The following is a 134040-nucleotide window of genomic DNA, read 5'->3' as shown; positions in this document are numbered from 1 at the left end:
TGTTGTTGTTCTTTTTTCCGAGCTCACCGGAATTATCCAGGTGGTAAAACTGTAAGGAAAGCTAGATGTCTAGAATCTTGGCATTATATGGCCAAATTTTTTCTTGTACTTTTATGTGTAGGTTAGACAATTAATTAAAAAAAAAATCAGAATCCGGATCTAGACTGGTATTTAGTCAGCCCGGTCTCTAACCTACGAAATGTATATCGCGCATCAGACAGGAAAGGCCAGTGTAAATTCGGATCATTTCTATTTTTGTATGACAAAACGAAATTGTTATCGTACAGTCTATCTACAGTAGTTTTCCCAGAATCCCCGACCGTGAAGTCGAGCATGCGTATTTCAGAAATATAGACTAACGTAGTTGCTAGCGCTCGAGAGCAATTAGGGATGTCAGATCGGTCAATTTTTGATAAATGCTTACTCGAATATTTTTCCGATCGAGCACCCGGGTACTCGGTAAAAATGTAAATACAAGTGTGTTAAAAACTGTGAAAAATATGAAGAAACTGCGAACGATAGTATTGTTCTCCCGCCTACCTCCAAGTCAATTTTCAAAAGTTAACACATATGATTTTTCATATTTACGTAGATAATTATACGAATTTTCATAAAACATTACCTCTTTGGGAAAACAGAGATAACTCTATAATTTGGGTAAAACTTGTATTTTTCACTACAGAAAAAAACGGAAAATATCCCCCCCCCCTTCCGTGAAACAATAATTCCTTTTTACAGGTAATATGGACTGTCATTTCACAAATTCATACCAAAGTTTTTTGTGTTTCATGGGGGGGGGGGGGGGGGGCACATGTTTACAGACAAAAAACTACAAAAATGCTTATTTTTTCACCAATTTTAAAGGGGTTTACAATTAAAACATTGTATTTTATAATATATATAATAACATATGTTTAATTTTATAGGCGTAAAACAAAAGAAAAGATTTAAGGAACAATTATCCCCTCTTATTTAAAGAGCTGGATTTAGGGGTAATTAACTATTTAACACTACATGGTATTAAAATTATCAGTCAATTACCATTGAACTGTTCTTTGCATTCAACAAAGATTTTACGGCCAAATTGCTATTAGTATTGAATTTGAATGGGTGTAAAATGTAAACGGGAATCGAGAGTTAGCATGAGTATTTCTTACCCCGACAGACATTTGGGTTACCTACAGGAATATAAATCTGTGTGATATATTGCTGAATTTTAAAGAAAAAAAAATTGTGTTATCCTTAAACAATATTTCATGCGCGAAACTAGCGGTGGGTGAGATGGGGGATCAATGGGTCCCCCGAGATTTTTAGTTTTTCAAATTTTTATGGTAATAAAAAGATGGCCTTGGACTCCTTAGAAGACATTTATTTTTGGAAGTAAATTCCGAAACGGATTTCTTAGTGGATATGTAAACCCCCCCCCCCCAAGAAAAAAATCCTTATTTTTCTAATAATTTCAACTCTTATTATGCTATAGCAGGCCACAAGCGTTCTCTGGAACACTCTTGTTGTAGTATATTGATATCCTTCAATGTTAATGTGTGTTCAAAAACATATTCTATGAAAAGTTTGACATATCCCGCATGGAATACTAGTAAGCTTTTCGTGTCTGCCCCGCCCCCTATTTTGTTGCTTGTTAAAGATTTCTCAGGTACAATCTGTAAGTTGTCAATTATCCCCCCCCCTTTTTTTTTTTAAAAAGAAACAATCCTACATGCCTGGTAAAGACATGTGTCCTTAGCCTAATATTTAAAATAATAATAATTATATTCATAATAAGTTTCTTCAGTTAGTTTCATAAACGAAATTTGAAAGCATAGTTTTGCTTGGTTCCTAAAAAGAAAATTCTTGCTGTGTTCTTCAGTTGGACATTTTCATACAGTATAGTGGGATTTTTCAGCGGGGTGTCTCGCAAGGAAACCTTGTTTCATACATGTAAGTACTTTTGAACGTCTGTACATTTTGAAATCGAAATGATAAATTCAGTGCCGAATAATAAATAGTGTAATTCATTAATAAGTAGTATATATCTTTAATTTTATTATTGTTTTTTTTTTAATTTTTAAATTTTTTCGGGGGGGGGGGGTTCATTTTTTGTTTTGCCTTTTCTTCTTGTTTCGCTTCTTTTTGTTTTCGTTTCTTTTCTCTCCAACCGTTCACAGTAGTTCAGTCGGTAGAGCGCTCGCTCCGTGATCGGAAGGTTGCGAGTTCGAATCTCTGCCGCGACTGACCCAAGTCGTTAAAAAATGGACAGCAACTGTTCCTTCGCCATGCGCTCGGCACTTTGAAGTTAAAGTTGCGGGCCCTTCAGATGAGACCTTAAAAATCGAGGCCCCGTGTCACGACAGGCGTTGGCACGATAAAGATCCCTCACTGCTCAATGCCCCTGAGTGCCGAGTAAAGGTCAAAATTTGAAGCCCTTCATTGGTATATGGTGACGTCTCTATATGAGTGAAAAATTCTCGAATGAGACGTTAAAAACTAGAAATATGTCCATAGGACATGAATGCCCCGCCGAGGATATATTAGTAATGCAACATTTAAACACAAATTGAGAAAAGTGAGGTCAAGGTCAAAGGAAAGGTCAAGGTCAAAAAATGTTGATGCAGTTGAATAGCTCTTATCAGTATGTATCAGCATATGAAGTTTGTTAAAAATATCTTTCATTGTTTCATTAAAACTGAGCTAAACACTAATTTAAGAAAATGAGGTCAAGGTCAAAAGAAAGGTCAAGGTCAAAAAAATGTTGATGCAGTTGAATAGCTAACATCAGTATGTATCAACATCTGAAGTTTGATTACACTATCTTGAATGGTATCTTTAAAACTGTGCTAAACACTAATTTAATAAAAGTGAGGTCAAGGTCAAAGGAAAGGTCAAGGTGAAAAAATATTGATGCAGTTGAATAGCTCTCATCAGTATGTATCAGCATATAAAGTTTGACAATAATTTAAGAAAAGTGAGGTCAAGGTCAAAAGAAAGGTCAAGGTCAAAAAATGTTGATGCAGTTGAATAGCTTACATCAGTATGTATCAACATATGAAGTTTGATTACACTATTTTGAATGGTATCTTTAAAACTGAGCTAAACACTAATTTAAGAAAAGTGAGGTCAAGGTCAAAGGAAAGGTCAAGGTCAAAAAATGTTGATGCAGCTGAATAGCTTACATCAGTATGTATCAACATATGAAGTTTGATTACACTATTTTGAATGGTATCTTTAAAACTGAGCTAAACACTAATTTAAGAAAAGTGAGGTCAAGGTCAAAAGAAAGGTCAAGGTCAAAAAATGTTGATGCAGTTGAATAGCTTACATCAGTATGTATCCAAATATGAAGTTTGATTACTCGATCTTGAATGGTATCTTTAAAACTGAGCTAAACACTAATTTAAGAAAAGTGAGGTCAAGGTCAAAGGAAAGGTCAAGGTCAAAAAATGTTGATGCAGTTGAATAGCTCTCATCCATATCTATCAGCATATGAAGTTTGATAAAAATATCTTGGATAGTTTCTTTGAAACTGAGCTTTGAACAGAGCTAAACGCAAAGTGTGACGGAAGGACAGACGGCAGGACGGAAGACGGACATGACAAAAATATTCATGGCGGGGCATAAAAACTTAACTTTAGCCCTGAGCTGTCATGGGGGGCATCAGTGTTTCACAAACTTATCTTGTTCAATAATTATTTCACAACTGGTACATGTACTTTCTTTGCACATACACTTCAATCTATCAATCCATATTCCTCTCTCCACCTTAATCACGACCAAATTAATTTCTTTTCAATACCCATGCAAAGTAAAACTCATTCTTCTTAAATTCTCTGAACATGTACCAGTAACACTGCAAGCCAAGCAAGACACATTCAATCCCCATATTTTTCACTCACAATCAAATGAAAGTAGTTTAATGATTTAAACATGATTTGGTGGAGCAACATATTCATCTGAAAATGAGTAACGCCAATGGTACAATTTATGCCTCTTCATCAAGCTTACAGCACTTTTTCTTATTGGAAAGTTTTTAATACTCTAAATAGAGACCTATGGTCCACAATGCTCACCTGAATCACCTTGTCCCGTTTTTCTTCATCATCAGAACAAATTTAAATAATAAACTAGAGTGTTCCAAGGAACGCATGTGTCACCTGCTTTGTAGCTTCATTAAAGATGTAAATAAATCTAAGTGTAGTTAGCTATTTATTTACTACTAGCATGATAGTTCATGAATGACAATCAAAGCACATGCTAAATAGCATAGACTCCCTCCTTAAATGTCAAAAATATGCTGTACATTGACACTTTTAACTTTTATGTAAAGAAGGTCAAGGGTCACGAGGTTGGTAACCATGGCAATGCACATATGCCATAGTGCCAAGCAATATATGTGCAAAATATTAAGTCCATATCTCTTACAGTTCTTGAGATACAAGGTGTGACAGACACACAGAGCTGGGTAAAGTGATCCCAAAGTGCTGATCTGCTCTGCAGGCGACACAAAAATGTTAATATCACTAATCCTGACTCTGTATTTTTGAAGAATATTTTAAAGATTTTTCCTGATGTATTCCCATGAAATACTTTGATCCCTTAATAGGGCCCCACCCTACTACCAAGGACCTTGATTTAAAGTAACTTGAATCTGCACAAGCTACAAATGTTTGCCTATCAAAAATATTCATCATAGCCCTATTGTTTTTTAGGTCAGGAGTAGGTATTTAAAAAAAAAAAGCTCTATATTTACAAGTACCGATAAAACTTTGATGCCTTAGTTTGGTCCCACCCTACGCTCATAGGCCATGTTTTATTTTAGGGGATAAAATTCTTGATCAAGATATATTTACACTTATCTATCTCCTTAACTAATTGCTTCTTTTCACTACTTCCCCATACAAAGCGTCGATATAATTTTTAGACTTACAATGGTATCACATCCAATTATCCCCCCTCTGTTTAACTTTTCAGTGTTTTTTGTATAAGAACCTAAGAGGTACCAAACTTTCAATTTCCTTGTGAGAGGAGATGAGCAAATGTGGCAGGTAATTGAAAATTTCTCATTAAGAAGGATTTTACCTTAAAATCCAAGTTCGTTTCAGTATTTCCACTTACCTGCATCCTTGACTATTAGCAAAAGAATCTGCAGCCCAACCTGCAGGTAGAAGATGGCAAGTACAAGCGATAAATTTAAAGTACAAGTACCTATCTATGCTTCCATCATGACTCCAAGATTGTTGCCTAGACAACTGGACTTACTTCTTTTCTTTGTTTGGTTGTTCAATGTCCCTTCGATATTTTTTCACTCAAATTGAGACGCCATCATTTGCCGGTGGAGAGCTGCAAATTTAGACCTGTACTCGGCACTTAAGGTCTTTGAGCATTGAGGGATCTTTTTCATGCCATCACCTACTACGACATGGGACCTTAGTTTATGCGGTCTCATCCTAAGGACCCAAACAGTGGATTTTAATTCCGTGATCAACTCCTTACGCCGCGACTCTACAGCAAACGCTCTAACCACTGTGACATACAAGCGACTGCTATTGGACATACAAATAAAATCCTCTGAATCTGTGGTATATGACTAAAATGCAGGAAATAGGCTTCTGTGGTCTGTTTATCATTTGTTCTTCATTTGCTTGAAATTCCAAATTTCGTAAAATTTTTATCCCTTTTCTCTCTACTCTCATCATCGAACGAGAGGCTATAAATCTTGCTCACATTGGAAGCTGAAGCGATGGCTACCAGGAAAACTGTCTCTATCATGCCAATAAGTGTACCTTAAACAGACATTTTAAGAAGGGATGTTTTCTGGTCACTCTTGTCCCCATTTAATCAAGAAGAAGTAAATGCGTTTCTCTCATTTTCCAATGGATCCTTAATTTCAAAATCAATAGTATTAAGAAATTTTTCCATCTTAGAAACAATTTCCACTGTAGTGGATCATACGAATCTGGTGCACCACAAGGTGCCTCTAGCCAGTACATCTGAACTGGTATAAAAATCTGCAGTAGATGCATTTGAATCTTAAAGTCTGGTGATTACATCATAAATCATTTACATGTCAAAATGAGGCCTGCCTAAGGCTGCTAGTTCGGAATTGGTTCTCTCATTTCCTCCAGTCATCCTTACCTATCCTGTAGTTAACATATGTTATCAAAATATACATCAACATCCTTTTCTTAAAGTGAAAATTAAGATGTTGCTCGACTTCCAGCCTCCACAGACAAACTTGTGTTAGGGACTGCACTGCAATACTGTCTCAAGAAATAGATTGGAGCACCTTACTTATTTTATTTTTGTTGTCTTCTGCACACTTTTCTCAATCATTTTTGTAATTTTGTCACATTGTTCTTTTGACCAACTCTTACATGTGTCACATGGAGATGTCTCATTACAGAGATGATGTTTGTAGTGAAGTGCACGATCGTCTAGTGTGTCCATCTTAACAAAACATTAAGTACAGTCCTTAAAAGCTTTCTCCGTTTTCACAATGCAATAAACACATCCAAGAATGTATAACTTAAAATTTCATTTGTACTGTATGGGAGAAAAATCTGAAGATCTAGAGTTATAGATAACGTGGATAACTGAATGGAAATATGGAGATAACAAACAGTTTTAAAGCTCGAAGTTCATTTAGACAATACAAATCGGGAGCAGAGCAAACATGGACCTCCAAAAACATCAGAGTGATACCATAGTGACTCTAAAACATAACAATGCATTATGTTGGGGAGCTGAGATAAAAATTGCAAATAGTAAAGGAGGCAGAGAAATGGAAACATCTAATGATCAGAAATTTTAAAAATCCAAATTCATGGCCCCTTGGGGTAGGGTGGGACTAAACAGGATTCAAAGTTTACCAGTACATGGAAATATAGAGAAACAAGGTAATTCAGAGAATTTCTGTTCCCTGCTTAAGGAAAAAACAAAAGCCTTTAAAGGCTTCAATGGCGTCGAACATTTAAAAACAATTTCAAAAGATCTTTTTAATTAAATTCAAAATTTTAAGATTGTAAACAAAATATCACAATTATAGGCTTTGGGCTTTATTCCATGGTCCGAATTGATCAGGATCCGAATTAACCAGACCCCGTCAAACATTAACAAATGCTTGTTCATGTTGAATAATCAATTCATCTCTCTTCAGTCAGGTGAATAGCTTATGAGGAAGGATTTTTATACTATTCTACTTTTCAATCGTTATTATAATAATTTTAGCTTGCACATTTACAGTGATTGCACATTAGCTACAAGATACAATTGGGCGTGTACACTGTATTCAGTATGTACAGTAATGGAACTGGACCCTTCGATGTTTACGATAAAATTTATTGGTTGTAAAATTGTAAAGCTAAAAGACTGAACTTTAAACGTCAATTAGTCTAACCTTCTTGTTCGTCCATTAAAAGAGTTTCATGATTATTTTACCGCTTTGTTGTTGTTTTTTTTCCGACTTTGCTTTCCTGCCAAGAACAGATGATTCATGTAATTCAATGCATCACTATTTAGAAATTAAGAGCCATTCTCTGTAATGACTTGAACTTTTATATAGGAGCTGTGGCACGCATAGTCTCAGAATTTCTCCGAACTCTCTATGATAAAAGTCTTTGATACCGTAAACTCAAATCAGGCAAAAATTGGTTGCTATGTGTCATGGTTACCATAGCAACACGTCCTAACGTTTGAAAAATGGCATTTTTCAACATGTCCCAGTTAACGTTTGCAGCAAAGCAAACAAGTGGCAATGACTGTTTCTGAAAGTTGAAGGCCTGATGTCTTAAATGCATGATAAATATGTTTGGTAAATCAACTATTACATACGTTACTATGGAAACAAAGTATTCAAAAGTAATAATTTTTTTCATTTAATTTTATGAAGTCATATACTTAAGAATAAAAACAATTATAGGTTGAAATGCAAGCAAATAATAGACAAGAGATCCTTGTAACATATACCAAGGACGAAATATGATATTTCTTATAGGTTGGCAACGGTTGCTATGGTTTATTTACCTCGAAAAGAATTTTAAATTTACTTTCTTAGTGTTTTAATCTTATCCTATCTTTTTTAAAAGCATATTTCTATATAACTGATGATCAATTTTTAAAGGCATTGGTGTGACCCTAATTTTCACATTTCAAAATGTTCAAACTCAATTCTTTAAATAGAGCGTTGCTATGGAAATTAGCCGAAAAAATATGCATAAAAATCTGAAAAATATTCTGTTTCCTTGGATACGCACCCTTGTAAGTAGATTCCCAGAACTTTTATGATTAATATATATGAACAACTAACCTGACTTTGAATTTTGACTACCACCCAGTCTCTAACTGGATGCAAAAAGCTGGCACATAGGGTTTAATATTGATATAAAATTAACAAAATTGAACATTTTCCCTTCTTGGTAACCATAGCAACAGTGTTGTATTTTTCAACAAACTTTATCAATATATGATATTCAACTTTAGTTCTACCAGTTAAGTAGTATTCAAGGTGAGTCAAATAATATGTTTCTTGATTAAAAGGTAAGTAAATTCCTAAAGGAGCAAAAAATATCACTTTAAACGACTGATACGTTGTTTTCATGGTTACAATACAAAGTAACATTTAATCCCAATTTTTCTTATGTTGTTGGTGTTGCAAGGTTCCAAGGATGCATATGTGTTAGTCATGAATTTTATTGTTTTTCCTCAAGATAGTAGCATTAACCCAATCATAGCAACAGATTTTGCATGGTTACGCTGTGTTACCATGGCAACCATGAAAGTTATTTTTAGAATAATATTGCCAATACCTAATTACATAAGGTCAAATATTTTTTATTGTTTTTCTTAGTTTGTTGATTGAGTTTGATCATGTAACATCTATCATTGGTGAATATTGAGCGTTTTTCAGCATTTTTCAGCATCTAAAATGTATTCCAAATGTACCCATGGTTACCACTACCTAAGAGATAAATTCTAAATAGTTTCTTTATAGCATAAGTGGCAACAAGGTGTCATGTTGTTGGGAGAATGGTTTGTTTGTTTTTCTTAGTCTTTATTAAGGCGTAATAAACATTCAAAGTAGATGAAAATCTCAATTTTTTCAACTTTTCTGGCTGTTACCATGGCAACCAAGACACATAGCAATGAAATTTTATTTAATATATGTTTCTGGTGTCAAGTTGTAATAATGGGCAAAGTTTCATCAAAATCGGTGACCATGCGTGGCAAAGAAGTTTAAGTGGTTACAGAGAATCGCTATTAATCCGCAGCAAGGTCAAAACTTTTTCTTTTGTTACAATAAACACAGTATCTACATTTTATAACAGAATTAATTGTAGATATACTTCATGCAATTCTATTTTCAATTCATTTTGATATGTTCTTTTTCCTTTAGTGGATGCTTCGAATGACACCTTTGGTTGTGTAAACACTCGGAGCTCCTCGCTTGGCTTGTACCTTGTACATTTGTATGGATTGCCGATTGTTCTTAAAGCCTGTAACACTCCCTAGACCTTTGACGCCATAAAAAAACAAGAGGCCCAAGGGCCTTGAATCGCTCCTCTGATAAACTGTACAACCTATCACTTCAATTTGAAGCCTCTAAGTATCCTGTATATTTAGATAAACCCTTGAAATTCCAAAGGTAGGTCATCATGACCTACATTTTAGATGAAACACTCTGAAAACCCAAGATGATTCTAAGCCAATTAGTACCCGAGTGTAGGTCATGGTGACCTACTTACCACTTGTCATTTTCTGAGGACCTAAAATGCTTCAACTAAGTTTGATGATTCTAAGCCAATTAATACCTAAAATATTTTTAAAATTATAACCATAAAATTTCAAAAGAAGGTCATAGTGACCCACTTTTCAAATAACATACTTTGAGGACCCAAGATGCATCAACTGACAAAGTTTGATGAGTACCTGATATATTAAAATAAAGCCATAAAATTTCTAAAGTAGGTCAGGGTGACCTACTTTTCAGTTGTCATACTCCAAGGACCCAAGATGCATCAACTGACAAAGTTTGATGATTCTAAGCCAATTAGCACCTGAAATATTTAATTAAAGCCATAAATTTTCAAAAGTAGGTCATGGTGACTTACTTTTCAGTCGACTTACTCCGAAGACGCAAGATGTATCAACTGAAAAAGTTTGATGATTCTAAGCCACTTATTACCCTAAATATTTAATTATAGTCATATAAATTGACAAGTAGGTTACGGTGACCTACTTTTCAGTCAACCTACTCCGAGGACCCAAGATGCATCAACTGACAAAGTTTGATGATTCTAAGCCAATTAGCACCTGAAATATTTAATTAAAGCCATAAATTTTCAAAAGTAGGTCATGGTGACTTACTTTTCAGTTGACTTACTCCGAAGACGCAAGATGCATCAACTGAAAAAGTTTGATGATTCTAAGCCACTTATTACCCTAAATATTTAATTATAGTCATATAAATTGACAAGTAGGTTACGGTGACCTACTTTTCAGTCAACCTACTCCGAGGACCCAAGATGCATCAACTGACAAAGTTTGGTGATTCTAAGCCAAATAGTACCTGAAAATATTAAATACAGTCATAAAATTTCAAAAGTTGGTCATGGTAACCTACTTTTCAGTTGTCGTACTCCAAGGACCCAAGATGCATCAACTGACAAAGTTTGATGATTCTAAGCCAATAAGTACCCAAAATATTTAATTAAAGCCAGAGGACCCAAGATGCATAAATCGAAAAAGTTTGATGATTCTAAGCCAATAAGTACCTGATATATTAAAATAAAGCCAAAATATTTCTAAAGTAGGTCAGGGTGACCTACTTTTCAGTTGTCATACTCCAAGGACCCAAGATGCATCAACTGACAAAGTTTGATGATTCTTAGCCAATTAGCACCTGAAATATTTAATTAAAGCCATAAATTTTCAAAAGTAGGTCATGGTGACTTACTTTTCAGTCGACTTACTCCAAAGACCCAAGATGTATCAACTGATAAAGTTTGGTGATTCTAAGCCAATTAGTACCCAAAATATTTAATTATAGTCATATAAATTGAAAAGTAGGTCACGGTGATATACCTCTGAATCATTTTGAAAAAGAATGGCCGCAAAATTTAAAAAAGTAGGTCACCGTGACCTACTTTTGAGTCAACATGATATGAGGTCCTTAGATGCATCGACTGACAAGATTTGATGATCCTAGTCCTTATAGTAAGCAAAATATCAACATTTTAATAAAATGTAATTTTTGGTCAACTTTGAAGTGACCTTGAGACCACTCCCTTTGCCCCAGGGTGATGCCTTGAACAATTTTTAATCTACAATATATCTTCATCCTTTTGTGCAAATTTGGTGATAATCTGCCCAGTGGTTCTTGAGAAGAAGATTTTTTAGCAACCAGTACTTTTGTTTCTATTTTCCTAATTATCTCCCCTTGTTTAAGGGTCACAACCCTAGTTTTAGTATATATGTATACGGGTGCCCTTGGGCCAAGGATACCCTGTGACAAATTTGACAATAATTGGTCAAGGGGTTCTTGAGTTATGGCCCATATTCTAAAAAGTTTAGGCACACCCCACAAACGGCCATAGCATTAGCTCTTTGAGCCTTTGGCTCAGAAGAGCTAACAAGAGGCCCAAGGGCCTTAACGGTCACCTAGTATAAATTAACAATCCATAGAGGATCCATAGAGTATAAAATAAACTGAAAGAAGAAGCTTTGTTGCACAAAAAGAAAGAGAAATAGGATGATCAGGATCATCAAAATAGTTTAGTATTCAGTAACAACTCATAAATTAAGTTTTAATCTGTCCCCCATTTAGATTTTTTTCTATAAGTTTTATTTTCTATTATGGCCCCAAGCTAACCCTGGGGGTCCTGATTTGAACAATCTTGAATCTACACTACAGTAAATCACTTTTTATTCACAAGAACTTTTTTATGCATAATTACGCGAGACAGTGTGCACGCAAAAATTTCATTCTTGTGTATATTAGTATTTCTAAAGATTATATATAGCAACAACCACAATTCGTGAATATTCTGTCTCGCTAATAAAGAGTCAATGACTATCTCGCAAAAATAAGGAGTCTCAAAAATTTATTGATCTATAGTACCTGAAGATGCTTCTGTATTAAAATGACTAATCATGGCTTTGTTGTTATTGAGAAGATTTTTAAATGATCTTTCCTATATATTCCTAACTAAAATGTTGATCACCTGTTGTGTCCCCACCCTACACCAGGGGGTCATGATTTGAACAAATTTGAATTAACATTACCCAAAGAAGCTTCCGTATAAATTATTGCTTTGCAATTCTTGAGAAGAAGATTGTTCACGATTTTTCATATGTATTCATATGTAAATCTTTGATCGTCCATTAATATTGTGGCCCCACCCTATCCCCAGAGTCATGATTTGAACAAATTTAAATTTATACTACCTGAGGATGCTTCCTTGTAAATATAACCAATCATGGCTTTGTTGTTCTTGAGAAAAGAATTTTTTCGAGGTTTTTCCTATGTATTCCAATGTGAAACTTTCATTGTCCATTGTGGCCCCTCCCTAGCCCTGGGGGGGTCATGATTTGAACAAACTTGAATCTACACTAACTGAGGATGTTTCCACATTAAGTTTCATCTTTCTTGACCCAGTGGTTCTGGAGGAGATTTTTCCTATGTATTCACTTCCTGAAGATCTTTCCATATAAGTTTCATATTACCTGGTCCAGTGGTTTTTGAGAAGATTTTTAAAAGATGCCATTAATTTTTCACTAATTCTTAATGAACTCCCCTTGGAAGGAGGTGTGGCCCTTCATTTGAAAAAACTTGAATCTCCTTCATCCAAGGATACTTTGTAACAAGTTTGGTTGAAATTAACCCAGTGGTTCTTGAGAATAAGTCGAAAATGAGAAAAGTTTACGCATGACGACGGATGAAAACAAATAGCAATAGGTCATCTGAGTGACTCAGGTGACCTAAAAAGAGGGAGGAAGAACTGAAAAATATATGCAGAAAGGAAAAAAAGGTCAACCTTGATCTTTCAGCTTTTGCCCTTATAATCAATAAGGGTTTTTTTTTACATTAAAGTAGTTCATGACATTAAGAATCATTGAATACGCTTACAGAAAATTAATGTGATCACCTTATGAGTATGTATGCAATATATAAATTTCTAACCTTGGTTCTTGACCTTTTGACCTTAAAATCCAAAGTCATATTGACTAAAGATATAAAATTTCATTGTAAAACCTTTTACCTAAAAATCAAAAGTGCTCATCTTTATATCAATTCAATTTCTATATCCGTAACCCCTTTGGGGGCCTGAATCTATATACATTATTATAACAGTAGCTTGATCCAAAGAGCCGTATCACGTCTCGTTGACAGGCGCGGATCATCAGATCAAACGAGACGCAAATCATCCTTTGGATGAGACTGTATAAACTAAGGTCTTGTGTTGGGGTGAGTGCTAGCATGAAAAGGATCTTTCATGTTATAAAATTTGAATTTACCGGGTGGCAGTAAATACAAAATTTACAACATGACATGTAAATTTTGTATTTACTGCCAACGGGTAAGTTCAAAATTTACAACATGACAGATCCATGGCATTTGATTCCACCTCTGATTTTAAAAGGTTCGTGTTTGCACTGCTCCTGATTTGTATTATTTGAATGGTCTTTTAAATTTGAATGCTGATCATTTTCTCTGTATTTCATCCCTTACTGCTCAAAGGACGTAAGTACCATGTACACTGTACTTGTATAAATTTTCAGCCATTCACCATTTATATCCTATTAAAATTTTAATTCCATCTATTTTGTTAAAATTAAATTAAATCCGGAATGAAAATAATAAATATTTGAAATGAAATTATTAATTGTCGGAAGTGCAGTGCAAAATTCCGGAAATCAAATGCACGGAAAATGGTACCTCCCCCCACCCACAGAAACTAATAGTACACACTTCGACGCTCAATTGACCACTCCAATGAACATATAAATTCGTTACATTTTTTTAAGTTTTAGAAAGAAAATGAAAGACCTTAAAAAGTTTATAAAATAGGAAAGCTTAGTCACAGATATTAATTGTTGCAGACCTTGTTTTTCATTCATTTAATTTGACGATTCACAAATAACAAATGACACGTATGATTATTAGTTTACATTAAAATAGTTTGTGGATTTCTCTCAGAAGTCAACACCAGCCCTCACCTACATGTATATGTACCTGAACAAACCAACCAATTAACATTCTCGGCTCTGAAGGAAAACATTGTATTCATTTAAGGGGTGGGGTGATGAGAGGAAATTTGATCACCTGTCAGTCCATTAAATATGAAAGATTATTTTGGAATATTTGTATACAACTGTGTGGCTTTCTTAGAACCAAATAAGTATTTGTTAGAAAAATTACATAATTATTTAGCTGTTTAAGATTTGTTACATATTTGTAAGAACACTATTTACAAAACAAAGTTTCATCCTTTTATGGATGCTGTGATATATTTGATAGGCTGTTTAATTACAATTTGGATATACTGCCATTCAAACGACTAACACATTTTTTTTTAATATTACCAAAGGTCCTGATCTAAAACAAATTGACAAACCCAGACCACTAGGTTTTATTAAGAACACTTAAGTCTGAAAACGTTCGTTCATTGAAGTTAATTTGGACATAAAAAAGTCCGACAATTTTCAACCTTGTTTGCTATAATTTACCGAATCGGATCTTTTTTCTGTATAAATGCATGGATGAAGGATAAAAAACTGTAAGCTGGTCATTCAAAACACATCATTGTGATTGTGTATTTAATTTATGGAGACATGTTTTTTTCTGATTTTCTTATCTGTGAATTATTCGTTTGCTATGTACACAAGGATGTGTTCATACTGCTGTTCATACGTGCTATCAATGTGATCAGAGAGAACAAGATATCCCCCAGCAATTTATTTCTAATTATGAAAACACTCAATGAAAACAAATTAGGTGAAAATAAATCTACTAATGTCTAATTGCGATGTCACCAACCGTTACAATGCCTGACCAGAAGGAATTTAATATTACCTTTATTAAAAAAACTCATTATCAGCTGAGCAGACCAATAATTTAAGTACCTCAAATAAACAGAAATTCAAGATTTAATTGATAATTTATGTTAGAGATAAAAAGAAACATACAGTATAGAGGGATATACAGTATAGAGGGAATTTTCTATTTTTTTTTTCTTCGTATTCTGAAAACTCAGGATGTATATATTTTGGGCGCTCTTCCATGTAAAACTGCATGTACTTACAAGCATGTACACGTAAAATTGTGTAGTTGGGATATTCTGTTTATTTGATGAAATATAAGAAATGCATAAGTATATCATTCTGTACAATACAATTATAAATTTGGTTGCAAATAATGCAAATTCAGAAGTGATTAATTTAATTTTCGATTTTCCTGAGAATTGGAAATGTCACCTCCACTTACCATTGTCATGCATGTGTATATGCAGTTAGTTTAAAACATGAGACAGAAAAATAAATTATTGCAAACCTAGTGGTTAAGTCGGCAATTAAAATGCATAAAACTAGAAATGAATAAATGCACAGGCGGTTAGGATTGATAAAAATAAGCATGACATAGAGTGAAATAAAATAATATGTAAGATTCGAAATGATTTCAAACCCAATTTTCCATTAATCGCTATTAGTACACATTGCATTTTAATTAACACCGATATGACCATGGCTTGCTGATGTCTGCGGCCACATTTGAACGAGGAGTGGGATACAAAATTTAAACACAAAGCAACAGAGCTGAATGTAAACTGTGCGCTGTAAGAAGGTGTGAATTATTGTATGTTTAAAAGTATTAAACTTTTAAAAGTTGAAAAGTTCACAGACATTTAACACGTATGCAAAAGGCAGATGGAAGTCGGACACTTTTTGATCAGAAAAACTCATAAGCTTTCAGCTCAGGTAAACTACAAAGTCAGTGAGTCTGCTCCTTTTTACCTGGTCACTTTAGAAGTTATCAAAATACCCCAGCTTAAAAACAGCATTTTTGTTTTCTTCCTTAGTGTATGGTTGTGAATCTTTCTTCAAACAGAATTTCTTCCTTCTTCTGACCTTTAAAACCTTTCATACTTTTTTTTATTTAACCTCTTGCTTATATGTTGAAATAATTTTCATTTAATCCTGGACGCTGATTCTCTCAAACTGCTACAAATCACTTTTTCTATTCTTTAAAAATTTCACTCGTTCTTAGGGTTGCAACGGTTCTGAAATTTTTCAGTTAATTGTTTGGTTCAGTTTTTTTTGTGCTTCAGTCTCTTTCTTTCTTTGCTCCATTTTATAATACTTACAAGTAATATTGCATGTAGTTGAAAGTACCATTGAAAATTTTCGCAGATTGAAAAGAACATTGTCAACCGAGTCCAGTCCAGTATGACAGTGGTTTGTGAGGGGAGAAAGATTTCTATGTGTGACCTCTAACTACATGCTATATTTGTTTTCTTATGCTTAATGCTATACACAAATATATACATACTGTAAACCATATGAACATACATTTCTTGCATGTACATGTAATAATTTTCATAACATCACCCATTGTCAAGTAATATTTCACATTTCTATTACAATTTGACAAGGTATTGCACTTCAGTCTGTATGCTACCAGGGGAGAGATTTTTAAAGAATAAATGCATTTTCACTGTACGATCAATATAGCCCTACCCTAACACCAGAGCCGCTGACCATGGGGCCATGAATTTTACAATTTTGGAAGAGGTATCCTTGGTCATCATAACCAATGTCCATGTACTTCATAAAAAAATATGTCTGCAAAATCTTCAAGGGGAGAGAGAACTTGTGCATTTTCATTATATAATTAATAGAGCCCCACCCTAACACCTGAACATCTAACTCTTAGGCCACAAATTTCAAAATTTAGGTAGAAGTCTCGATTCTCACCATAAACATACCATCAGCTACACTTCTTGATGTTCAGGGCATCTAAATTAATGGTAACCCCCTCCCCCCATCAAGACCGGAATTGGTATTTGTTATTTCATTCAAAGGTAACTGTTTGGTCACAAATCAAATAGTGTATATAGCCCCAAAATTTTTAGAATTTTGCTTGCAATTACTCTGAAGGAGACACATTCTGAAAAGCGATTTTTCATACATTCAAGTTGTTTTCATAACACAACACGTCACATGGCGTAGTGGTTAGAGCACCTGCTCTAGTGTCGCGGAGTAGGGAGTTGATCCTTATGTGTCAGGTTCAAATCCCACTGTGGGACGTGGAGACCGGTCGGTCCTTCAGATGAGACTTCATAAACCAAGGTCCCGTGTCGCAGTAGGTGCTGGCATGAAAAAGATCCCTCACTGCTGAATGGCCCCGAGAGCCAAGAATATGCCAAAATTTGCAGCTCACCACCAGCAAGTGGTCACTGTGATCTACTTTTGAGTCATCATGATATGAGGTCTGAAGATGCATCAACTGACAATATTTGATGATCCTAGGCCTTGTAGTGGGCAAAATATAAAAGATTTAACGAAACATAATTTTTTATCAATTTTGAAGTGACCTTGAGACCACGCCCTTTACCCAAGGGTAAATCTCCATGCAAATTTTAATCTACAACATATCCTCATCCTTTGTGCAAGTTTGGTGATAATCTGCCCAGTGGTTCTTGAGAAGAAGATTTTTTAGCAACCAGTACTTTCGATTCATTTTCCTAATTATCTCCCCTTGTTTAAGGGTCACAACCCTAGTTTTAGTGTAAACTGGAGCCCTTGGGCCAAGGATACCCTGTGACAAATTTGACAATAATTGGCCAAGGGGTTCTTGAGCTATGGCCCATATTCAAAAAAGTTTACGCACACCGCATAAAATGGCCAGAGCATTAGCTCTTTGAGCCTTTGGCTCAGCAGAGCTAAAAGTCAAATTATCATAAATTGATTTGTAAGATGTTGTGTTTTAAGGTAACAATCAATAAATTGCCAATTTATGACTTATCATTTAAAGGAATGGCATATAGGCTGCATCTACTTGTATTGTTATATACAAAAGAGTTCCTTGTATTGTAGTGTACACAAAAGGGTTGATCAATACAAGGAGAATGTCTTCAATCTATCTGAAAATGTATGGGAAACAGACTATATTCAAGATTTATAACTCTCTCTGACAGTTGTTATGAGATAAAAAATTGTTATAATGAAATGTTTTTTTGTGTGTGCATTTTTGTGTTTCTTCCATAAAGATAAATATTTCTAAATACAATATTCTTAATACTATGCAAGAAGAAGAATGACAAAGTATAAAAATGTAATCAGGTTAATATTAAGAAGGGGGTAGATTTCACTTTTAAATTTTATTAAAAATTTCACTTACAAATTATTGTACAGTGTCGGTAGCTACATGATAAATAAGTTAACCATTTCTGAATTGCTGAATTTTAATACCACAAGATCCCACTGATAGTGAAGGAGCACTCAGGCAAAGCTAGAAATTGACAAACTTAAAAAAAAATTAGTTATCTTGATCTGCTGTAAACAAGTTCTGGTAAGGAGTTATTGTTCTTTACATCGAACCCTAGTGGCAATTGAAAGGCCTACAGAAAGCTTTTAAAAAGATAAGCCTAAACTGAACCAAAGTCTGGAATAATACAGAAGCTAAACAAGCTGTGTAAACAGCAGTTTTCTCTTTACACGGAGAATCAAGAACCGTTGCAACCCTAATTCTCTTTATAGTGTCTCTCTGAGATCATTTATCAGATCTAGGGAACAGAACGCACAACATTACTCTCTACCAGCTCTGTTTTATATGACAACAATAATACACTTACACAAACTCAAAACAATTAATCCTGAAAAATAATGATCTTTGAACACTCCCTTTCTTACTGTCAAGATATCAGCTCACAGAGTTCTCGCATCTCTCTTGAATCTGACTTATTCCCTCCTTTTTTTGAAAAGTTCTCATCCCATTTCTTTAAGCTATTTCCATTTTATCTTCTTGATCAGTCCAACAATGCACACTTTGCTTCCAACTCTGTTCACTACTTCACACACAATTCTTTTCCAAATTTCTCACAGGTGATTTTAAAAAAAATGTATGTATAAACTATTGTTACCCCCCCCCCCCCCCCAGTATTTCATAAAAAAATAAAAATGGTTCACCCCTTACTTGAAAATTTGTAGTTCCTCAAGCCATCCCATACAACCAGGTCAAACACAATCTCTTGATTTAGCTATAAAGCTTTATTACGCTATTCAGAATAGCTTGATTTAGCTATTTAATCATACTATTTTCTTAAATGTGTTACTCTTTTAGCATGTACAAAAAGTTGCACCCTGGTGCAGTAATAGTATTCAACCTTGAACTCTTCTGAAAACAATACTAATTGCTCATCAAACTGTGTCTCCTTGAGAGACTATGGAGCTATAAAAAGGAACTGAATGAAATTTAAAGAAGGTCAATTCTGGTCAACAAGTTGATTGCAATGGTAATAATTCAGCAAAATTTGAAGCAATCATACTTATCTACGCCTCAGGGAACACAAGGTGGTGTACATGCAGTTATCCAAACAATGGAATATTTTTGCTTAAAAGCATTCAATGTTGAAACGTTATCACTATCTTTGATTTGGGTTGCTTTTTTAATAGTCCATAGTACATATATTTGCGACTTTTTATCTATTTCTTACAAAAAACATTTTTGTATATAAGCTTTATCAAGCTATTCTGAATAGCTTAATAAAGCTTTAAAACTTTAATTCAAGCTATATAGCTAAATCAAGAGACTGTGCTACACCTGATACTTTGTCTTTCTCAATTCACATTTCATTTTATAGTTTTAGCTCCAACCACTTGCCCCTCCCCTCCCACTCCAACCACTGTACCCACCTCCTTGACTACTAGCTTGAGTATCATAGGCCCACCCACTGTAGCTTTGACTCCCACTATCTGGACGACTGGAGCCACGATAACTCTGGGTCATAGTCTGGTCCTGACTACCTGCTGGCTGTTGGTTTGTCCCCATTCCGGCCCAACCTCCCTGTCCCGTCAGCACAGCTTGTGCTGCTGCCAACATGGCAGTGTTTAGGAAATTCATACCCATATTTTGATCCATAGCTGTCTCATTTCTGATTGACTGGGTGTTGTCCCCCCTCCGTTTAAGTCGATCATAATCACCCCTATCCCGTTCCCTCCTTCCATCTCTATCACGACCACCTTGTCGTTGGTCATCATACTTCCCAAGTGATTTGGGAGTGGCACTGCTGACATGAACGCTTGTTCCCTTGATAATGTGATCTTCTCCACAGAGACTCTGGGCTATCTCTGGATCCATAAATGTTACAAAAGCAAAGGCCCGAAAAGGTTTAGGTATAAACACGTCAGACACTTCACCAAATTTACTGAAGTATTTGTGAAGATCATCAGTAGTGATGTCCTCAGAACAACGTGCTATGAATACCTTTCTGTTCATTGGTGGTCCACTCTGTTCCTGTAAGTAAAAAGAATATAAATATACAGTGAAGCCTCATTTATCTGGACACTTTGGTTCCCAAACAAAATCGTCAGGATACATGTAGGTGAAGTGTCCAGATACCTAAATTGCCTTGATTTTTAGTTTTATGGCCTTTCATACCATTGGCAATAGTGAAGAATGCTGTTTAATATCAATATGTTTTATAATATACACTAGTACCAATCAGTAACACTTGTTTAAATAAAATAAAAAAGTACATTGTCATTGGATGAACATTATTTATATGGCCATATTAATTATTTCTGCTTCCAAGTTTCTAATGTCATGAATGAATTTCCCCTAGCCAACTGTCTGTAGAGCTGGTAGAGAAACAAACTATTGGTAGAGTTTTATTTTAATATGAAGGCTCATCCATTCTTAATGTGACATTAACTGCACATGTATATGTATATGCTAATCATCCCAAGCAAGATCGCATTGTGTAATTTGGATTGTGATTCTCTAAATGTCATCAAATTACAGAATCTGTTCTGTATTTAAAATACTGTCACAGTGCATAAAACAAGAGGCCCGTGGGCCACAATGCTCACCTGAGTAAGTTTGGCTTTTCTGGACCAGTGGTTCTTGAGAAGAAGATTTTTAAAGATTTCTTTCTATATACTTCAATGTAAAAATTGGATTCTCTATTGTGGCCCCGCCCTACCCTGGGGGTCATGATTTGAACAATTTAGAATTAACACTACCTCAGGATGCTTCCACACAAGTTACAGCTTTTCTGGACCAGTGGTTCTTGAGAAGAAGATTTTTAAAGATTTCTTTCTATATATTTCAATGTAAAAATCGGATTCTCTATTGTGGTCCCATCCTACCCCGGGGGTCATGATTTTAATAATTTAGAATCTGCACTACCCCAGGATGCTTCCACATAAGTTTCAGCTTTCCTGGCCCTGTAGTTCTTGAGAAGAAGATTTTTTAATGACCCCACCCTATTTTTGTTCTTTCTTGATTATCTCAAGGGCACTTGGCCCTTCATTTCAACAATTTAAAATCCCCTTAACTAAGGATGCTTTGTACCAAGTTTGGTTAAAATTGGCCCAGTGGTTCTTGAGATGAAGTTGAAAATGTGAAAAGTTTACCGATGGACGGACAGACGACGGGCAATGGGTGATCAGAAAAGCTCACTTGAGCTTACAGCTCAGGTGAGCTAAAAACTCTGGTGTCATGTCTGTAAGTAAAAATACATAAAACCAATATTACAACTGTATTCTAACAGTAAATATAATATATTTGCCGACTATGAAAAATTTATTGACATATAAAATTATTTTCCTTAATTAAATACCTATCAAGTTCATGTCCAAAAAGCAAGAGTCTCGTGGGTATATATATCGACCAATAATTAACCTTGCAGCAAGTCACTGATAATAGGTCACAGGTGATCATCTTTTAAAACAAACATCCAGGCCAGTGTTTTTACAACCCAGCCCAAGAAATTTGAGCAGAGATGACTGACCAAGTAAAAAGTTACCAACGTCATAAATGAACCAAGATATAATGTAACAAGATGTGTTTGTGAAACACTGATGCCCCCGTATGGCAACTTACAGCAAAGGTTAAACTTTCTCAAATGCAAATCAAATATGTTGAAACTCAAAGTAAGGTCTTGTCTCGAGGAATAAACCTGTGAAATATGAAAGGCCTAGCAGGAACCATTGAACAGATATGGAAAAGGTTAAAGTTTTTTCAAAGTATGTCAAACATCAAGGTCAAAAGGTCAAAATTAATGGTGCCAAAGGAAAGGCCTTCTCCCAAGAAATACACAGGTGAAATATGAAATCCGAAGCACCAATCGTTCAAAAGTTATGGCCAAGTTAAAGTTTTAAAAAAGTAGGTCAAACTCTAAGGTCAAGGTCAAAGGGTCCAAGCTGTTGGTATCCAAAGAAAGGTCTTGTCTCAAGGATTACATATGTGAAGTATTAAGCCTAGCACCAACCGTTCAAAATTTATGGCCAAGGTTAAAGTTTTCCAAAAGTAGGTCAAACTCCAAGGTCAAAGGGTCAAAGTTGTTGGTATCCAAAGGAAGGTCTTGTCACAAGGATTACACATGTGAAATATGAAAGCCCTAGCACCAACTGTTCAAAAGTTATCACAAAGGTTAAAGTTTTCCAAAAGTAGGTCAAACTCCAAGGTCAAAGAGTCAAAGTTGTTGGTATCCAAAGGAAGGTCTTGTCACAAGGATTACACATGTGAAGTATGAAAGCCCTAGCACCAACCTTTCAAAAGTTATGGCCAAGGTTAAAGTTTGGTAAAATTTTGCAAAACTGGGTCAAACTCCAAGGTCAAAAGGTCATATATGGTGGTACCCAAGGAAAGGTCTTGTCATAATGAACAGTCATGTCAAATATTTAAGCCTTACCCTTGACAGTTATGGGCTAGGTTAAAGTTGACAACAGACAGACAGACAAACAGACAGACAGGACAATATACCCCCAGGATCTTTCGATCTAGGGCATAAAAATGCATTCTGTGGTGAAAAAAGACCATCCAGATAGATAGGTATATATATATATATATATATATATATATATATATATATATATATATATATATATATATATATATGAGATGTCAAATTGGTCAATATTAATTTGTTGAAATGCATCTGGTGCATCAAACTTGGTATTGTACAGTCAATTCTCGAATTATCGCCATTTGATTCATCGCCATTCTCACAATAATGCCATGATTTTTGAAGAACGTTTTTTTTTTCCTGCTATATAAAATTCTCTTTATAACGCCAAATTCGCATACCGCCATCCACCACCCTGTTTTCACAACAAACGTGCATTTCAAGGTGTGGAGGACAAACTTTTACTAGGATCTTGTGTAACATTGTTGATAGATGCATTAATACTAGAAATACTAATGAAAAATCATAGTAAAAGGCATTTTTATGCCCCTTGATCAAAAGATTCCGGGGGTATATTGTTTTTGTCCTGTCTGTCTGTTTGTCTGTTGTCAACTTTAACCTTGCCCATAACTTTTGATTGGTTGGAGCTATGACTTTCATATTTCACATGTGTATTCCTTGTGACACCATTCTTGGATACCATCATATTTGACCTTTTGACCTTGACCTTGGACTTTGACCCACTTTTGCAAAACTTTTTGAGACTTTAACTTTGGCCATAACTTCTGAACAGTTGGTGCTTGGAGTTTCAAACTTCATAGGTATATTCTTTGTGACAAGGCATTCCTTGGATACCAACAACTTTGACCTTTTGACCTTGGAGTTTGACCTACTTTTGATATACATTCACCTTGGCCATAACTTTTGAACAGTTGGTGCTTGGGGTTAAAACTTCACATGTGTATTCCTTGTGACAAGACCTTCCTCTGGATATCAACCTCTTTGTCCTTTTGACCTTGACCTAGGAGTTTGACCTACTTTTGAAAAACTTTAACCTTAGCCATAACTTTTGAATGGTTGATGCTAGGGCTTTCATACTCCACATATGTAATCCTTGTGACAAGACCTTTCTTTGGATACCAACAACTTTAACCTTGACCTTGAAGATTTCTTACTTTTAAAAAACTTTAACCTTCGCCACAACTTTTGAACAGTTGCAGCTAGGGCTTTCACTGGTATATTCCTCGAGACAAAACCTTTCTTTGGGTACCAACATTTTTTATCTTTTGGCCTGGATTTTGACTTGCATTTGAGAAACTTTAACCTTCGCCATAAGCTGCCATACGGGGGCATCAGTGTTTCACAAACACATCTTGTACTCTACGCAAAACAGTTTATCTTATCTTGCAGCGCCCAGGGGTGGGTGGGGCACAACCCAACAGAAATCCCTTGACAATAGGCCCAGGGGCCACATCGCTCACCTGAGCACTCTGGGTAGGAAAAAGCAGAAATCAGTTCAGTCTTGAAAAGTTTTGATATCAAAGTGGTTCGAAGGGGGGGGGGGGGGGGGGGAATTTGAACTTGAATCTATACTTCAAAGGAATGCTTTTGAATTAATATGACAACTAATGCTGTTCTTAGGAAGACAATTCTTATTGATATATCATTTGTATTCCTTTGTATAACTATGATCCCCTGTTATGGCCCCTCTATTCTCCTGGGGGGTTATGATTTGAACAAAATTTGAATCTACATTACCTGAGGATGTTTGCATTTAAATATGACTAATTATTGCTTTGCTGTTCTTCATCAGAAGATTTTAAAAGGCTTGCTTTTTCCTATGTATTCCTATGTAAAACTTTGATCGCCCATTGTAGCCCCACCCTACCCCTGGGGGGTCATGATTTAAACAAACTTGAATCTACACTACCTGAGGATGCACCCATAGAAAAAAACCAAACATGGCTTTGCTGTTCTTGAGAAAAAGATTTTTACAAATTTTTCCTATGTATTTTGCATAAAACATTGATCACCCATTGTGGCCCCACCTTACCCCCGGGGTCATGATTGGAACAAACTTGAACCTGCACTACTTGAGGATGCTTCCGTATAAATATGACCAATCTTGGCTTTGTTGTTCTTGTGAAGAAGATTTTTAAAGAGTTTTCCTATTTATTTCTATGTAAAACTTTGATCCTCCATTGTGGCCATGCCCTACCCCCAGGGGTCATGATTTTATGATTGGAACAAACTTAAATCTACACTACCTGAGGATGCTTCCATATAAATATAACCATTCATGGCTTTGCTGTTCTTGAGAAGAAGATTTTTAAAGAATTTTCCTATATATTCCTATGTAAAACTTTGATTGTCCATTGTGGCCCCACCCTACCCCTGGGGGTCATGATTTGAACAAACTTGAATCTACACTACCTGAGGATGCTACTACATAAATATAACCAATCATGGCTTTGCTGTTCTTCAGAAAAAGATTTTTAAAGAGTTTTCCTATATATTCCTATTTAAAACTTTGATCATCCATTGTGGCCCCACCCTACCCCTGGGTGTCATGATTTGAACAAACTTGAATCTACACTACCTGAGGATGCTTCCATATAAATATGACCAATCATGGCTTTGCTGTTCTTGAGAAGAAGATTTTTAAAGAATTTTCCTATATATTCCTATGTAAAACTTTGATTGTCCATTGTGGCCCCACCCTACCCCTGGGGGTCATGATTTGAACAAACTTGAATCTACACTATCTGAGGATGCTTCCATATAAATATGACCAATCATGGCTTTGCTGTTCTTGAGAAGAAGATTTTTAAAGAATTTTCCTATATATTCCTATGTAAAACTTTGATCGCTCATTGTGGCCCCACCCTACCCCGGGGGTCATGATTTGACCAAACTTGAATCTACACTACCTGAGGATTCTTCCACATAAGTTTCATATTTTCAAGCACAGTGGTTCTTGAGAAGATTTTTACATGATGGCATTAATTTTTCATGAATTCATGATTATCTCCCCTTGGAAGAAGGCGTGGCCCTTGATTTGAACAAACTTGAATCCCCTTCACCCAAGTTTGAACTTTCATTGTGGCCCCACTCTACCCTGGAGGTCATGATTTGAACAAACTTGAATCTACACCACCTGAGGATGCTTCCACATAAATATGACCAATCATAGCTTGCGGTTCTTGAGAAGAAGACTTTTGAAGATTTTTCCTATGTACACCTATGTTAAACTTTGATCGTCCATTTTGGCCCCACCCTACCCCTGGAGGTCATGATTTGAACAATTTTGAATCTACACCACCTGAGGATGCTTCCATATAAGTATGACCAATCATAGCTTTGCTGTACTTGAGAAGAAGATTTTAGAAGATTTTTTCCTATATATTCCTATGTAAAACTTTGATCGTCCATTGTGGCCCCACCCTACCCCTGGGGGTCATGATTTGAACAAACTTGAATCTACACCACCTGAGGATGCTTCCAAATAAATATGACCAATCATAGCTTTGCTGTTCTTGAGAAGAAGATTTTTGAAGATTTTTCCTATATGCTCTATGAAAACTTTGATCGTTCATTGCGGCCCCACCCCACCCTAACCAGGGGTCATGATTTGAACAAACTTGAATCTACACTACCTGCAGATGCTTCCATATAAATTTAACCAATCATGGCTTTGCTGTTCTTGAGAAAAAGATTTTTGAAGATTTTTACTATATACACCTATGTAAAACTTTGATCGTCCATTGTGGCCCCACCCTACCCTGGGTGTCATGATTTAAACAAACTTGAATCTACACTACCTGCAGATGCTTCCATATAAATTTAACCAATCATGGCTTTGCTGTTCTTGAGAAGAAGATTTTTGAAGATTTTTCCTATATATTCCTATGTAAAACTTTGATCGTCCATTTTATCCCCACCCTATCCCTGGGGGTCATGATTTGAACAAACTTGAATCTACACTACCTGAGGATGCTTCCACATAAATATGACCAATCATAGCTTTGCTGTTCTTGAGAAGAAGATTTTTGAAGATTTTTCCTATATATTCCTATGTAAAACTTTGATCACCCATTGTGGCCCCACCCTACCCCCGGGGGTCATGATTTGAACAAATTTGAATCTACACTACCTGACAATAATTCCACATGAGTTTCATCTTTCCTGGCCCATTGGATCTTGAGAGGAAAATTTTTCAATAATGCCATTAATTTTTTACTATTTCGTAATTATCTCCCCTTGGAGAAGAGCGTGGCCCTTCATTTGAACAAACTTGAATCCTTCACCCAAGGATACTTTGTGCCAAATTTTATAAAATTTGATTGAAATTGGCCCAGTAGTTCTGGAGAAGATGAAAATGTGAAAAGTTTACGACAACACCGACAACACCGACGACAGACAACGGACAAATTTTGATCAGAAAAGCTCACTTGAGCCTTTGGGTCAGGTGAGCTCAAAAATTAAATCAGACACATATAAAAATTCACATTTAAAAGTACATTTTTTAAAATTTAGTCTAAACAGAAATTGAACCACCAACACTTATAGCAATTAACCATTGCTATTTAGTGAAGCGGGATGTGACGAGTACTTCCGTTCTTTCAACTGTTAAAACTTATTCGCTCCAACAGTCGAGCAATCGTACTGCTGACTGCATATTTCATATTACTGCATACAAGTTAATATATTCAAGTATTAACAACACTTCATGAAATGAAGATCTCGATTTTGCTGAATTTAATGTTGCTTGAATCTGTATCATTACAGAATAAAAAGAAAAATTCTTAATCTTTTCACATCCCAATTTTATCAGAAATGTTCATTATAAATTACACTAAAAAATTATTTTAACCAATTATAAAATACCAGTATATGCATTAGCCAGTAAATCATTTAAAAAATAAAACAATTTAATCCTATTGTGATTATTGTAAAGACATTTTGTACATGTAAAAAATTAATTATCAATACAGACTTGTTTTAAAACATGTAGCTGTGGCGCCGCTCGTGAATAAAATACATTCTGGATCACAATATTATTTAACATTGCTCGAGATAATGCACTCTAAAGGAACAGAAGAGAGAAATTCTTTAACTTTACTTTTATAAAAATCTTTTTCTTTGCACGTTGACATAAATTTACCAAATTCCGCAGAATATTTGCAACTATATTGTGACACAGTATTAATAGGTATTTGACATCACTGATACACCAATGGAAACATGAATTCAACCTGAATAATAAAGCAAATTTTACACTAAGTATTAAGGTGAAAATTAATTCTGTTTTTGAAAATAAACCAACCATTTTTTGTCGAATAATATTCTTTAGTATTTCAAGCCTAAATATTTCATAGGGGTTCTGACAGTAAATTGTTTAGCCGATTTCCTGATGCTACTGGAGATAACTCTTGCAACACAAAATTTCATAAAAACGACCGTCTATTTTGCAAGAAAACTACTATTGAAAACATTTTTCCCACTGATTTTATTTTTTAAATTGAAAGATGAAATATTTCTTGATTTAGTTCGGTGTGAATTATAGATCTGTTGAAAATGTATTAGAATTTACAATTCTTTGTTTCTGACATACATTCAATGGTTTATATAGGGGAATTCAAGAACACAAAACAAAAGGATATTTTAGTAAATAAGCTATTTTGAAACAAATTTTCAGTTACATTATTCCATATGGACTACATTAATATCGTTTTCAATAAAATATAAAATACTAGATGAAATCCCGCGCAAGCGCGGGAAATTAAATTTATACCACTACCGACATAAAATATATTGTAGTTTCTACTGAAAGCCTACAGGATTATATCAGAAAAAAAATCCCGCATGAAGTAGATGTACATCTCTCCCCCCTCCCCTCTTTTGTAAAAACTCGAAAAAATAATTTCATTAATTTCCGTTTATTGTTAAACCTGTTATACTATGTTATTGATATTGTACATTTTACTGATAAATTGATGGGGGGGGGGGGGGGGGGGGATTAAGCGGTATTTGGGTCTTGGTTTGTAAATATGTATGTACTTTATTGGTAAGTAAATAATAAACTTTACTTTAACATATGAATAAGGTACATACATTTTTATAACCCTAGACCCAAGTACCTAAGTAAAAATTAGCTTTTAACGCCCTATGAATAGGCCAAGTATTTTATACTAAAGACTGTATTCAGGAAAAAAAAACTGAAATGTATTGATTAAAGCACAACATTTTACAGCTTTAACTGTATTTGAACAATACCTTATTCATTTATTTTCTCTTTTCATGTAAGCAAGTTTATCAGGGCTCGACATTAACTTTTTATCCTACTTGTCCATTCGGACAAGTGACCAAGACATTTACTTGTCCGAACTTCAACTTCACTTGTCCGAAAAAATTTCAATAAATATTTAATACTGTCAACTGGAAAACTAAAATAAAGTCCATTACACATGACATGTGCTTGATTGATTCGTGATGTTATTGATAAATACAACAAACATATAAAATGAAATTTTATCTACCGGGGTAGTCTTTCTGGTCTGACAACAACATAAATGTCCACAAGTGAACCAAACTTCGTTAAGTTCTTAAGTTCCATGCCTTTTCAGTAGTATGCAATTAGTGAAATTCGATCCCGATCGAATGTGAACTCAATTAATAGCAATCACTATCGGGATCGAAGTCCGGTTTTTATGTACAGCTTCCGTCTTGAAACTTCCGATTAACTTTCAACAGTCCTTTTTTTTTTAAATTATTTAGAGACTCCTTTATATTAAAATGCACTTGTCCAATCAGACAAGTGCCCAGCAATATTCACTTGTCCGTAATTTTTTTTCACTGGTACCGGACAAGCGGACAAGCGTTAATGTCGAGCCCTGTTCATTACAAAGTACAAATTGTACTTCGGGTTCATTACCACAATGCTCTCAGTGAGAATATACACAAATTTTACCGATAAATTTATTAAGAAAACTTATTACATATATGATTGCGCCCAAGGGAAAAGGGTGCTTATGGCATTTTTACTAAAACAGAGAAATAACGTCATAAAGATGTGACGTTGCAGAGTGACGGTGAACGTCAACGCAGAATTTTTTTACCACGTGTTTACGTTTTGACAATAACTTTTGCCATTTATGTGAATATTGATAATAAATATTAATTTTCATTCGTATATTTAATTTGTGTCTGAACCTCTATGTCCACTAGTTTTAATAAAGATATGACAGCATTTTATTCGAGATCGGTTTCGATCGAGCTATGTAGTTACAGTATATAGTCTCTGATCTATAGGCCTAATTCACTTCTGTCAGAAGCTAGTTTCAGACAAGGTGATTGACTAGCGTGTTGAATATATGTACGAATGAATGTGATTTTCTATAGGCCTATGTGGACCAGTTTGAGGATACGTACTAAACACGGACATTATAATAATATCGCAAAGGATATTGATCCGCTCCACCATTCACAAAATGTATTGAATCATTGGTGCATGTTGCATAAAATTTTGTTGTAAATTGTTTTTATGCGATGTATTTGGTCAAAAATTGAAGCTCGGCTAACTTCTTACAGAAAAGAAAAGCATAGTTCTTCTGAATGCTTCACAAATCTAGAAAAATACACAAGAATGATGATAGTAGACAATATATAATTTTCTATAAATAAAAACAAGAGAGATAACCCAAGGTACTAGAGAGGTACCAGAGAGGGAATTTCGTTGCAAGTGTACAGAGTTTTTTTTCTAAACATTTCAACTCGCATGGGTTTATTAAAAAAATTATTTAACAACAGCTCAAAACACCTTTCAGTTGTTTTTAAGTTTTTTAAAATAAATATTTTGTACTGTCTGGGAGTAAGCCTTTAGAAAAAGAAGAAGCAAAAATTAAACTGATCTTCATTTTTTTTTTAAAATTTATCCTTAATAATCTATTTAATTTGAAAAAAGAAAATAGCTGGAATTTAAAAAAAATAAAAATTTATAATCATTTAATTTCAGCACATTTAAAATATTGACTTTATTTGTTTGTTAGTTAGTTTGGACGGTCGTGTTTATTATTAAGGTCTTCCGTTTCCAAAGGAATACCTTCTACTGATTCTGTTGTTTCTTTTCCACTATTATTAAGGTCTTCCGACTTCAGCGGAAGACCTTACTGTTATTCTTAGGTTTCTTTTCCACTATTTTTATTATTGTTTTTTTTCCTACCGATTTTGTGCACGCGAGTTCTCGGAAACGGCTCTCCCGATTTTCATGAAACTTTCAGGTTTGATAGAGAATTAAAAAATCTAGAAATATATTTTTTTATTTTGATGACGTCACTTCCTTTCCGGAGATTTTCGAGATTTGGTGATTTTCGAGGGTTAGTTTGTCCGGACATTTTCAAGAAAAGCGCTTAACACAGGAACGTGAGATTTTCAGTGATGATAGAGCAACATATGTAAATTTGTACTTGGATGTTCATTTTTACCTGAAATACCAAACATCTATGTCCGCTACGGCCCAAATTTTTATCTTCTTTTTCCTACTTGTTAACTTTGATGCCTCATATCTTGCTTATTTCTCAACGGATTTTAATCAAAATTTCAGAGTTTATAGACGTTACAAAACTCTATCAGAATAATATAATATTTTCCCAAAATCCACTTCCGCTTTCGAGTTATTTCCCTTTAAGTGAAAATTTAGGGTCTTTAATTTCCAGACAAATATTCCGAGACTACAAAAGTTGGAACATAAATACTACTGAATATAAGAAACAGAAGCAATGAAGTTGTGAACATTGGTTTTTGTTTTTTGATTTCTGCGTTCAAACTGCCGTTAGATAGGGGTCAAAAATTAGGACGCATGAAAGAGCAAAAATTGACACGTTTTCCTTTGTATTTTTTAAATAAGAAATATTTTATTAAGACATGTAGAATAAAAGTTGTGTACAATTTAATTACCTTTTATTTGACACCACTAAAAAGGAACTGGCCCCTTAAATTAGGGATCTAGGGCCCTTGAAAGTTTTTGCTTTATAACTCAAAAACAAGAAAATATTTCGATATGGCTGTCGATAAAAAGTTGTTCCTTTATACCTTCTTTGTCTCATGAAAATATTATTTTGTTCGAGTCTTGTGTATGGTAGGGAAAAAAAGCTAGACCCGTAAACAAGGACCCGTTTTCATTTGGCTAGTGAAGAAGAACTCTTTATGCGTATAACTGAAATAAACTTGCCATAAATAATACATCTTTTAACGCTGTATCCTAATTTTTTAAAATTAGGTTTTAAACGTGCTCTTTGGTTCCTCTTCAGATTATTCGGTGACAGCTTTCTCTTTTTATTGTGTTTTAAAGTAAAGAACCTTCCAAGAGAGAAAGCGAGAGAAAGAGAAAAAAAGTACAAGTATCTTTTCTTTGTTTAAATATGAAAGCAGACAATATAAACGCGAAGAAACTTTTAAGAGTCAAATAATTTACAGTCATTAACTGCGTGATTCTTGCATTCACCTGAACCCCAGATTCTATTGTGTTTACCGTTATGTAACCCATCCCTCGATCAGGCGCGGCCGAGAAGATCTAAAGCGATTCAACCGCGTGTGAACCATTGACCCACAGTCGTAAACAAAATAAAAATCGGCGTATTAAGTCTATTTTGTAAACACGACAATAAATGGACAATTATTAATATCGAATATTTGAGATTATATTGGTTTATCTTTGTTTTAAATTTGATCATGATACATGTAGCCTTAATCCAGGTTTTGCGTTTGTTTACAATTACGCAACCATTAACCATTCCTTCGATCGCCTGTGGTCAAAGCAGTCCATCGTGTGCATGTAAACCAGTGCGCTGTCATCAAACATTGTTGTTCTAAATCTAATTTACAAACACAACAACTTACGGGAAATATTATTTTCTTTAAGTAAATCGAATCTTTCAAATAAATTATCTTAATATCTTAGATTTGATTTAAGTACAAAACGCTAAGCATTTAATCAGTCTTAAATTTTAAATGTTCGTTATCTCCATATTTCAATTGTTTTAACGTTACCAACAATTTATTTCCCAACCGTGTGTAATTTTACTTTTAATTTGGTGATTCATTGCGTATGGACTAGCGATCTGCGGTTACTTTAATTTAACCAATAATTAACGCACAAGCTTTGCGCTTTCTCTACGTTTTGAAACAGTAAATTAATCCGTTTTCAACACAAATATTTCCAGTCATATTTTTTTCATCACAGGTTTTTATCATGATTATACCAACTTTAAACTTTTACAGAGAATCTTCCGAATCATAAGGGTGACCAGTCTTACTTTAAAAATGATTCGTTATTTTTTTGAAAAGTAAACAATGAAATGGATTAAACATTGATAGGTAACTCCGTCACGTGGCCAAAGTCTGAACTTCATAAGCGACTTCTGTGTTGCACTATGCCTATTTATATTACAGGGTTGATAGTAAATTTAAAGTTTTAATAAAATACCTCAAGATTTTAAAGCAATGAATTTTGTTTTTATAATTAATTCAAAACCCGTAAGTATAGTATTGTCTTCCCACAAATTTTTATTAAAATAGAAAATTTGGTGTTATTTGGTGTTATGTTCTATTTTAATAAAAATTTGTGGGAAGACAGTATGCTTACATCATAATTTTGTTGTGGGATTAAATATCGGTAGCAGGTTATGCATGTCAATAACAATAAACCTATATCGTATGTCCAGAACTGTAAATTTCAGAATGCATATAACATATTTTTTTTAAAAATCAATTGGACGGAAAAGGTACACACCGGGAAAATTTTAGTATCACTTGAATATCTAACTGTAGAACTGTACATGTAGCTTTCCGAAAAAAAAAAAAAATAATTTATTGACGGACCGGAGTCTCTGGTCATCCATCCCATTTTCTTTTTCAGACCAGTGAACTTCAGTGCAGCTACTGAATATCACAAATTTATCATTCTTAATTAATACACTTTGACAACTTTATTTTAATTATTAAAATCATAATCGGCAGCCTTTGTATCATAACTACTAAACTATTTGTATCGTTTACCGTATAGAATTGAGTATTTTCTTTCAAATAATTGACTTGTAACTTACGTACATTACTTTTCTGGGTTAGTTTTAAAGAATACGATCTCGAGAGAGAGAGAGAGAGAGAGAGAGAGACTCATTTGCTCATGTACATACATACCAGGTAGTTCCTGTATCAAATATTGTTCAATTTTCTTAATTTTATTTACAATATCAATCATAATCTCTCTATTCTGTAAATCTATTCGTTGATTATTTTCAACTTCAATCACAATATGTAGTGCTAAAATGAAGTCTATGCACGGGTGCTTTTGTACACCTGGAAATAATTTTTATTTAGTCCTTCGTCCATGCCTTCCTCCTTCACGGAAAAAAGATTTATTAATAAATTAACCGAACGAGATTGAAAAATGCCGGACTATTTTTTTTCTCAAATTAACTGGATTGAATATACTTTTTTCATTTCACTGTACACGTGTCCTGAATAAAACTGCGTGGTATGGGTTTGTCAAAGTGTTTTTAGACCAGGATAAGTCAGTCGCAACTTCTCGGGCCTTTCCAACTAATGGAAAAAAAACTTCGAATGTATTATGTAGACTCCCCCCCCCCCCCCCCCCCCTTCCCAAACTTTGAAATAAATGACTATGAAAGATCTTCCCTCAATGAGGGAAGATATTTTATCTGTTGAGTATTGAGTTTAAGTTTATTGAATGTAAAGATATTACCTAAAATATACTAATTAGCTAGAAGGGACTTTCAACTCCGTCTATCCTTTATAAATAGGAAGCGACTCCATCTTGTATAAAATTTTAACATCCGGTAATGTTAAAACATTCGGGGTTGTTTTTCCGACCTCTGACGGAAACGCCCGAAATGATGCGATTGCGGAATCAGGATTTTTAAACATCTTCATTGGCCAGTTTCGCTTATTTTGCACTCCGGGGTTTTTGAAAAAAAATGTGTTGATCGACATCCGAATAAAATGGTAATTAAATAGAGTGCCAAATATATCATGGGCGAAATTTTTTTTTTATAAAAAGTGGTTCTTACAAATAGATCTATATATGTAGATAATCCTAGATAGCTAAAAATTTATTGGTTTTGTCTATAGCAGATGTTAATTTAGTTCTTAGCTGACATTAACTTACGTGTATACATAAATATAAAAGCCATGTAATTGTAAGCAAATATTCCGAAGCAATCATTCATATTTATAGGACTGATAGTTGATTAAATTTCCTCTCATCAGTAAACGTATATCCCCCTCCCCCAGAAATAGATAAAATGCTTCCCTTCAGAGGCGAAGTTTTCAATCATTTTTTTCGGGGGGGTGCATCAAAACGTCCATCGTAAAAAAAAAAAATGACTATATAAAAATAATTTCAATTTTTAATCAGTACCCCATCTCTCATGCCAAAGGCTAAGTAAGATTTTCTGCTCACAATTTGTTTGTTCTCTGACTTCGATGTTGGCTTTCTCGGTGTAAGCATAATCGACGTTGTCGCTGTAAACCTGGTACTTGCAATTTTTTTCTCATTCTTATCTTTTCAAGAATCACTGGGTCAGTATCAACCAAACGTTGTTGATCAAATGAATGACCACATTCTCTTCCAACAGAAGATAATTAAGAAATACAAGTAGTAAAAATTGGAAAGGTCATTTGAAAAAATTATTCTCTAGAAACCTGTGGGCTGGAATGAGAAAACATACTTATAATATCTCCCTGAAATAGTAAAGATTTAATTTTTTTTTCAAATCAGAATGGGTGTTCAAAATTTAACATAGGAATTTATATCCTCCGCAAACGAAGTGTCTGGGCCCGGGGGAGGGGAATCATATTGTCCGTCTGTCTGTCCGCTTGTCTAGCTGCCTGTCTGTCCCTCCAAGGCTATGACTTTTTGGATTAACTGGAAGCTCATACTTGGTACAAAGATTGCCAATGATCCTAGGGTGTGTCATGGTCTTGATCCAAGGTCATTCCAGCAAATTCAAGGTCACTGGAGAAAGAATAAATGTTTTGTCCGGCCATTTATTTGTAATTGAGAATCACTGGAAGCTCATACTTGATACAGAGATTGCTTGTTACAAAAATGTTTGCTTTGACTTTGACAAAGAAAATTGTATTATTACGATCTAGGCTTAATTTTTTATGTTCGCACATGGTACAAAGATTGCTTATGGTCCGCCGGTTTTAGATGACTTAAAATAAGGTTATTTCAGCAAATTCAGGGTCACTGGCAGAAAAAGTTGTAAAATGCCTGTCTGGGATATGAATTTCTAAGGGGGAATCACTAGAACCTCTTTCTTAAAACAGAGGTTGTTTGAGATTGAGGGTTTGTCATGACACTGACCCAAGGTTATTCCGTCAAGTTCAAGGATACTGACAGAAAAAAATTAATTTCTATTTCATGCTATGATTTAGTAATAGAAAATCACTGGAAGCTCTTACTTGAAACAGAGATTGCTTATGAACGGAGGCTGTGTCATGACCTTGATCAAAGGTCTTTCTGACAAGTTCAAGGTCACTTGCAGAGAAAAAAAAAACATGTGCAGGCATAATTTTATTATTGTTTTTTTTGTGCACGCGAGTTCTCGGAAACGGGTTGTTTGATTTTCAGAAAACTTTCAGGTCTGGTAGAAAATAAAAAAAATCTAGATATATTTTTTTATTTTGATGACCTCACTTCCGGTCCGGAGATTTTTAGAGGGTCACTTTGTCCGCTCGTTTTTTAAAAAAAAAACACTTTAAAAAATAGGAACTTGATATTTCAACAATGATAGAGCAATGTTCATAAATATGTACTAGGTAGTTCATTTTTCCCGGAAGTGCCGCACTTTGACGCTTGGTATGCTCCGAAAATAGTCTTATTGAGAATATCAAAATTTTAAGCATTTTTTCAAGAATATCTCTTTACTTGTAAATATTTTGTTAAAACATATAGAACAAATGTTGTGCAGAATGGCAAGCTCTTTCATTTGATATCAACAATTAGGGGCTGACCCCAAAAATAAGGGATCTACAGGGGCTGAAAGTGTTTTCTCAATATCTCCAAAACTATTGAGAATTTGTGATACATCAAAGAAGCAAAATTGTTCAAAATGACAAGTAGAAGTGAATAAGATTGTCGAAAGTCGTCAAATAACTTCACTTCCGGCCAAAACGGAAGTAGTCAGAAATGCATATTTTTGCCGTTTTCGACATGTTATTAGTTACTTTATGTAACCAGAAGCGTCCAACCAAATTTATCATCCCTCAACATCACTTCCGGTCAAACCGGAAGTAGCCTGAAATAGCTTATTTTGCAGGTTTTGATGCAAAATTGTAATTTTAAAGTCACTGGAGACGTCTAAACTCATTCCTTTCTCTTGTTGACGTCACTTCTGGTCAAAACAGGACGGAAGACCTACTCGTTGCTTTGCAACGAGCTTTGCTCTAGTTATAATTAATTTTTTTTTTCTTACCGATTTTGTGCAGGCGATTTCTCGAGAACGCCTCGATAGATTTTCATGAAACTTTCAGCAATGATGGCAAATCATCTGAACTTAGGGCGTATTTTTTTATTTTGCCGTCGTCACTTCCGGTCGCGAGATACGGCCAATTTTCTTTTTTTAAAGTTGCATTTTGTCCGAAAGTGTTCTCAAAAACGCTTTGAGATTGAGTCTTGAAACTTTCAGGGATGATAGATTGTGACAAGTAGATTTGAATTTTTTGATTAGTGTATGTTGCCATGACGTCCGTTGTCCACCGGAAGTAGTTTAAAAAAATGCAAATTTTTATTTTTTTTCTTTTTTAAATGTTTACAATAGAGATAATAGAGACAAATAGACTGTTTCAAGTCATACTATTTCCACCGGAAGTTATTTCTTCCAAACCGGAAGTAGACGAGAAAATGCTCATTTTTCTTCGAAACTTTGAGGGATGACTCCTCCACACTCAGTGAGGAGTTAAAAGTCATTTTGAGTACTTCCAGTCATACCGGAAGTGAATATAAAAGACCGGAAGTTGTTTGAAATTGATAGATTTTACTCTTTCATGTGTTGTTAAGCATATTTTGAAGAATTGATATAAATATTTTTTTTTCATTTGAAGTTGTTCTACTTTCTTGTAATCAAAATTTCCCAAATCTAACGGAAGACCTACTCGTTGCTCGCAACGAGGTCTCATCTAGTTATTATTATTATTTTTTTTTTGTTTTGACTGAATATTTTTTTTCTCACATCCACTTTTGATTTTTTTTAAGCATTTAAATGTAACAACAACTACCATACGAAATATTACTTTAAAAACAGAATGAACAAGTTCGTGTTTTAAAATTGATATGAGAGATCTAGAGAAAGAGAAAAGGGGGTTACATTGGATCCAGTTTATTACATGTAATATATGTATAAAGAAATGTGAAACTTTAGTGAGAAGATGGATTTTCAAAACAATTTGAAATGAAATCCTTGATTTCAAAACTATGCCTATAAATTTTCAGGAACTCAAAAATTTAATTTTTTTGGTACCCGTTTAATGCGTTTCTATGAAGGTCAAGGATTTTAAGTATCATCTGCAATTTTTTTTTTTTGACTGCATGTAGTCAATATGATCTCTGTTATTCATAATATCTACGCAGTATAAGTCTTTACAGTCATATTATTATTCGTTTTAATTATGATATATAAACTCTGTTATCGATAGGGAATAATATTGCTTAACTTGCCTTTGAATTATGTAAACATATTTTTTTTTATTCTTAATTTATTTGTAAAATAATGCTTTAGAATTATATGTAGATTAATTCAGGTTTTATATGTGCATGTAATAAAATACTACAAATTGATACACTGCACAAAACATAAACATTATGCTTGCAAGGTTTTTATTTTGGAGGCAGACATGGGGGATGGGGGCATTTTGTATTACCGGGACTTAACTTTGACAGATGTAAAACTTTACAACGCTAAGCATATCAATGTTCTCTGGCATGGGGCAGACTGAATTTCATTGAAACTTCATTTGGATTGATAACATATTTGTTTTATTTATTAAGCTTCGACATAACTTATATTAGAATTTCATACGAGAAAGAAACTGAAGGGGGAGGGAGTGTTGAAATTCTAAAATTCTTTTTCACACCATCAATCAATAACAATATACCTCCATGTACCACTTTGCGAAAATCCGTCATTTCAAAACTCGGCCGTTGAGTCAGGAAATATGACATACATGTAATAGACACACTTTACTGGACATGCACATTATGTCTGATTTCCAATTAAGGAATGTTTTTAAGTTTTGTGTGATTTATTGGTGTGTAAATCACACAGACTTGTCACGTAGGCATATTTCATGAAGCGCGCTAGCGCTTCATGAAAAATATGCCTACGTGCAAGTCTGTGTGATTTACACACCAATAAATCACACAAAACTTAAAAACATTCCTTATATTTACATTTTACAAGTTAAAAAGAACCAATAATATACTCAATATTTAAATTTCTTGCTGCCCTATATCGTTACATTTTTATTAACGTCTCCGTAGCCTCATTGTGACGTCACTTTAGCACGAGTTTTACCGTGTATATTTCTACGCGTGAGTATACACAAAAATGACTTTCAAATCAATTTCTCAGTTGGCTTAGTAGAAAAACACAGCAAATGTAAATATTTGAATATAATTAAACTTGAACTATTCAATTGTTATTCTTCGGTGCCATTTCATTCTTTGATCAATAGCAGTCAAGTTCCTACTTCCGGGCAAGTGGAGCCCTGCCAATGATCGATGATTGTTTATGAAAATGACATTGTTTATACTTATATAAAGAGTGATAAAGGTGTCAAAAAAAAAAAAAAAAAGATTGAAGAATAATTTCCCATTGTTATTTTTAAACTAGATAGGTGGTTTAAATCGTTGTGTGTGTGGGTAGGCTTGCGCACCTTAAGAAAGCTTTTGAAAAATGCTATCAAGCTCATATTAACTATAAGTATGTCATTAAACTTTTTATCTTCAACCCTACCCACCCCATCCCCAAATAATCATCACATGAAATCCTGGAATTGCCCCTTAGTTAATTCATGCATGTGAACTGTAACTCATTTAATAAGCCTGTTTATAAGTAAATAATTAAAAATGTTCAATGCTGGAATTGAAAAGGGGCAATGTGTCAATTAAAATAATGATTATTTTATTACCATATGCAAGACAGAAGTCCTTCCGAGTCTTTGCTTAAAAGATTTTGTTGAATATTGCTTACCATTCAATGTATCTACAGTGTATCAACTTAATGTCCTTAAAATTGTGGAATGTAAGTAAATAATTACATTTCCCATTTTTTCTCTTAATCATGTTTATATTTAGAAAAAAAAAAACAAATATGTTTTACACTACCCAGTAGCTTCTAGATTACTGTTGTTCCCTAGGACGTTTTTTTTTATTTTCACCTTTAAGAAGATTTATACTTATTTCACATGGACTTGGGAAATGGGGGGGGGGGGGATCCCCCACCCCCAATAATTTTTGCCGAATATAGAATACTACAGAAAGCTACCATATGCTTGTGCCCCCTCAATAATAACGCCTGATGACCTTTTTTTTTTTTTGCTTGTCGAGGAATTTTTGGTATTGATAGTGCCCTCTCCCCCCCCCCCCCCCCAACTGAAAATGTATGGTATGTGCCCGTTCCCCCAGCTGAAAATGGCATTGCTTCCTACGGGCCTGTTTTAAACAACACAAAATTGATATCTTGGCCCATTGAGAGCCATATTTAAAATGAAATGACTTTCAAGTTAATCCTATTTCTCCTATTTCCTATACATTTCCAAAACAATTCTTGTTCGGAAGTCGCACGCTTCAGTTGAAGCCTAAATTCTTGTCGTCCCAAAATGACCGAAGTGTACAACAAACAACTCAAACACTCATAATTCTATACCGTTGATGGAACTACTTAAAACAACTACATGCATTTTTAAATTAACGAGAAAATGAATTTAAAAAACAAAATGATTCGTTACACACTATATTAGTAGCGTTACAATAAAAAATCATAGTCACGTTCACTCCAAAAACGTTTGACGTTGGTGCAAAAATAACATGATGTCATGATTTCACTGTTGAAGTATCATTGATATAAATGAAGAAAAAACATAATTAGCGTTGGATTAAGGCCATAAAAATTCAGATTTGACAACTCCTAACCTTGTTCTATAAAAATCCACGAAAAACTCAAAATGTGTAAAAATTGCCATAAGCACCCTTTTCCCATGGGCGCAATCATATGTAATAGTCTTTCGATATATAAATATATTCACAACTTATAGTGTTATCAACGATTTACCATTATTTCAATGACCATTCACACAAAAGCTTTTTTAATGTTCACCCAGCGTTTTTCTTTATAACATAGGGCTCGAAGCCTTATGATGCTCTAGAAGCTTCCGTCAATATCAAGATCGGTGAATGATGAAAATAATTCGCACATTTCCCTTTTTAATTGGTTATCAAAACTTATTTCTTTTATATCATTTAAATTAAGTTTTGATTGAATAATGCAGTGGTGACTTTTTATGAAATAAATAAATGATTGCTAGTTGTCAGTTTCATTAAAAATTGGCAGTAACTTAGATCCGCCAACCAGAAACGCCACCGTACTCACGTTTTTGCTATTTCATGGCTGTTTATAGAAAATGAAAGTAGGCTTTTAATTTAATGTACGATACTTACTATGCGAGTGAAATCTAAATATAGTTTACGGACATCATCTTGTATCTAGTGTATTCTTAGAGGAGTAAGTAAGAATTCTGGTGCAGCCGTTTCGGAGTTTATTTGCAAAATTTATAAATTTATAAGTATAGATTTGTCACATTTGATGTGCTGCCTATTAATACAATACTGCCTGGTTTTCTGGTGGACTGCCCCTTAATAACAAACTATTTATACAATATCTGTAAATTTGATTCCTCTTTTTATGGTTGTTGTCATTTTGCACAATTTGTTTTTGCTGAAGAATATTACCTAGTCACTGATGTCTACTATACTAGTTCCACCACAACAGATAGTGCATTGTTCCCAATTATTGAATTCTTGATTCATTAAGTAAGTAATGCATTCATTTTATTGTACATAAAAAGTAAATACTTAATAGCATAATTTGGTAATCGATAATAGTTCCTAATTATTAAAATCATAATAATTTATGCCTGTCAGGAACTGTCAGGAAAATGAAGCACTTTGGTTGGTTTCTAGATGCTAAAGCTATATAAGGGAGTGAGCTCCTCAGTTTTGTCAGATACTTCACTGAGCACTTGCCTATTTCAAAACTTATTAGGTATGATGATTTCTGCAAACCAAGATCATAATTTTTATAAAGACAAGTTCTAATTATTAGTCAGCATAAAGATTGTTTCCATAACTTGGCAACCTAGAATTCTAACATTTCATGAATTCCTGACAACAGAATTCCTGACACCCAGAATTTCTGACACCCAGAATTCCTGACAAGAGGCCCATGGGCCACATCACTCACCTGAGCACATTGGCTAGGCAAAAACACAAATTAGTTCAGTATTGAAAAGATTACCAGGAGAAGGGAGGGGTGGGGGGCTTGAATTTTAAACTACAGTACCGGCAACGTTATTCTTTACAATTCTATCGTGTCCTATCGTGCGTTTATCCTATCCTATCGTGCGTGTATCCTATCGTATCGTGCGTGTATCCTATCGTATCCTATCGTATCGTGTTTTGCGTTTATCAGGTTTTGCGTTTTCTATCGTGTTTTGCGTTTATCGTGTTTTGCGTTTATCATGAAGATCGTTTATCAGGTTCAATCGTGTATCGTGTTTTGCGTTTAACGTGTACATTCGGAAACCCTCACTTTTTATCTTTACTATGGGAAGAAACTTCCGAGATACCCCGAGTTTATTTTTCGTTTTGTTAACTTAATTACGATTACTTCAACTGAGAAGAGGAAAAGAAAGTTTTACATGTATACCTTAATAGTTTTTCCATCATTAAAAGAAAGTGTAGAAGTAAAAGAATAAAATAAATAAATAAATAAATAAATAAATAAATAAATAAAACCATGATTACTTTCAACAGCTTACCTATTTCCGCGTGGAAATGAACTGGAAATATAGCGTATATCTGAGTGAAAAATCAAAGAGCTTTCCTTACTAGAAAACTGACACCTACATGTACTTCTCTAATCAGTACACTGTCTTCCTGTCTGGTCAAGACACCCCTCCCCCTTTTCCCCCTAAACGACACCTCGGCCCGTGTGTATTCACCGTCAACATACCTGCGCTGCTCTCGCATCTGTAATGTCAAGTATTTACCTATCTTGAATACTGCCCGGTTCTAATGAAATGCATCTACTTAATTTTAGGATTCTGTTCATAACTTGTATGCACAACACTTAATAGAAAATTAAAGATTTTATTTGAAGAAAATAAGATAATTGTACAATTTATGGGTTTTTAATGCTTATGGTACATGTACATGAACTTACGGATCATCGGGTTTTCTGTGTAAATACAATTAGAAATAATTCTCTGATAAATTTTATTGATCGAAGATAAGGCTGAAATAATTCTTACATTCTAAACTACGAAATTTACCTCACATTATTTTTATATTTATTTTTTTTTTCGGAATGAAAGGCAGGTGAAAATAAAACAAAAGAGATCGCCTGGTTCCGCCGTGATTACGCAAAACGAATAAATACACCGGACTGCATTATTATTAATCAATTTCATTCCATACTTGACTTTATTTAAGAAGTCGGTATTATTTTTGGCTATTTAGTCGGATCTTGTTTTGTTCATTTTTTAATTGGTTATGTACCTTCAAACCCCCGCCCTGCGAATATCCCTCATATGGGATTAAGACTGTCATAATCCATAAGGTATTAATTATTTGCCTACTTAGACCTATATTAAATATTATGTTTTAAGTAACAGTTAACACAAAGTCTAATGGCAATAATTTATGATTATTTAGTCCGAAAAGTCGCATTTCACTTTGTTTATATTTATTTATTTTTTTTTTATCTTATGTATTTTAAACAAAAAAGTATGCAATAATTCAATGTTCGTTAATTAATACGAGGTTTTAAGTATCTGATATATAAATGTCCACATTTATTACAGCTTAGCAGACACAGCAGATACAAATCTGTTGACTGAAAATAGTTATACACGTAACACCGTATTTATACACGTAACACCGTTACACAAACAAAATGTAGGAAGTTAATTATTTCATTTTGGTTTATCTACACGGAAATGTTTGCGCGAGCAAACAAAAAGTCATGACATAATTTACATGTATTATTGAAGGGCGCTATTATATTAGCATTTCTTTAGATTTCTACCCTGATTTTTTTTTTCGGGGGGGGGGGGGGGTAGTAGTTGATGATAGATCTATAACAACAAATTTATTAATTTTGTTATAACCATTTTTTTACCCTTTATTTTTATATTGTGATTTTTGGATACATCACAGACTTTAAGCATCAGACATTGAATACAAATATTTAATTCACTGCATAGATTTTTTTCCGTGAAAATACTAAGTATTTGTAGATAAATTTCTTAGGTATATATTTCTTGTATAAATAATAAATCTATTTCTAGAGTTTCATAAATCTATCGTACCTGTGAGAAACAACACTTATCTACGGAATTTTTGAGCAACCTCTGTAATTAAAAGATTCATAGTTCAACCTTAATAAGAATTTCGACATTTACACAAATAATCGGAAATGTTCACCATTGAGTAAAATGATCTAAAATAATTAAAGTCTACATTTATCTACAATCCACTTAATTATTGTCAAAAAATAAATAAATAAACAGGTTATATAAACTTACCATAGTGACCCCAAGTGTTTTTTTTCATAATACTTTAAATATTATTATCATTTAGATTTGCAGCTTTGCAAGTATTAAAATTAACATGTTGCAGTATATCAAACAAAAGAATCTATTCGTCTTGTCAAAAAACGTTCCGCATTTTGAAACAATCCTATCAGGTTTTGCGTTTATCCTATCGTGAAGATCGTTTATCAGGTCTATCGTGTTTTGCGTTTATCGTATTTTGCGTTTATCGTGTTTTGCGTTTATCGTGTTTTGCGTTTATCCTATCGTGCGTGTATCCTGTCCTATCGTGCGTGTATCCTATCGTATCGTGCGTTTATCCTATCGTATCGTGCGTGTATCCTATCGTATCGTGTATCCTGTAAAGAATAACGTTGCGGGTACTGTACCTGATGATGCTTCCATGTCAATATAACAAATGGCTTTGTTGAACTTGAGAAGATTTTTAAAAAAAGAATTCCCATATATTCCTTTGTAAAAAAATTTGATCCTCCATTGTGGCTCCTTCCTATCCCAGGGGTCATCATTTGAACAAACTTGAATGTAAACTATCTGAGGATGCTTCCATATCTATATGACTAAACAGCTTTTCTGTCCTTGAGAAGAATTTTTTTTTCCATATGTTCTTATTAGGGATGTCAACGAATATTCAAGTACTTGACTATTGTTCGATCATACCGACTATCGACTAAAATTTTCTTAGTCGGTTATTCGTTAAAAATTTGGTACTTAATAGCAATATTAAATTCAAGGTAAAAAAAAAATTGGATCTGCTCAGTTCATTTATTAACGTATCAGTGTTCAGTGTTCTTGTGAGTAAAACCCATGGAAAAGCTTAACCAGTCTTAGTTAATTGTTCAAATAATTTTTTTTGTTCGGCAAACATGCATTGGCATACTTTAAAAGATGTTGCATGCATTGGCATACTTTAAAAGATGTCAGATCCAAATTGTAAATTGTAAAGTTTCAACCTGCAATTCCATAAGATTTCATATAATGCAACTATCAATTAATGAATATTAATGAAATTGCTGTTACATATTTGTAAATACATGTAAATTGGGGGACATTTATGAGCGTAATTTAAAGGTATTTCTTTTTTATATTAATATCAATCATTTTAAAATTGTTTTGATTGTTTGCAAAAAATCTCATAATTAAAATTTATCGCAAGCTCTCTTTGTTTTTATAAGAGTTACGTTTTTATTGTTTAACAATCATGGGTCACTGACAAGACACATTCAAATGGCTTCAGGTAAGAAATCAATAATGGGTACATGAACAATATGTACTAGCAGCATGAAAAGAAGGGATAAATGCAAGCGTTTGATGTTCTGTATATAGATAAAATGTGCAGTTAATATTATATTTGAAATCAAATATATTGGATACATATATTTATTACTAAAAAGTTAACGATTCAATAATAATTCGTTATTCGTTGTATAATGGTAATAGTGTAGATTAAATATTCTACGAACTAACTAACAGTTTGTTAAAGACAAACAGGAAAAATGACATGAAAAATTAATTTAAATTTCAACGAGTACTCGACTATCGTTCGATTAAAGCCTTCGACTATTCGACTAGGCTGTCTGACTAAAATTGACATCCCTAGTTCTTATGTAAAACTTTTGATCCCCCATCATGGCCCCAACCTACCCCCCGGGGTCATCATTTGTACAAATTGAATCTACACTACCTGATGATGCTTCCACACCAAAACGACTAAACATGATTTTCTGTTCTTGAGAAGAAGAAATTTTCCTACATGTTCCTATGTAAAATTTTTGATTCCCCATTGTGGCCCCATCCTATCCCCGGGGGTCATCATTTTAACAAATTTGAATCTACACTACCTGAGGATGCTTCCATTTCAAAAATGACTAATGGCTTTGCAGTTCTTCCTATATATTTCTATGTAAAACTTTGATCCTCCATTTTGGGCCCGCCCAACCCCAGGGGTCATGATTTGAACAAACTTGAATCTACACTACCTGAAGATGCTTCCATATAAATATGACTCATCATGGCTTTGCTGTTCTTGAGAAATGTCTTGCACAATATTTGAAGCACATGTTAAATGGTCCCTGTACCAATTGGCACTTTTGATTGCAAAGGGAAGAAAATTCCTTTTTTGCATCACCATAATAGAGTTACACGACTTACATTCGAGGCAGGGATGTTAACTTCACACCATCTTCCATCAATCATGTGTCGCTGTGACAGACACTTGGCTTGTGCTTCCAAGTCAGCAAATCTCACAAAACCAAACCCCTTAGACTGTCCAGTTTTGCCATCTCTTTTTACCTATTAAATAATTGAAGTTATTTTAATGCCTTTTCATTCATATTCTTTCAACCTTAAGAAATGAATTCAAATCAACAAGAAGACTTTAAAGGTCTTAGTAATATTATGATTATATTTGATTGGAACACTGTATATGAGGGCTGTCTGGTAAAATCATGAACAAGTTGTCTAGAGTGAAAAATAATCAGCACTGTGTTCTTAAATTTTCACTACTCTTCAATGCATTTTTTCATTAATAAACATAGCAAAGTTCAAAGAGATGTATGCACTAATTAACAAAACATGGGATTTTATGTTGTGTGTGGTATTGCCTTATGGCGCACGTATCATAACGTCAAAGTATTGAAAGCAGCTTCACATTTCATCTTTGTTAAGAAAAAAAGTTGGGATAAGCCTCACACAAATTTGGGAATTTCGCTGATGCACATGCACACTCAAGCTTCCATTTATTCCTCCATAAACAGTTGAGGGACCAATCTGGCACACACATCGGGCCTTCTGAAGATTTATTAGTAAGTTATGAACAGTACTCTCACTATCACTGGGGCCTTCTGAAGATTTATTAGTAAGTTATGAACAGTACTCTCACTATCACTGGGGTCACTCAACTTAATAGGCAATCTCATATCAAAAGTCTGCAGCGATAGCGTCTTTCGCAATCGCCAGTAGCTGTTTGTTCATTTGTTTTTTTTTCTACCTGGAGACTCAATCAAATAGCTTCCAGAGTTCCACTTAGAAAACTCCCATTTCACTTGTAAACTAAATATCAAATAATGTCTTTTTTTCCCCTGTAATCATCTGAAGTCTCTTAAGGCGTTATCACTAATTCTAAATCAAACTGAACTGCTCTCTGGTGCACCGTAATGTCATCAACCATTGCCATTTTTCCTCTGATTTTTTGGTCGTCACCCTGTGCACTAATACACTAATATAATAAAATCTTTATTTAAAATCTTTGTCTATATTTTATCAAAAAATTAAGATGTACTTAAATATGATAAATAAACATTTGCTGAAAATTTCAGCTTAGTGCGCACATTATTTTTCGATAAAAATGCTTTGATCATGATTTTACCAGACAATCCTTGTATATTTCAATTTTAATAAGCAAAAAAAGTAGAGTAGAAACCCATGAAAAATGCCTGAAGTATAAAATACATTAACAAGAGGCCCATGGCCCACAACGTTCACCTGAGTAACTTTGGCCTTACTGTTTTACACCTGATCCCCCCCCCCCTTGTAGCACTTATTTTGGCCCCGCCCTTCCCAGGGGTCATCCTTCCACATAAGTTTCAGCTTTTCTGGCCCAGTGTTTCTTGAGAAGAAGATTTTAAAAGATTTTTACTACATATTTCAATGTTAATCTTGGATTCCCTATTGTGGCCCCGCCCTACCCCCGGGGGTCATGATTTGAACAATTCAGAATCTACACTACCCCAGAATGCTTCCACATAAGTTTCAGCCTTTCTGGCCCAGTGGTTCTTGAGAAGAAGAATTTTCAAGATTTTTACTACATATTTCAATGTAAAACTTGGATTCCCTATTGTGGCCCTGCCCTACCCCCGGGGGTCATGATTTGAACAATTTAGAATCCAATATTTCTCCACTAGGAAGTTATAGACCGGACATGAATTATATTTTTTCTGCCAGTAACCTTGAACTTGACATTGGGTCAAGGTCATGAGAAACCCTCAGGTCATAAACAATCTTTGTACAATGTATGAGTAGATTGCATTGACAGAGGACAGACAGATGGACAAGGTGATTCCTATATACCCTCCAAACTCTTTTTTTTTGTTGAGGGGGGGGGGGGGGAATTTTGTATTATTCATTAATTATTTATTCTTTTTAGTTTTCTTTGCAAAATTCTAAATATGATAAAAATAAATAATAATCTGAGGTTATTAACGACTGCCATAAACATGATAAAAAAAAACAAGTAATTGCCTATTTTAGAATTTAAGGTTTTAACAAACCTGAACTAATAATAACTCTCCAAACTGGGAGAAATATTTGCGCATGTCCTCTTCTGTACTCTTCCAAGGTAATCCCAACACAATAAGATCCACACATCTTTTCTGGTCCATACGTCGAGTTTTGGACCCTGGATTCTCTATATCATCTCCTTTTCTCTTATTATCTGTAACATACCAGCAGTGAAATATTCTTTCATGCAGTGCAATGAAAAACAAAGGAAATCAAAGTTTACATACTTCACCTCAACAAATGCTATCTTTAAGTAAGGCAAAGTCTCACACTTAAGAAATAAATATTCTGGTAGTAAGCATCCCTACTTGCAACACGTGTACAAGTTTGGTCTGTGTAGGATGTATAGGTACTTTGGAATGGACTTGCTCCAAATCTTCTGTTCAATCCAGAGTTGGCCGGGAAATATTAGATTGGGAATTACCGGTGGTAAATACTGGTATTTCACATCCCGGGAAATACTACACATTCTCTCTAAACTGGGAAATATTGGGAAATACTGGGAAATACAAAGTTACAGTTTTTTTTATTTCTTCAATTCATTCAATTTGTACAAAATTCAGAAATGAAATAAAAACAGAAGCAAAGTATATCATATAACTCCACAAGGTTCCTTACCCATAAGCATTCTGAAGCAGTACATATTTCCCTGGGTGTATTTTAAAAACAAAACTGAAGTTTTCCAATTCAAGTTTCTTTTCAGTTTTGTAAAATTATCAAGTTCATTAATTATTAGTCCAAGAACAAAAGGGTGCATATCATTACCGCTACATTTTCAAAATTTTCATTACCGCTACATGCACATTACCGCTACAAAAAAGGATACATAACCGCTACAATTAAAAGTCTACATTACCACTATATTACCTCTTTCTTTATCCAGCGTCTTATGCATGTACAGTACAACATATATATGCATAAGACCTGTTGCCCCTGCTCACCACAGGGAGGTGAAAGTAGGACTTTGAGCAAGATGGGTTTTTTTTTTCATTTTTTTAATTTAAAAACTACTTTATTTCATAAAACATTTGAAAAAGTTTAAAATCAAACATTGTCCATAGATAAAACACACAGGCTTTACACATTCCACTACAGACTTATATTTACTCATTTTAATTAGAATTCAAATCCAAATTGTACTTCACTACATGGTGAGTGAATTATATTGAATGGAACTCATATTTCGTGCCATTGCCGGCCGTTTCGGTATGTAGCGGTAATGTGTTGTTTTCGGCATTAGTACTTTTGATAAAATGTAGCGGTAGTAGTCCCCCGAAAATTTGAGAAAATGAAGCGGTAATGAGTTGAAATTTTTCGCAATGTAGCGGTAATGTTGACCTCCCAAACAAAACAAACTTCTTTTAATCCTTCTAAAAACACTGCAGTTATTACAAACAATCATGTTGTTTTAACAAATTGCTCTGGATAGTTTTGTGCTCCTGTTTGAGATATAAGAACTGAAAGGCCTCTTTTTTTAAAAGGTTTGATATTTACACCACACTCTACATTGGTTCTCTACATATACCAATTTTCTTAGATCCTTCTTTAGTTACATATAAAAGAAAAACCAGGGATCATTGGGTTCATTTCATGGACCTTTATAGACTACATCTGCCTCGAGCATGGAAACAAATGACACTCATGACTATAAGTATATGAATATACTCTCTTATGAGTACATAAAAGGAATTACTTGGAAACCAAAATTTTTAAATCAGGGATAGTGATACCAGGTAGATATCTTAGCCAATAAGATGTACTACATCTACTACGTACTACTATGATTTACAGTTTACCTAATTAATTATAATCAAATATTTTGATTTTCTTTTTACAAATCCAAAAAGCTTTTGATTTTATACTACATATATAATTATAATATTATTTATCATCAGGGTTGGATACCAGTACTCGGTACCAATACCGTATCGAATAGTTACTTCAAAAGTACTGGTAAAATACCGTTTCATTTAATACCGGTACTAATAACGGTACTTCATAATCTTTAAAACATTTTAATACATTCAATTTGATTTAAAAAAAAAAAAAAATTCCAAACTTGCTAAAATCGAATTCTCCACTCATTGAAAGGGTAGGCTAATTACATGTAACGAAATGGATTCTTAGAACGATACTTACTTTCGACTGCCGATATTCAAGGTAAATCAATATGTATATCTTTTTCTTTTTTTTTATTAAATCAAAATACATTCACATGAATCTTATTTTAATTTTACAAATAAAAACTGATAATAAATGTAAATTAAAAAGGAAAAATGTCACAAAAAATGTGATCTATCCATTATCTACTGTTTCCTCATTTAGTGCAACCAAACAAAAGGGGTCCTGTCACCCGGATGAAGAAGTCAGCCGATTTGTGCAAATCAATTTTTTGGGGATTCAATTGATTTGTTTTGTTGATCATTATTAAAAGATTGAAATGAAATGTTTGTAATTTAAATATTAGGAATATCTATTGTTATCTCTTAATTAAAAGCATGGAACATTATCAGTTTATATGCTCATTTTAGATTACATCATTGAAAGGTTAGTGAATGGTGAAAGGATATTTGTTATAAAATGAACCCTCATTCTCATTCATCAATGCATAGTACCATATCATTAAAAATACTGTATCGTTTCAAAAATACCGGTATGGTATCATACCATTTCATCCTTAACAGGGTTCGACACTAACGGTGGACCGGCGGCCCGAGTCCACCAAAAAATTGGAAGGTCCACCAAATGTTCTGGACTAGGTGAACCGTTGGTCCACTTAAAATTTAAACACCGTATTGAACAAGAGGCCCAAGGGCCTTAACGGTCACCTGAGTATGATAAAACAATTTCAAGGATGCATAGAGTATAAAATGAACCGAAAGGTGAAGCTTTGTTGCCCAAAAGCAAGAAAAATAGGCTGATCATGATCAACAAAATAATTGGTCTTAATATTCATTAACAGTTCATAAATTAGGTTCTAATCTGTTCCCCATTTATCACTATCACTATACAGTATACTAACAAATTATCAATGCTTCTGTACTATTTTAATCCTTTGTTGAAATCTCTTACATTGGCATCTCTTGGTCTTTGATGAATATTTAATAAGACAAGTTATTTTTGTCTCATTTTTATTTATCTACTACTTACAAGTCTATCTGATCATGATCATGATCAACAAAATAATTGGTCTTAATATTCATTAACAGTTCATAAATTAGGTTCTAATCTGTTCCCCATTTATCACTATCACTATACAGTGTACTAACAAATTATCAATGCTTCTTTACTATTTTAATCCTTTGTTGAAATCTCTTACATTGGCATCTCTTGGTCTTTGATGAATATTTAATAAGACAAGTTATTTTTGTCTCATTTTTATTTATCTACTACTTACAAGTCTATCTGATCATTAAAACTATGAAAGTACTTTTTGTATTATACAATAAAAGTTTTTGCAAAATTCTCTATTTACCTTTCAAGTACATTATTTACAGTGATAAATTATCAAAAGTAAATGGCAAAGGGGAATAACTCCTCTCAGTAGAATACAAACTAATAGAGCCCTGGCCAGGACCAGAACACTTGACCAAATGGTCCAGATGTTCAAAAATCTGGTAAAAATTCCCTTCCCTATAAAAACTTTTACTCTGTTTGCCTCAGATATGCCCAGGTGCAGAGAAGATTTTTAAATAAATAATGCATTTTTACTACAGATTCACTATATTATCAATAGAGCCCCCCCCCCCCCCCCCAAAAAAAAAAAAACACCAGAGCTTCTGACCCTGGGACCATATGTTTGCTCATCATCACTTTGTTTATCTGCTTAACACTAAGGAGCAAACAGGATTATTTAATAGAATTAATGCATTTTCACTAAATTATCAAGAGCCCCACCCTCACACCAGCATATCTGACCCAGGGGTCATGAAATTCACTACTCTGGAAGAAGCACACTTGCTCATCATAACTATACACTTAGCTTCTTTGCTTTTTTAACCAGAAGAAGAAAAGAATATTTTCAAAGAAATTTTGCTTTTTCACTTTATAATCAATAGAAGCCCCCCCCCCCCCTCACCAGAACCCTTAAACCTGGGGTCATAAAATTCACAATTTTGGAAGAGGCATCCTTGATTGATTGATTGATTGTATGTTGTTTTACGTCCCATTCGAGAATTTTTCACTCATATAGAGACGTCACCATATACCGGTGAAGGGCTTCAAATTTTGACCTTTACTCGACACTCAGGGCCATTGAGCAGTGAGGGATCTTTATCGTGCCAACGCCTGCCGTGACACGGGGCCTCGGTTTTTAAGGTCTCATCCGAAGGACCCGCAACTTTCACTTCAAAGTGCCGAGCGCATGGCGAAGGAACAGTTGCTACCCATTTTTTATCGACTTAGGTCAGTCGCGGCCGAGATTCGAACTCACGACCTCCCGATCACGGAGCGAGCGCTCTACCGACTGAGCTACCGTGGAGGCATCCTTGTGTATCATAACAATGTACTTTAGCCTGTTTAAGCAATACCCAGGGGCAGAGAAGAAGATTTTCAAAGAAATAATTCACCTTCACTATAGGATCTATATAGCCCCGCCCTAGCACCAGAACTCCTGTCTCCGGGGCCATGAATTTCACAATTTTGGAAGAGGCATCATTGCTTATCATAACAATGTACTCAGTTTGTTTAAATAATACCCAGGTGCAGAGAAAAAGATTTTTAAAGAATTAAAACATTTTCACTTTATAATCAATAGAGCCCCGCCCTAACACCAGAACCCCTGATCCAGGGGCCACGAATTTCACAATTTTGAAAGAGGCATCCTTGATTATCATAACTATGTATTTAATGTGTTTCAATAATACCCAGGAGTAGAGAAGAAGATTTTCAAAGGATTAATGCATTTTCACTATATAATTAATAGAGCCCCACCCTAACACCAGAACCCCTAACCCAGGGGCCATGAAATTCACAATTTTGAAAGAGGCACTCTTGCTCATCATAACTATGTACTTAGTTACTGAATTTAATACCCAGGAGCAGAGAAGAAGATTTTCAAAGGATTAATGCATTTTCACTATATAATCAATAGAGCCCTGCCCTAACACCAGAACCCCTGACCCAGGGGCCATGAATTTCACAATTTTGGAAGAGGCACTCTTGCTCATCCTAACTATGTACTTAGTTAGTTTATTTAATACCCAGGAGCAGAGAAGAAGATTTTCAATGAATTAATGCATTTTCACTATATAATCAAGAGCCCCCCCCTAACACCAGAACCCCTGCCCCTGGGGCCATGAATTTCACAATTTTGAAAAAGGCACTCTTACTCATTATAACTATATACTTAGTTAGTTTATTTAATACCCAGGAGCAGAGAAGAAGATTTTCAAAGAACTAATGCATTTTCACTATATAATCAATAGAGCCCCACCCTAACACCAGAACCCCTGCCCCTGGGGCCATGAATTTCACAATTTTGGAAGAGTCACTCTTACTCATCATAACTATATACTTAGTTAGTTTATTTAATACCCAGGAGCAGAGAAGAAGATTTTCAAAGAAATAATGCACTTTCACTATATGATCTATATAGCCCCGCCCTAGCACCAGAACCCCTGACCCTGGGGCCATGAATTTCACAATTTTGGTAGAGGACTCAATGCTTATCACAATGATGCCAACAGTTTGACTGCTTGATGTCCAGGAGTAAAGAAGAAGATTTTTAAAGATTGCATTAATTTTGGTGGTTTTAGCCCCACCCCTCAGGCCCCAGGGGGGCAGGGACCATGAAATTCACAATTTTTGTTCCCCTTCACCCATAGATGCTATATGCCAAATTTAGTTGAAATTGGTTGAGCGGTTTCAGAGAAGAAGCTAAAAATGTTCAAATGTTAACGCACATTGCACGACGCACGACGACGGACAAAAACGGATAGCAATAGGTCACCTGAGTGACTCAGGTGACCTAAAAATACACAGTAAAATTCCGTTTTTTTCTATAAATCGACATCTGAAAATCAAACGATTAATTCATCTATCTTGTATTTTACAATAAATAAATGGTAAAATTTGTTTTAGCTAAATATTTAGCTGAATATATATTTTACTTGTAATATTGATGACTACAATAACATTGAGACGCAAGAACATTCAACACGGACTTTGAAAAAGAAGCATGTAAAATTCGTCCCAAATTAGTCAGTCTGTCCTTTGTTTATTTAATGCACGAAAGGTGTGAAAATGTACACAGGGTAACAGGAAATCACTTCACGCCTGAACGCACACTGATGGCCAGGTTTGGAGATAATTAAAATTGATTGACAGCTGCATTTATGCATTGTTTATTATTTTTAGATCTTCAAACAGGCATGATTTATATTTTATGAACACGTTATCTGCAGTTTCTTTTTTTCTGCTATACATTAAATCACAAAAAAAAATCAAATGATGGCAGTTTATTTGACTAAATAATAATTTAAAAAATATTAATAAATACATATACTTTTGTCATTTTGCATCGTAGTAAAAAATTGTTCTAGCCATAGATACATGAAAAATTCACTTCTTTATATGTACAACTTATTTATTGGGATTTTAAATTTTATCTACCGTTGAAAGGAAAATAAATGCTGGTTTTTACCACTGTAAATAAATGATATTAAAATAAATTGTTTGAAGATGTAGGTTGTGTTCTTTTTTAAAATATTAAAAATATATGAAAGAATATTGCTGAAAATCTCCTGACTAATTGATTTGTTTCAGTTGACTGGTTAAACTTAAACTTTATTAGTCTGACTGGACTGGGTACATAAGTTAGTTTCAAGCCTTGTGTAAAGAATTCAAACATTTATGAAGGTCCACCAGAATTTGAGAAGGTTCACCAATAATTTTTGACAAGAGGACCTGTGGTCCACCAAGGTAAAAAAGTTAGTGTCGAAAACTGCTTAACGGTATCCAACCCTATTTATCATATAGTGATTTTATACTAAACATGCTAAATATATAATTATAATATTATTTATTACAGGTGACTCTCGATCTCTCGAAGTTCAAGGGACCGCAAGAAAAGTTCGAGAGATCAAGGGGTTCGAGAGATAGAAAGTGAATAAAATCCGGAATTTTCAGTTCTGATCATCATTGTTCTACTATTATGAATACCGGAAGTATATGTTGATAATAGCATTGCACGTTTTCATTCGTATTTTACAGGTAGTTCACTTGATTTCAACAACAATGATCGTAATTTGAATAAATAAAACGATCTCTTTAAGTTTCAATATTTATTTGTTCTCATTTCATGATTACATAAAACCTGAATAGCAATTGTCGGTGTGGCTAACCCCCGGGCCTGATCGGGTACTTTACCAGATTTCTGGTATTAAATCGGAATTTAATTCTTGAGATAGGATTTCTTGTGCAATGTTTGTCATACTGGGTTTATGTACACTCATAATTACTTCATAATCTATGGAAAATTATTGACACGCCTCTTAAATTATTTTCTAAAATTTTTTGTCGCGCTGCAAAAATAAGTTGTGAATCAATTCGTTTATAATTTACCAATTATAACCAATTAATTATTAATATCAACACTCGGATGCTCACAGGTATAGTGTCATCTATGTAAACACCGAATTAACACCTCCATGCCAGCCCCAGGCGTTCACTGTTATCTAGGTAAGTCCAAGCTGCAATAATTTTACGCTTGATTGGCGTGTACACATGCGCAATCAAAACTTCGAGGGATAGAGAGTAAAACACAATGAAATGTGTGTAACGGGACCCAGTTCTTGGTTTGAGAGATAGAGAACTTTGAGAGATTGGAAGTTCGAGAGATCGGAAGTAAATTTGCTTAGTTATATAGAGGAAAAAAACGGGACCGGAGGTTCACTTCGAGAGATCGAGAACTTCGAGAGATCGGAGTTCGAGCCATCGAGAGTCACCTGTATATAGATAAGTTTATTCCAATTATGGGCACAGATGGCATATCAGTAAAGAAAGTAGGGCTGAAACGATTCACCAAAATATCAATATTGTTCAATATTACTGTTCGGTTCAATGGTCGATTCACTATCTTGATTTTCGGTTCGGTACGTTTTTTATATAATCGGGTTTGGTTACTCCTTAAAATAGTTCGGGTTCAACCTCATTTTAATAGTTTAACACACACGAGGGAGAAATTGCAACGGAGAAAGTTTCAGAGCAGGCTGCCACTGCTAGTACTGACACGAACAAAGTGCTCTTTTAATCTACAGAAGCACAAGTAGTGTTCTATACTGCATCACCACCTTTCACTTGCCTTTTGAAATCTGAATACGTTTTCTTTAACTAGGGTTGGATACCGTTAAGGATGAAATGGTAAGATACCATACCGATATTTTTGAAACGATATGGTATTTCTAACGATACAGTACTATATGTTGATGAATGAGACAGATGGTTCATTTTATAATAAATGTGCTTTCACCAATCACCAACCCTTCAATGTTATGATCGAAAATGAGCTTACAAACTATGTTTATATTTCAACCTTTTAATAAATGATCAATAAAACAAATAAATTGAATCTCAAACAAATTAATTTGACTACATACATAATGATAAATGGGCTGACCGCTTCAATCGGTTGCCAGGACCCATTTTGTTTGGTCGCTCTAAATGACGAAACATTAGAAAATGGATAGAGATGCACATCACATTTTTGCGACATTTTACCTTTTCAGTTTACATTTATTATCAGTCTTTATTAATAAAATCAAAACATGATTAATGTGAATGTATTTCAATTTTTTTTTAAGTATACGTATTAATTTACCATGAATATTGGCAGTCGAAAGCAAGTATGGTACTAAACATCCATTTCTTTCATTAGCCTACCCTTTCAATGCGCGAAGAATTTGATTTTAGCAAGTTTGGAATCGTTTCTTACAAATCATTTTGAATGTATTAAAATGTTTTAAAGATTAATGAATACCGTTATTAGTACCTGTATTAAATGAAACGGTATTTTACCGGTATTTTTGAAGTAACTATTTGGTATGGTATTGGTACCGAGTACTGGTATCCAACCCTATCTTTAACCTTATGATTTGTTTCTTTTTTAAAATGTATCGTATTGAAAGTATTGAATTGTGACACAAGTATCGCGATACGTACCATATTGTGGAGGGGGCGTATCGTTTCAGCCCTAAAAGAAAGTCTACCATAAAGTTCTAAAAGATTACACAACATTATAACTATTTCAAAATAAGTGGCTACCATCAGCCATGTACCTCAAATCACTTGACTCTGACACTAATCTAGTGTTTCAGCGGTGTGATATATACAAGTTTGTTTTATGATTTTGATAGTTTATTAATTAGCTGCAAATCTGCCATCACCAGGAGCCTATCTGCACATCTGTTATACAGATTATTAAATTAGTTAAGAGGAGAGCATATCACTCTGATTCTTATTGTGTTTAATGACCCAATAGGCTTTTCGGGGAGGATTATATTGCAATCCTTTTATATCTTGGAATGTGCTGGTATTTCAATAATTTCTTATGCCTCATCGAACTATATAAGGCCAAACAAAAAAATATGTGTGATTCCAGTTACACCTCCAAAAAAATTAGGGTAGGTAGGTAGGGATTCTTCTTTTTTTACAAAATGATTTTCAAATTTTTTCTAAATAATACCTATCACTGCTCTGCAAGTAGCTTTTAATAGATGTAGTGTAATAATATACTAGTCAACATTGGTAGGGGGTACCCTAGTTATGAATATCAAAAACATAGGTAATCAAAGATTACGAAGCTCACCTCGGCGAATGTTATCTACATGTAAGGCAAATTTCACATCATATTTTTTTTCTAGTTAGGGTATATCCCAAGATCAATGTCCATGCAAGTTTGATTTAATTATAGACCTGCTCAAAAAACTTTTGACCTGTTAAGTAATCAAGAAAATTTTGGTCAGTTCCAACATCCAAACCAAGTCTGGAAGTTTTCATCCTTAGATGCACCATCTATGCAAGTTTAATCATAACAGGCCATAATATTATATAGCTACTCCAAAAAAATTACCCTGGTCACTCATCTGGAAAATGTACGTCAGATTCAGAATCCAAGGCAAGTCTGGAAGTGTCCATCCCTAGATACATCATCCATGCTAATTTGGTTAAAATATGGCTAAAATTCACTCATGTGGAAAATCTAGGTCAGATCCAGCATCCGAAGCAAGTGTGGTAGTGTCCATCCCTGGATGCATCATCCATGCAAGTTTGGTCCGGGTAGGGCTTTTAGTTACTTGGGAATGGACCTGCTCCTTAAATTTAACCTGGTCACTCATCTGGAAAATCTAGGTCAGATCCAGCATCCGAAGCAAGTGTGGTAGTGTCCATCCCTAGATGCATCATCCATGCAAGTTTGGTCCAGGTAGGGCTTATAGTTACTTGGGAATGGACCTGCTCCTAAAACTTTAACCTGGTCACTCATCCGGAAAATCTAGGTCAGATCCAGCATTCGAAGTAAGTGTGGCCAAGTCCATCCCTAGATGCATCATCCATGCAAGTTTGGTCAAGGTAGGGCTTATAGTTTCTTGGGAATGGACCTGCTCCTAAAACTTTAACCTGGTCACTCATCCGGAAAATCTAGGTCAGATCCAGCATCCGAAGCAAGTGTGGTAGTGTCCATCCCTAGATGCATCACCCATGCAAGTTTGGTCAATGTAGGGCTTATAGTTACTTGGGAATGGACCTGCTCCTAAAACTTTAACCTGGTCACTCATCCGGAAAATCTAGGTCAGATCCAGCATCCGAAGCAAGTGTGGTAGTGTCCATCCCTAGATGCATCATCCATGCAAGTTTGGTCAAGGTAGGGCTTATAGTTTCTTGGGAATGGACCTGCTCCTAAAACTTTAACCTGGTCACTCATCCGGAAAATCTAGGTCAGATCCAGCATCCGAAGCAAGTGTGGTAGTGTCCATCCCTAGATGCATCACCCATGCAAGTTTGGTCAATGTAGGGCTTATAGTTACTTGGGAATGGACCTGCTCCTAAAACTTTAACCTGGTCACTCATCCGGAAAATCTAGGTCAGATCCAGCATCCGAAGCAAGTGTGGTAGTGTCCATCCCTAGATGCATCATCCATGCAAGTTTGGTCCAGGTAGGGCTTTTAGTTACTTGGGAATGGACCTGCTCCTAAAATTTAACCTGGTCACTCATCTAGAAAATCTAGGTCAGATCCAGCATCCGAAGCAAGTGTGGTAGTGTCCATCCCTAGATGCATCATCCATGCAAGTTTGGTCAATGTAGGGCTTATAGTTACTTGGGAATGGACCTGCTCCTAAAACTTTAACCTGGTCACTCATCCGGAAAATCTAGGTCAGATCCAGCATCCGAAGCAAGTGTGGTAGTGTCCATCCCTAGATGCATCATCCATGCAAGTTTGGTCCAGGTAGGGCTTATAGTTACTTGGGAATGGACCTGCTCCTAAAACTTTAATCTGGTCACTCATCCGGAAAATCTAGGTCAGATCCAGCATCCGAAGTAAGTGTGGTAGTGTCCATCCCTAGATGCATCATCTATGCAAGTTTGATCCAGGTAGGGCTTATAGTTACTTGGGAATGGACCTGCTCCTAAAACTTTAACCTGGTCACTCATCTGGAAAATCTAGGTCAGATCCAGCATCCGAAGCAAGTTTGGTAGTGTCCATCCCTTGGTGCATCATCCATGCAAGTTTGGTCCAGGTAGGGCTTATAGTTACTTGGGAATGGGACTTGCTCCTAAAACTTTAACCTGGGACGCCGACGCTAACGCCGACGCCGACGCCGACGCCGGGGGTATAGCATAAGCTCATCTCGACTTCGTCGAGGTGAGCTAAAAATATTTTTAAATCAAAGATAATAGAAACACAAATAAATTTGATATAATTTTTTTTTCTTATTTTGGTAAACAGAATAAAAGTTTGAAGTGAACATCATTTATTAAATCATATTTACAAATGAAATTAATGACTTTTATCCAGAGTAATTCTTATTTTATTCAGTAATAAATTTAAAACAATCTCAAAGAACATGTAAACAGGAAATGTCGTACAGCAATGTTAAATTGTCTAAGGATGAAATGTATTTGCAAATATTTAACAAAGGAAGCTACGGAAATTTTGGTTTTATCATTAGTTATTTCCCATTTAGACTATTGCAATGTTACTTTATTTGGTAAACAGAAAAAAGTTCGGGTTGAACATCCTTTTTTTAAAATCCATATGCACAATGCGAAATAAGTAACATAGGTAATCAAAGATTACGAAGCTCACCTCGACGAAGGTTATCTATAAGTAAGGCAAATCTCACATCATATTTCTTCTAGTTAGTGTTCATCCCAAGATCAATATCCATACAAGTTTGGTTTAAGAAGGACTCATAGTTACTTGGAAAGTAATCCGCACAGAGACCTGCTCAAAAAAACTTTACCTGTTTACTAATCAAGAAAATTTTGGTCAGTTTCAACATCCAAAGCAAGTCTGGAAGTTTTCATTCTTAGATGCATCATCCATGCCAGTTTAATCATGACATGCCATAATATTATATAGCTACTCCAAAAACATTACCCTGGTCACTCATCTGGAAAATGTAGGTCAGATTCAGAATCCAAAACAAGTCTAAGAGTGTCCATCCTAAGATACATCATCCATGCTAATTTGATTAAAATATGGCTAAAATTCACTAATCTGGAAAATCTAGGTCAGATTCAGCATCCGAAGCAAGTGTGGTAGTGTCCATCCCTAGATGTATCATCCATGCAAGTTTGGTCCAGGTAGGGCTTATAATTACTTGGGAATGGACTTGCTCCTAAAACTTTCACCGGGACACCAACGCTAACACCGACGCCAGGGGTATAGCATAAGCTCATCTTGACTTCGTTGAGGTGAGCTAAAAATGCAACAAATTCAGAATATGTGTGCCAAGTTGGTATTAAATCGGAGGAAATTTGACAGTTCGAAAGAAGCTCTCTTTGATCTCCACTGGCTACCTATCAAATCTAGGATATCATTCAAAATTTTGACATTTATGTATAACTGTTCAGTGGGCCAAGCCAGGGATGGGGTAATTGTAATCAAGTAATTGTAATCGATTGTAATGATTACTTTTTTTCAGGTAATTGACAGTAATCTGTAATTGAAGAGATTTTCGATTACTTGTAATCGTAATTTAATCGATTACAGCTAAAATTTTCTGTGTAATTACGATTACTTTTTCAATTACTTTCAATTACTTTATACATAAATGAATGTTATTTTGGAGAATTATAAACATGATAAATATCAAATACTAACCACCTAGTGATATGTTTTGATTTCCTAAACTTTTATTATCATGTTAATAAATGTTCTCAATAAAATTTGAATTATAGGCATACTGGTCTAGTATTAAAAAATGTAGAAGTGTATTTCAACCATTTATTAATAAAATATAAAGATGTTTTGTGTGCATTTAACTTTTGTCCCACTGTCCTCTTGCTACATGTCTTTTTTCATATTTCATATGTTGAAAAACTTGGTCTTGTATTAGAAAATTATAAATAGCAAAAAAAGATTTAAATTGCTGTGTTTAATGTAAAAGATTTAGTATATATAAACTACACTGTACTTTTAAAAAAAGAAGATGGAAATACTTATTCATTTCTGAAAATGTTTAAACAATGTTTTAGTAAGTAACTTAAAAATTTGCAAAATCATTCTCATGCTTTCATTCAAAATTGTAAGGTTGCTCTTTTTGTTAGTGAGAGGTTATATGTGTCTGTATTTTTAAGAGAGGAGGTAAGTGTCACTGTGTTTGCTTATCTTGACTAATTAATTGACTGAGACATCCCTGACTTGCAGATAATGAGGTGTAAACTGTGAACTATCTAGTGTTTAACTTTTATAATTGATACTTCCATTGAAGACAATAAAATTTAATAATGGATAGTTCCATTGAAGACAAACAATATTATTAAAACAATTAATTAATAGCGCTCAAAACACTAATTTCAATACAGAATGAAATTGTGTTATTGGTTTTACTTAAAGGCACATTTGATTTACATGTTTATTACTCAGAGTTATAATTTACTTATTTTTTAAAAAAAAAAAAAAAAGACACAGGAATGTTTTATTTGTACTGTCAACATGCGGGCAGGCCAAATTCTTCTAATTCATAGTAGAATATTTAATAATTTCTGCAACCAATATGTCTCCACTTTTCATGACAGAAAATCCCACATTTGGGCATTTAGTGAGAATGTTAGGTCTAAAATATGAAATTAAACAAGAATAAAACCTTAAAAGAATCTGCACTAAAACTGCAGGAACACATTCAAACTTCAGTGGATATCATCAACATTATCATTTAACATTTAAATTTGTTCCACAATCATTATAAGTATTGTATATATTACAGGGAAAGGTTTCCTAAGGCCAAGATAAATAAATAGTGTGTTTCCTATTCCAACCTGAGAAAAAATAGGGTAGGTAGGTAGGGAAAACATTTTATTTTATTTTAATATTTTATTGGCAAGCACACTACCATTTTTCCCCGGGGAAATCGCTGTCAAAACATTTCTGATTAATGTGTATAGGATATGCATTTTCTGAAACACAGAAGTGATTGAAATTATAGGATTTCTAATAGTGAAACTGGAATAGTTAACTCCTGGAAAGATATCTGCGGATAAATTTTTTAGGGTCGGTTCATATATTTTTGGGTCAGTCGGGAAACCCACGGAAACACACTATTTATTTATCTAGGCTTAAGTTGTTAGAACTTGTAGCCACTCCCTTTGTGTTAATTATACAATAAAATATGTTCAAAACAAAAACATTTAAATATTGCTTTGATATTTGAAGGGATAAAAACTTAGAATTAATTGATTATTAATCATTTACATCTTCCAAAGTAATTGATTACAATAGATTACAGGACAAAAATAAGTGTAATCGATTAGTAATTGATTACACAAAATTCCTCTACGTAATCGATTATTAATCGATTACATTTTTCAGTAATTGTGCCCATGCCTGGGCCAAGCACCAGAATATTTAATTGAACTTTTGTCAAAATGAACTTCAGATCAAAAATTGCATTTTTCCCAAAATTCCGAAAGCTGTTACAGTCCCATTTAATAAAAGAAAAACTTTCAGTGACAAGAGTTTTAGTACCATCAGACCAAATTTGTGGAACGAACTACCTTAATTTGCATATTAAGCAATCAAAATCTATTGATGATATTTCAAAAACAACTTAAAAACTTACTTCTTTTGTGACTTTGATGCTTTATTTTAATTATGACTCTACATGTACATTTGTATATTATATTTTATATATATATTTATATATATATATATACATATACATATATGAAAGGGATGTCAACGAGTACCCGGTTAACCGGGTACTCGATCGAACGTCCGAGTATTGAATACTAAAGATGGTACTCGGTTACTCGGATGTGTATTTTTTCTTATTTCAAAGTACTTATTTTTATCAAAAATTAACTTAAATATGCATACGGTAATTATAGCGTATAGTCTTCTACTCCAGTAAAACACCCATTATCGCCTGTGGCTGTGTATATACAGTAATTAGTGATCAATCACCCAGCTGTTCTCACCTGTTGTGGTCCTTAATTTTTGGATGGCTTCATTGATTGTTTACAGTGAACATCGATGGTCTATTATCTTTAAATCATTTTTAAATTATTTAGTTAATATACGCAGCGAAATCGGACATGCATAGAAATGTCGCTACCCACTTCAAAAGTGAAGAAATATTTAGAAATAACTAAAGATTCAAAATAAATGTTGAAAGTCAGTTTGCGTAGTAAGTTTAGTGTCTACGGGGGAAACAATCAACATATGAAATTGTTTCCCCCCGTATACACTAAACTTACCAGAATATTAGACTAGCAATCCCGACAACATCCATTCCTTCTCTTTGGCTAGTCTAATAATAACAAACCTGCGTAACAGATTGTCCTCCTTTTGATGAAATAGATCCTAAACAAGAACCGTAAACCATTTGTAATTTTTGATGTATTAATTGTGTCTTTTGTGTTTATTTGATAAATACATTTAGTACCAAAAAGCATTTACATTGAAATTGATGTTTATATACATTTATAAACGTGATAAAAACAGCTTTGGGGTTTAACGGAATTTAACAGGGCTCAAGAAAATTAACACACTTGTATTTACATTTTTACCGAGTACCCGGGTACTCGATCGGAAAAACGTCCGAGTAACCGATTATAAAAAATTGACTGATTTGACATCCCTAATATATATATATATATATATATATATATATATATATATATATATATATATATATATATATATATATATTTTTTTTTTTTTTTTTTTTTTTTTTTAAATATTTTACAGTTTTATTGTACAACACAATTGAAAACGTTTATGTAAAAATAGGCGTTTAATAAAAATAAATCAGTTTCAGTTTCAGAACATTAAAATAGAAAATGGACATAGAATGCTGCTAAGAGCTGTTAGAGGAAAGTGACACCTCTTTGTACAGTATAATGTGTAATTAAGAAATGAATTTAATTTTTGAAGAATCATGAGGGCATGAACTACAACGCTTCACCTTGGCATATTTCATGGAGCTCGTCAGGGCTTCATGATAAATATGCCGGCGTGAACCGTTGTAGTTCATGTACCTCACAAATTTTCAAAAATTAAATTCATTTCTTATATTTACATTATTTTTCTGATGATTTGCCACAAATAACACCATTCAACTGTCATTTTTAAAGCAAAACAGTTTGCACTATAGTTTTGACATCAAGTAAGGTATTATGACATAACAATGGAGATATTCATGCCCATTCATGGTAGTTCATGAGAAAATAAACTGTATCCTATTTTGTAAAGAATCATAGGGGAAATTTATTGGAAATGTAAATATAACAAAATAAACCATATAAGCAAGCTAGGTGACATAGAATTATTCATGTGTGTGAAAATTATAAATATTTAATATTGTTAAAATTTTAAAAATCCTACAGTGAAAACTTTTTGCCTCGATCATTGAGGACTTCATACTTCCAAGCTCATTTCTCACATACATGTATATTGGTACTATGTAAGTTGACTTTATTCAGGTAAAATCAGCAGTCTTGTTTGTCACTTTTCCTCATCAACTGTTTTTTTCTACTTTCGGTTTATAAGAAACGATCCTGATATAAATTATTTAATAATTTACAAGTTAATCTATCTTATATATTGAGCTAATTCTTGCGTAATCAATGCAATCAAATGATGTTTTAATTCTCATGTTATCTTCCCCCTAACTCCCAAAGCCATGTTACCTGGCCAGCTGTCTGTGTGCGTTCAAGCAAGAAGTGGTTTCCTATCCTGACTTCACACCTTTGTGTGCATTCAGGACCCTCTATACACCAATGGAAAATGTTTTTTAAGGCTCTGAGAAAATTATATCATATAAGGATATAAATCATGTAAATATGGAGTTTATCTATTTACTTTTCAACATAATTTAAGTACCTGCCATTTATCCCCAGGAAAAATATTCAAAGACAAAGAAGTTTTGGTGAACTGAAATCACTGATTGCTTACTAAAATGGCAAAAATGCATGCAAATAAAGCATTCAATTAATTCATCTAGGCCAAATGGAATGTTTATAATGTTTGAATTGATAAAAAAATTGAATAATAAATTTAGATTTCAATTTGTTTCATTTTATATCTAAGGGCAGATCACTTTAACTGCATAAAAATACCATGGAATTAGAACTCTTTAGTATGCAGTGTATAGATGGTTCTTAAATAAACAAAGGTGCTAATCAGCATGTGCTGGTTAAACTGAGCAACTATTAGTGAATATCGCCACGGTTAGGCATATAAATTTATTTAATTTTGGCTAGCAAAAAACAAAAGAAAAAAACATGGTGCAGAAAAAAAGGCATGCTACTGTGCCATGCTAGCTTGCTTTGGACTTGACACTATTAAACACTTGCACTACGTTTTGAAACGATGTTTTGCAAGGAGGTCGCCATTGCTGAAACTAAAACTAATACCAGGGTCGATGACGGAAATAGGAGAAAATTCAAAATCAAAGGCTTGAAGGCCTGAGAGGCGCATCGCATTGAAGACAGAAAACTAAACAAATAAAATCTCAGTAAAATTCAACTTAGTACATGTTGAGGGAAAATCAAGAATAAAAATAAAATCTAAAATATCTTTTCTTTGAGGTTAAAATACGTTTTGAGTCTTGGCATTTTGAGCCAGTCGATTGGGAGAGTTCAAACAAACATTTTTTTTTAAAAGATAGTCTGATATATCATTTATAATTCATTGATATTTAAATTTAATTTATAATTGCATGAATGCAATTATAAATTAATTTAAATACCAATGAATTATAATTGATGTTTTTAATTATATTTTTTTTTGTTTTTATTCTCTTGTTATTGTCATAGTAGGAAGATGAAATAATGAATGAGAATTTAGAAAGGAATGATTATTGAATAATTCTATATAATATCATATCTGAATTTTTTAAAAAGTTTCTTTCATTATGTGCACTTTTTTAATATCGATACTTTGTCTTAGACTAGTTTTCTCAATCAAAATGGCATAATACGTAAACCATAGTGGGATACACGAAATGTTCATATAAATACATGTACATGTAATACGTGAGTAAAAAAAAAAACAATCGGGCGTGATATACCGTATATTATGAAACCCGTCAATGGCGTCCGATTTCCTCCGATATTTTCGATAAAATTGGCTCTATAAAACCTTGGCAGTAGGGATTGAACTCAAAAAGTCTATGTTTATAAGGTATTGGTAATCCTATAAATTGAAATCCACAGACATTGCAGTTTTTTTTTTATCTTTCATTAAATCATATTCAACCGACATTTCACTAAAAACCGATCATTTCACCATTTCATGTCACCCTCGTGGATTTTTTCCCCGAAAGGTGGCGCTAGTTGCAAACATTTATTCATTTGGAAATTTTACTATTCGTTTCATCGAGTGAAAAAATAATAGTATCCCTTCTATTTCTATATAAAAAAAAAGCCAACCGTCTTGTTCCTATTGTTAGTGATGTTTTGAAAAATAAAATTATTGTATATTTTTCTCAGATACTCGTTCAAGCAATGTCGCTTTACAAGGCCTAATAATTTAAAGTACGAGCTGTTGTGATGCAAATAGATCTAACTCCGCGTAGCGCACATGTTTGTTTGTTGTTGTTTTCTCTCTTTTGGGGGGTTTGTTTCTTTTTTGTTTTCTCTCTGGCTTTCAACGTATAAAAAACATAAACCTCGGTATATGTGAGAGTTTATGTTATTTGATATTTAAAAAAGACAATGAATATCACCAACTCGTCAATATACATTTGCACTATTTTCAATAGCGTATTTAGAATCAATATTGTGGAGTCCTTTGTCGCCGCATAATTGAAAGAAAGAATTGGGGGTCGTCAGCAATGAGGCTACATCGCTGATAGCGATGCGCCTAAAAAAAAAATACATGAAAATTGCCAAAAAAAGTTTAGGGTCAGGGATGTAAAATAGGGACGGTCGGGTAACAGGAACCACACATATTTTTTTATTTGGCCTAATTAACTTGTTTCAAATTTCATTGATAATTTTATGTAAGCAAATATTGCATACAGAATGAGGTCCTGACTTTGAACCCGTTGCATATTCAATGACTTGTTTGTAAATATTTGCATTGAATTCAAATTCAATATCGAATTGAATTCATACAAAAATGACTCCCACCATATGGCATGCCTAAACAAAGATTGTGCTAAAATTTCAAGCATCTGCGCTGAGTAGCTGCTGTGAAAACTGATGAAAATTTGGTACGGACAGATGTACGAATAAACAGGAAGTTGAAATCATATTCGAATAAAAATGAATCCCACCATATGGCATGCCTATAATAAACAAAGATTGTGCTAAAATTTCAAGCATCTGTGCTGAGCAGCTGCTGTGAAAACTGATGAAAATTTGGTACGGACAGATGTACGGATAAACAGGAAGTTGACATCCGATTCAAATAAAAATGAATCCCACCATATGGTATGCCTAACAAAGATTGTGCTAAAATTTCAAGCATCTGTGATGAGTAGTTGCTGAGAAAACTGCGACAAAAAAAATTTATTACCGACAGACACATGCATGGAAACACAGACAGACAGACACCCAAGGGTAAAACAGTATACCGCCCTCTCCTTCGGAACGGGGCTATAATAAATAAAGCAAGCTCTGAAAATAGCTTACCATGAAAAAGTTAGCTTATTGTTAGGTTTACGAATAGCATTTGATGAAATGTGAAAATAAGAATACGGAATAACTTCTTAACAAGTTGGGCACAATTCCCTTCTTTAGTAACTGTTACGCTAAAAGGGAATTGCTCCCCTTTTCAGTAATAAAAAACATTACTGTATAAGGGAATTTTCATCATATTTTTAAAATAATGCAAGAAATCCGTTTATCAATTTAATAAAAAGTGCATGAAAAATGCAATGTGATGCATTTAAACTTTATTACAACAACCTCGCTGACAAAAATTTTCAATCCTGTAGTGCTGCAGATGAAAGTATGATGAGGCCAAACAAAAAAATATGTTTGTTTACTGTTACATGCTGAAAAAAAATAGGGTCGGTAGGTAGGAATTTTTTTTTATTTTATTGAATTTTTTTATTTACAAATTCACATGAATTGGTTGAAATACAAAACAGTTTTACTATTGTGTGATGCTTTACTTTTGTTTGGGCTTGCCATAGGGGCGATAGACAATATTTCTTGTCAACTGCCTTACAGCTACCACACAGTGGTAAAACTGTTTTGTATTTATTCTTTAATTCCCTGTTGCACTGACTAATCAATTTAGCGTTTTCCCCAAACAAAATTTAATGCATGGGGGAATTTTGCTGAACTGACGGCGTGCAGCATGTCTCGGTTGAGTTACTTGTACATGTATCTGAATCTATATATAAGTGAAAATTACAAATGCATTACAAGTATTCATTTACTTTTTTTTTAAATTTAAATGATAAATACATTTTAAATAAATTGTCAATTTAACTTAAAAAAAAATAAACAATTGATTTCTTTTTTATAAAAATAGATCAAATCATCTTTTTTTGGAGGGTGGGGGTATTTTTATTGTCCTCTAATTTGCCACTGTCTTTTTATGTGCTGTTTTATTCTTGTTGTCTACAAACTGAATAGGCCCTATAGTGACCCCCTTTTTTAAATTTACTTCATTTTTGGCTGTCCCTACTTTTACAGTCATCTTTAAACAAAAAAGGGTGCACACTTTGTAGCACCAATGACAACATGTTTGTTTTTCAACGTAAGCTGTTGAATGTAGGTCATTGTGTATTAAAGCATGTGCGCTTGACCGAAGTACTAGCCCATAGTTCATAGAGTAAATAAACAATGATAATGTTTATAGGACATGTTTATTTTAAGCATATATTTATGCTAAATATGGTTTAAGAATTATGTGTTTAACTAATGAATCCTTTTTGATGTCGGAACATAAATGCTATTTATAGAATGACCTGGAAATGTTGGAAAATAACAAGTGTATTACTTTCACGGTGTATACTATCTTACAGCAATTAATTAATTTTTCATGGTTATAAATATTTTAATCAAATAAAAACTTAATGTTTAATAACATACCAGTAAATTGCAATAAACATAAATTGAAAGCTATTGCATCATACCCCATACCGTGATTTGCATCGAGTTTACCACAGGTACGCAACATGTTTGTAGGATTCTAGTGATCTGAATTGTTTTATTAATAGATTAATAACTGATAACATTCAAAGTAAATCATCTTCTTTAAAAAAAATGTATACCATTAATATTTCATGCATAGTGGGAAGCATAGCGGCAATGTCTGATGCATGGCGGGAGATCTTGAATGCATGGCGGTATCGCCATGTAAAAACAGCCTGGGGAAAAAATTGTGATAATTTATTCGAAAGTACTAGAAATAGTCTATTTCTAGTACTTTCGATTTCAAACAGTTGACCGATTAAGATGCATGTAAAAGTTTAACTGACCGATGAGTGACTTCTGGATTTTTACGACGAAAAAAAATTTGGGTCGGCGATTAAATATAGAGTCGGTCGGGTAACCGTAAACAAACATATTTTTTTGTTACGCCTGAGAGTTAATCAGACAAATTGTGAGTATTCTTGCAACAGATGTGAATTTTTCACTTGGAAGTATATTATTATTTGTTCAAAAATGGAATATTTCAGAGCTTAGCTTTATGGAAGTGACATCTTTTGAACATGCATAGGAATTTAAACTCACATGCAACAGTAATCCACAACTTTTACATGTTTTAAAATACTTTAATTTTCTCCGCTGAAAAATGATATAAAAGTATGGAATCTTATTACGGCATTCACTCTATAAGGCCAGGTAAAATTAATCTTTAGATTCTCATCCCCGCCCGCCCCTCTCAAAGTGCCCCGCCCCGTTGTTTTTTATTTTGCTTTTTCGGTGCCAAACGTATTATTTTCATGTATTTTTATTCAGCAAGAATCTGGGTCAAAATTTAAGAGTTATCTCCCGTCTGTATTAAAAGTCGCGTGGCGCTATTTATAGCAAAAAAAAACTATGTGAAGAATGGAGAAATATCGGCAATAAAAGCAGTTTAAATATGTAAGGAAAAGATAATTTATCAGTAATGAGAAGGCAGAAAAGCAAAAATAACATATAAACACATCTAGATACCATCACTGGTATGGGCAAGTTTTTAAAGAGATTTTAACTGAGTAAAAGCAGACGAAGAAAATGCACATGGTCAAGTTTTAAATAACGATCTCCAGTTAGATGTGATTTTGCATTTAAAAAATAAAACATCATCCAAAGACTTTAGAGAATAACAGTGCTAAGGAAATGTTAAATCTTAAACCTGTTCAGGCCTAGGCTTTTCAGTAGAATATTTTACAGATTTACACAATCCTGATTTGCAAATATGATATATTTAATGTCGAACATGTCGAGTCTCAAGAACGATTGAATGTATGAGGACAGTGGAAATCTGTGATATCTGTATATCACACAGAACAGAAGGAGTTGTTGGTAAAACTATAAGGTATTTGGGGAAAGGCCGATGAGAAAATATGCATATGCAATTTATTAGGATCAGCACCTCATTTTGTTTGGCTTGTGCTGTATAGATCTGTGTACTTGATTATTTGTTAATAAAACTATAAATATTTTAATTTTCTATAACAAGAATCTTCTGTAGATATTTAAAAGAATATGAAAACAATAAAATCTATTCATATTGGCATTAACATAATGTAAAAATTAAGTGTACACGAATGTGTTGTTGATACTTTCATTTATAAAAAATAAAAAATAAAATCCGCCCACCCGCCCCAATTTTTCAGCAAATTAGGATGAGAATCTAAATTTTAAATTTATATGGCCTAAAATATCTTTTAAAATTTAATATTTAAAATAATTTGCATCTGTAAAAGAATCAGTGGTATTTAAAAAATATTTTTACAATGTCTTTGAAAGAAATGATGTATAATGAAATAAGAATGATGATTTCATGTACTAGTTAGCGAGTGCTGAACGTATTCAATCTCACATTTTAATACCGATAGGCTTCCTTAAGAAATCTATATCGTAGAAATATTTTATCACTATTTTCAGCATTATTGTAATTTTAAGCATACATACACTTATTAATAATAGAGTATAAATTTTTAGAGGATATGTGAAAATATTCTTGCACTTAATCTTTTCCTCAAAGTAAACACGAGAATAGAGGGGAAACGAGTGGAAATACCCTTATACGATAATGCTTTTTATTACTGAAAAGAGGGACAATTTCCTTTTAGTGTAACAGTTACTGAAGAAGGGAATTGCTCCCAACCTATTTACATGAAACACCGGTATTATACCCACCACAAATGCTAGGTATGTAGTGAATCTGATTATCTTCTTGTTCCTGTGGGACGCTAGGTATTTTAGGGAATACCACCACGTAAATAACATCTCCCCATGATCCCTCTGGAGGATACAAGAAACCTTCATTGAGCCTGACGCCTCTGAAATTGCCAGATTGTGGATTCCTGTACTTCAGACCACAGGCTCCTGGAAATTGTGCCGATAACGTTGACAGCAAAAGGGTTCCGTCCTCTTCGCTTGGTATTTCTACTGGCTCGTAACCTTCACTTTCTGAGACCTGAATATATTGTTCTGACATGATTTTCTTTTGAAAACCTTCCAGTGTCAGCAGTTCAATTGGGGGAATATTGTGAGAGGTTTTAGAATACGCATGCGTACTTTCACCCGATGCCGATATGCCCCTGATTTACCGAAAGGCACCATAAAACTACCAAAATCCTCTAAAAACATAAATATTTCTGGTTATTGTGGTAGATAGTGGGTTTAATATATAAAATTTTATCTTTGAAAGGAAAAAATATTAACAAATATATTTTTTCTTAAATAATTGTGTTTATCTGAGAAAGATAACTCTGTAACCTTAGTTGCAATTGGATCACCTCGCCCTTTTCCACTGTTTTCCGTCGCACGCTAGAAAAAAGCTTGCGACGGAAAAGGGCGAGGTGATCCGATTGCTTTAGTTGATCATCATGATCATTTCTTCGAAATTTTTCAATGCTGATATTAAATGTAATGATACTTTAGATTTATCGTTTTGGGAATACATGTATAACCTTGGTAAATTTTTCTCCAGTCTGTCAAAATGTTTTTTGGAGAGATACAGTTCTGCAGCTTGATATTTGGTAGATAGCGTTACAGCGGTAGATAAATTAGTAGTCCGAAATATCTGACGTTTTCCAGGCTTTATTTCACGATTTTGATATTTTACGTGCCAGGAAAACGTCAGCATGGTCAGAACCGGCGCCATTACAAAAACTGGAAATTTCATCGTCTCCAACCGGAGCTGATTTTCGATACTTGCAAACTGAATTAAATGCCTAACTTACTATTTATCAGTACCACAATGCTTCTAGTACTCACCAATATCGATGAAAAGAAAATATCACTCCACATTTCGATTTGGTCTTGCAAGATTTTAAAATGCACGAAATTAAAAGAAAACTCGACCGTCTGGAAAGATGTTTTCATCAGATTGTATATTTCATAAACAAACCCATATAAACGATGTTGGTGAGTACTAAAGACATTGTACTATAAATAAGTTGTGGATTCAGCATTTACTGTTTAATTCGGTTCGCAAGTATCGAAAATCAACCCGAGAATGCCGCCTCCAGTTGGAGGCGGCGAATTTCCAGGTTTTGTAATGGCGCCGGTTCTGACGTTTTCCTGGCACGTAAAATATCAAAATCGTGAAAAAAGCCTGGAAAACGTCAGATACTTCGGACTAATAAATTAGCAGTAGTTTGAATGGTTTACAGTCAACTCGTACCCAAACCAAGTCGTACCCAAACCGACTCGTACCCAAAGAGTGAAACACTACATAATGCCATACGATATGATGCCATAAAATTTGTAAAGTTTATTATGGTTATATCCATAATGTTTATTACTTACTTGAAAAAAAGATTTTTTAAAATGTAAAATTTACGTCTCACAATTTGTTGTTTGTATGTTGTTGTTTTTGTTTTTGCTATCTTATAGTGTGACAAAATCAGAGAAAATAGAACTATTTATATAGTCATTAACAATACACATTAAGAAATAAAATACTAGAATCATACAAACTTATATATTTACCCTTGAAAACAATTAATTGTTTCTTTTTATGATTTAATTTTTGAGCTTTGGGTACGAGTTGACGCTAGGTTTGGGTACGAGTCGGTTTGGGTACGAGTTGACTGGATACCGTTTGAATACCGATCCCGATGTACACTATCATGTAAAGATTAACGTTACTTCTACAATAAAAAGAATCATAAAATATATTTTTGACCCTCGTTAGTCAATGAAATAAGGGGTCTATTCCTTATACAATGTTCTTTATCATGTTACATTTTTCATTTGTCCATTTGAGCATTTTTTTTTCGTTTGAGGTTCCTTTGGGTAAAAGGAAGCACCCCTCAAACTCAAAGCGGGAGAAGCGAAAGTAGCCATAATAGACAAAACCAAGTTACTCGCAGCAATGGAAAGCGAAAAGCCTGCACTTACGCAGGTTTCTGTTATGTCTCTTGCATTAACAGCTGTATTTGCCACTGGAGCAATTATTTTTGCCCATAGTGTAGGAAGATCTCTCTCAAGGGTTTACAAATTAGTAATTGCTTGGCTATTTTTTGATGCGCTGATTCACTTTACTTTGGTAAGAACGTATGATTTCGTGTAATTTTTCGTCACAATTTTCTAAATATAGTAATCAGATGGCATTTTGCTTCCTGCCAAGGATGGAGATAAATAATTCGTGTCATATTTTACTGTACATTTTAGGTTTAGTTATTGTATGATTACCCCCCCCCCCCCCTCTATCTGTAGGTCTGTAGCTCGCTGGTCTGAAAATATTGTGATGGACGACCAGAGAGCTACAGTGCCACCCATTGAAAAAAGTGTATATTTAATGCCCAGAAAAAAATGTGCTGTTTCTCGATTTCTTTCTCTGTATATTTAAGTGCCATCTCAAAGTATTACAAACCGTGTGGTTCTAACATATTTTTCACTACTTCCACAAAAAAACATTTTCCGAAACTATTGTTAATAGTCCTCCTGGGCCTGAAATGGAGACAATCGTAAATGTCACCTATCTAAAATAGGGGTGCAACGATACACCTGGTGCAACCTCACAATACAATACGTATCACGGTATTCAGTTCATGATATGATACGTATCATGATACATTACAAGGTTTAGAAGTCTTAACTTGACAGGTTTATATCAAATGTTCATATTTTTGATAATAATTTAATATCAATTTGTTAACTTGAATTGGATGGATAGATCTTTGAGAGTTGTGACAACATTCTAAACCAAAGACGAACATTTACAGGGAACTACGAAGACCTTTCTCATAATCTTCCTTTTATACTGGAATGAAAAAGGAAGACATTCATTCATTTCTTTCATTTAAGTAGATAATCAGTTGTCATATTTTTTGTGTTAACACGTTTTAGTCAACAAGACAGCGAATTTTCATCGAAATACGCACGGAATGAGATATTCTGTATTACAATAGAATACATTTAGATCTAAAGGTAGGGATGCGTGATTTTATCAGTATACCAGTATATCACGATTGCGTGTATGTAACGTATCGTGATACGAAGACTAAAATACCGGTATTTGGTACATAACTATAAATATTCATTTATTCGTTCAATCTATTGAATGACAATTGCAGGAAGTGTAAAAAATGTTGAAAACAGTTAAACAACTACATCCAAACATTCTTTATATTAAATAAATAAATATTTAAACAGTAAAGTTATGTTTTTATTATAGCATATTTTTAGGAAATATTATGGAAATTCATATGAAATTGTTGTAAAAATTGTATGTAAAAATATCACGATTTATCGTGATATTTTTGGTAAAAAAAATTGTGATCAGGGTTCTCCACAAGGGGTTTTACCATGGCGGCCCGCCATGGTTAAATTTATGTGCGCCATGGTTAAACGAGCTGCGCCATGGTTATAATGGGCGGCCGTCATGGTTAAATTTTTATTGCATTTTAGTATTTACACCTACTTTTTAATGACTTGAGTAGTTAATTGTGTTTATACTACGACTGCCATGCATCTGGCATGCCTCGAGGGAAAGCGGACTGTGGAAACAAACACGGTCGCTGATCAGCGACTATGCTGGGAAGCGTGACAATGGAGGATCAATCAGCTGAAGATCAATATCTTGAGAATTAATTATCCTGTAGTATACAAACATGTAATTTCGGGAAATTCCAAGGTGTTCACTATTTGATAAAAGATCATAACGAGCAGTAGGTATGCCCAGAAAAAAATGAGCCCTTTCAAAATTTCCTATTCTTTGTATTTAATCAATTCCTCATGCTCTGTTTTCAAGTATTAACTCTATTATCTTTCTGATAAAATGTACGTAAGTGCCAATCATCGTCTTAGTTTTAGAGTTACCTCCCGTTTTTATGAAACTTCGCGTGGCACTTTTCTTAGCACGGGCACGTGGAGGAATAAACAATGGAGGAAACTCAGTGAAAATGCAATATGTAGAAAAAATAACGTTTAGAGAAAGACAGAATAGAGAAAGCAAAATTACATTAATGCAAATTAATGCCCCCCGGTTGTACTAAGTTACTTTTACCATGTATGCCACCAGTAAGTTTTCATAGATCATGCAGTTAAAAAAAGCTTAGGCATTAGTAGGATGTCGGCTTTCTTTTGTTTGTGTGTCTGTTAACTTTTTTTTAAAGTACTACCAATTCATCAGTTTTTGTCATTTTTAAATAAAACTTTTTATATAACAGGCAACATCAATTCTGTATATCAGTTTTTGAAAACTGTTGCCATGGTTACTCTATCAAAACATTATTTTGAAATTCCTTCAAAATTTTCCTACAGTTTTAGACCAATTTTGGTACATTTGTAGAGTAATTAAGATACATAATCCTTTTTATTTTTAATTTTTTAGCTTAAAAAATTATTGGTTATTTCAACTTTTTGTGCTGCAGTGGTTAAGTTTTGTGAATTAACCAATTGATTAATGAAGGTTAGGAAGTCTAACATGCATTCGTGTTTTTGGTTGCATTGCGCCTTCGCGCAGCTTCCTCCATGGTTAAATTTTCAAATGTGGAGAACCCTGGTGATATATCACAATACGAAATTTCTGTGGATACCCATCCCTATCTAAAGGGCTGATCATTTGTATTAACATCTATAACTTTTAATCACATTAGGAATGAGATAAAGTCCAAGTTCAACATGTTAAATCTGAGGTTTGTAAGTGCTGGATATGCATGAGTTTAACTGCCGATATAATAGATAAGGCATTTTCGTCGACCTCATGTTTTGCGCTGAAGCCATTTTGAAATTGTAAACAAGCTAGGAAACAAAACAGACAATTTGGATAAGTCTGGACCGATTGAACCGAACCGCGATATCAGTTTAGCATATCGTGAATTGAACCGTGGAAAAATATACCACGATATACCGACAAATGGTTTATCGTTGCACTCTAATCTAAATTGCCAACTTGGGTGGCAGGACAATTCGGCTTAACACATTTCCTACATGACTTGTACATACAGTTTTGTTGTGGAAGTAGTAGAAAAATATGTAAGAATACCAGGGTTTGTAATATTTTTATATATACTTAAGAAATAAACAACAATGTTAAAAAGTTCTCTGGGAAATGAACTTGGTTGGTCATGTGATCAAATCCTGTGAAGCCCTGAGAAGCCAGTCGGGCTTCACAGGATTTGATCACGTGACCAACCAAGTTCATTTCCCAGAGAACTTTTTAACATTGTTGTTTGAGCTTTTCTGATCACTTTTTGTCCGGCGTCCATCGGTCTGTCCGTCTGTCTGACCGTCTGTCTGTAAACTTTTAGCATTTTTGACTTCTTGTCAAGAACCACTGGGCCAATTTCAACCAAACTTGCCACAAAGTATCCTTGGGTGAAGGGGATTCAAGTTTGTTCAAAGGAAGGGCCATGCCCTCTTTTAAGGGGAGATAATAAAGAATTAGTAATAAACTAATAGCACCTTTAAAAAATCTTCTTCTCAAGAACCACAGGGCCAGGAAAGATGAAACTCATGTAGTAGCATCCTCAGGTAGTGTAGATTCAAGTTTGTACAAATCATGACCCCCGGGGGTAGGGTGGGGTCACAATGGAGGATCAAAGTTTTACATAGTAATATACAGGAAAAATCTTTAAAAATCTTCTTCTCAAGAACAGCAAAGCCATGATGAGTCATACTTATATGGAAGCATCCTCAGATAGTGTAGATTCAAGTTTTTTCAGATCATGACCCCTGGGGGTAGGGTGGGGCCACAATGGAGGATCAAAGTTTTACAATGAAATATAAAAGAAAAATCTTTAAAAATCTTCTTCTCAAGAACAGCAAAGCCATGATGAGTCATATTTATACGGAAGCATTTTCAGGTAGTGTAGATTCAAGTTTGTTCAAATCATGATCCCCGGGTGTAGGGTGGGGCCACAATGGAGGATAAAAGTTTTACATAGAAATATTTAAGAAAAATTTTAAAAATCTTCTTTCTGGAACAGCAAAGCCCTGATTGGTCATATTCATGTGGAAGCATCCTCAGGAAGTGTAGGTTCTATTTGTTCAAATCATGACCCCTGGGGGTAGGGCAGGGCCACAATGGAGGATCAAAGTTTTACATAGAAGTATAAAGGAAAAATCTTTTAACAGCAAAGCCATGATGAGTCATATTTATATGGAAGCATTCTCAGGTAGTGTAGATTCAAGTTTGTTCAAATCATGACCCCTGGGGGTAGGGCCGGGCCACAATGGAGGATCAAAGTTTTACATAGAAATATATAGGAAAAATCTTTAAAAATCTTCTTCTCAAGAACAGCAAAGCCATGATGAGTCATATTTATATGGAAGCATTCTCAGGTAGTGTAGATTTAAATTTGTTCAAATCATGACCCCCGGGTGTAGGGTGGGGCCACAATGGAGGAGAAAAGTTTTACGTAGAAATATTTAAGAAAAATTTTAAAAATCTTCTTTCTGGAACAGCAAAGCCCTGATTGGTCATATTCATGTGGAAGCATCCTCAGGAAGTATAGGTTCTATTTGTTCAAATCATGACCCCTGGGGGTAGGGCAGGGCAACAGTGGAGGATCAAAGTTTTAAATAGAAATATAAAGGAAAATATCTTCTGAAAAAGAAGTACAAAGCCATAATTAGTTATTTTGATATGAAAGCATCCTCAGGTAGTGTAGATTCAATTTTGTTCAAATGATTACCCTGGTATAGAGTGGGGCCACAATGGGGGATCGAAAGTTTTACATAAGAACATATAGAAAAAATATTTCTTTTCAAGAACAGAAAAGCTATGTTTAGTCATATTGATATGGAAGCATCCTTAGGTAGTGTAGATTCAAGTTTGTTCAAATGTTGACCCCTGGGAGGAAGGAGTCACAATGGGGGATCAAATTTTTACAAAGTAATATATGGGAAATTTTTTTTAAAAATTATCTCAAGTACAGCAAAGCCATTTGTTATATTGACATGGAAGCATCATCAGATAGTTTAAAATACAACCCGGCCCGCCGTATTGCTATGTTGTGACGCGCAATGACCTAGAAGCTGTTTGGTCTTGAGAGTTCGCCTCGCTCCAACATTTGAATACTTACATTGATGTTCCGCAGTCCAGTTCAGGAAATATCTGTTCATAATGAAAAAAAAATGATTGCTACTGGGAATAATCTTTTTTTATTGTATGAGTTCTTTGTATATGAAGTCAAAAGCGGTGCTATCGTCTTCAGTTTACATACCTTTAAAGGAATTTTGAGTTAAAAAGGTAAGCGTGATTTTAGGCTAATTAGTAGGGATGTCAATGAGTACCCGGTTAACCGGGTACTCGATCGAACGTTCGAGTATCGAATACTAAAATCGGACTCGGTTACTCGGATGTACATTTTTTCATATTTCAGAGTGCATATTTTTATTAAAAAAGTATCAAAAAATGTGATTTAAATATTTATTGTCCATGTCTATAGTAATTGTACTTGATTGTGTATACAGTAATTACCGTGACCAATCACTGGACATCGTACACAGGTGGTCTCAACTCTTGTGACCCTCATTTTTGAATGGCTTTAATTATTTGTTTTCAATGAACATCTTTTAATTATGATCTATTAATTATCCTTAGATTAATTAATTAGCATACGGTATGCATAATGGGTGAAGTTGAGAAATCAACATAATTAACTTTCAGAGTTATCAAGAGAAAACTTGGAAATGTAAATAATATACAGTACATGTACGACTGGCGATCACGACAACGTCCATTCCCAAAGACATTATTCTCTTTCGCTACAAAGACATGATTCTCTTTCGCAAGTCTAATCATTACAAAGTAGCGTCCTTCTCTTCCGTTGATCAAATTGTCTTCCTCAAAAAGAACTGTAAATCATTTGTAATTGATGGTGTAATAATTGATCATGTCTTTTTTGTTTGTTTGATACATAAATTAAGTACAAAAAAAATTGTTTTCGTTGGGCTCGATGTTTATGTACATGCATTATAAACGAAAGAAAACATCGATGGGGTAAACAGGTCTCAATAAAATCAACAAACTTTTCATCAATACCGCTTTTTCCGAGTACCCGGGTACTCGATCGGAAACTCGTCCAAGTAACCGGTTATCAAATATTGACCGATTTGACATCCCTACTAATTAGAAACATTCTTCACACCAAAGAAAGATCTAATAATCATTTGTTAAGCAAAAAAAAATATGTTTCAATAATTTTATCTTTTTCATCGCTTGAACAGCTTAGAAGTTCCGAAATCAGTGTCACTGTGACAGAAATATGTAGACAAGATATCGCCTCCCTGTGTGATTCGGTCATGCCATGACTTCTGACCCCCTAATAAGTTCATACAGAATTGAACATAGTTTCACTTCAATAGGTTCATCTAAGAAAAATATTTGCAAATGTAAATAAAGAGAAATAAATCGAAAACAGTGCACTTTATGTGCCCAATAAATTTACAATTTTTTCATTGATGGGTGGCATAGCTTTCTGGTAGTCCATTCCTATATTTTCAGAGCAGTGAGCTACAGACCTGCAGTTACACCCACCCCCCACCCCCCACCCCCCTGTTCTTCAAGTTTATTTATATTTATAAAAATTTTGCTTTCACTGTTTACAATGTGAACAAGGATTTCTTGCAAAACAAAAAAAAAATGAGCACAGGGACCAACCTAGACCGAAAATTTAGGGAGACATCACTTCTCCCTCAGAGAAATATATATGGAGAAATTTAAAATTCTAGGGAGACTTCTTGGAGCATGTAGTGCACATTGATTAATGTTCAATTCTTAGAAAATTAAAAACGTGTCAGCTGGTCAATGTGTACATATATATATGCAGTTAATTCTCGATAAACTGCCCCCTTTTGTAAAATAGAAATCATGGCGGTATAACAAATTTGGCATTGAATTGAATTTCCCCTAATTGGGGAAACAAGAAATAGAGTTACAGTTCTTTGAAATGAAACTTTTAGCGTTTATATGTTTAGTATTGTATAAAAACACTTTTCAAAATTGGTAAATGCTTCAAATAGTTGTTCTGCTTACAATAATTTTGTTTTAAAACTAAATACACAATTATGAAAGAAATACATATATATGTTGTGTCAATCTGAACATCTGGTATCTAAGAAAAACATGCCGTGTCGATTGTCGTGATGTATTGCCGATAGTATGTAAAATGAATTACTGTAAATACTTTTATTACTTATGGCATCGTCGTTGCTAAAACTTTCACAATTAATACTGTATCATTATTTTAAAGCAAACTTTGCATTATATGAAGTAGGGATATTTGAACTAGTATCATTGTCGGCGAACTCAAGTTTAATAACAACCGATTTCGTGGAGAAATCATCAATAAATCATTTTTTGTTAAACAGAAAACAAAATTTATAATTACAGTTGATGTTAAAAATTATTGTTTATTTAATTCTTTAATTACATGTACCTTGTCTGGCTTTACAATGGTGATCTAGATAGCGACAACCAATTAGTCGCTTCACTGACCACATGCACCTGTGGTGGTATATCGAGATAATTGACACTTTGAAATGGACGTCTGTTGTGAAAACAGGGTGGGGGGTGGCGGTATGCGAATTTGGTGTTATAAAGAGAATTTTATATAGCAGGAAAAACGTTCTTGAGAAATCATGGCGGTATTGCGAGAATGGCGATGAATCGAATGGCGATAATTCAAGAATTGACTGTATATATATATATATATATATATATATATATATATATATAAAATCCAAATTTAAATGAAAAACTCAAACTTTAATCTAGTTTGAGTTTTTCATTTAAATTTGGATTTTATTTTATCCCTATACCAAGGAAAAATATTTTATTGAATAAATATATATAAATATATATATATATATATATATATATATATATATATATATATATATATATATATATATATGTATATATATATATATATATATATATATATATATGTATGTGTATATATGTATATATACAGACCCTAAAACGTGCTACTACACCTCAGAAACGTACCGTACCGTTCCGTGCAAGAAGCGTACCGTTCCGCGCAAGAAGCGTACCGTACCGTGCACAAAGCGAACCGTACCGTGCACCAAACGAACCGTACCGTGCAAGAAGCGTACCGTACCGTGCACAAAGCGAACCGTACCGTACACAAAGCGTACCGTTCCGTGCAGGAAGCGTACCGTACCGTGCACAAAGCGAACCGTACCGTTCATGAATAATTTTTTAAATAATTATGCAAGCCACGCCCCGAAAGCATTCCGAATCTTGCAATGACCAATTACAGTAAGTAATTTTCTTTTATTTCTTTCAACGCAGCGCCCATTAAAGAAGGACGGAAAATAAACCTAGAGATTCAAATTATTATTATTAAGTACCATGCATCTGGACTTACATCTGTTAATATATGGAAACTACTCAAAACTAGTTAACGACTTCAAAACAACTCGACAGAGTGTGAGGCGGTTCCTTATTCGGTATGCATGATCGGGTTGTGCTTGACTAACATTTTTTTCATAATAAATGCAGCATCGTAATATTTTCGTGTACAATTTATAATAAATAAAAGTGAATTATATACTTTATCGTTTATTTCTATAGCTTTTATCTACCCTATTCTTGTCTCTATTCAAACGTTCTCGGAAACCAAGACACATTGAAAAATGTATTAGGATTCTGTGCTATTTTCTGAAATCAAGCCCTTAAAATCATTTTTTATTAATGTAATAGTTTTTGGGAGAAATGCAACAACAACAACAAAAATCAAAAAAAAAAAAAAAAAAAAAACGGACTAAATTTCAATTTGAAAGCGGACATGTTAAAATGTAAACGCCTCTCAATCACTAGAAAGAAATAAATAAAAGCGATGTGTATATATATATATATATATATATATATATATATAATATGTGTTGGTTTACACTCATCTGACCAACCCAAGATGTTATCGCCAATATAACATACTGTCAAAAAGTTCGATCGCCACATTTTCGCATGGAATTTTCAGTTTAATACACGTAATCAAAAAACAATCTGGATATATTTTTTTTATAGAAACACTACAGTTCTTGCCATGGTCTCGTTATCTAGACTGACGTCTTTCTGTACTTTCGTTATTTACTCTAAAACATTTGAATATTTCGATCAAGTATTATCATCACACGTGCACAGGTAAAAACTTAAGCTGTGTATATTGAACTGTATCTAATCCCGTTAGTCCATATATGCCTACATTTACACGTGTATCTACAGTTTGCTGTCTTAAACAGTAAGTCTACAACAATGAACCAGTTTTAATCGGCAGATAAACAGAATTCTATGTGCAGTCAGCTTTTCTTCTAGATCTTTTAAAAAAAAAGTTGAATTTGACAGGGAAACAAAGGGGGGGGGGGGGGGGGGGTTAGCGCCCGGCATGGGCAAATTATTCATTTTCAAAGTTTTTGAGGACATGCATGGCTGCATATTATTTATTTTCTACATATTGAAACCGGACTATTTATTTCTAACATTTTGACATATTATTTATTTCGGAAATCTGTCTTGAAGTCAATATAAATTATATACATTTATACATTGTAGATGGAATTGTAGCTGTCTTAACCGTTTTCGTGATTGTAACCCTTTCGAAATGCGATTTAACACATTGATGGAAAATTTATGCAAAAAAGAAAACAATTACGCGCACAAAAAATGAAGTAATATTTTGCACTAATTGTGTGCACTTCTACCGATTACTTTTCAATGTATTTTTCCTAGTGAGCCATACACCAAAGAAATCTATGTAAAAAGAAAATTATAATTCCTCGCAAATAAAAAATGAAAAAAAATAACTTACCTTTTTTATTATTTGTCTGATCATTCGGTCAAGAGAAAAAATGTTTTTGTTTGTTTGTTTTTTTTTAGTTTTTTTGTTTTGTTTTGTTTTGTTTTGTTTTGTTTTTTTTTTTAAATGTTTTTTTTAATGAAGCAACAGTAACAAGAACGTAAAAAGAATGGTAGACGAAATGAAAGCATGAGGGATTTATAAAATCAAACTCTTTTGTTTGAAAGTGTGATAAGTGAATATTTAAAATAATAATTCTATTCAATTAGGAAATTAAAAAAAACAGATGCACGTTTATTCTTTTAAAAAAAAATACAGAAAGGCCTATATGGCGACGCAACCAAAATATTTTTTTCATCCTTGTTATCCTTGTAATCCAGTGTTTGTTGATATGTTCGATTTATTTCCAAGTTATTGAACCATAAGGCGATAGTGTACAAAATAAGATAATAAATAGACAACTAAAATTATTTTATTTTAAAAATTGAAAGTAGTTCAAAGAGAAAGTAAATTAAAAAAAAAGATACAGTTAATAAGACGACTAGTTACACGTAATAACGAAAATATAGCTGTAAAAAGGAAATATTTATAACAGCTTTAACTTAAAAAAAAAACTTATTAATAAATGCTTGCGACACCGTCCTTCCATTTACATATATAAAATAAAGATATTTTATCTTTATAAAGAAATAAACGACTTAATGAAATAGCGAATCATAAACTAAAGCGTACAGGCTCCGCCTACTTAATTTACATACCGTTCACCAAAGCGTACCGTTCACAAAACGAACCGTTCCGTGCAAGAAGCGTACCGTACCGTGCACAAAGCGAACCGTACCGTACACAAAGCGTACCGTTCCGTGCAAGAAGCGTACCGTACCGTGCACAAAGCGAACCGTACCGTACACAAAGCGTACCGTTCCGTGCAAGAAGCGAACCGTACCGTACACAAAACGAAACGAACCGTACCGTGCAAGTGGTGTAGTAGCACGTTTTAGGGTCTGTATATTATATATATATATATATATATATATATATATATATATATATATATATATATATATACCTTAAATACATTTCAATAATTTCTCTGTATTACTTAAACATTTTAAGAATACTAAAAGAGACAAAAAGATACATGTTTAAAAAAAAATAATTACCTGATATTTTACAATTACAAGGTATATAATTATGCAGAAAAAGAATATTACACATTTTCAATCTAAAAGTTTCTAATTGATCAACTTCAAAGGTTTATTTTATTTCTTGCATAGTATGTGCACTTCAGTGACTAATAAGATTAACACATTTTTTATATATTTGCAATGCCTTAGCAAAGTCATAGTTTTGTTATATTCTCTTCAAAGTTCGTTTTTAATAACAAAGTCCTTTAAAAAAAAAAAGGATCTAGGCCCAAGATGTACAACTGCATGCCGATTGAGCGACTTCATGTTTATCATACATGTGTGATCTCTTAGACAGTTAATAGCTCTACAGTTTAACAGTAAAATATGTCTGTATTCACAGCATGAATTAATCATTTGACAATGAAAAGGTCTAAAATCATCTCCAACATCAATAGCTGTCCAGGTGTTTTACGTCTTGTTGTGTATAACTTGTGACAGTGGAGTTTTTCATACGTGGATGCGTAAATTCTAGAGGAATTCTGACCAAGTGTTCAATGCAGTGGTCATTAGCATTGAAAAAGGTGCAAGTGCCCTGCTGTTTCACCCATTTCAGCAGTGATAACACCAGATTTATGATGGAGTGACGATATTGTGAACCACATGTTCTTGATACATTTTTATGATTTTCAAAAAGGAGGTTGAAAATGTTAAGGCGACAAACTCCTCTTTCATGATAATTTACGACAAGGTTTGGAGCGCAAAAGCAACTATTTTGCCTTAGTTGCCCCCTAGGTTGGTCACTGGTGCAAAAAAGTTTCTATTTCACCTCTGTTCTGAAATCAGTTGTCAGTAAATAAATAAAGAAAGAAGTATATGAAGTATATTTCAAAATATGCCAGTACCTGGTACTTTTACGTGGCTAAAATCATGATTGTACATGTACCGCTCAATTAATTTGATGGAGAAAAATTTTATGCTATATTATTAATTAAAATTGCGTCCACAAGGTATCTCCCATTTTTATAAAAGTACCACCTTTTTTTGTAATCTTATTAAAAGCCCTGCATCCTCACAATGTCGTCCTGAGTCCAATCATGGACATGGGACCCTTGACAAACTTCATTCTCTGTTTTATGGGCTGAATGCTGCACATCTTTTGGAGAAATTACAAATCTTGATTGTTTTTCTGTTATCTTGAGACCATCACATTAAACTTTTTGGTGATGTGTTCAAGAGTGCCTCTTCCAAAATTGTGAATTTCATGGCCCTGAGTAGGGATTCCGGTGTTAGGGTAGGGCTGTATTGATTATATATTGAAATGCATTAATTCTTTGAAAATTTTCATTGCTCCAGGGTATTAAGCAGATAAAGTAAATGCATGGTTATAATGAGCAAGGGTACCTCTTCCAAAATTTTGAATTTGTGGCCCCAGGGTCAGTTGCCCTTATATTGGAAAGGGAGGGGGGCTTTATTGATTGTATAGTAAAATGCATTATTTCTTTGAAAATCTTCATCTGTGCTCCTTGGCATTAAGCAAACAAACCAGAAACATCAACAAGTCACCCTTAATGTGTGAAGTGCAAACAAAGGAAGAGTAGCATTCAATTGTGACATCATAAGACACCTCTGTTGATGTTTGAATCTATAGCTTCTCCATTTCTCTATATACGAGTTTAAAAATTCGCCATGGCAGATTAGAAATAATTCTCTTGTTGTTGGAATCGTTAAAGAATATATACATCTTAGCACTTCAGGCTTGGTTTTTATTTCTGTAGAAAATCTCTTGACTATTGAGTATTGAACAGATAATACTTGTTTGTAATTAGCTCACATAAGCCGAAAGCTCAATTTAATGAGCTTTTCTAATCAGAATTTTTCCATTGTCTGTCGTTGTTGTAAACTTTGTACAATTTCATCTTCTCTAGAACCACTCGGCCAATTTCAACCAAACTTGGCAGAGAGTATCGATTGGTAAAGGGGATTCAAGTTTGTTCAAATGAAGGGTCACTCCCTCTTCCAAGGGGAGATAATTGAGAAATAAAGAAAATTGAGTGGGGTCATTGAAAAATCTTCTTCGCAAGAACCACTGGGCCAGAAAACTTATGTGAAAGCTTCCTGACATAGTGTAGATTCAAGTTGACACAAAGCATGACCCTGGGGGTAGGGTGTGGCCACTATGGGCAATAAAAGTTTTACATGGGTATATCATGTATATTTAGGAAAATCTTCTTCTCAAGAACAGTGAAGCCATGATCAGTCACATTTATATGGAAGCATTCATAGGTTGTGTAGATTCATGTTTGTTCAAATCATGACTGCCAGGGAAGGGTGTGGCCATTATGGGCGATAAAAGTTTTAATAGGGTATATATAGGAAAAATCTTTTAAAAATCTTCTTCTCAAGAACTGCAAAGCCATGACCAGTCATATTTATGTGGAAGAATATGTAGATTGTGTAGATTCAGATTTGTTCAAATCTTGACTCCCAGAGGTAGGATGTGGCCACTATGGGCGATCAAAGATTTACATGGATATAAATAGGGAATATCGATATCCTTAAAAGAATAGAAAAGACTTGACTATTCATACTTATATGGAAGCATTCTCAGGTAGTTTAGATTCAAGTTTGTTCAGATCATGACTCCAGGGGATATGATAGGGCTACAATATTGGGATTCAAGTTTTCCATATATAGGAATATAAGAAATCTTATAAAAACCTGCACCATGAGCAATTGAAGTTTTACATAGAAAAAAATCTGTAAAAATCTTCTTCTTGAGAATGGCAATGCCATGATCAGTCATATTATATGGAAGCATCTGCAGGTTACCTGGTATTGTATATTCAAGTTTGTTCAAATCATGACCCCTGTGGGTAGGGTGTGGCCACAATGAGCGATGATCAAAGTTTTGCATAGAAATACATAGAAAAAAATCCTTAAAATCTTTTCCTCTGGAAGAGCACAGGACTTCATGATTAGTCATATTTATAAAGAAGCATCCTCAGATAGTGTAGATTCAAGTTTGTTCAAATCAAGACCCCCTTGGATAAGATGGGGGGTACAACTGGTGATGAAATTTTACATGGAAATATATAGGAAAAAGAATCTGCCGATAAACAAGAAGGGCCACAGTTACTCAGGCAAGCGTTTTGGCCCATGGACCTCTTGTTTTGTATGAAATATTCAAGTTCTGTTTTATTTACAATTTAGGAAAAAAGCTTTAACAGAATGAGAATTCTTTACTTTTAATCGAAGTAGAAAAAAAGATATTAAAATAAACATTTATTTTGCTATTTATTGCAATTAGAGACAAAACGTTTTATTTTCACTAACATTCACAAATTTCGCTCATCTGCTCTTATTCTTATTTTAAAAAAAATAATTTCATCAAGTGGCAGCTTATTAACAGAAAAAAAAAATCACTCTGATGGTACAGATCTTGAAGAATCACAAGATATTTTCCTGATATAACTGAAAGTTGTAGGAATTTTAATTGTGCTATTACATGTATCATGTCACCATTGAATGGGGGTCTGCCACATACTAATTAATTTCAGTCACTTTTTTTCTTTGAATGTAGAAAAGGATGAGAAAATGTAAAGATAGTCCTGCCTTAGGTTTTTGTACTCTTGGTTATAAAATTTTACTGCCCAAGTCTCTCTTAATATCGCCAAGTTGTTGACAGTTGTGGCATTTCTCTAAATAAATTGCCAGGAGACAGTTTCCATAGATCGAGAGTTCAACCCCAGGTTGGGGCGGAAGTGGGCATCCTCATAAAAGTGAATTTCTTTGTGCTTTCTATATTAATATTTCTTCACTTCACAGTTATGTTAGTTTAAGAGTTGTTGTAAAATGTGCTTTATAAATAAAATAATTTCATTACAATGTTTATCGGTAATTATCCTCTTATAAAAAACTAATGTCCAAATAATGTATCTCACTTCCATTCTCAATGACCTTGTTGTGTAGGGCGGTTAGAAATTCATTGGCATCAAAAGCAAGTTTTTTTTACTTGCCCTGATGGCTGAGCGGTCTAGTGTGCTGTTCTTCTACTGCTAGGAGACAGTTTCCATAGGTCAAGAGTTCAACCCTGGAAGTGGGTATCCTTATGAAAGTGAATTTCTTTGTGCTTTCTAATTTTATATATATATACCGTAAAATTTGTTTTAACCGCCCCTGCCCATGTAAGCACCCCCTAGGCCTTTTTCAACTGTCGGGCAATAAGGCCCCCCTGTGATTACAAATATCTTTGTAAAAATTAAAACCTCTAATAGGTGAGTCATATCAAAAGTCTGCCATAATTTGATTTTATTGAAAAAGCAGCTGTCAATGCAGATGCTAAAAAGCCAGTGACCTTTTCACAAAAAATCTTACGTTTTTGCGTAAGATTTTAACTTAAGAATCTCTAACGACAAATCTTAAGTGCGTTTCACGAACGCATTCGTAGCAGATTGAACTTAAGATTTTGCTTATGACAAACTTCATCCCTAGCAACGATTTCAATATGCTTTATTATCCTTAAACAAGTGAGTGAAAATAAAAATAAAACTTAGTTTTCAACATTTGTCAGCATAACAAACATTATTGACAACAAATATCGACTGCGATCTTTTGTAAAGCAAGGAAGTTTAAAAATTTGACGTCACAATCACAAGTCTGACGTAAAAGTAGGTCATACGAAAATCTTTAGTGAAAGTTACATCGTAAATATTTTGTAGTGTATTTCACTTGATTTTTCAACAGTGATTGTGAAAAAAATATAAAATATTATTGGAAGTTGCTTTACAAAGTTCAATTTAACGTGTATTTTGGTTTTTGCGGTTATATTTTTCCAATAAAATCAGTTTTAAAATACTTAAGAGAGGGTTGGGGCTCTCATAAAGTTACGACAGATTTTGCACTTACGACTTTCTTAAGAATTTTTGTGAAAATGATTTTTATCATAAGTTTTCACTTAAGATAGAAATATGTCGTAAGATTTTTTGTGAAAAGGGCTACTGGACTTTAATTTATAGTGGGGAATTGTTGTATACAGAGCTGAAAAGCCGCAAGTTTTTTATGCTATTGATTTTGGTAAAATTTTGTGATTTCAAATTTTCCGAAAGTTCTGTGGAATTTTTAAGTATTCACATCTGATTTACACCACTTCTCAAATATATTGTTGCATAGTACTCCTGAAGTTTCTCCTTCACTGCTGTTAATGTTTTAGTGATGAGTCCTCAGAATGTGTCAACTTAAAAGTAGGTCATAGTGACCTACTTTCAGAATTTCAAGGCAATTAAAATCTAAATATTTCAAATAATAAGAGACTTAAAATCATCAAACTTTGTCTGTTGAGGCATGTTGGGGTCTCGAGTATTTTTTACCAAAAAGTAGGTCACCATGACCTACTTTTTGGAATCTCATGGCTATATCTGAATATTTGATAGATTATAAGGAGCTTTGAATCATTGAACTTTGTCAGCTGATGCATCTTGGGTTCTCAGTGTTTTAATCAAATGTAGATCATGATGACCTACTCTTGGAATTGTCTAAATAAACAGGATACTTAGAGACTTCAAAAAGAAGTGATAGGTTATATAATCTATCAATTTATTCAAGGCCCTTGGGCCTCTTGTCTTAAATATACTAAAGTGTAGCAATAATAAATGTTACTACACAAGTAAATTAAATGGATGAAAATGTTTTTCTTGATTATTTAAATTGAGAAAATGAATAAGATGAATACAGATACAGAATTTAGGTGTTTTGGGGTATTAGTCCATCCCTGAACGGTTTGTAAACACCTGTAATGCAAAGATAGTTCATTACATTATAACTGTTATTGATTGCATAATCAACTAGTGTCTAAAATTGCATGAAAGTAAATTTAATAATTATTTACTAAACATTGGAAGGCATACTATCTTTAACACTGTGATCAGATCCTCTCTGTTGATGCACTTTGGAATCTATATACAAACTTTTAGATTTTTTCCTGTTCTGCAGTGTAAGTCATTGGACCTGAGTCTTCTTTTCTTTTCTTTTTTTTTGTTTGTTTTAATTGGTCACTTTTATTCATTTCATACTAAGGCTCATCTGAAATCTGACCATAAATTAACAATAGAGAATCTGTCAATAATGCAATTATTTCAATCAGATTATTTATAGGTGCCAAAATATTTTAAACTGGTTTTGAGCTGGCCATGTTTCAAAACATTAAAGGGAGAAGAAATGATTGCATGATTCCAAAAGTTATGTAGTACACGTTTATGTTTTATTATATTGAATATTCTAAATGCTTTTAAATGTTTATAAAGATTGGTATAGTCTTTTCTGTAATAAGCAATTTTTTTTTTTTTAGGAAGGACCATTTGTATACTGGTCACTGGTTTCAAAAGTAGAAAAATCAACTCATGTGACTGCACAAGTTTGTAAGATATTTAATCATTGTTATTGTACAGTGCTCTGTCAAAAGCTGTCCGATTCATGAAATCTGTTTTGAACCTTAATTCTCTTTCAAGGGAGAGTCAGACATTCAGGGATCGACATTAACGGTTGTCCAATTGCCCAGGACAAGTAAATTCTCAGTTCGGGCAAGTGAAACTGCATGTCTATGTACTTGTCCAATCGGCCAAGTGAATTTTTCTCCTAGAAATATACATATTTATTTAATTTATATTTAAGAAATGAATTTAACTTTAGATGATTCATAAGGACAACTACGACGCTTCACGCTGGCATATTTCATGAAGCGCTACGGCGCTTCATGATAAATATGCTGGCGTGAAGCGTTGTAGTTCATGTACCTCATGAATTTTCAAAAATTAAATTCATTTCTTATATTTACATTGTTTTTTTGACGAGAATCCACAAGTTATGCCATTCAACTGTCATTTTTTAAGCAAAACAGTTTGCACTATTAGTTTTGACATCAAGTACGGTATTATGACGTAATAATGGAGATATTCATGCTCATCTCATGGTAGTTTATGAGAAAATTAATGAACAATCTTCTTATTTGCAAAGAATCTTAGGGAAAAATACTTGGAAATGTAAATATTAATTTATAAATGAAATAATAAATTTGATTTCCGCCAAATACCTGACTGACATTGATTTGCATTCTGAATTCCTTGGTAGCGTTTCTAGATTATACCGTACATTTAAAAAATATTTGTTAATCTGTTTTCTTTCGTGGTAAATATAATGCTCTACATCTACCAACTTTGTTAACTTCTTAGCACTTTCACGATAACTGCAATACTACTGTTTTGCAGGGCAAAGTATTAACTTTTGGTTAAGTTTTTGTTGTAGATAATTAAATGATATATAGTAAACAATTGCTTTTACGTCATATTTCACCAAAAGATATCATTTTGCCCTGCAAAAGAGAAGCACCGCAGTTACTGTGAAACGGCCTATTAGGAATTAATATTATTATATTCAATTACTCACTGAATATAAGTAACACGATGTATCCCGATCAAGATATGTATGTTTCATAGCGACTATCTTCCTTTAGCGTTGCTTCAATTATCTCTGAAAATTGCAATTCACAAAAAGATCCTACAGAAAATCATTCTAAAAAATATTATTTTTATTAAAATTAAAAGGAAATGGAGCATGGCAGTATGTGTTAACAGGTTAAATTTACAAGGACAATGGTACACATTTTATACAAATGCAGCATAGAATTTTTTTCATGTAGCTCAACTTGCCATGTTGACATTAGTGTATTTGGTCACATTTTTTCTTATCATAACATTTACAGTAATAAATAATATTCTTCTTTCCTAATTTTGGGCAACCAAGTTTTGCATTCGGACAAGTCAAAGTTTGAGATAACTTGCCTGAAGGGCAAGTGAATCTGAAAGTTGTTGTCTATCCCTGATATTTCTTGTAAAATACATTAATTCATATAGGAATTGTTTCAACACTTTGAGAATTTGATTGGATATACAAAAATTTAAAATATTTGGATATACAGGTAATCTTTGGTATCTCGATATTAGCAGGAGTGAGAACAGTCAGAAAATGTTGATATATCCAGGGTGTTTGAGAAATCAGAGTTGAGACTTGGTGTCCAAGATTTCAATGCATGACAGATTGAAATATGGAGATAATATAACGAACAGTATTCAAGCTCAAAGTCCATTAAAACAATACCAATTGAGAGCAGAGAAAACAGGAACCTTCAAAAACATCAGAGATGGGATCAGGTGCCATGGAGGAGTGAGCATCCCCTGCAGACTCGCCATGTGCTCCTTGTCATGATCAGTAAATCACAGAAAAATTTGTCAACAATTCAGTGTGTAAATAATGGCCCAACAATTAGTATGAAAAAACATCAGTCAGCATATGACTAAATGATAGATTGTATTTGCTGATAAGGTCATTGTATCAACCATAGAACTTATAAAGTGATGACTTTAAACGAGACTGTTGATATTCTTTTTTCATCAACTTGTTTGTCAAGAACTTACCTTGTTTTAGAAATGTTCATTCGAAGAGCATGCTCTTGCATATCGAATCAACTGAGAGATATACACCCAATATGCGGGTGATAAGGGTATATTGCTGCATAAGTAAGGGAAGTTGATGATTGAAAAGTTAAAGTCATCACATTTATCATAAAGCTATGTCGTTAGATTATCATTAACGTCTTTTTTTAGTAAAATATCCAGATATGAAACAGATGTGTCGGACTCTGTGGTATCTTTTAAATTTCAAGCTCAAGATGAATTTCCTTATTGGCTGCTAGCTTCTACAAGCTTAGTGGCTGCTGTTATTAGGGCCCCGCAAGGATTTGCGGGTGCCCTATAGTAATCACTCTGTCTGTCTGTCCGTCTGTCATTCTTCCGTCTACAAATTTTCGGTTTTTTTTCTAATAACTTTTTTTGTAGTTGACCAATTAAGTTCAAATTTGATATGTTGGTTGAAGAGGCAGTAAGACATATTTTGATGCTTAGTTTGGTTCTCCATGTCATCCAGTTTGGAGCTGGGCTGTTGGGGTAGATTCCTTAACTTGACATTAGAATGAATGTCAGGGCAAAGAGAGATAACTTCTGAGAATGTTCTATTGTAAACAATGAAAGCTGCAACTAGTCCCATGAGATTAATTAACTTTCCTCTTGAAGAAAATCCAAAGCTTTGTCTGTTTCTGTCAAATTGAGATTAATTAACACCTCTGTCTGCAAATGAAGTTTGTTTTGAAGTTAAGGTCATTTCTGAATGATGTTTACATTCTCTGAAATGTGGATTTAAATAATGTTCATACTTTATTTTGGTAAAATACGCAATGACTTATGATTTTATTGAATTCTAAAACAAAATATACATAAAGATATGTTAGTTTTATTTATTTTTTTTTTTTATTTATTTATTTATTTATTTATTTATTTTTGCTGCCATATGTAAATTCAAATTACTATTAATTTTAACAGGTAGTCCGATAATAAACTCATTCAATCATTATACTGAAAAAGTTCTTATTGTAAACTTGGAAGAAAAGGATGAGAGAGCAGTACAATTAATCCCCTAGGATTATAATTATCTTGTCTGGGGCAGAAAATTTTCCAAGCTTATCTTTATTTGTCACTTTAAGATAAATTAACCTTTGTCTGCAACTGATGTTTGTTTTTGAAGTTAAGGTCAAGCCTGGGTGATATCTGCATTCACTGAAGGCTGGCATTTTATAAAACACATGCTTTATTCTTGTTTAAATATACATTTAATTGAGTTATTATAGATATGACGTTTTTTTACTACCTTATGTAAATTAATACAGAATACTCTTTACAGGTTGTTGGATATTTAGGAATTATCTTGAAATTTTATAAATACAGTTGTTATTGCAAATTCTTCTTCATATATTTTTTTTTTTTTAATTTTTGTAATCAATTAAAATTCTCATTTTGTAAGCTTACAAAATATATTTCTACCCCTTGGCGGGGCCCTTGCTGACTGGTCAGTTTCCTAGTTGGCTGCTAGCTTCAGTCTAGTCATCTGAAGGACCGGTCTCCACGTTCCACAGTGGATTCGAACCTGGGACGTAAGGATCTACTCCTGACTCGGTGACTCTAGAGCAAACGCTCTAGCCACTGTCCACGCGGGCGACCTGTTGATAATGGTGTATTAGTACATACCGTATATACTCGCCTATAAGTCGGTTTTTTGGGAGTTAACTTTTGGTCCATAACTCTATGTCCGACTTATAGGCGAGTCACCAAAAGCTTGGTATTTTTCTAGACGACGAAATGTAGTATTTTTAACATAACTTCGACGATCATCGTTGAGAAATGTCTGGACGTATTATATTATTTATGTATTCTAAGATTATATATAAAGTACAAGTATTTACTTGTTTTAATGATTTTATTTTGATCTTAAGTGTATATTATTTATTTGATTAATTATAAAAAAAAAATATTTCTTTAATCAACTTGTGACTCACTGTAAATCTATCGTTTGTCGGTAAAATTGAATTGCGAACCCGATATACCGGTAATACGTTCAGCATTAATGTATAATTATATGTACCGTCTGCAATGTTTTTGACGACAGAAATAATATTCTTAAAAAATAATTCAGAATATTATTCTGGGGCTATTAAAACTCGATTGTTTATGAATGAATATTCCCATGTGTAGTACACGATTTTCTCGGGCGCGTGCCACTAAATAAACACGGTGTCAGGTAAGGGATACAGGTAATTAAGAGACAGTAATTGCTAATAAAAGATCAAACTTAGCGTTATTATAAACAATAGATATGGCTTGGACATTGAGCACCTCTTAACTAAATATCATCAAAATGTTACTAGCCTCGTTACATAGTTCTTCACCATGCCAAAGAGACCGAGATCCGCCTATGATCGAGATCGGTGTATAAAATATACAAGACAAGGAATTTAAAGCTTAAGCAAAACAGTATAAAAAAGAAAACTAAAATGGTAGTGGTTTGGTTTGTGGAAAAATAAAAATATTAATTACCGATGTCATATTCTAACATATTATTTGAACACAGGTAAATACATTAGAGTATTGATATGAAATTTATAAGAGAAGACAAAAGAGAGATAAAATATCGGCGTAATTTCTCAAAATATTATTTGAAACACATGTTAAAACATTAGAGCATTGATTTGAAATTGTCCACCAATCCTGGCAAAAAGTTGTACCGACTTATAGGCGGGTCAATGGCAAATACCTCCAAAATAACCTCAAAAAGCACAACCGACTTATAGGCGGACCGACTTATAGGCGAGTATATACGGTAAAAAGGTTGTCAACGGTAAAGTTTGTGATGTCACAGAAATAAGAATTGCTGGTAATCTTTATCCAATCTATAATAACTTTTGTTAATTCAGATTTCTCATACAGTATAAATAACTGTGTTCATTTCAAGAGATTTTCAAAATTTGGGCAAAAATATGTGTTTACTGTATATAGTCCTTCACTGTTTTCCATTCGTCATCCCGTATGTAATATTTTGCTGTACAACCTTCAAACCATAAAAAGTAGGCACCTGAGAGACAAGAAAAAACATAACAACAAAACTAAATGCATATTTTTTTCTGATTTTATTTCAGAGATAAACTCATTGAAAATCAATATTTTGAAAGATTAATGTAGAACTAATGCATTGAGTTACATATGCATGAATCACAGCTGATTCAGTTAATCTTGTCATAGATTTGATTGAAATGGCTAGTCCCTGAAACGTTCTACTTTCCCACTTGAAAGCTGAGGGAACAATGAGCGAATGCTGAATGAACGCTTAGTGAAAGGTGTGTGAATGCTGGAGACAAATTGGTGAACAGTTAGTGAACTGTGAGCGAACGTAGAGAACAGGGGAAAAGTGAACTCAAGATGAACAATTTATTCGGAATGTCTTTGATCTTTTCCTTGCATTGTATGTATTCTATTTTATTGTCAGGTACAAAAAAGATAAATAAATCTCATTAAAAAATAAATTTTGAATGCCAACATTACCAGACATTAATATTCAATTTTTTTGTTCTAAACACTTCCAGAAAATAAAAAAAAAAATAAACAAGGTTCCCGCATTTTTCTAAAAAAGATAATACGTGGTGATGCATGTTGTATATTCACTTTATTTACATTTCTTGCAATATTTTCTGCACATACAGTCAAACCTTGTTATCTCAAACTCGATGGGACCAAGAAAAAAACTTCAAGATATCCGAAGGTTCGAGGTATTGAGGGTAAAATTACTTAAAGAAAAAAGGCCTTGGGACTTCCAAATCACTTTGACATATCCATGGTATTTGAGATATCTGTGTTCGAGATATTGAAGTTCAGCTATATATGATATGTTTAAATTAAGCTGTTTAGTCACAGAAAGTTGATCACTCTAAAGCATTGTAACTGATATCAAACTCTGTAGGTACAATAGAGGAAATTATTCTGTAAAATAGACATGTTTATTCTTAATTGGTCTTTAAAACCATTTCAAATGTTGTAGATCATAGAAGAGGAGATAACCAATTTATGAAGTGAATTACAAAGGCGATTGTGATGTGAAATAATAAAAAAAAAAGTCATAATTAGAAATATTTTACATAGGCTGTGGATGTGTCATATTTATGTAAACATGTATTCTAATATTTTCATGCAAGGAAATGTTTCTATTTTTCCTGATGATTTTTTAAGCAGACTACTATCTTTGGACACCCCCTCCCCATGTTTCATATTTGGACAAGATGTTTTCTTTTCATGTTCAAAACTTCTTACAATGTATGTTCATTGATTACAGGGAAGGAATATGCCCTGGCTGACAAGAGATGGGGTGTGTCAGATCCAACCATTGTGTCATTAGAAATTCTGACGGTCTTTATCACTGGGCCTCTGGCTGTTTTCTTAATCTATGCCATACTAAAGAACAAGATTTACCGACACTTCATTCAGATTGTTCTCAGCGTGTGTGAACTTTATGGAGGTAAGATGCCAGGAACTTTCTTCCTTGGTAAGGCCCTACTGATAAATTTTTAAGTATGAATATGAGGGGAAAAAAATCAAAATTCAAGAAAAGAATACCTTATGAGCCTTTTTTACTTACAAAAATAAAAAAAAAAATAATGGGGCTCTCACATCTGCTTTCCTACCTAAATTTTGGGCTAGGGCACTATGGAGTGCCAAGTTTACATAAACAGGCCTCAAAGTGATGTCTAAAATTTAAGCACCAACTGGCTTCTAATGAAAAAAAAAATTTAAAGACATGTAATTTATGCAGCTGAATGTATTTATTCAACTGCATGCACACATTAATTAAATTGTTGAGCTCAAAGATGTAGTGGAATCATTAAAATTTTGACCTTGGTATAAATGTCTTGTTGATATCTGAAGAATGATGTTTATTTATTTTACAAAGACTTTGTTAGAAAAATAAGTTTGCACATCAAATCTGTAAAAGTTGAAAGCAACTATTCAGTTAAAGAGATCATTATATAAACTGTGGATATTTGAATTGAAGATTCCTTTGAGATTATCTCCAAATATCATACTTACCTGTTAGACTCCCTCCCAACCTCCCCACTGTAAAATATATAAGAGAAGGCAACATGGACAACTTAAATGAAGATTGGCATGTGCCAAAGTAGGTGGCAATGTATGGGTTTGGGTAGTGTATGAAATTTGACTCGATGGTGGCATCAAATTATAGGAATAAGTTGCTTTTGTAAAGACTAACAGGTGAATGAAATATGGAGATAATGAACAGTATTCAAATTCAGAATCCATTTAGACAATACAAATCCGGAGCAAAGCAAACACAGACCTCCAAAAACATGAGAGGTAGAATCAGGTGCCATGGAGGAGTGAGCATCCCCTGCCAATTGTGTTCCTTGTCATCATCAGGAAAAGGGAAAAAATCTGTAGACAATTCATTGTGTAAATAATGGCCTAACAATTAGTGTGGAAAATGTCAGTCAGCATTTGACTAAATGATATGTTGGATTTGCTGACAAGGTCATTGTGATGCTCACAGATAATTATCTCAAAGGAAATTTAAAATCTGCCACTGGGTATGTATCAAACATATCAAGTGCATAATTATGATGAACAAGGTACATATACCTCTTCCAAAGTTGTGAATTTCATGGCCCCAGGGTCAGGGGTTTTGGTGTTAGGGTGGGGTTCTCGATTATATTGCATGCCCCCCTTCTCAATGTTTAGGCTGTCTGAAGGCTTAATATGCATTAGAAATATTCTATTTTGTTTCAAGCTAGGTTTTAATTTCTATTTGTAATCTATGTATATATGTACAGTCAATTTGTGAAGAGCGTTCAATCAGGTATTGTAATAAAGTATTTTTGTGATGTCACATGATTTTGTTGATCACTTACTAATTTTCGCATATATTGCACAAAAATTGCATCAGCACAAGTGAAAAACAAAATTATTGTGAACAGTTAGTTACATAAATCAAATAATAGTGTTCTTTTGTATGTATAAAGTGCTGGGGCAAGTTTGAATTTTACTTCTTAAGAAAATACTTCATGAGAAATTCAACTTATCCATATGCAAGGGGGCATCTTGCACTCTTCATCACAATTAAACAAAATAGGATATATTTCATACAATCCCCCAGCAAAATTTAAGTTAGAGGACATACTTCTCTAAAAGATTCATACAGAATGTCCTCGATTTATCCTTATTAATCACTTGTGCCAGTCTAATTTATACATGATTTATAGATTCTTTGTCTACAGATGTTTAATGGGGAGCATTTTACATTTATTTTCAGGTCACCTGAGTTTACTCAGGTGACCTATTGCTATCTGTTTTCGTCCGTCGGAGTGCGTCGTTCATCTTCTGTTGTGCGTTAACATTTGAACATTTTCAACTTCTTCTCTGGAACCACTGAACCAATTTCAACCAAATTTGTCAAATACATGTAGCATCTATGTGTGAAGGGGAGTAAAAATTTTGAAATTCATGACCCTTACCCCCCTGGGGCCTGAGGGGTGGGGCTAAAACATCAAAATTAATGCAATCTTTAAAAATCTTCTTCTTTACTCCTGGACATCAAGCAGGCAAATTGTTGGCATGAATGTAATGAGCATTGAGCCCTCTACATAAATTGTGAAATTCATGGCCCCAGGATCAGGGGTTCTGGTGCTAGGGCAGGGCTCTGTTGAATATATAGTGATAATGCATTATTTCTTTAAAAAGCTTCTTCTCTGCTCTTAGGTATTATGCAAACAAAATAAATACATAGTTATGATGATGAAAGGTGCCTCTTCCAAAATTGTGAATTTCATGGCCCAAGGGTCAGGGGTTCTGGTGTTAGGGCAGGGCTCTGTTGAATATATACGGTAGTGAAAATGCATTATATCTTTAAAAAATCTTCTCTGATCCAGGGCAAACAATCTGAATGCATAGTTATGATGAGTAAGGGTGCCTCTTCTTCGTACTTTGTGAATTTCATGGCCCCTGGTCAGGGGTTCTGGTTTTAGGGTGGGGCTTTAATGATTACATAGTAAAAAAGCAATAATTCTTTGACAATCTTCTCCTTCTCTCCTGGGTATTAAGCCGATGAAGTAAGAGTATACTTATGATATGTAAAGGTGCCTCTTCCAAAATTGTGAAATTCATGGCCCCTGGGTCAGGGGTTGTGGTGTAAGAGTGGGTGTGACCGGTCGGCAGGGGATGCTCATTCCTCCATGGCACCTGATCCCACCTCTGATGTCTTAGAGGTCCGTGTTTGCTCTGCTCCTATTTTGTAATGTTTAATGGACTTTTGAGCTCGAATACTGTTCGTTATCTCCACGTATTTCATATTCTTCATATATTTTTAAATTTTTGTAATCAAAATTCTCATTCTGTGAGCTGCACCCTTATATTTCTTCCCCTCGGTGGGGCCCTTGCTGACTGGTCAGTTTTCTAGTGACAATAAACTATCAGCCCTTTACCAAATTGTTAAAATATCCCAGTGCTAAGCGTCAGGAAAGAAATGTGACCTAGCTAAACGCAGTAGCCCATAATCATGTTCGTCCAAGCATAAAGCATATTTGTGTTTGACTGATATCAACATTGCATGTACATATGACCAATTTGAAATTCTAGGATTTTCAGGGGTTTTTTTTGAAAGGGGGTGTCATATATGTCATGTTCTTATATTTTTTTTAAGGATGGATGACATTTTGTCCAGAATGGTTGACAGGAAGTAAAAATCTCAAGACGGACAATTTCCTGTACATGTGGGTGTACCTGGTCTTCTTTAATGGAATTTGGGTCATAATTCCGATTCTTCTTCTTTGTCAGTCATGGATGGAAATGACAATGACAGGGCAGGTCAAGCAGACGAACGTTGTGGAAAGTGTAACTACTACTTACGTCACTCATAAATACAACACCCGGTCTCATAATAAGAAGAGGGAGTAAACAAAAGTCTATTGACTTAAATTAATTCAGAGTTTTGAGTGAATTTTGAGTTAGACAATAAAATGATATTTTATATTTCTGATTTTGACAGTCAATCAAAACACTGCAAAAATTGTGAAGGTTTGCAATTTAGAACTTTGATGGCCAGTTGCATGCCTGTCATAATGGCTCAGATAAGTACAGTTCAGCCGCTGATCCGCGGATCACGTAAGCTGTGTTTAAACCCTAGCTGAGTCGGGTTTATTTGAGATGTAGTTTGTTGCACTCTATAAAACTGAGTATGGCTTACCTAAGCATGACGTACTCAAATAAAAATGTCGAAATTTAGTAAGTTACCGAATTTTACAGCACTTCAAAATAAAGTTTTTATATAACTGGTTGAATCTCAAAAAGATATAGTTAAAAACAAAGATGTAATAATGGTACATTGTTAATAAAAAAAAATGCAGATGAAGAAAACGCACAATTTAATTCAAACCATGGGATCTATCAACAAAACTAAGTGGGCTAAACTAAACAGAGAACCCTAGAGAACTCAAGCTTTATTTGGTGAATTCAAATAAATTTTACGTACCGGTATTATTGAGTTGATTATCACTCTATTTATCACATTCTATCTATAAAATCACCAATGAGGTTATCTTATGAGTGTTTTCCCCATAGGCGCTTGGTTTCAGGATGGTGTTTTTTGTGTATTATGTATTTTTGTATGTGTGTCTGAAAACACTCAGTAAAAGTACTGAAAGCTGGGTTTAATGTGCTCGAGTATATTGTCTAATCCTAAATTAGTACATATTTGAAAATCTTTCTTTCTGAGCATTGATATTTAACAGGGAGAGTTTGTATGATTATGAATAACAATAACCCATCTACCAATAATTAAAATTAACGGTCCAGAACCCAACGTTAAGACCCCAGGATAGGACTTGGTGATATTTTTAATGAAAATACATTTATACCTTTCTAAACATTAAGCTCACAATGGTTATGCATGGTGACAGTGCACTTTCAGTGGTTTTGCTGATTCATACAGGCACATAGTATCGGAGGAGCTAGGGGTGTCACCATTTTTCAAACAAACTTTTACAATGGACAATGTACATTAAAAGGTTGATTGACTCTTCGCAATCTTTGAATTAGAACTTTCAACTCACTCTTCGTAAGATATACCAGGTATTTGTCACGAGCGACGAACAAATTTACTAAAAGCAAAATGGATGGTCTAATTTTAATTAGATTATACCCATCATTTGATTGTAGCATATTAAAATTACGGTAATTTGGCAATGTAGTAATGAAATGTTTACAATACCAAGGTTTCTGTAAGACATTCCTCTTTCTATTAGAAACTCTCGACAACCAAATAATCCATTATATAATGTTTGTTCATTAAAATGGCACAAAGTTTTATATAAAATACTAGACGTACGTAGTAATAGAAAAAAATCTTTGACTATCAGCAAACTCCTCAAACTTGCCGTTATATGCAGAGAGAGAGAGAGAATCAATTCGGACAAATGACTTGAAAGATGTTCTTAAAAGAATTCTCTTTGCTTGCACGGCCTCTGTCTTTAAAATTAATTTATATTACTCTTTATTTTATTTTTTTTTCGTTAAACACGTCAGTTATGCAGTAAAAGAAATTCAGATCTGTGCCAAAAGTGAAGATAGTTTTATTTTTTCTCTATATATTTTATTGGAAACCACATATCGTTAAATCGCTGGCAAATGGTCATTTTTTGACCAATTTCATTATTTATTTCAGTACTTAAACCAGAAAATGTGTAGTTATCTTTTTCTAAAAGATCATTACATATTTAACTTCTAGATAAAGAGAGTTCATCATTTACGTCAGTTCTAAAATTCAAGATCATTGTTGACTATATAATTTATTGCGCGCATATGACTTAAATTTTCATGTCACACTTAAATTATAATATTTTTAAAATATCAATGCTGATCAGATAAAAAGTATTGTTTTTATCAAACATAACAATTTCTTGGATCATCAAAAAAATGTGATAAAATTTGTCAAGAAATGTTGTCATTCCAGTGATTTTACAAAATCTTTTGCAATGAAATACATAGAGAAAAAATAAAATTATCTTCAAAATTGGCACACATCTGTACATGCATATTTTCTTTTTATACTACATTGTATATGTTTTATGTGCGCTCACATCATGTTATACCATAGGATTTGCTCCTCAAGACGAAATTTCAAAACAAAGATGTCTTCTGCATCAATGTTTATTTTAGAGGAATTCAGCTTTTTAGGAATACCGAGTAATTCATTTCTTGAACATAACTGTATATTTTTCACTGTTTTACAGCCATATAATGAATTTTAAAATTAAAACTTGCCCCATTAAAAAAAAATTCTTTTATCGCTGATGAGAACACCCCCCCCCCCTCCGGTTTCCGTCTTAGATTGACTGGGGACTTCACTTGTCCAAGACCCCTGGAAAAATAATTTCCCTTCTCCCAACTCGAAAACCTGGATCTGCGCCTGTTTTGAATTTGTTTACATGTCGTAGGCTCTGATTTTAATGTATATTTCTGAAATCTACTGGAATCTGTTTCGCGTCTTTTGAACGTCTGCTTCTCTTTCTGTGAGCTGTAAACGAAATGGAAAAGTCAAGTTCTTGTTCAAGCAAAAAAAAAGAAAGCCAAACTGGACAGATGATGAGCTTCAAATAACTCTTTTCAAGCATTCGAGAAAACCATAACATCTTATTGGCGAAATTTTCATCTACAGTAACTTACGAAAAAAAGAAAGCAATATGGGAAAAAATAACAAAACAGTAAGTGCTTTTGAGTTTATTTGCTATATATCTCCCTTTTTGCATAAATGTTTCAAGAATATATTAGAGAAAAAATACTGTGAAGTCACAAATTTTCGTAAGAAGGGGGGAGTGGGGGTAATTTTTGTTCAGTTTGTACATGTGTATATATTTTAAACACGAATTCACGTAAAATTTAAAATGTATAACAACGCTACGAAATCTAATGCCAACAAACAAAAATACCTTTCCCCTCAAAACACAAGAGAAAATATGTCATTTTACAATATACTTAAGGTTTCGATTTATAAAAATTCAAATACCGTACGTAAATGGAGGAAAGTCAAAACCTTATATAAGAGATAGTGACAAAATAAATCCTTAATAAACATTTTGTTAGAAACGGAAGTTTGTAAGTAAATATTGTATACTGAGTCACTGGGTAATTTTGCTACTCCAACCCATCCCCTCAAGAAATGGAGATTTAAAATATGCATCCTTTTATCAAACAGAAAAACACACATAATAAACCTTTTTTCCACAGAATTAATTCCGCCTCAGTTACATGCTGTGAAAGAGAAGTTGAAGAAATCAAAAAAAAATGGAAAGACGCTAGGGCAAGTGTTAAGAAGAAGGAAGCCCAACGGAAACGTCAGACGAAGACAACTGGTGGAGGCCCACCGCCTGAAGTATTTTTCAAACCATGGGAACTTGATGTACGATATACTAGTATTGACTGATATACCTCTCTTCCTAAGTATTCTTTAATATCAGTTTTGTAAAAATAATAATAATAATAATAATTTGCATTAATTATTAATAGGTATTATCAATGATCCCTGATGAGTTAATCGAAGGAATAGAAGGCGGAACTGACACTGGAAGAGCTCCAAAAACAGGTACACTACAAAGTTAGTGTTCATAATATATATGCATTTTTAAATAACAATAATAATATTAACAATAATAATAATGAATATCTGGTTGAATCTTTTTAAAATATTTTATATTGACGTTTATATTATTTACATTGATAACTTTTTTTTTCTTAAAATTGTTTTTGATCTACATATAGCATCTCTCTCAAGTTCGGAAGACTCGACTAGTCTGGATGCACAATTATCATCGTTTATAGGTAGTGTCTTTCTGACATAATTTCTATTTATCGATAGAATTATGCATTATGTCGTAGACATAATGCATAATTTTATTGATAAATAGAAATTATGTCAGAAAGACAGTAGGATAAATAAATTTCTAAGTAAGATAATTATCATCAAATAATTTATAAGAATAATGCAATAAGGTTAATAAATTTAAAACAGAAATGTAATTTAAATAACAATACCCCCCCCCCTCGGTATATTTCATATTTATCATAAATATAATTAGGCAAACATAGATTAGAATGTCGTTATTGTATTCTTTAGTCAAAGAAGTCGAGCTCCCTGCGGAAGCTGAGTATAGTAATATACATGTACAAGTAAACGTACGAAAGGAATCAAACGTAGAAGAGGAACCAAAGGTAAGAGAGGAGCCCACAGTACCTACCAAGAAACGAGCCAGAGTGGGTAAGAAAGATATGATATATATATATATATATATATATATATATATATATATATATATATATATATATATATATATATAATACCTCTACTGTTATTACTCTATATAAAATTAATATCATAAAACTGTCTATTTCCCTGAGAAGATACTATTTCCCTCATCGGAGGATTACTCCCTGAAAAATCAGAGCTACTCCCTGGGACTACTCCCTCATGAATATTTATCAATAATTTAAACCAATTAAAATGAACAGTGGGCGGAGCGTTCAAGGAATCTCGAGTCTATGACGTATTGTTATTAGCGAAGTAACTATGACGTCAAAACATTTCGACATGGATGTCAAAATCATACTGGAATTCTAACAAAATGGAGAAAATGATTATCCTTAGAAATGTCAGTCAAATTATTTAAATTTTGAAAGACTTATTTCTTCGGTATTGATGCATAAGATATCTTACAATATTTTGAATCACATATGCATTTGAGATTATTTAAGTACCTCTTTTTAAGAAATAAGGTATCATTTTTAAACATCTATCGGGATATAAATACGGGTTGGTCACGAGATCAAATTCCATAAAGCCCGAAGGGCTTTATGGTAAATTTGATCTCGTACCAACCCGTATTTATAGCCCGATAGATGTTTAAAAATGATACCTTATTACTTATATTTACATTTGTGACTTATTCATATTTTATATTTGCCTAATTATAATCTTTAACGCGTGAAACGTTTTATTTTTTAAACCCAACGGCACGTGTTTGATCCTCTGATTGCGCGTGGACCCTTTGTGACGTCACTGAGAAATTACGTCGAACGTTTATGACGCGAGGAACCCGTGTTTATACGGATATAGATACGCATTGCTTTCAATAGTGTTATATAAAAGAAAACATTTGCAAATGTAAATATAATGTTTTAAAAATGTCGGAGTCTTTAGTTTATAAATTTCGGTATAATAAAACAGTTATGGAATGGGAATGAGCGAAATAGCAAATTTATGGTTCCCCAAGGGAGGAAACTATTTCCCGAGGCGGCGAAGCTGCCGAGGGAAATAGTTTCCTGTCGAATATATATATATTATTCAAAGGTAAAGAGGATTTCAACTCATCGGATATGGCCATGGATTAACTTGTCAGGATTAAAAAATGAGGGTAAACATCGAAGAAAAACGATTGGTGATAGAAGAACGCAAGGCAACCGCCCTTGAGCGCATCGCAGTGGCACTTGAAGCAAGAATGGCTTCTAGACCATCAAAGTAGTAGGAATCGGGGCTTTGTGGTTTCTAGATTTTATGCTTCTTAATGATATGGATAAAATATATGTTTGTTTATACTGAATATTTTCTGTAACATTATCTTGCAAATAAGGACAGGGAATAACCGGCGATCGAGTAACAAAGAATTGCCATACTGTTTTCAGTGAAATAAGGGGTTGGTAAGGTGTGTAGTGATTCTGCTCTTTGTAATTCATTTGCTTCGATAGTTACACTGATATATGTAATTGAACATATCTAACTAATATTATGTTTACATATGTCACTGAAAAAGAATTCAATTTTAAGATGGATGATTAAATCTAATATTAAGGAATTCATGTTTTTGATTTTTCACAAAATAGCAGCTACTTGGCGCCTAATTTGTTGAGCTGTTCCCTGCACATTTCCATTGTAGATGTCGTTATGGTTCTTGAACTGTTCCTTGGTGTCGAAGTGGCACTCTCGCATTAATTGCCGTGTTATGCAATCGACGGCATGTTTCAACAATTTTAGAACATTTATGAGGTGAAAACAGAAGAGCACCACCACTTGCATGCAAACACCTGTAGATTAATTAAAATTTTATGTTCTTTTAAAATGTAAATTGTATTATTGGTTTGACAAAGTTTTAAAAACATGGAAATACTTGCGTGAATGACATGTATATGCCCAAATTTCACGTTTTTTTAAGCACTGCACATAAACAATTCACATGGATATACTTTCGCAAAGAAAAAATCCTATCTGACGTTTTGCCATTCATCTTGTTAAACATATATCGTAAAATATCATGAATAACCTTGTGCACATTGAAAAAACAAAAATATGAATTAATATGCAGTTGTGTTAAAAAGAAAATAGTACCGAAATCTTGATTTAAGAACTCCAAATGCCCTCTCCACAACAATTCTTGTCTTTGACAAAGCATCATTATATTTCTCCTCTTGTTGGTTACTTGGAGACAAAAATGGCGTGAGCAACCATTCTTTGCTGGCAAGCTAGAATTGTTCAGCACATAAGCATCATGCGTGGCCCCAGGGAAGCAAGTGTTGATATGGATAAATCTTTTTTAAAAAAGTAATAAAAATTTACTGAAAAACTTGAGTCATATTGCCACCGAAAAATATCATTTTTAAACACGAATTTTGAGTCTGCAATGGTGAGAACGTACACTTTTTTTTATTTTTGCATATTTAATAAAATTGGATAAAACGCTTTAAGATATTCACATGTTTAAGAGTACTAATGACGAGTTAAAAAAACTTAATTAGTAAGACATGGAAGAAGCCCTGCATGGTTATTTATACATCAATCGATTAATATTTATTTTTTAAATTAATTAAACACAAAACAACCTCATTTTTGAATCAACAGTAGCCTGGATGTTCAACGCGTAATAATTCTTTCTGCAGACATATGCAGCTTCTTCTGGCCCACCCGTGCCTTTAATAGGAATAAGTGTACCATCAACAGCACCAACACAATTTGGAAAATGTGCTATATTGAAGAAATCCGTCTTCATAGAACGGAGTGTAGGTGCATCCCCCGGAAATGTGATGTTAATCATCGTTGTATTAATAGCTTTACATACTGAAAAAAATTTTTTTTCTTGTAACTACATGTTTTATCTATTAAAACATCATGGTTAACTCTCAAAAAAATTTTGATGAGAAATAAACAAATTTCAGTTAATTAATTCCTTTTCACTTTATATCCATCCATCCATCTTTCCTCTCTCTCTCTCTCTCTCTCTCTCTCTCTCTCTCTCTCTCTCTCTCATGTAAAATAAGGCTTCAACACTAAAGAAAAAAATCAGAGTGAATTATATGTATTTCTTGAAATAAGATTTACCATTATGAATAATGCGGCTCACTGACGCTCGAGAAATTCCTTGTAAATCTCCCAACTCGGAGAAGAAATTCCCTTTTGACAGGTATCTGAGTGTAACAAGCACCTGCATATAAATATACGCCACTACATTGCTCTTTCATAATATGTACATATTTCTATGATTTTTATGTAAATAACGATTGTGTCACTTTTTCCTTTTTCCCTTTTATCAATACACTTATCAAACTGTTAATCAACTGGTAGAGATATATAATACTATTATCTCAAATCTTGATAAAGGAAAAGATGTAAGATTTATCTTTTGTGATATTTCAAAAGCGTTCGATAAAGTATGGCATAAAGGCCTTTAAACTAAACTAAAAAATTATGGTATAAATGGCAATGTATTAGGTTGGATTGAGAATTATTTGTCTGATAGACAACAGAAAGTTGTAATAGATGGTTTTACATCAAACCCTGAAACGGTAAATGCTGGTGTTCCTCAGGGTTCTGTTCTGGGACCATTTCTATTTCTTTTGTACATTAATGATATTTGTGATGATCTAGTTAATAATATAAGACTTTTTGCTGATGACACTTCTTTATATGCTATTGTAGACAATGGAAATGTAGCACAATCTCTTACTGATGATCTAGAACACATTGATAAATGGTCAAAGAAATGACTAGTTGATTTTAATCCTAACAAAACTGTGAATTTAAATTTTAGTAGAAAAAACCTTGTATATCCTCCTGTTAAATTTGGCGAACACGGCCCAGATATTATTCAGAAAAATTCTCATACTCATCTAGGCTTACATTTTCAAAGAGATGCCACGTGGACATCACACATACAAATAATTTATGAAAAAGCTACAAAAAGATTAAACATTCTTAGAATGCTTAAGTATAAGGTTACACGTAAAACACTTGTTAAAATATATTTTGCATTTATTCGACCTGTAATGGAGTATTCTGATGTTGTTTGGGACAATTGTTCTGAAAAAGATTCTAAACTTTTAGAAGACATACAAGTTAAAGCAGGCAGAATTATCACTGGATTAAGATGTAACTCTTCTCGTTCAAAATTGTATGATGAACTAGGATGGGATCTTCTAAAAACAAGGAGAAAAATTCATAAGCTTATATTGTTTTATAAAATTATTAACGGTTATTCCCCTCAATATTTGTATGACTTGATTGAACCCTATCGCCCATCAATTCATTCTTATAATCTCAGAACCAATGTTGTGCAATTCAAAATTCCTAATATTAGAACAACATCTTATATGGAAAGTTTTCTTCCCTCTACAGTCAAACAATGGAATATCTTGCCAGATTATATTAAAAATGCTCCTGGAATATGTTCATTTAAGAGTCTCTTAAAATCCTATTTTTGTAGAAAAAGTAATGAACTTTTTCATTTTGGAGTAAGAAAATATAATATAATACATTGTCAGATAAGGAATAATGCTAGTAATTTGATGGCAGATTTATATAATCAATGTTTAGCAGAAACTCCAATGTGTGAACATTGTGCTGGCAGTATTGAAGATGCCTTTCATTACTTTTTTGTATGTCCAAGATATACAATTCCAAGAAATGTACTTTTTCAATCAATACATAATATTATAAATTGTGACCATATATCTGAATGTGATTTATTGTTAAATGGTAGTTCTAATCATGGACTTGATATTAATATACAAATATTTGAAGCTGTACATATATTTATAGCAGCAACAAAGCGATTTATATAATCACTGTCATATACATATGTGGTATATTGTAATACTCTCAATATTTCCAAACCGGTACTACTTTGTACTCTTGCTTATTTTTTTTAATTATTTTTCTTTTTTCTTTCCTTTTGTAATTTTGCTTCTTTTGCCTTCTGTAACCTTGTTCATTTTTGTTTTTGCTTTCTTCTTTTGTACATTCTTACTTTTGCTTTAATAATTAATTTACTATGTATTTGCCTTGACATTGATGTAGGGAGAGGGCTAAAATAGGCTGAGCCTGCTGCCCAATCCTATTCACTCTTACATCTGTGAATAAAATATTGTTTAAATTAATACACTTATCAAACAAACAAACACAATAACCTTTAATTTATATAAATTCAGCAGGCACGTAGCAACGCGGGGGGGGGGGGGGGGGACTTTTTCCCAAACATAACTTTTTTACTATTGAAAAAGTTTATTGAAAGGGGGATTGCCCCCCCCCCCACTTACTTTTAGCTGCAGTATAGTCATATAAGGGTAATGTAGTAATGTATGAATAATATTTGGTATTAAAAGAAGTTGTACCTTACCCCCCCCCCCCCACAACACACACACACACACCCTCACACACACACACACACGAAATATTCTTTTTGTCTTTTGCTCGTGTCTTTTTTTTTCAGGTAAGTTAAAAAATTTTCGCTGACTGCCCCCTTCAAAATCGATGCAACGTCCCTGTTCAGATTATAAATTCAGGTAAAGTTTTTCCTTTAAGTGTATATTAAGTCATATACCGGTATTTCAAAAAAAGTGTACATATAATTTACCTGTGTATAAGTTGGTATTGCATGTGTTTTCCTTGTTGTCCTACCAACAATGGGTTCAACATTGTTGACAATGTTAATAATGATGTGTCGGGGAAACCTATACCTATCAATAAGGTCTATATCATCTAAACTTTCCAAAACATTACTTCGGTCTCGGAAAACTCTCTCTCTCTCTCCTTATGGAAGGACGGTTACGCTTCCTTATCAGTAACAAAGTCGCCATATTTTGTGTTTACGTCCAAACTTACGCCTACCCATGATCAGACGTAAAATTTTGGCCTAACTTTAGTCCGGTGTAAAGATACGCTCTTTAATGAAACGCAAATCTTTGTGCTAGTCCCGACTTTACGCCGGCGTAGCGCTACGCCTGGGCGTACGACCTTTGATGAAACGGGCCCCAGGTTCGGCCAAAATGGTCATTGCCTGAGAAAATTATGATATATTCAGGTCTTTATGGCTCGTACATAGATGTCTCTTCATTCCGAACAGAAAGTTTTGAAGCAAAGACTAACCAACTTTTTTCTGAAAAATTATAATGTGTTGTACTTAGATAAAGACTGATGAACATTTTTATATGTTGTATTTTTTAGATTATATATTAACATAAACGATTTTTATTTCCCAGCACCCTTGCGAGCTTGCATGTGTTTTTAGACCAATTTTTTGGAATGCGCGCGCACGCTCAATATACTGTAAAGCGCTTTGGGAGCACATACGAGATGAATCCAAGGTGAGAAGTCTCGAACAAAATTTTCACATTCAAAACATACCATTGACTTTTCACTAAAAGAATTGATCTGAATTTGTAAGCATAAAAATTTTCGACGCTAAATTGATTGTTCAATGGGTATAAATAATTAATATATTATACATAAACATATTCACATGAAATTTCTATCTTAAAGTTTACATTTTTATTTATTTATATTCCATGCTTAACAGAATATAAATCTTTATCCCAGTCATCTAAATTAAAACTTTTTACTTAAAATATTAACCAAATGGTCTGTGTAAAATCATGGAAAAAATTGTATTTAAATATCTGTACAATTATATGTTTAATCACAATCTTCTCTCTAAGAACCAGTCAGGCTTCCAGCCAGGTGACTCCACTGTTAATCAACTTGTTGAAATTTATAACACAATTATATCGAACCTTGATCAAGGTAAAGATGTTAGATTTGTCTTTTGTGACATATCTAAGGCTTTTGATAAAGTATGGCATAAAGGACTGTTATATAAATTACAACAGTATGGTTTCACAGGTGATATCTTAAGTTGGATTGAGAATTTTCTCTGTGATAGAGTCCAGAAGGTAGTGTTAGAAGGATACTCCTCTGGATTGGAAAGTGTTAATGCTGGAGTCCCGCAAGGGTCAGTTTTAGGTCCATTTCTTTTTCTTATCTATATCAATGACATAACTGAAAACATACAAAATCAAATAAGACTGTTTGCAGATGACACATCCTTGTTTGTTATTGTAGATGCTGACACAGTCAGCCCAGCAGTATCTCTTACTGATGATCTTGAAAAAATAAGGCAATGGTCTCATCAATGGCTAGTTGAATTTAACCCTACGAAGACAGTAAATGTTAATTTTACCAGAACTCAACGAGTACACCCAAATATCTCATTTGGGAACACAATGAATAGTATTTCTCAGAATCAAAGTCACTGTCATCTAGGGCTGACATTACAGTCTAATGGGGGGTGGTCCGAACATATTACAACAATTTATGAGAAAGCTTGCTTACGACTAAATATATTGCGTACACTTAAATATAAATTGAAAAGGGACTTGCTAATCAAAATATATCTTTCATTTGTTCGACCAGTTGTAGAATATGGGGATGTGGTATGGGATAATTGCACTGAAGAACAATCCAAATTACTGGAAAGTGTTCAGGTGGAAGCTGCAAGAATAATTACAGGTATTAGGTGCAATACATCCAAAACTAACCTATATTATGAGTTGGGATGGGAAACCTTAAGTTCAAGGAGGGAAAAGCATAAGCTCACACTGATGTATAAAATCCTTAATAACCTTACCCCTGATTACATGTATAATATGCTCGAGGGATGTATGCCAATTCAGCATAATTACAATTTACGCAATCAAAACTCATATCGTATCCCAATCACTCGAACAGTGTCTTACTATAATAGTTTTGTACCATCCACAATATCCTTATGGAATAATTTACCTGATGATTGTAGAACTTCCCCTACATTGCAAAATTTCAAAAAAAGATTAACCTACACCAATCCCATCCAGAAAAATAAAGTTAAGTTGTACAATTATGGGAATAGAATTGAAAATATACTACATTGCCAGTTGAGAAATAAATGTAGTAACCTCAATGCTGATCTTTTTAAAGACCACCTCAATGATTCACCAAAATGTACAAATTGTGGATACCAAATTGAAGATTCATTACATTTTTTCATGTATTGCTCACAGTATGTTCTTCAAAGACAGATGCTGATTAAATATATGAATGAGAATGACATACCAATTAATATAGATAATATACTATATGGTGCTGAATCCTTATGTTTAGAAGACAACTTTTCATTTTTTGATCATATACATACCTTTATAAGAAACTCAAAGAGGTTTTCACTGAAATTTTAGTTTATCATGATATGCTAGGAAGAATAATATCTTATTTTAGGCATGTTAAGGAAGTTTTTCCACTCTGAGTCAACTTTATTATGTTTTTTTATGGTCTTTCTCTGTCTCTATTTACTCTCTCTCTCTTTCACCCTCTGTGGATTCACTTTAAACATGTACCAATTAATGGTTTACTTTATATACTGCTTTTCAATGTTAAATGTACTTTATTATGTTTTTTTTCTCTCTATTTTACTCTCTTTTTCTCTGGATTCACCTTATATATGTACCAATTAATGATCTATTTTACATACTGTTTTCAATGTTAAATGTACCAATAATTGTTATATGTACCTTGACCTATGGAGAGAACGATTATAGGCATTATGCCTGCTGTTCAATCCATTTCATTTGTAATGAATAAAATATATTTTAAACTAAACTAACCAAATGGAATCGCATTGTTTAATTCATATTATGAAAGAAAACAATTAGTCTTGAACTTCATTTAAGTCACCTTTACACAAGATCTTAACCATCATAAGGATTTTTGTTCGAAATTATTTATTAGAAAGGAAAAAGTTAATTTTAATTGGATTCAGGGTTATCGAAGTAATGCCGTATTTTCAGACCCTTTTCTTTAACGGATTCAAATTTTAACTTTTTTATTTGAGTAGTAATTATATATTGAAAACATTTCAGCATTACCAGTATTACAACTAAGATTAATCTTCGTGAATATTTACATACATACATCATTAGGCTAAAAAATTGTTTGTTTCCGGTTATACCCGACTGATCTACACATTTTTTTTTTTTCAGAAAATTACGAGTTTCCGTAACTGTCTCTTTGTTTTACGAATTCGTAATGGCGGCGCACTTGTTTGCTGCAAGTAGACGGTGTTCGCTGTTATATTATGCCGTTAATAATCATAAAATCATCCTTTTCAAATTATTCTGAGAGGAAAAATTTAATAAATTGTCTCCTGTTAAGCCGTTTTCACAAGATCAACCCTGAAAATATCAGCTGGAATTAATACGGGATCGTACCAAATTACATCTGAAAAATGACCACCGATGTTTTGAAATTCATTATTACGTTAAATTTCTTGCCATTCAAGACACCTTAATGCTATACTGATCTTAAAAACAATTACAGATATCACGACATTGTCAATGAGTTTTCTGTTTATACATCATCACGGACGTAAATAAATATGGGTCAGACTAATTATGCTATAATATCAGTAAACGAACAAAAAATGTCATACAATTTTTTTTTTTATTATACCAATAACATATGGCTAGTGAGGGGAATATATAAGTCATTTGTTTAATTTAATGTCACTAATTTAAACATTTAAGGTCACTAATTTAAACATTTAAGAAAACAATTAATTTTTACAAAAAATATTTTTCAATTGCCAAACTTTTTTTTTAAGAATGTTGAACCATATGGTTTGCTGATTTTTCTTTAGATAGATTTGAATTAGAATTTAATTTATAAAAAAAATAAAATTCATATTGGTTTAATAATTTATGTAATTCATAGTTAAAGTAATGCACATATTTTTAGAGATATTCTTTAAGTTTCAAACAAACAGTATTTTTATCGCCAACTAGATACACCATGTACAATTGTCAGGCGACTTAATTCAAGCATAACGCAATTTGTTCTTTAAACTCAAATTTACTTATCTATTTATTTGCTGAAGGACAAAACAGAGAATATATAACCACTCACATAACATCGACGAAAACGATATGAAATTCTTTAACAATTCAATATAGGCAACCTGTCAAAAGGCCGCGCTAATTGAAAATTGTTCGCTTACAATATGCATTCAGTAGCGTATGTGCACAAATTGTTATATCACGATTACCCTAATAAAGTAAATATCTACGAGGGGTTATCAAAAAGTTCGTGGACTGATGCAATAAAATTAATACTATGTAGTCTGTGCTTACAAAATTTATAAGAAACATAAAACAACAAAAGTTTAAGAAATGTTGAAAAGTTTAGCTTGATACGTTGTTAATTTTCCAAATTATTCTAAAATAAAAAAGACATTATATGATCACCCGGCGCTGTAACCGTTTAGTTTCACGACGTCCGACAACGTCATTGTTTCTCAATCTCCTCTCTCGCTCTATCTCATACATTTATCTTGATGAGATTACCTGGAGTTAAGTAAGGACTTAAGCCTGTCTTGTTTATATGACTTTACAATGTCATGAACAGATGCTTTTAATGCATATAATATTGTAAATGGGTCTATACATAGGGAAACATCCTCACTCGATTATGCCAGAATACTTAGCTTGTTTGAGTTCAATTTCTACCAAACATGATCAACGTCACTTTTCGACTGACTTTTGACACCCTGACTACAAATCGACATTAACTGAGCATCTTTCATCTCTCTGAATCTTTCTGGGCATTTAAAAATAAGAACTCTGGATGCATTTTCTTTTTCTGTAGCCAATTTAAACATTCCCTAGGTAAGGTCTGTACCAGTTTTTTTTCAGGTGCGAAACTTTATAGGATGTACAGTACCGGCCAGACACAACCTAACAGAAAGCGAACCCAGAGCGCACCCCGGGTTCGCTTTCTGGGTTCGCTTGGGGTTCTCTTGGGGTTCGCTATAAGCGAACCCGCAGCGGACCCAGAGCGAACGCCGAAAGCGAACCCAAAATTCAGTAGCGAACCCAGAGAGCGAACGCACGTTCGGTGTTGCGTAACAGAGCTGTCAATCAGGATTAGCGATAAAATGTGTTAACCAATCAGCGGGTCGACCAATCAGCATGCCAGTTTGTCATTCGATGTAAATAAAACATTGTACAAGCAAAGCGTGTTAATGTACAGTGTGAAACTATTTTAACATTATCAAAAAAAATTAAATTATTATATTTTAATTATCCAGGTAGCATATTATATTTACACATTTATTTATTTATTTTTCATTTTCAAAATCCATTAATATACATTGCGTAAATTTATCAGACAAAACATACCCTAATGTATAAAAGAAATAAAAAAGAAAGCAATGGTTATTACAATTGTTACATAAAACAAAAAAAAATGGTTTCTGATAAATTATAGCATTTCATCATCTCAAGATACTGTACAAGATTATGTATATGTACGTGCTTTTATTCAATTATTTTATTTTTATAATTCTAATGTACATTTTCGTTTAAATCCAGATCAACATCAAAATAATTGATCTTCTTAATTGAAAATAAAAAAAAATGAATGTACAGCATAAATGTACATGTACAAATATGTCCAATCGCAAACTACTACATTATGGTACTAATTTGATTAATCTTTTACAAAAAATAATGTAAAGCTTGATTTAGCTTCCTTTTTTTTTTAAACTGAAATAAAAAAGAAAAATGAAGCGCGATTTACATAATTGAACGAACTAAGGTGGCAGAGGATAGTTTCGGATTAAGTACCGGTCAAAAATTAGAAAAAATAGAGGAACCTAAGGTTTGAATGTATATTATAGGTAATTTTATTGCTAGAATATTTTATGTGTGCATTTGGAGGGAATTGGTGGGCTTGTATATTTTATTGATATATGACACTTTAGTGTCACTACTACTGTTTATGGGGTATGGACTAGAAATACGAAACTAAGATCAAAAATCACTCTTCCGGTATTTCACCAGAAAAGCAGGGTGGGTTCATAGGATGAATTGTAGCTTGAAAACGAGGTTGTTGAGCCATTATCTCTTATTGTTCAATGGTATGTACAAGTGTTGGTCTGCAATTTGTGTGGTAGCTTAGGGCATTAGCACGGGCCTGGAAGCAGTTGCGGATCCGGCGAAATAGTGAAAATAGGCTTAATTTACATGAAATTTTGAGATTGTCCCTGTGCCATCATTAGGGCTCATTGTGTAAGTTGTACATGTTTTATTCCTAAAACCTTCAAATTCCTCAAGGGACTAGACCATATTATTATTACATGTAGAGAGAATTTAAAATTTTCCAATGCAAATTTTAAAAGCAGCTCAATATTAAGGAAACCGTCAGTCAAACGTTTTGATTGCCAAAAAAAAACTATCCTCTTCCACCTAATTATCGGAGTAACAAAGCAAAATAGTAAGTCGTACAATATTGTATTCTCTTAAAATATCGTAACTTCTACTGATAAAGCGTATTTAAGATGTTTAACGATTTTTCTCTGATGTTAATCATGTTAACTGCTAATTGTAGTCATGGTATTTTTATATCAATACATCAAAAATGTATATTTAAAAAAAAAAAGAAAGAAAGAAAGAAAAGGAAAAAAAACAAATCCCGATACTTACATATATTTAGTCGGCAAATGTACACGACATGATTGTCTGGGTTACTTTTCATCCCTGATACTTGTTATTATTTTTTATATATATATCATTTCTGCAAATGAATGATTTTTTAAAACAGATTGCTGATTTTTGAAATTCATAAATGGAACTTATAGTATAATTCATTTTTAGGCCATTTTTAAAAATCTACCCCCTTACTGCATATCATAAAATCCAATTGAATCAAAATTCACGACCAACCTACATGTACATGTATATCATGTGATAGAAAATGCAGCATTCGATCATAAATTACATATTTACATGTCAAAAACATAAAAAAAACAATTTTCCTAAGTCTGAGATTTACATAAATAATCATTTGTAATTTAAAATTACTATTAAGTCTTATTTACATGTAGTTTCAAAAATATTCATTTCTAAATAATAATTATTCTATTTTTCTTTCAGTTTTATAAAGTCGATGAATTTCACCAGTAAATATTTCTAATCTAAAATATCTATTAAATAAATTAAGCCTTATTTCGTCTTAAAAATATCCACTCCTAAATATTTTTAACTATTTTGCGTACAAAAATCGTGCGTTTGCGGTAACAGTCGTGAATGATCGTGTAACATGAAGAATCGTGTGATTGAAGGATTAATCTTGCGAAATCGTTCGTGTAACGTGATCGTTCCTATATGTTGTCAACAATAACGTTGCAGCCATTGTACATGTATCGATCGCCTCAGAAACAACAATGATCGATTTCATTACTGTATTTGGAATATACAAGGGGCGGGGCTTACTGGCGGCAAGATTAAAGCGAGGTCCGCTTCACGCATGAGTGCGTAAAGCGAACGCCGGGTTCGCTCTAGCGGACCCAGAGCTGACCCCGAGCGAACCCGAAGCGCACCCAAGGCGAACCCAGAGCGAACCCAAAATTTCTGAAAGCGGACCCGCAGCGGACCCCGAGCGAACCCAGAAAGCGAACCCGGGGTCCGCTTTGGGTTCGCTCTGGTGTTAGGTTGTGTCTGGTCGTTACTGTAGTATAATGTAGGAAAAAGAAACCCCTCCCCCTTTTTGACGTCATTTTCAAGCCCTTCATTTTTTGAACACTCCATATAAAATTTACGATAAAATTTCATATAACTTAAAGAATGGGGTGAAAATTGCAAATTTTACGGAACAATTGTGTTGTACAACATGCCTGAAATAACGGGATTTTTTTTATGACAAATGCTCATATCAAAAGAGTTTTTTCTCAGTTACTCTCAGGTAGAAAAAAAACGTCATAGTTGAGGTTGCGCCGCTTGGACATACCATTGCTTACAAAAACATTAACAATTTATTAAAAAATAAAAATTATGATTTATGGTTAATTCTATAGATCGAAAATACGATGCAAACTAAATGTGTTAAAATTCATTGATGTTCCTAAAGCGGTTTTAGCTTTATTGCGCTAGTCCACAAACTTTTTGATTACCCCTCGTAATTCCTCTTTCAATTTAATTCTCAAACAAAAATATCGATCAATTAACATTTTTGTAGATTGAGATGTTAAAAATATTTGTTTAAGTATCGTCTTTCAATGTGACTATTTTGTTTATCGGAAGCGTCTGCTTTGACGCTGTTAGGCTTTTTGTTTACTTTCCTGAACATGTGCTATTTATAGTAAGGCAGTGGAAGTAATTTTCTGGATAAGGAAGAGAATTTATGTTTGCCCACCCACCCACCCCTCGGAAAAAAATCCTGGATCCGCGCCTGTTAGCCCATGGACTGACTAGTTACGTTGGGATGAAACTGCAAGTCAGCTAGCGTAAATTCCTCCAATCGGAGGCGGCATTCTCGGGTTGATTTTCGATACTTGCGAACGGAATTAAATGTCACTCACAACTTATCAATAGTAAAATACTTTTAGTAATCGCCAAAATCGTTCAATAGTTCGTTTATAAAAAATACAATCCGATGAAAACATTTTATCTGGCTGTCGAGATTTGTTTACATTTCGTGCATTTTAAAATCTTGCAAGTCCTGTATCGAAATTTGGAATGATGTTTTATTTTCACCGATATTGGTGAGTACTAAAAGCACTTTACTATTGATAAATTGTGAGTTCATCATTTAAATCGGTTCGCAAGTATCGAAAATCAACTCCGATTGGAGACGGCTAAATTTCAAGTTTTCTTAAGATATCCGACCCATATTAGGACCTAATTTTCTAACCTTAAATATCCATCCTGTACTAAATACTCTAATATTAATTCAATGCATTTTAGAGTAGAAAAGGATTTACCAAGAGAACTTTTCAAAAATATAATTACCTAAGCAGTAATTAATTGCTGAAAATTGCATTGAGGTCTATGGGGACAAGTAAATTTTTGAAAATAAAAATTTAAATACTACGAATATCAAAAAAATGCTGTGGTGGAAAGATGTATTTAATTATTAGGAATAGAAAAAAGATTGAAAACTAATTTTTCACCAGATATATTTTTTTAAATTGATTTTTATTGATTTAAAGCAAAAGGGGATAACTCTTCAAGGACGGAACAACGTCAAAATTAGGACATATTCCACTCTTACATATTGATACTAAAACATGAAGATTATGTCTACATATACAGAGTATTCAGCCAATATATATCTGTTATGCATTCAGATTCATTGAATTTGAGGCTATTATGGGTCGGATACCTTAATTCCTGGCACGTAAAATACCAAAATCGTTAAAAAAAAGCCTGGAAAACGTCAGATATTTCGGACTACTTGCGGGAGTGAAGCCCATTCCTCTATGGATACTGACCTACACTCTTGTCACTGTATTAAAAGGAAACTCTTGTTCATCTCAAAGCATGAAATAATCTGCTACTGGCTGACTTTCTTTACCTTTTTAAAAAAAAACCTAACATTGTAACGTACATAATAAATGTAATATTGAAAGAAATGGTGGAAAACAGACTGAACCAAGAAGGGATGACCCATTTACTAGGTGGAGGGAGTGTGTTTATGATTGGACTAGTCCACTTAACGGATAACTGGGAAACAAAATAGTAAGAAAAATCTTTAGTTTTGCCTGCCCATATTCAATGTGTTCTTTTAATAAATGAGATAAAATTTGCAGTTAATAAACATCTGAAGTTTAAGAATCAGGTTAAAAGAACAATCTTTATTTCCATGCACCCATTCAATAGAACAATCCAAGAAAAAGGCGCGAAGATTATTGTGACATTTGGCGCGAAATAATTGTGTCACCCCTTTCGTAGAAGACAAATGGACTGATCCAGTAGTTTAGAGACGCAGAAAAAAATGTTACACGGACAAGTCCTTATAAAGAATTGCAAAGAATAAACAGGTGCATGCCCAAAAAAACCCAAAAAACGGAAGGAATTAAACACATCATTATTTTGCATCAGCAATATGATTCTTTCTTCTGCAAACTGTATTTGTTTAAATGCAGATAAATTCCGATGTAACTCAGCTTGCACAAAATCTAGTTCATTAAGCATGATTGCTTAGTTTCGGATCATGGAAAAATTCATCCATTTACTGCCTGACGCACGTGGCGTCAGGCAATTACCGGCCGCCATGAGGCGGTCGGTTATTTGATATGAAAGTTTGAAGTAGCCGTACGTTTCTGCGGAGTTAAAAAAATAAAAGTATTTAACATTCATATAGAATATTAATAAAGAGTCTAAATATTTAAGAAAAAGCATAATTGAATAAATAATTGGGTAAATGTTTTATCTGATCGAATCCTGACTAATGTTGGGCATTATCTAAAGCAAAGACCGAGTTATAATCAATACTACTTTCTCTATTTAAACAGGATTTATTGTATTTGTTTTAAAATGACACACACACACACACACACACACACACACACACACACATATATATATATATATATATATATATATATATATATATATATATATATATATATATATATATATATATATATATATATATATATATATATATATATATATATATATATATAATTTAATTTTGTTTGTATTCTAGCCCCTGATTGGTTAATATCCAAAAAGGAACACAAATTATTTCTGTATAACCTGGTTTGGTATGGGGACACACCCCCCTGACAACCAGCTGAATCATCTGTATCCATACAATCCTCTCATTTCCAGTCCTCGGGATTCATGGAAAATTCCAGATTTAATAAATGTACCTTAAACTTCAAACAATAATTCGATCTTACCACATGTAAACAAGCTGCTAGGCCTATGTATCAGTTTTTACCTCCCCTCGCTTCCCATCACTTCCGTTACTTCCGTTACTACGGTTGTATTATTGAGCGGCAAATTTGAACTAATAAAAAGCAACGAAATTTTACACCCATAGTTATTTAATGATTTTAAAATTAAATTATAAGGAATGACTCTAATTCTTGGCCAAATTATTCGAGTATAACCTGGTTTGGGTCAGTTTACGCTGTTTTATAATCCGCGAAGCGGATTATAAAGCGTAAACTGACCCAAACCAGGTTATACTCGAATAATTTGGCCAAGAATTAGAGTCATTCCTAAAATATTAGGGATGTCAAAATATTTATTTCCCTTAGTTGATTATTCGATTGCATTATTCGAACGGTAGTCGAATATATTCGGAACATTTTCGGAAAGTAAAATTTTATTTCAAACTCCACTGGGACATGCAGTACTTATAACTCAAAAACCTTAAATCTATTTAAAAAGTAACATCAAAATAAATGCAACTTAACGCGTGAATAGCTTGACTACTAGTATATTAAATAAATTAAGAAACCTAATTTTCCTAAATTTGTGTGATATCCCGTCAATTGAAATCATAAATCGGTTTGTATATGCAGTCAATTTTTAGCTCAAGTGTATAAGCTAAATCTATATTTAGATATAGAAAGCTCAAGTGAGCTTTTCTGATCACCCGTTGTCCGTCCGTCTGTCTAGCTGTCCGTCCGTCTGTAAACTTTTTCACATTTTCAACTTCTTCTCAAGAACCACTGGACCAATTTTAACCAAAGTTGATTCAAAGCATCCTTGAGTAAAGGGGACATAAAATTGTTAAAATTAAGGACAAGTCCCTTTACAGGGGGAGATAATAAGGAAAAGGCAAAAATAGGGTAGGCTCATTAAAAAATCTTCTCAAGAACCACTGGGCCAGAAAAGCTGAAACTTATATGGAAGTATCCTGGGGTAGTGTAGATTCTATATTGTTCAAATCATAACCCCCGGGGGTAGGGCGGGGCCACAAAAGGGAATTCATGTTTTACATTGAAATATATAGAAAAAAATATTTTAAAATCTTCTCAAAAACCACTTGGCGAGAAAAGCTGAAACTTACATTGAAGCATCCTTGAGTAAAAGGGGTATACAATTGTTAAAATTAAGGGCCAAACCCCTTTATAAGGGGAGATAATAAGGAAAAGACAAAAATAGGGTAGGCTCATTAAAAAATCTTCTCAAGAACCACTGGGCCAGAAAAGCTGAAACTTATGTGGAAGCATCCTGGGGTAGTGTAGATTCTAAATTGTAAAAATCTTGACCCCGGGGATAAGGTGGGGCCACAATACGGAATCCATGTTTTACATTGAAATATATAGAAAAAAATCTTTGAAAATCTTCTTCTCAAGAACCACTGGGCCAGAAAAGCTGAAACTTATGTGGAAGCATCCTGGGGTAGTGTTGATTCTAAATTGTTAAAATCATAACCCCCGGGGGTAGGGCGAGGCCACAATAGGGAATCTAATTTTTACATTGAAATGTATACGAAAAATCCTTAAAGATCTCCTTTTCAAGAAGCACTGGGCCAGATATGCTGAAATTTATATTGATGCATCCTGGAGTAGTGTAGATTACAAATTGTAAAAATCATGACCCCTGGGGGTAGGATGGGGCCACAATAGGTATTACATGGGGGAAAGTCTGGTGAAGAACAGCAGGGCCAAAGTTACTCAGGTGAGCGTTGTGGCCCATGGGCCTCTCGTTATTTTAGTAAGCATTAAAATTTTGCCAGCCGTTATTTTTATAAGCTTATTATGAAGTAAATTGGGGGAGGGGGGATCTCACACTATCCACACGTCAGGTGCTTGTGAAATTGTTAAACAATTACATCTCTCTCTCTCTCTCTCTCTCTCTCTCTCTCTCTCTCTCTCTCTGTGTGTGTGTGTGTGTGTGTGTGTGTGTGTGTGAGGGTGTGTGTGTGTGTGTGAACCATCCACAGTGAAGCATATCCAGGATTATGTTAGATGTGGTACCAATATACTTCTAATGGTAGGTCCTGAGTAGTTCTGTAATAAGGTGAGAAAACACGTACATTCTCTAAATTCTTCAAAAAATTTTCAGCTTATTATTATTTAGATACTGTTTATTTAATTGTTGATTGCTCTGGCTAACAAAATGTCCTTAAACAGTTTAAAATGTAAGCGAATTGTTTTAATAATTATCGAAGTGTCAAAACATGACACAGCTAAGATTTGTTATTTGCATTTGAGCAATCTTAAAATATCAAGAGATAATTGGTAAATGGTATAAGATCAAGTCCAATTATTTATTTTACAAACAAATCTCAGTATATTGGTGGGTAAATATAACAAAAACAACACAGGCAGTTATACTGACAAATAATTCGCACAGTAGTGAATCGAAGCACTTCGAATTACTGTACTTTCTATACATACATGGAAAATCAACCGGTTTTTTTGTTTTGTTTTTTTTTTTTTGTTTTTTTTGATGAGGAAAATTATCGACTGTCTCTCAATTTCGTGATGAGAATTTAATCTCGTTATCACTCTTTTATTGCATTTATTTAATCATAACAATAACCCATACTAATGTGTTCGGAAAATTTTATTTTTCGGTGTTCTGCAAATTATAAAATCCGAGGATTTCCCAGTAGCTCTCACAGTAGCTTTGGCGAGATCTAGCAAGACTACAACGAGACGAGACAAGTATTAGCTTTCCTAAAAAAGCTTGTCTGACTTGAGCAAATTTATTTTATGCGAAGAATCAGGAAAAGCTAAATTCAGTCTAATCAACATGAAATGAATTCTTTTGCTAAGAAACAAGAAAACTTCAATTCAGAGGCATCAACATAAAATAAAACGCGGACATGAATTTATTCTATTTTGAATTTATTGTAATTTCTTTTTTTCATGGACGTAGGAAACGGAAAGGGGGTATGTTGGGGACTGTGCCCCCAATAATTTTGCCGATTTATACATAGATCAGCTATTTTATGCTTGTGTCCCCTAAATCATGCAAATATTAGCTTTTGATAACTTTTTTATGCTCTATAAGGAATTTTTCCTTGATAGTATCCACCCTAAATTGAAAATGTCTGAAATTTCTTCCAACGAGCCTGTTTATGGGTTCAAAATTAAATCTAGTGTTTTTGAAAGAAAAAACTAAAATACATAAAAATCTAAACATCAATTGGTGAACAATTTTGATTAAGAAATGTTTTATTAAAAAAAATAAATAAACGTGTTACAAATGAGCTAACATCTTTGCATTTAAGCAAAAGAGTATCGAACATCTATTTTTTTTTTTTTTTTTACTATGAATAAACCAAACGTTTGCAAGTTATGAATATGTGTATATTTATAAAAATGCTAAAGGAAGAGAGGCTTAGTGTGCATTGAAAATAAACATCCATTAGTTAATCCGATAAAGATAATCGGCAGTGTTGACCTGACCAGCTTCATTCCTTCTGTTTTGCTAGACATGAATGATGCATTCGGAGAATGGTCAAATGTTATGTAACCTGTAATGTATAATGTGATAATAATGACATCAGCTCCAATGCTCTGGCTTGTTTGGGTGTTTAGCATGTTTCCTTTACTCCTTATGCTCTCCAATTGATAGTTAAGATAGTATGAAGTTTCCAAGATCAAGTTATCACAAGAACTCTATTGAACGACTTGACCAACAAGCCTTGGCTAAATCTAGTACTGTCTGACGCCATGACGTCAGACAATAAGGTAAATTATTCTCGGAAATGTGGCTAGGGAGTGACTAGCACGTGGAGACATAGTAAACAGAAAAGTTATCTTGCGTTTCATTTTATCACCACTGAATAATATCTGTAGAAATGTACTTCAATCTCTCTTGAATTCATGCAAACGTCAATAAGTATTCTTCATGACATTATTTTCTGCACATATGTATTAAAATTTCTTTTTGGACAAACATGCTTGCATGGGAACTGGGACTATACTTTTTGGCGTTAGATAAGCAAATGGGGTACCAATATAGCTTAACCTGAATGAGTTGAATTGCATTGTGGGTTACTATGGATACTACAGGAATTTTACGCTGAAAAAAAAAACAAGGCGATCGGAAAGGCACATAAAACATTTTCCATGCATTTCCATGTTGTCCATTTTTATTCTATTGTTTCCATGCTCACAATTACAAACAATTCATTTGTAACATGTTAAAAAACGTGGAATTCTAGGTTTCTCAAAGTCATGATACTAAATCTTTAAAATGTTCTTCTCAAGAACCACTGGTCCAGAAAAGCTGCAACTTATAAGGAAGCATCCTGGGGTAGTGTAGAATCTAAATTGTTCAAATCATCACCCCTGGGGGTAGGGTGGGGCCACAATAGGGAATCAAAGTTTTTCATTGAAATATATAGGAAAAATCTTTAAAAAGAACCACTGGGCCAGAAAAGCTGCAACTTATATGGAAGCATCCTGGGGGTAGTGTAGATTCTATATTGTTCAAATCATGACCCCCGGGGAGAGGTCGGGAAATAGTTATTACAAGGGAGAAAATCTGGTGGAGAGCAGCAAGGCCAAAGATACTCAGGTGAGCGTTGTGGCCCATGGCCCATTGTTTTCTGTCGTCGTCTGTCGTGCGTTAACATTTGAACATTTTCAGCTTCTTCCCTAAAACTGCTTAACCAATTTCAACCAATTTTGACAGATAGCATCTATGGGTGAAGGGAAACAAATATTGTGAATTTCATGGTCCCTGCCCCCCCCCCTTCCCCCAGTCAAACTGTTCACATAATTGTAATAAGATTTGAGCCCTCTACCAAAATTGTGTAATTCGTGGCCCCAGGGTGCTTACGCGGGGCTTTATTGATTATATAATGGAAATACATTAATTCTTTGAAAATCTTCTTCTCTGCTCCTGGGTATGATATAAACTAAGTACATAGTTACGATTAGCAAGAGTGCCTCTTCCAAAATTGTGAATTTCATGGCCCCAGAGTCAGGGGTTTTCGTGTTAGTATGGGATTCTATTGATTATATAGTGAAAACGCATTATTTCTTTGAAAATCTTCTTCTTTATTAATGGGTATGAAATAAACTAAGTACATAGTTTTGATGAGTTATGATGCCTCTTCAGAAACTGTGAATTTCATGGCCCCTGGATCAGGGGTTCTGGTGTTAGGGCGGAGCTGTATAGATTATATAGTGAAAATGCATTATTTTTTTGAAGAAAATGTCTGAATTTCTGAAGAAAATGTCAGATGCTATTGAAAGAAATAGAGTGGAGGGTTAGAAATTTGATTAAAATACAAGGTTGACGGTTACCGAAGGTGGTCAAAGAGGTTAAAACAACAGCGATGGTGACCCTGTCTCTCAAACGATACCAGGTATAAAGCAAAATGTCCAACATGTCACCTAGTTGTCACTTGGTATAAGCCCTACCTTGACCAAATTTGCATGGATGATGTATCTAGGGATGGACACTACTCGTATGCTTCGGATGCTGAAACTGACTTAGATTTTCCAGATGAGTAACCAGGTTAAAGTTTTTGGAGCAGGTCCCTTCCCAGGTAACTATAAGTCCTACCTTGACTAAACTTGCATGGATGATGCATCTAGGGATACACACTACCACACTTTCTTCGAATGCTGGATCTGACTTAGATTTTCCAGATCAGTGACCACGTTAAAGTTTTTGAAGCAGGTCCATCCCCAAGTAATTATAAGCTCTACCTGGACCAAACTTGCTTGGATGATGAATCTAAGGATGTACACTACCACACTTTCTTTGAATGCTGGATCTGAGGTAGATTTTCCACATGAAAGATCAGGTTAAGATTTTGGAGCAGGTCCAATCCCAGTAACTATAGGCCCTACCTGGACCAAACTTTCAGGGATGATGCATCAAGGGATGTACACTAACCAACCTGCTTCGGATGCTGGATCTGACCTAAATTTTCCACATGATTGAATTTTAGCTATATATTTTAACCAAATTAGAATGGATGATGGATCTAGGGATGGCCACTTCCAGACTTGCTTAGATACTGAATCTGACTTTCATTTTCCAGATGAGTGACCAAGGTAATTTTTTGGAGTAACTATATAACATTATGGCCTGTTATGATTAAACTTGCATAGATGGTGCATCTAAGGATGAAATCTTCAAGAACTGCTTTGAATGTTGGAACTGACCAAAATTTTCTTGATTAGTAAACAGGTTAAAAGTTTTTTGAGCAGGTCTATTTTCAAGTAGCTATAAGTCCTACTTTAACTAAACTTGCATGGATATTGATCTTGGGATGTACACTAACTAGAAAAAAATATGGTGTGAAATTTGCCATACTTATAGATAACATTCGTCGAGGTGAGCTTCGTAATCTTTGATTACCTATGTATGTCTAGTGTAGAAAAGTTCAAGTCATTACGTTTATCTAAAATTTCAGTTATCAATGTTTATTTTTCTTCGTAAAAATGACGTTGAATATTTCCTTGTACATGTATAGTATACATATTTTGCTCTCCTAATTAAATATGCCCTGAACATTTTCTTGAGTATTAATCAATAAGATAGGATTTCCTGTCCAGCAATTTTGAACAACTTGCATTAAAATTTATTGCATAAATTATGATAGTATAGTGAGAGAGATTTTCACTCGTAAAAAATCGTATTCCTCGAGGGCAACACCAGAGAGAAACGGTGAAATATTCAGGTAATAAATTGTTTACTGCTGTATACTGAATCAAGTACTATGGATGAAAATTAAATAAATAAAAATTTGATGAGAGCAATATAACAAGAATAACATGAACAAGAGGCCCATGGGCCACATGCTCACCTGAGCACAATGGCTAGGCAAAAGAACAAATCAGTTCAGTATTGAAAAGATTACTGGGGGAGGGGGGCTTGACTTTTAAACAACCGGTACCTCCCATGTCAATTTAACATATGGCTTTGTTGTACTTCAAAAGATTTTTTTTTTAAAAATTTCCATATATTCTCTCGTAAAAATTTGTCCCCCATTGTGGCTCCTCCCTATCCCAGGGGTCATCATTTGAACAAACTTGAATCTACACTACCTGAGGATGCTTCTATATCAGTATGACTAAACATAGTTTTTCAGTTCTTGAGAGGAAATATTTTTTCCTATATGTTCTTATGTAAAACTTTCGATCCCCCATTGGGCGCCATCCTACCCCCCGCCAAGGCTGATCCAGGGCCGGTGCTCCCTACCGTTTGAATTTTTTTTTTTGGTAAACTTGTATGTCCATTATCCTAAAGTCAAGGAAAAAACACCTCTTCTTTGTACAGTACCAACCAGACCCAACCTGACACCTAAGCAGTCCCCGGGACTGCTTTGGGACCGCTCTGGGACCGCTGTGGGACTGCTCTGGGACTGCTCTAGAAAGCAGACCCAGCAGTCCCAGCAGTCCCAGCAGTCCCTGGGACTGTTTTCTGGGACTGCTTTGTTCACTCATGCATGAAAAAGGTTCTGAGTGACATGATAGCCCCGCCCCTTGTGTATTCTGAATTTGCAGGCTCCCTGTGTTGTTTACTTTCAGCAGAGAGGTGTTTAAGATAAAAAAGAAAAAAAAAAGAAAAAACCAAGGATTTTTTTAACAACATTTTAATAAGTAGAGATAGATATACATGTAATTACTAAATGTCTTCAGGGGCTTTAAATTTACACAATTGTAGTCTAGAATTAATTCTAAAAAATGAAAGTAGTTAAAATGGAAGTCAGGAGACGACTTTTATCCTTTAAATTAAACTTTAATACAGGTGTTTGAAAAAAAAATATATCTAGGCCTATTTAATTAATTAATGCCAATTAAAACTTTAAATAAATACAGGTGTTTGAAAAAAAATATCGAGGCCTATTTAATTAATTAATGCTGTCAAGTTACGGAATGTACTCAAAGTTTGCATTAGCACTATTTAAAAACAAACAAACAAACAAAAAAAAAACAAACTTGTCATTACAATAAGACATTCAGAGGGACGTACTGTACTGGATTTTTTTTTAAATTGAAAAAGCTAAAACCATATGCATGCTAAAAAAGAGCATTCCATGCTATTTTTACCGCCCTCAAATAAAACCTAATAATTTATTAAATGACCATGAAATAAAATTATTCTACCATTCTTCAGTCATTTAAAACATTATATTTGTGAACAATTATTGGGGGATTTATTTATGAATTTGTTTTTGATTTATAAACAAGTAATTAAAAGAGTAAATTTATAAACATTTTAAAATATTGGGAATTGTGACTTATTTCTTATTTGTTTTGTTTGTGTTTTCCTGGCCGATTAATAAAAAGCAATACAGATGTATAAAATGGTGTCAACACCTGAAGTTTCAATCGCCTTCGGGCATGATTAGCAGAGTCAATGCATGTTATTTGGGTATCAGTGTTACACATCACTGAACATGCTGGTCAACAATTTCACTAATTTCAATCTATGTACTGCAAAAAATCTTCGTTTCAATAAATGTGTATTAATTTATTTCGGGATTAATTAATTTTGAACATAATCTGAGGGTTCCATTCGCGTGATTTACAGATGTACACTCAAACGTTTATATAATAAAAGTATTATTGTTTTCTGTTACATAGATAATTTAACGATAATTAAATTGGCAAGTCAGTGAAAATAATCATGACTGAAATATAATATACAAAGAATTTTTCAAAAGCTCCAGTACTTAAGAAAACTGCATTCAGAATATAGTATGGAAATCGGCCTTGCTCTATAATTATAAGGCCTATTTAAAGCTAGTTTTGATAGAAAATAAATAACTCAAGCTTCATTATCTACAAAAAATAAAAAATAAAATAAAAAAAAAATAAATAAATATGGAAACCAATATCAATCACAGTAATTTAGAAATTGAATTATTTTGGTGAAAAATTAATATACCACAAAACTGTGTTTAAATATTCATGTTATTTATAGGTGTGAACGTCTTCTTTGTTCAATATTTATTATTTGTTTCTATACGCGTAGTGTGATTTTCTTAACAGTTAAAAAATGACTGTCGCATAAGAATTGATACTGCTCAGAAAGAAATGAATCATCAATTTCAACTGCCTTTTATAGTTACATTGTTTATTGGTAATCTCATTTCTGAGTAAGCTCCACCCATTAAATTAATTAACCCCGCCCACTGGGACTGCTTTCTGGGACCGCTGGGACTGCTGGGACTGCTCTTGGACCGCTGTGGGACTGCTGTGGGACTGCTTTAGCAGTCCCAGAAAGCAGTCCCGGGGACCGCTCTGGGACTGCTTTGTGTCAGGTTGGGTCTGGTTGGTACTGTAAGAATTCGTCAGCTTCCCGGACCCCCACCAGGGCCTTGCTCTAGACCCACTGGGGGCTTCAATGCAGCCCTCAGACCCACTGCCTCTACTGCCCCCCCCCTTTACGAAATTCCTGGATACGCCACTGCCCCAGGGGGTCATCATTTGAATAAAATAGAATTTACACTACCTGAGGATGCTTCCATATCAAAATGACTTATCATGGCATTGCAGTTCTTCAGAAGAAGATATTTTCCTATATATTTCTATTTAAGAATTTGATCCTCCATTGTGGCCCAACCCTACCCCCGGGGGGTCATGATTTGAACAAAATAGAATCTACACTATCTGAGGATGCTTCCACATAAATATGATCAATCAGGGCTTTGCTGTTCTTGAGAAGATTTTGAAAATTTTCCCTATATATTTCTATGTAAAACTTTGATCCTCCATTGTGGCCCCACCCTACCCCCGGGGGTCATAATTTGAATAAATTTGAATCTACACTACCTGAGGATGCTTCCATTTAAATATGACCAATCAGGGCTTTGCTGTTCCTGAGAAGATTTTTACAAAGATTTTTCCTTTATATTTCAATGTAACTTTGATAGTCCATTGTGGCCCTGCCCTACCCCCGGGCCCTAATAAAAAGGTACTATAGTTAACTATAGTTTACTATAGTTAACTATAGTTATTTTTAGACACCAAGGCGCCCCTTACAAATCATTATTCTTTACCACTGAATGACAAATAAATAAAATTTTTAAGAAATTTGATAATTATCCTAAAGACTTTACTGACCTTACCTAATTAAGACATAACTAATAATTAATGTTTGGCGTGCTTGTCATGGCCATTTATTCACATTTATTAACAAAACAACAAAATATGCGCCGATCTTCAAATCGATATGGCAGCATATACACAAACAACTCAAAGCAGTAGAAAT

At 33.8% G+C, this 134040-nt stretch overlaps 2 protein-coding genes across 2 annotated transcripts; one reads left to right on the top strand and one right to left on the bottom strand.

The window, feature by feature from the left end:
* Positions 1-19149: 19149 nt before the first annotated feature.
* On the bottom strand, positions 19150-73404 carry LOC133200984 (TAR DNA-binding protein 43-like). The gene is made up of 4 exons (XM_061336790.1): positions 73060-73404; positions 49076-49239; positions 46959-47099; positions 19150-20503 (listed from the first exon to the last, which is right to left on the bottom strand). Exons 1-4 carry the CDS (start codon positions 73358-73360, stop codon positions 19853-19855), a joined length of 1257 nt encoding a protein of 418 aa, XP_061192774.1. The 5' UTR covers positions 73361-73404; the 3' UTR covers positions 19150-19852.
* Positions 73405-75209: 1805 nt separating this feature from the next.
* On the top strand, positions 75210-102735 carry LOC133201091 (emopamil-binding protein-like). The gene is made up of 4 exons (XM_061336889.1): positions 75210-75418; positions 92616-92685; positions 99032-99214; positions 102407-102735. Exons 1-4 carry the CDS (start codon positions 75245-75247, stop codon positions 102658-102660), a joined length of 681 nt encoding a protein of 226 aa, XP_061192873.1. The 5' UTR covers positions 75210-75244; the 3' UTR covers positions 102661-102735.
* The last annotated feature ends 31305 nt before the right edge of the window (positions 102736-134040 follow it).

This window comes from Saccostrea echinata, unplaced genomic scaffold, assembly GCF_033153115.1.
Source record: "Saccostrea echinata isolate AGI-Se365-2 ecotype Australia unplaced genomic scaffold, CSIRO_AGI_Sech_v1 ptg000042l, whole genome shotgun sequence".
NCBI classification, from domain to species: Eukaryota; Metazoa; Mollusca; class Bivalvia; order Ostreida; family Ostreidae; genus Saccostrea; species Saccostrea echinata.
Note: the sequence above shows the minus strand (reverse complement) of the source record. Positions and strands in the feature narration are given on the sequence as shown.

Excerpts from the sequence above, each read along its gene's own strand:
- LOC133200984 (XM_061336790.1), bottom strand. The coding sequence starts at position 73,360 with ATGTCAGAACAATATATTCAGGTCTCAGAAAGTGAAGGTTACGAGCCA. Across the intron at positions 47,100-49,075 it reads GAGAGTTATTATTAGTTCAG|GTAAAAAGAGATGGCAAAAC; the intron begins GTTTGTTAAAAC and ends ATTATTTAATAG. Across the intron at positions 20,504-46,958 it reads TTAACATCCCTGCCTCGAAT|GAACAGAGTGGACCACCAAT; the intron begins GTAAGTCGTGTA and ends TTTTACTTACAG.
- LOC133201091 (XM_061336889.1), top strand. The coding sequence starts at position 75,245 with ATGGAAAGCGAAAAGCCTGCACTTACGCAGGTTTCTGTTATGTCTCTT. Across the intron at positions 92,686-99,031 it reads TCATGTGACTGCACAAGTTT|GGAAGGAATATGCCCTGGCT; the intron begins GTAAGATATTTA and ends CATTGATTACAG. Across the intron at positions 99,215-102,406 it reads CGTGTGTGAACTTTATGGAG|GATGGATGACATTTTGTCCA; the intron begins GTAAGATGCCAG and ends ATTTTTTTTAAG.